Genomic DNA, 136,897 nt, shown 5'->3' with positions numbered 1-136,897 from the left:
ACTCATCGGTGGCTCTGAGACCCAGGACCAGGTCTGTCCCACATGAGCCACAAACAGGGTTCGGTGAGTGAAGAAACAGGCCAACCTGCTCCTGGTTCCTCAGCTCCCCTCCCCACTTTCTTGTTGGTTAACAGCCCTCTCTGAGCACCAGGGTATACAGAGCACTGATAAATTAGGGAGCTGAATGACAGTAGGTCCATTTGGGGACACCGCCAGCCCGGGTGTGAGAGCCGAGGCTGCTAGAGGGAAAGCAGCCGCCACGGGGCCAGGGTCACCGAGTGAAGACCGGCGTGGAGGACGTGCAGGCTGGGTGCCCACTTCTCAGTAGGCTCTGTTCCTCCTTGGCCCTCCTTTCTTCTGTGTTGTTCTATGTTCTTCTCTCCTGCCCCTGCTGTCCCTGGGAGAGAGGAGGGAAGGTCCTAGAAAAGGCCAGGACCCTTCGTAGGGAGTGGGAGGACCTGAAGCACAGAGAGGTTGCATGACCTTCCCAACGCCACACAGCTGATAGGAGTCAGAGTCTGGGATTTGAACCCAGGAAGTGTAAGCCTCAACACGCACAGCCTCCATGGGGGCTCCGGAGGCATGGGGGTGTATGGGGGTGTGTGTGCTCCATACCTACCTGTTTAATTCAGCACTCACTTCCAGGAAGGCCGTGTTGCCTGGAGGTTAAGAACATGCTTGTTTAATTCAGCACTCACTTCCAGGAAGGCCGTGTTGCCTGGAGGTTAAGAACATGCTTCTGGAGGCAGAGGGCCCGCAGCTGAATCTCAGCTCTATCCCCACCCATGAGCCACTGGGCCACTCTGAGCTTCGGTTTCCTCAATGCAAAACTGGATACTCAGGGGTCCTACCAGTGGCAAATACTGGCTGCAGTCCCCCTAGCTGTCTCCCTTTCCTCCCGGGGGCTCCCAGCTGGACTCCATTTCCCAGGCTCCCCTGCAGGCACCATGTACTGAGTTTGAGGCCAATGGAATGTTGGAGGAAGTGATGTCACAAGCTCTAAGCCTGGCTCCTAAAGCTTCCTGTGCCCCTTCTTCCCACCCTCTGCCCTGGCTGGGTCCATGAATGACTACATGGAGCACAGCCCCCACCTGACACCCCTGCCCTGCATTGGAGTGTGATATGAGCAGCAGATGAGCTCTCTGGGGGGTGACCTGTTAGGGTAGTTAGCTGCTCTTAGGAAGACCCTTCCCATTGTGCTCTGATGGGGACTGAAGAGTGGCTCACTTCATAGTGCTCAGCACCGTGCTTGGCTCTTTGTAAGCCCCGGTTAACAATTTATCATCGTTGTTCCATAGCTCCCTCCTGCTGCAGTGTGAGCAAGCTGGGCGCTCAAGATCCACACTGGTGCCCGTGTGCCTGTGTCTGGTGTGGGGTCAGTGTCTCAAACCAGGTCTCAATGTCTAAGAGCTGGGCTCCTTCTGTCCGGGACCCCTCAGACTGGTGGCTCTTGGCCTCCTCTCCTATAGCTGTAGACGTACCCTGCCCCCACCCATAGAAAAATGGGCCAGCACCCATTTCATCACTAGGGTCCCCTAGTGTTGGCCATGCTTCAGACCCCTAGCTCGGAGGTTTTTAAAAAGATTTTATTGATTGATTTTAAACAGAGAAGAGAGAGAGAGAGACAGAGAGACAGAGAGACAAGGGGCAGGGCAGAAAGCATCAACTCATAGCTGCTTCTCGTATGTGTCTTGACCAGGGTTTTGAACTGGCAACCTCAGCATTCCAGGTTGATGGTTTATCCACTGCGCCACCATAGGTCAGGCTGGCTTGGAGTTCTTATGCAAGGGTCTAAGGAGCTTTCCTCGGATTCGGCTTCAGAGGGTCCTGGAACCTCCTAAGTCATGCCATCGCCTGGGCTGTGCTTCTCTGCCTCCTCCCTCTAAGTGTCTCTGTGAGGGGCACCAGTACCACTCCGGACAGATGGCACTGCTGGCCCACCCTGGCTCTCTAACATCTAGGAGCTCCTTGTGGGAGCTGTGTGACCTTGGATGTGCATCTTAATCTCAGCCTCAGTATCCTGCTTTGTGGATCCAAGGCCCAGCCTGTTGGTTATGGTGCACAGAGTAAGGGCTCAAACTTTGCAAGGGGTCAAACAGTTTCTTGTCCCAACAGAAACTGGGAGGATGCGCCTTGCGTGCTGAGGTGCTTCTGACCTAATGTCTCCACAGGCAGCATGAGGCAGCCCTGGGGCACCCAGGCCCCACCTCCAGCCCCGTGCTCTGTGCCAGGACTGGAATCACTTGGCGGGGAAGGCACATGTCCACAGGCCCCAGCCCACTTGTGGAGCTGCGCTGCCATGAGGGAAATTGCCCTAAATGTGAATCCACCTAGAAGCCAGGGAAAGTGATTTTGATGTTCACGAGTAGAGAGCGGTAGCCCTTCCGCACACCATGTTTTCAGCTTGTCTGCCTTCCAATCACTCCCAAATAACATGTTTTATTTGGTGTGACTGCTGCTCACAGGGGCCCTGTTCCACCCAGCACTGGCTGCCGAAGCGCAACATTTAGAATCACATCTGCTTTTCATTTGTAATGAACAGAATGGGTTTCAGACGCCCACAGCCATCGCGCCCAGCGCCAGGGAGCCGTTCTCTGGAGGATCACTGTGGGCCACTGACAGGCCGGTCGCTGAGCAGGCACCAGCATCGTTCCAAGGGCTCAGGAAGGGGGGACCCGAGACAGGGGCAGGGAAACCGCGTTTCCTGCGGCAGCTCCGGGTTCAAACCTCGACTCCTCCACTTCCGGGCTCGGTGACTTCAGGCATGTTGTTCTTCCTTGCCGAGCCTTATTCCCTCATCTGCAGAGGAAATGATCAGGTCTTTGCCAGCCAGTGTTTCTCTCGTTCTGGTCCCCGCCCCCACCCCCAGCAGAAACCAGTTGCGGGAGTTCTTGGTTTGCCCCCTCCACCCAACCTCCCGCCCCGCCATGATGGTTTCAAAAGTCAGCTTCTCTGCCTGGCCAGGTGGTGGCGCAGTGGATAGAGCGTCGGACTGGGATGCGGAAGGACCCAGGTTCGAGACCCCGAGGTCGCCAGCTTGAGCGCGGGCTCATCTGGCTTGAGCAAAGAGCTCGCCAGCTTAGACCCAAGGGGGTTACTCGGTCTGCTGAAGGCCCGCGGTCAAGGCACATGTGAGAAAGCAATCAATGAACAACTAAGAAGTCGCAACGAGAAACTGATGATTGATGCTTCTCATCTCTCTCCGTTCCTGTCTGTCTGTCCCTGTCTATCTCTGCCTCTATAAAAAAAAAAAAAAAAAAAAAAAGTCAGCTTCTCTATTTGTACCCGAGGTTCACAGCAGCATTGTTCACGATGGCCAAAGGGTAGAAACAGTCTACTGATGGGTGATGGACAAATACAATGTGGTCTATCCGTACAACGGAATAATATTCAGGCTTAAAGAGGAAGGGAATTCTGATACCTGCTGAAACAGAGATGCATGCTGAGGACACGATGCTAAGGCAATAAGCTAGACACAGAAGGGTAAGTACTGGACGATTCTCTTTATGTGGGGTCCCCGAGAGCGGTCAGACTAGTGCAGAAAGCAGAATGGCGTGGCAGAGCGTCTGGCACGGCTGAAGGGAGGAGAGAACAGGGAGTTGGTGTTTAGTAGGCACTGATTTTCAGTCTGCAAGATGGAAAGTTTTCTGGAGGTGGGTGGTGGGAATGATTGCACAACCGTGTGAGTGTCCTGAATGCCACTGAATGGCACATTTAAGAATGCTTTTAGAATGGTAAATTTTGTGTTGTGTTTTTTTTTTACTACAGTTTTAATTTTTTTTAAATAAACCAAGAAAATTCAGCTCCTTTTAAAACTCTTAAAAAGAAGAAAAGAGAAGAAGAGAGCACCCCCCCCCCCCCAGACAAGGTTGGCCATGAGAAAGCCATTGCAATCCTGAAGAAGATTTTAAAAATTAGCACAGGATTCCATGTACAGGCCTAGGCTAAATAACATAAAAAAAAAAAATCAGGAGAAGTAATTTGCAAGTTCCAAGAAATTATAAAATTATTATTAAAATTGACTTTCAGGGAAGTAGAAAACCAAAGAATGCGTTAACCTTGAAAGAGACGGACAATTTTCTCAAAGCAACCCCTCTGCAAAGCAAGTCCCTGGGCCCTGAGAGGGTTACGCCTGGCTAACTGGACGTTCGTGGCACAGGCAAGCCCGAGATGCAGATTCCCCCACAGTCCAGAGAAGAATGGGAGCTCCCCAGCTGATCTTAGGGTATGTGCATAACCTCCACACCAGGTGGTCACGCGGCAAGCTCGGAAACAGAAAACCACCGCCTGCTCTCATGCGTGTGTATAGACACGAAAGGCATACGTCAAAATCTCCCCATTTTAACCCTCCCATATATTATTTTCACAAAATCGGGGTTTGTTACCAGCCATTTCTAACTCTTCTTAGTAATTTTCCATGTGTGTAAATCAGAAATTCATCTTTTTTTTTTTTTAATAAAGTGAGAGGCGGGAAGGCAGAGACAGACTCCCGCATGCGCCCCTATCGGAATCCACTTGGCAAGCCCATTAGGGAGCGATGCTCTGCCCACCTAGACCTGCTGCTCCATTGGTCAGCAACTGAGCTATTTTAGCACCTGAGGTGAGGTCATGGAGCCATACTCAGTGCCCAGAGCCAACTTGCTTGAATAAGTCATGGCTGCAGGAGGGGGGAAGAGAGAGAGACAGAAAGAGAGAGAGAGAGAGAGAGAGAGAGAAAGAGAGAGAGAGAGGGAGGGAGAGAGAAGGGGAAGGGGTGGAGAAGCAGAGGGTCACTTTTCCTGTGTGCCCTGACTGGGAATTGAACCCCAGACTTCCACATGTTGGGCTGACCCTCTACAGTTGAGCCAACCAGCCAGAGCCAGGAATTAATCTTAAAAAAAAAAAAAAAAAAAAAAAAAATCAGCACTTTAATGTAGAAAGCATGAAAATATAAAAATACAAACTGAAGTTTCTGGGACAATCTGCCACAGGTAGAAGCAAGCACTACTGTGGCGTTCCACTTAGCCACCTTGCTGCTCAAAGACAAGGCCGAGGCCACCAAGAAAAAACAGAAAATAGATTTATAGACTTGACTTGTGGTCAGCGGGAAATGCTGAGACCTCCTGAGAATAGGGGGAGGTTGTGTGGACTGGGCTGTCACAGAGAAGTCTTCATTTATTTACTCATGTATTTGTTTATTCACCTGTGAACATAATTGAGCACCCACTCTTCTTCCTTTGCTGAAAATAATTACTGAGCTCCTGTTGTATGCTGGGCACTGCTCCAGGTACCTGGCTCAGGCGAGACCAAGTCGGACAGAACCCCTGCCCTCACACAGCTCTCGGCCGATGCCAAGGACGGGGCATGGGCTGGGCACCAACAGGGCCACAGGGACTGAAGATGCCTCTTCTAGTCCATCAGCAGGCTTCGGTTTGGTTGGGGGACTGTCCAGTTTGGATGTGGAAGTGAATTTGGAAAGCGCATCTTGGAAGGTGACTTGCTTCCATGACCCTGGGCAGGAACTGGAATAGTCACAGGCCACCAAGGATGGAGAGAGGATACTTCCGGGGTACGTCAGGGGACATGCTAGTCCTTGTTTATTGATTTGTGGCCCCACACAGGCAACACGTAAATGTCACAGAGCAACTCCAACCTCTGTCCTGGGCCTCTCGTTGTCTCCATGGGAGTCTCACAGCAGGACCGAGCTCCGTGGAGACAGGGAGTACACGGTTTGTCTCCAGACTCCACAACCAAGCAGCACTGTCTGGTCAGCCCCTACCCAGGTAACCGCCTCCAAGACGGCCGCAAGCTTGGCTGTGGGCTTGTTTCTTCTCTCTGCCAGCATGCTTGGCCCACATTAGACGCAAACCAAAAATCAGTAAGGGGCTGATTGATTTTTATTTTTTAAGAGAGAGGAACAGAGAGAGAAAGAGAGAGAGAGAGAGGGAGACATCATTGTTCCACTTAGCTATGTATTCATTGGTCACTTCCCATATGTGCACTGACTGGGGATGGAACCTGCAACCTTGGTGTTTCCGGATGGTGCTCTAAGTGACTGGGCTAGCTGGACAGGACCACAGGATTCTTTTACATTTTCTTTTTTTTTTTTAATTTTTAATTTTAGAGAGAAAAAGGAATGGAGAGAGAGAAAAAAAAACATTGTTTTTGTTGTTCCACGTATTTATGCATTCATTGGTTAAGTCTTTTATGTGCCCTGACTGGGGATCTGTAAAGCCAGTGGCCAAGGCCAGGGCCACTATCACAGCAGCCTGGCCCATGCAGGTTCGCATTGGATTCGGACAGTCGGTAAAGAAACAACGGAGCCACAAACTGGTGGGCCATAGTCTTTAATCCTAGCTTGCACCTGGCGGGCAAGTAAAAACACACACTGGGCTCCAAAACCCACTCACATTCAGTGCTCACAAAGCCACTGACTTATCTGAGTTTCCTAGAATCAAGGGTTTCTAGCTCACCAGACTTATTCACCTCTGTTCCCCATCTCCTTCCTTCTCCAGCATCAAACTGCACAAACTGGCCTTTCACTCAATACTCCGCCATCTTGGCTGCTTCTCCTGGCCACATGGCCTCTTTCTGCTCTCTTCTCTCTGCTTTCTCCTCTAATGATAATCTCAGGAACCAAGAGTAAACTCTCGTTTTGCCCCTGTTTTATAGTGTAGAAATCCAAACCTTTAATCCAATATACAAAATAGGGAAGTCTCTAATACAAAGTCACTTATCTGGGGCATGATTGGATTGTACCACTCCACATCAAAAAGGGTGGGAAAGGCTTAATCCCAAAACCAAGCCCCAGGCTACAACGATCTTGCCTGCCCCAACACACATTAATATCACCTGGGCAACGGCCTCCACGTGGGCAGCGTCATCTTTAACAAAGTGAGCATAATACATTTATCTGTCCAACAGGATCGAATTCCCAATACTCAACCTTGGCATCTCAGGAGGATGCTCTAACCAGCTGGGGTACCTGACCGGGGCTCCCGCAGGGTTCTTGAGGCTTCTCCCCACAGCACTCCCAGCGCCTCTTTTCTCTGCCCTGTCTCCCTTTCCCCTCCCTCCCTCCCCTTCCCTCTCCCACCCCTGCCCTGACATCCTTGGAAGATAAGGCAGTCGGAGTCAGCAGGCGAAATTTTTTTTACCAGATGGCATAAGATTATAGTTAAAAGTTGAGGTTGTAAAATTCAACAGACATGGGCTTGAAATCCAGCTCTGCAACATACCCACCGTGGGCAAGTCCCTTTACCTCCCTGAGTCTCAGGTTCCCCAACTGTAAAGTGGGAATCATTAATAGCACCCACTGTATAAGGTTATCAGGCTTAAATTAGATAATATAGATAAAGGGTTGAATACATGCTGTCCCTAGTTAATAAATGATACTACTTGACATCATCGTCACCATTACCCCCATGCGTTTGCACGCATACGTACTTATCCTGTGAAGTAAACCCAGGGGTTAGTCTGTGGGGTGCCTATGGTTTGTTTTTCCCTACGGGGATCAGACGGATCATCTCATTCTACCACTTGCTTTCTTTCCTCAGTAGCACCTCTTTGGATCTACTAACGTCAGTGAGAAAGGAAGGAGGAGGGAAATCCCAGGTCTGGACACTAGGCAAGCTTCATGACTGAACAGCCTGTAACTCACAAACCTCTCTCTTAGTCCACGGAGTACTTGACTTCGATGCACTCACCTTTGCTCGCCCTGTGGCTTATCTATTTTATTTTTGCAAACAAACCCGATCCTTCTCTGCCTGAATCACCCTCAAGCCTCAGGTTCTAAAACAACATCCTTCTCTCTGCCCCGCCTGGGCAGACTACCCATCAGCTCTGGCCAGGGGGAGGGGCGCTCTGCGAGCTGCGTTTATTTCTTCTCTACAAGATTCTGGAAAGACGGCTCAGAGGCGGCAAGGCCTGTTGTCAAAGGCACTTTTCTTGAGCCCAGAGTCTTTGGCAGCTGGGATAATCAAGAAGAAAAACCAGAAAGGCACATGTCACCACTAAGCGCGGAGTGCACACCTGAGATGAGACCCCGGAATCGACCCTGTCCCGGCCACTGACTTTCTCCTGGAGATGAAATGCCCTGAATCAGGAGACATTCTGGTGCAAATGTAGCCCAGTGACTTCCTCCTGCCACACAGGGTGGAATTTTCCTTGGAAGTGTCACATTTTTTCTGCTCATGACAGCCTCGTTGGAGTGAAATAGCCATTGTTTCTCTCCCTGGCCTGCAGGTCCAGAACTGAGCCAAACACAACAGCCCAGCCACAGAGCAGAAAACTGGTGTCCTAAGATGAACACGGGACAGACACAGGACACCTGTGTGACTGGGAGTGGGGAGCCCACCTGCCTCTCTCCATTCCAGATACTTCCAGGCTCAGCCTAACTCACCACCACACAGACACACACACAATATTAATTATACCCCTAGTCTGGGGGACCAAAAAGCATGAGATTTTAGAATCTCTAAAGAGAGCAAATGTTCTGACAGTAATGGCTCTACAATCAATGGCCTGTCCTTCATAACCAGCAACTTGGCCCCCTTGGCCAGTTCATTCAGTGCAGTAGCCATCATGGCCACCCCACCCCCCAACCCCAGCCCGTTTCTATCTGCTAACCCACATCTACTGGTCACAGACATCAACCGTAGGATTTCTTTATGGTTTGGTCATTATCTTTTTTTTTTTTTTTTATAAATAAAATGTTATTTTAATGGAGTGACATCAATAAATCAGGATACATATATTCAAAGAAAACATGTCCAGGTTATCTTGTCATTCAATTCTGTTGCATACACATCACCCAAAGAGAGATTGTCCTCCGTCACCTTCTGGTTTGGTCATTATCTTGTGTGCTTTACAGCCCTTCCCTGGGTTTCATTCCCAGCCCCCACCCTAGCTATCTTCTTCCTGATATCACGGCCTCCTCCTGAGGATGGATTATTGAAAGCAAGGGCCTTTCAGAGACACTGACCTTGACAATCCGTCCACAGAAAGAGTCTTTGTTGGATAAATGGATTGATAGATAGGCAGGTGGACAGGTGGATGGATGGATGTGTGGATTGATGGAGGGATGAAAGGAAGGAAGGAAGGAAGGAAGGAAGGAAGGAAGGAAGGAAGGAAGGAAGGAAGGAAGGAAGGAAGTTAGGGCAACAATCTCTAACAGTCATTTTTTACTCTCTATGCAGAAGGAAAGAAAAACAAGCAGTTTTATAGACAACCAAATGACTTTGTATTGGCCCAGCCAGGAAGGAACACCCTGTCCAATGCTTAGGTCAGTGGTTCTCAAAGTATGCATCCTAGAAGATTTCCAGCTGTGCCCTATGGTATTCCAGAGATATATGTGCCTGTTGGGGACCAAAGAACCAACAAGGTTTTTGGAGTTTAGATTCTTGGGGGACAGAGGTGTGGGGAATTGGCTGTAAGCTGACAGTCTGCCCAACCCCCCACCTCACTTGCCTGATTAGGTTGCAAAAGGCTGTTAAGCTGTGGTGCTGGATTGTTTACACTACCCCCCATGTTCCCCAGAAAGACTGGAGGCAAGTTTCTTCTATCCTTTGTTTGGTGTAAGTTAAGATGATATGTATGGTGGGGGTTTTCTGCACTCAACACAATTAAGAGTAAAAAGAGAGGAATTCTTCAATGTATTGACGAGGAAATGAGAGTTTGCTTTCAAATATATGTCCAGACATTGAAGAAATAGTTAGAACACATCAGGCTCATGTTTCTCATAAACACAAGAATGAAAAAACTTAACACATTCATACTGGGACCTGCCAAATTTACTAAATCTTACTAAGAATGTATCTGTATATATAAAAAGATAACTTTTTTTGTCATTTTTTAATTTTTAACCCCTTTTTTATGAATTCTAAAAAGCATAACTCAAAAAATGTAACATAAAAATGTTTTTTAATGTCAGAATAAATTTAATTTTGTCGTATTTATTTCATTTAATTACCATGAAAACACGCTTGGACTTTATATATTTTTCTTTAATATTTGACTTAATCATTATAACATATTTCTCAGAAAGTTGTATATAGTGCGCCTACAATTATTTGTAGGATTTTAAATGTGCCACGACTTCAGAAAGGTTGAGAACCACTGACTTAGGTACAAGTGAAGGAGAGGGATGTGTCCAATGGAGCACATGTGTGCTTGAATGCTGTATGAGCATAACCCATTTGAATTCATCCTCCTCCACCAAATCTGTGTCTTCCCTCCCTTCCTTGAACTATTACTGTGTCACGGTTTGTAGCAGACAACAGTTATTTATTTCCATTGCACCCAGTTTTCTTCTGCTAACAGCCATATTTTCCTTGGGGGATGGATCCCTTCATTCACATTCAAGCTCTATGGCTCTGAGATCTCAGAATCTATGGCTGAGATCTCTGGCTCCAATCCCTCCCCACAAAGATGGATCAGGTAATTTTTTTTCCCAATATGTTATAAAAATTTCAAACAGAAAGCAAAATCAAAAGAATTTAATAATGAATACCTATGAACTCATCACCTAAATTCTACTATTAACATTTTACTACACTTGCTTTATCTCATGTCTGTTTATTTGTCTTCTGTATAGCGATTAAATCTATTTTATATTTCGTGCATTTCAAAGTAAACTGCAGACATAAGTACTCTTCCACCTAAATAGGGATTATTGACAAGAGTTCAATATTTGTTTACATCTTTTTATTGTAAAATATACATACAATAAAACACACATATCTTGACATTTGCTGAATTTTGTATACACTGCAGAGCCCAAATCCATATCAAGTTACAGACCCTCCTTTTCTACTCGCTCTCTGCCATCAACTCTCTGAGGCAAGTACTGTTCTGACTTTTCCACTTGGGCGGTTTCCAGTTTTAGGCAATTATAAAGCTGCTCTGACAATTACTGTTCGTTTTGGGGTTTTTAAAGATTTTTTTGTTTATTCATTTTAGAGAGAGGAGAGGGAGAGAACAGGGGAAGGAGCAGGAAGCATCAACTCCCATATGTGTCTTGACCAGGCAAGCCCAGGGTTTTGAACCGGTGACCTCGGCATTCCAGGTTGACAGTTTACCCATTGCACCACCACAGGTCAGGCCCTGTCCAACATTCTTTATGAACACGTATTTTCATTTTCCTTGGGGAAATGTATAAGTGCAGAACTGGTGCATTACAGAGTGGGGATATTTTTAGTTTATTAAGAACCTTGCACCCCTTTTTTTCTAAGTGGTAGTACCATTAAACAATCCCAAGGACAATACATAAGAGTTCCAGTTGCTCCATCACCTTGGTGACATATGATGTTGTCCACTTTTTAGTTTTGGCCAGTCAAGTGAGCGTGTAGTGATTTTCATTTGCATTTGCCTAATGACGAATGATGTTGAGCACATTTTGCTGTGCTTGTTTATTCATGTATTCATCTTCCTTTGTGATGTTCCTTCTTCCTCCCCCCACTTCATTGGGTTCTTTGCCTTTCCATTATTGAATTGTGGGAGTATCTTTATATATCATAGATACTAGTCTTGAGTCAGCTATACATTTTGCAAATATTTCCTCCCTCTCTGCAGCTTTTCTATTTTTTTTTTAAGAGCAAAACCCGGTTCCAATCAGGCAACGCCAACCTGTTTAGGACCACTCTCGCTTTCCGACCTTCTTAATGATGTGTTTTATGAGCATGTGATGCAATCAGGGCCTCCACTAATTAGTAAAATCTCCTTGCCATGGCCACGGAGATGATTTCAGGCACGGCTACATGACATCTTCAAGCCGATGAATCACCTTCTAGGAATGCTGGGACAAAAACAGACACTCTTTGTGGCTGGATAGAAGCCTGAGGAGATGCACTGTCTATCTCTGTTGGCATCCATCTTGCCACATGTGGAGAGAGCCAATCTGAGAATGGACTCGAGCCAGGGAAGCAGAGCCTAGAGACAGAGAGAGAAACCAGGTCTGTCTGAGTCCCTGCATTAGGCTCCGGGCCAATTAAACTGCTGTCCACATAGATCCCACATTGTCTTGCCTTTATACTTTTGCACATGCTGTTCCTTTCACCAGGACTGTCCTTAGGCCACATCTGCAAATGTCCACAGATCCTATCTGAGATGGCACTTCTTTCATCATATTTTTCTGATCTTTCTTGATTTTTCTGTGCCCATGCTAAAGTGACTTCTTCCTCTTCTGGGCACTAAATGTTATTGGTGTCTCTTAGCATATGTTATATATGTATTTATGTATCTTAGCATATAGTTCTATGTATTATTATTATGCTTTATTTAAAAACCACAACTGTAAGCTCATTTGTGCCTGGATCCATGTCTGATCTTGGTATTACTCACATAGTATGCCCTCAGAATATTTACTGGTAGAGATTTCTGGTGCTAGGAGCACAGGGAACCTTAGTTTTCTGCATGAGATCTTCCTGTGACTAATTATAAAAGGTGTTTTTTTTTTGTATTCAGAAAAAAATATATAAAGATTTTAAAACTCATTGAATGAGTGAATTAACTAGTAAGTGTATGTAGTAGCTTTAATTCCACGCCCAGGTTTCTACAGAGATACAGTCAATGCTATATTCTCCGTTTTGATTGCCCACCTCTTTTCTCACTTTGCTTTTTTTCTACTCCAGAAAGCACAAAGCAACAATCGGGGCGGCTAAGGTAGACAGGTGTGTTAGGAGGGTCATCTTTATCTTTCAAGAATCTGTTTCTTCTTCTCCTTTAGTGACCAACTCATCCCAGTCTTCCCAAGACTTTTCTGATTTTATTTATTTTTATTGATTGATTTTTAGAGAGACAGAGAGAGGACAGGAGGGAAGGAGGGAGGAGGAGGAGAGTGAGCGGGAGAGAGAGAAGCACTCATTTGTTGTTCCACTTAGTTGTGCATTCATTGGTTGCTTCCGGTATGTGCCCTGATTAGGGATCAAACCCGCAACCTTGGTGTTTCAAGAAGATGCTCCAACTGAGCTAACCAGCCAGGGCCAGGACTTTCTTCATTTTAACACCAAAAGCCCACATCCGCAGAAACTCTTCATTTCCAGACAAAACTGAACGGTTGATCACCTTCTGTACTCCTCCCAAAACCATGAATCTTACTGTATTACATGGAAGAGAAACTTTCACTGGTTCCTGTGGTAGGCAGAATTCTAAGATGGCAAAGCTCCTGTCCTCTAGTATAGACATCCTGTAGAGATGTAGATGAGACCTATGAATATAGTGGGATATCATTCCTGTGATTAGGTTACCAATGTCTTGACTTCGTTTTGAATTAATCGAAAGGGAGATTATCTTGGGTTGGCCTGACCTAATCAAGTGCATTCCTTTTTAAAAAAAAATTTATTCATTTTAGAGAGGAGAGAGAGTATGAGAGAGAGAAAGGGGAGAGGAGCAGGAAGCATCAACTCCCATATGTGCCTTGATCAGGCAAGTGCAGGATTTTGAACCGCCAAGTGCACTCTTAAAACAAAATGATGTGTCAAAGAGATGCGTTCCTGTGGGTCACGAACAGCCAGCCTCTATGAGTTCTACAGCCACAAAGAAGTGAATTAAAAACTAAAACAAATAAAAAAACACGAGAGTGCTTGCTTCAGCAGCACATATACAAAAACCCCATAAGCTTGGACCCCAAGCCTCAGATTAGGCTTCCTCTCCAGTGAATACCTTGATTTCAGCCCAGCTATACCTACCCTGTGACATGATTCTGATCTACTGAGTGTGAGATAATGAGTTCATTGTAAGCTGCTAAATTTGTGGTCACTTGTTATACAACAACAGAAAACTGATACGATCCCATAAATGGCACTCTCCCATAGAAGAGAAAGCTAGGTGACTGTGGCAAGCTCCTCAACTTGTCTGAGTCTTTTTTTTTTTTTTTTGTATTTTTCTGAAGCTGGAAACGGGGAGGCAGTCAGACAGACTCCCACATGCGACCGACCGGGATCCACCCCGCACGCCCACCAGGGGGTGATGCTCTGCCCATCCGGGGCGTCGCTCTGTCGCGACCAGAGCTACTCTAGTGCCTGGGGCAGAGGCCAAAGAGCCATCCCCAGCGCCCGGGCCATCTTTTGCTCCAATGGAGCCTTGGCTGCGGGAGCGGGAGAGAGAGACAGAGAGGAAGGAGAGGGGGAGGGGTGGAGAAGCAGATGGGCGCTTCTCCTGTGTGCCCTGGTGGGAATCGAACCCGGGACTTCAGCACACCAGGCCGACGCTCTACCACTGAGCCAACCGGCCAGGGCCAACTTGTCTGAGTCTTAATGTCCCTATCTATAAAACGGGGAGGCCGGTGCCCATCTCCAGGAGCGTTACAAACATTAAATGAGGTGACATATATCATGCGTTCATAATGGGAAAGCACTCAGTAAACAGTTTTTCTGCGCATATTCCTTGGAAATCCACTCTCTCCGTCATGAAGCAGATCCTGTTTTCCCTGGCTCTCAGCTAAGTACCTGCATATCTTGAACAGCCAAGATCAAAGGTCAGTATGTGGATATGCTACGCCTTGACTGCCTTCCTTTGACGAATAAAGCTCTTCCTATTTCAAGTGGCAACTATTTTGCTAGAAGTAAATAAAAACAAAACCCTAAATGGTTAGTTCTGGTTTGGGGAGCATGGTCCACAGGACAATTCCTGTTGCTAAGAGGGACACGTCCACACAGGTCAAGTACTCATTGACAAATAAATACATAAACAAAATATAGTCTATTCATCCAATGAAATATTATATAGCCTTAAAAAGGAAGAAAACCATGATGCATGCTGCAACATGGATGAAACTTGGAAGACATTATGCTAAGTGAAATTAGCCAGTTACAAAAGGATCAATAGTGTATCAGTCTGCTGACACGAGGTCCCTAGAGAGGTCAGATTCATAGAGACAGAAAGGAGATGGTGGTTGTCGGGCCTAGGAGAGGGGGAAACATAGAGTTTGTTTCTAATTGGGACAGAATTTCAGTTTGGAAAGCTGAAGAATGTTCTGTAGGTGGATGGTGGCGATGGTGGCACAGCAATATGAATGCACTTAATGCCACTGAGCTGTACACTTAAAATGGTTAAGATGGTAGTTTCTATGTTATAAGTATTTTACCACAGTATAAACATTTAACTTAATTTTGCTTATTTTTTTAAAATGAGAAGCAGGGTGGCAGAGTGACAGACTCCCACATGTGCCCTGATCAGGATCCACCCCAAAAGCCCCCTATGTGTGTGTGGGGGGGTGTGCTCTTCCCATCTGAAGGCCTTGCTCTGTTGCTTGGCAACCAAGCTATTTGTTTTTGTGTGACAGGAACAGAGAGACAGACAGAGAGAGGAACAGATAGGGACAGACATGAAGGAAGAGAGATGAGAAGCATCAATTCTTTGTTGTGGCACCTTAGTTGTTCATTGACTGCCTTCCCCTAAGTGCCTTGACCAGGGGGACACAGCAGAATGAGTGATCCCCTGCTCAAGCCAGTGACCTTGAGCTCAAACCAATCAGCGACCTTGGGCTTCAAGCCAGTGACCTTTGGGCTCAAGCTAGCGACCATGGGGTCACGTCTATGACCCCATGCTCAAGCTAGCGATCTCAGGGTTTCGAACCTGGGTCTTCCATGTCCCAGTCCAACGTTCTATCCACTGTGCCACTGCCTGGTCAGGCAGCAACCAAGTTATTTTAGTGCTTGAGCCAAGGCCATGGAGCCATCCTCAGTGCCCAGGGCCAACTTTCTTCAACCTTCTCCAACCAAGCCATGATGAGAGAGACGACAGAGAGAAAGAATGGGGAAGGGAAGGGGTGAAGAAGCAGATGGTCCCTTCTCCTGTGTACCCTGACTAGGAATCAAACCTGAGACAACCACATGCCAGGCTGGCACTCTACCACTGAGCCAACCGGCCAGGGCCAAAATTAAAATTTAAATTACAGCCTAATAGTTTAGTCATTAACAAATGAAGAACTGCTCTTGATTATTGGCCAGTTATTCTTCATACTTTCCCTCCAAAACCCAAAGTTCTGCTAACACGCCAACACAAGCAATCAAGTTACAGTAGATTTTACTTCTTTATTTTCCTTTCTTAGCTCTATCAGCCTTACTAACTTCAAGTTGGGCATAAAATGTTTGACAACACGACTCCCCATTAAAATCCAACTCCTTGGCATCATACCTGCCTCCAACAAGATGTGTTGAGAAGCCCCGAAACCTTGTTTCTTTACTGGGGGTTTTGTTTGTTCTTTTATAAGATCCACCTCAAAGGCTCAAGTATGTTCCAGCACTAAGATTCCTTCCCTTGCTTTGAAGTTTCTATACCTAGTTACTATCACATTAAAAAAAAAAAAAAAAAAAAAAGTGAAGCATTTCAAGAAGCCCTCTTGCAATATAGTGTGTACAACTTAGCAGAAATCGAAGCAAAAGTGGACCCATGGTATTTCCTGCCTCCTCAGAGTTCCAGAGTAAGGCCTGTGTAAGAGGACTCCACGTCGGTTTCCAGGGGGAGCGTCCTTCCTGAGCTGTATCGCTAGGCAGCCTCAGGTGTGGGGTTCGCCCATCCCCGAGCAAACTGATACCATGCAAACTCTCGGGTCCGGGGCTCCCTGCAAACATAGGGCACTGACTTCTGTGGTGCTGTCCTTGGCCCTCCAGGCTCTCTTTGGGTCCTCACGGTGCCATTTCTAAGCGCTCAGTTCCAATATTCCAAACCAATGGCCATTTCTGGGAGGGCTGCCAGGGTCAGGCTCTTCGTGAACCAGCACAGCTCCGGTGCTGGCTTGGGAGAGCCACGTCACTCCTCTCTCAGGTTCCAAACGGCCGACAGCTGGACGCCTCGGGCCACGTCCGAACCACAAGAGCCTGTCACCGCATCACCGACTAACCTGGACCAAATCACGTCTGGGGAGGGCGGGGCCAAGACCTGTACACCGGGACCCGACGGCGGCCCCGCCCCCAACTTCCGTCCAGACTGCGGTCACGTGTTCTGACCCGCCCCGCAGACGCGGCTTCTCTCGCGTCCAGTGTCCCGTCTTCCCTTCCGCCGGAAGTGGGGCGACTTTCCCTTTCCGGCTACGGGTCCCCAAGCGGAGGGGGAGGCCGGACTGGGGAGCAGAACGGCGGCGGCGGCGGGGGCGGTAATGGCGGAGCTGGTGCAGGGGCAGAGCGCTCCGGTGGGGATGAAGGCTGAGGGCTTCGTGGACGCCCTGCACCGGGTCCGGCAGGTACGGGCGCGGCCGGCTGGCGGGAGCACGGGAGCCCAAGGCGGGGCCGGACCGAGCCCGGTGGGGAGGAGGGGGTCGGGCCTGGGGGCGGGAGGTAGCCCGGGCTGACGCCCCAGCCGAGTTTGGTGGTTCCGTGGGGCTCCTGCAGCCAGGAGGAGCCGAAGGATGAGGCGCCGGCGCGAGGCCCAGGCCCAGCCTGTCGGGCGGGTCTCCCAGGTGCCTGCAGCCACTGGGAAAGGGTTTGCCCAGGGCGCCTGGCCCCATTGCGTGAGGCCCGAGCTGGACCCTCAGAGCAGCCAGCGTGGGGTTCTGAGGTTCGCGAGAGGAGGGGACTGCAGAGCTCACGGTGAGGACTCGGGTCTAGCCAGAGGGCGGCTGTCTCAATTTAAAGGCTGTTTCCTTTAAACTTGGAAAAACATCATCTTCGGGCATTCTGTGGAGTGGAGGAGTTGGAGGGCATTTTACTTTTGAGGGTTCTTTTGGGGAGGGGCGAAGAGGAATAGGTTAAATAGATGTGGGTGGTCCAATTCACAAGACGTAGAAATTCCTTACAGGCAATAGTTTCTCCTCTCTCTGGGAGAAGGTGATATCTCATTGCAGCAGTGAAACTTGATCGTCTGACAATGTCGTGCATTTTGTTAGAGTTAAATAAACTGATTTTTAAGAAGTTACAAATTTACCTGGGAAATGAATATGGTTTCTGCCATATGGGGCTTCTTCGTGGTGCTTTGAACAGAACAAACACATTCTTGTATGGTGCGTAAAACTTACTGACAAGTTAGCTCTCACACTTAAACTTCTGCTGAGTGTCTTGTATTCATCATCTCTTCCTATTTAATTGTAGGCATACTAACTGACCTTTTAAAAGTTGGGCCATAACCAACTACTGCTTGATTCCTAACAGAAAGCCACAGGACTCATTGCATTAGAAGATCTACTCGGTTGCTTGAAGACATGGTCTTTACATCTCTTTCCAGTATTCCAAGGGAGGGAACCCTACCTGTTTCCCAGATACTGACTTTTCATTTTAATACTGATGCTTCTATAGACGATATGTTGGATCCCAGAACTTTCCAAACCTGTGGTTCCACCTAAAATTGTGTCCGATGACTTGTTACTTACTGCCTAGGCACCAACCAGTACAGTAGTGAGTATCCATCCTCCTTAGACTTCAGAGCCAACCAGTGGCTGTAATGGGTGAGCATGCCATCCAGCTCCCCTTCCACCACTCTGCTTGCCGGCGTGTTACACTGCTCTCCTCTACAGTACAGGGTCCTGAACCTTGTTTCTCACTAGCTACTAATATGTAAATGGCTTTCACTCTGTGCTGATGTGTGACAGTCACCTTGTTGGCCTTCCATATCCAGGAAGACTTAGAGTCACTACCCTAAAGAGCTCAGATCCTCAGTTTACAGAAGGCCTATAGTTGAACGTAAAATGAATTTTGAACCATTGAGAAGACTTTCTGCTTCTCTTGAGCCAGTGGTTGAACTCATTTTCTTGGACAGCCTGCTCAAGAGGGAGGGAGACCCTCTGTTAAATGCTGACCTAATGCGGATTGTTGAAGCAGTGGTGTGTACTACTAGCAGAGAAAACTTCATTGGAAATGTTCCCAGCTCTGAAATACACCATTGACTGGAGCAGTAATAAGCCCAATGGAGACACTACTGTAAGTGTATCACTTCTGAATATTAACTGCTGGAGGTCGATACTCTCTCCAAGGATTTGATGGCTTTTAAAAACTAAAGAAACAGGTTTGTGGGTCATTTTAGGTTTATTTATAGATTTGCATTGGGCAAGAATGGAATGTCAGAAATCTAAAATATTGTATGCTTATAGTAAAACTTACCTAAAAGGCTCTCATATTATTTGGGCATCTGGATGACAGTAGTTCTATTTTTCCCTGTGTGCACAGCATGTTGCAGAGATGTTTTTTCCCCCCAACAGCAACAAAGTAAAAGACAGTGTATCTATTTAAATGATTGCAAGGCTTTCCCCCTTCTTATGTGTCTCATAAACACCAGCAACAGTCTATAAAGCCCTCATAAATTTGTCAGAGAGCAGCTCTGTGTTGCTCAGTTTATCTTGAAGATCATAATAGCCTGTTGACCCTGCTGGGATTTGAACCTGCAGTTTCTATTAAGTCTGGTATTTGGAGTCCAGCACCTAATCTCCACTTCCCTCCTGGCATTGAGAAGCCTCCTTGTATAGCCTTTGAACTTTTTCCAACAAAGGGAACCAATTGTTGCTGTTAGTGTTTGGCCAAATGGGTAATCCAGCCATTCTGTAGGGAAGTACACAAGTGTAGAAATGTGATCTGATTCATTCCCGCTGATAAGTATCTAATACTGCTGGGTGTTAAAAAACCATCATGTTCGGTTCTCCCATCATTGGCAGGTTAGCAAAAACAAAGTGCTATTTCTACAACTTGTTTACAGAAGGCTGGATCCTAATCAGGGTGGGATGTGAACTCAAAACCAAAATAAGTCATCCTGTTTTATGGCTACACTACACCTCTACCATGACCGTCTGTCTAGGTTGTAAGGGGACCGCATGGAGTATGGATGAGTAGATAACAATCTGTTTTAAGTTTCTAAACATATAAAAATGTTTCCTGAAAGTGCATGCACATTGGCAGGTTAAGATAGTGTGAAACCACAGTGGATTACAGATTACCAGGGTGGTTTACCAGCAGCCGTCTGTATGCTGGACCAACTGCCTGTCAGTCATCAACTCAGTAGAAGAAATTCTATGGCCAAACTGGTAATATTTTTAAGACTTGAAGGTTCTATTTTGACCTAGACCCAGTCAGTGCCTTTGTGTTTTAAAACTCTAGAGTATTCTGTCCACATAAATACAGTGTAATTGGTGCCTCGTGGGGTTGAGCATTATGTTGCACACAAATGATTGTGATCAAGCTATTGTAAAATCAATAGAAAGTAACATTAGAACCCATTCTTTACCAGCACTTTGGGGGGGGGGTATTGATTAGTGAGGGGCCTGAGAAATTCCACAGTACTCCAGAAAATGCCTCCCAGTGCTGCTGCTTAAGACTTTGAGCCTGAGTAGTAGGCAATTTGGTGAGAGTGCTGGACAGAAGCACCAAATTTCCTTTAAGAGAATGTGCATCCACCATTAAAAGAAAAAAGCCTTCATTCATCGGCCATTGGGTGCTCCCGAAGAGATGCTGCCTTTGCTTACTGAATGTATGATGTTTATGCCTCAAAGTCAAGTGTGCTGGATGCGCAGTCAGATTAAGTTATACTCCGCTGAGACCGTCTCATACGTGTTCCGTAGTTGAGTAGCTGAAGCTATTTCAGCAGGGACTTAAACTCCTGCATGTCCATTTGCCAGTGTCTATAGGAAATCCGTGGGCTGCCTCTGTATCTTGGTAGCACCCAGTAGAGTGCCCTGCGAAGAGCAGGTCCTGAGGGTTTGGTGATGTGACTGAGTCTGTCCGAGTGCTGAGCTTCTTATTTGATAGTGAAAGGTAGACACAAAATGAACAGTATGTGTGCCTCTAAAGTCTTTTCTCTTTTCCTGCTGAGACGTTTTTATCTTTCTTTTAAAATCTGATATTCCATGTGTATCATCAAACTTTGGCTTTCTCTGAAATCCCAATTATTTGTAGATACAGATTTGTCTAGACCAGGGTTCTCAGGTGGCCCAAGGGCGGGGGAAGGCCCCAGTGGGCCTGCAGGCATGCTTTGTTCTATCCACACAGTGCCAGCACTTAGAAAATAGAATGATTTCACATCAGCATTGAGATTTCTCGCTTCTCCAGAAAAGACCTGGCCACACTGCTGCCGCATTTTGCAGTGCTGACACTCGGCGGGAGCTTGTAGCCTCTACCCCTTTGCGAGGGCGCTGACACCCTGGTTGCCTTCATTCCCACCACTTGGCTCATGTGTTGCACTGCCCTAATTAATAGCCTTTTTTTCTCATCCTTTTTCAAATTGTGAGCCCATCATCTCTGGTTATTTGAAATTTATAATGGAAAAACTGAATGGTGAGTTGGACAATCTGAGTCTCCTTGGGCTAGGTTAGCCTTTCCCAGCATTTGATCCATGGGCTGTTAATATGGTCTATCCATGGCAAAGGGCTCGTGGACAGATAAGTTTGGGAAGTACAGGGTTAAATAAAGGTGAATTGGCTTCTTTACTGCAAGACTGCTCAGCCTGACCAGGCAGTGGCGCAGTGGATAGAGCGTAGGACTGGGATGCTGAGGACCCAGGTTCGAGACCCTGAGGTTGCCAGCTTGAGTGCGGGCTCATCTGGCTTGAGCAAGGGGTTACTCGGTCTGCTGAAGGCCCGCAGTCAAGGCACATATGAGAAAGCAATCAATGAACAACTAAGGTGTCGCAACGAAAAACTGATGATTGATGCTTCTCATCTCTCTCCGTTCCTGTCTGTCCTTATCTATCCCTCTCTCTGACTCTCTCTCTGTCCGTTTTTTTTATTTAAAAAAGAGCCTTTAATATTCTGCGCTTTAAGGCCTACGAGGGTTTGGGATGTGCATTGTAAGTAAATATCCGGAGGTTGGGTCCCTTTACCACCCTCTGTTCATAAAGCCCAGTCCCGTTCTGTAGTCTGACTTCGGGAAGTGGTGAGCTTGATAATCTCGGTGGTCCCTGCAGGCCCATGAAGATCCAGAGCTTTTTTCTAGCTGGAATTAAAAAATAATAATGGCCGTATTATTTTGGTTCTTTTTTTGCTTTATACTATGTCATACAGCAGGTCCTCATTGTCTTTTTAACCAACCTCGTTTTTTTTTAATAATGTTGATGAGATGATGCCGTAGGAACTAAAAACTCTTATTTCTATCAATTAGCCTATGGTAAAATTAGTTTCTTTATGTGTTATGCAGCAAGGTCACTTTTGGTGACCTTAAGCATGGATTTACTGTAGTGGGTGTCTGTTCAGACACCCCTCTCCCCAGCTTTTGTGTGCAACCATCCCTCTTGAAAATGTTCTGCATTTTGAGTTTTGTTATGAAGACGCTTGGGAAAGGATAGCCAATACTTTTGGAGGCATGAACTGCACTTTTATCCTGACACCAGATGATAACAAATCACTTGCAAGACTGAGCAGTGTTAATGGAAGTAGCGATGTGATTCAGATTACCTGCCGTTATTTGAGGATCTGCTGAGTCCGAGGCTTCTTGCTGGATGCAGAGATAAATGGGACAAGTTTGCAGCTGGCTTTCTCTTACTGTGAATTAGATTCTCACAACAACCAGATACAATATTCAGGAAAAGGGTTATACTTTGCATCTTATATTTGATAATAAGCCAAAGGGAGATAAAGCAGTTTTCTCAGAGGCACACAAATAATAATGAGTAATTCTTGGGCCCGTGTCCTCTGCATTCTAAGAAGGACTTGGTTCCTTTGTAGAGATAATTGGGTCGTTTTCCATCTCAGTGAGACATCAGCAGAATCTTTGAACAAATATTGAAGGGATGCTGGTGGAATTAGATGGAATGGAAGGGAGAAAACTAATGGACATGTCATCTTTAGGGCCTTTGGTGGGAGAAGCCCAGCTGGTACAGGATTTTTTTTCTTTTTTATTGGTTTTAGAAGGAGAGGAAGAGAGAGAGAGGCGGGAGCATAGATCTAGTCCTGTGTATGTCCCAACCAGGGATCGAACCAACAACCTCTGTGCTTTGGGATGATGCTCTACCAAACCCAGCTATTTGGCCAGGGCTGGAACCATATTTCAACTTACATCCTCAGCTGGTCATCCTAGCATTTTGCTTATAGGTGGGCTTCTCTATATCCACTTTAAATCTAGCAAATGTTGCCCTGGGCTGGATAGCTTAGTTGGTTAGAGCGTCATCCCAGTATTATGCCAAGGTTGCAGGTTCCATCCCTGGTCAGGGCACATATAAGCATATCCAATGAATGTATAAATAAGTGGAAGAACAGGGACAGACAGACAGGAACAGAGGGAGATGAGAAGCATCAATCATCAGTTTTTCATTGCGACACTTTAGTTGTTCACTGATTGCTTTCTCATATGTGCCTTGACCATGGGCCTTCAGCAGATGGAGTAACCCCTTGCTCTAGCCAGTGACCTTGGGTCCAAGTTGGTGAGCTTTGCTCAAACCAGATGAGCCTGTGCTCAAGCTGGAGACCTCAGGGTCTCGAACCTGGGTCCTCTGCATCCCAGTCCGGTGCTCTATCCACTGTGCCACCACCTGGTCAGGCAATAAGTGGAAGAACAAATCAATGTCTCCTCTCTATTCTCCCTCCTCTTTCTCTCTCTCCCTCTCCCTACTTCTTTCTCTCTCTCTCAAATTGATACATAATTTCTTTTTAATTAGCAAATGTTTAATGAGTATCTTGTATGTGTCAAGCTCTGTGCTGTACATTAGGGAAGTTGTTCTTTAACTTTTTTGGAACATGGACCTTTTAAAGATTTTTGAATACTTCATATCTTTCCTTTGAAATATTTAATAGTTTTGCATATAAATTCAAGGGGTTCTAAAGCTTCCAGTTTAGGAACCTTTGTCTTAGGGAGATACCAGGGTGATTGATTGAGATAGGTCCACTCTTCAAAGGCTCCCTGTTGTGAGGAGACAGTCTAATAACTTTTTCAGTGAAGTTATGCTGATTAGAGCTAGGTTATAAAGTGCTTTGCAATCATAGAGAAGGGGGTACTTCATTCTCCCAAATGTGGGTACCATGAAGTTGTCAGGAAAAGGTACTAAGAAGAGCTGATCTCTTATTTGATTGGAATATAGAATTCCTTGTTTTGGAAATGGGGCAGGATCAGCTATAGCTTCACCATCTGTTATGCTCGGTGTCAGGCAAGAACTTTCCTATATGTGATGGTCACAAAACTCCCAGTGGGTAGTATAGTGAAGTGGTTATTAGGAGTTTAGATTCAGACTATGTGAGTCAAGTGGTGTTTCTGCCTCTTACTAGCTTAGTCACCGGACAAGTTATCTACCTTCTTTAAGCCTCAGTTTCCTCATGTGTAAAATAGAGATCACTGATGGTAGTAATACATTTTCTATTTTTTTAAGGACTTTTATTTATTGATTTTATGGGGGGTGGGAAGAGTGGGAAGCATCAACTCATAGTAGTTGCTTCTCCTATGTGCCTTGACCGGGTAAGCCCAGGGTTTCGAACTGGCTACCTTAGCCTTCCAGGTCGATGCCTTATCTACTGCACCACCACAAGTCAGGCTACTAATAATTTTTTTTTTAAAGAGTAGCTAATGGTCTGACTAGGCGGTGGCACAGTGGATAAAGCGTCAGACTGGGACGCAGAGGACCTAGGTTCGAAACCCTGAGGTCCCCAGCCTGAGCGCGGGCAGGCTCATCTGGTTTGAGCCCAAGGTTGCTGGCTTGAGCAGGGGAGGGGGTCACTCGCTCTGCTGAAGGCCCCCGGTCAAGGCACATATGAGAAAGCAATCAGTGAACAACTAAGGTGCCGCAACGAAGAGTTGATGCTTCTCATCTCTCTCTGTCACTAAATAAATAAATAAATGAGTAGCTAACGTTAGGAGTAGGAGGTTGCCCTTGGGCAGTGGGGTTGGGCAGTGACTGGGGGCCGTGCAGGCTGCGGGGGGGGGGTACTAGTGCGGTCTGTTTCTCGGTCTGGATGCCTGTACACGAGCCCTTTAGTACGTGACACTTCAGCGAGCTGTACATGTCTCCATGCACTTTTCTGCACTATTATTCTTCAGGAAAGGTTGAAATAGCAAGCATTCCTTGTTCCTTACCATGTGCTTGGCATTGTTTTGGGTGCTTTACATTGTTAACTCCTTATCCCCATGAATACAGTTCCAGGCAGGCCTCAAATCCCACAGTAATGCAAATAGTAGCTACTTTATAAGGTCACTGTGAAGATTGAAGGAGGCCTTTTAGTAAGAGTGCAGTATATGTGATCTGCTGCTTTCTTCACTGTTACCTACCGGGTAGTGGGATGCAGCCCTAGGACTTGCCCCTGTGCACTGGGGCTCCAGACCCAGCGCTCTGGGATTGCGCACAGCCACCAGCTCAGCTGCTCCGGCTGCATACTGTTTCTTCCTGCCACGGGGAGCAGAGACTGTCAGTACAGTTGTGCGTTCTCCAGGGCCCCAGCAAGTTGAGTCCCTGCTCCTGGGGTGGGGTGAGCTTTCACCTCTGCTTGCTGGATCCAAACATCAGTAGCTGAATTCCAGCATGGACATAGTATGTGGATGACTCAGTGGCATTCATTGGCTTTCCCTGTTTCCATTTAGTATGAAGTTCTGTTACGTCTGAAGCTGTGGAAATAGTCACAGCTTCCTATTTGGATTTATAGGAAGAACTAGTTTGATTACAAAACCTGTCATCAGAAAATTTTAGTCCTAAAAGTGTGCACTGGGCATAATTAATTGCCATAGTTAAGAATTTGTTTCCCACCTTATGATTTTTGCTATATCAATTAACTTTCAATATTCTATTTAATATATTAAAACCTTAAAATCTAGGTTTACTTGAAAATTTTTTTTTAAAAGAAGCTATATTATCATAAGTGAAAAACTTTGCCAGGCATTGAAGGTAACTGTAGGAAATATATATATATATTCACCCATGCACTTCCCAAAAATCACCTGTGTGCCCCTCTTTGGAAAACACTGGTTTAGGCCCTGGCCGGTAGTTCAGGTGGTTAGAGCGTTGTCCCGCCTATGGATTCCTTCCCTGGTCGGGCACATACAAGAAGCCACCAGTGAATGTAAAACTAAGTGGAACAACAGAGTGATCTTTCTCTCTTTCCCTCTCTATCTCTCGCCTTCCCTCCCCCCCCCAAAAATCAAAAAAATTTAAAAAAAAAAGAAAACGCTGATACAGTTTGTCCCTACATTTTGCAGGTGTGTACACCGAGGAGCAAGGCCACTGAGGGTCTTGCCGAAGCTCATACACTGGAAAAACTGGCTGGAAAGTGAAACTCTTGGATGAATCTTTGTCCAGTGCTTCCTCCACATTTCTACTGACTGTTGGCAGTGGAGGCTAAATTAAGTCTTGTCACATTGATTTATATTTCATCTTGTGCTTAAAATAACACAGGTAGTGAGTAACCCATTGTCCTCCCCACCTATACCCCCGAATGGGGAGAAGTAACTAAAGTGGTTGAAAATCTGTAGCAGCGTCCCCTCAGTGCCATGCTTCCGGTTAAGGATTGGAGTGGCCTTGCCTTTGTTGGAATATTCTGGCTTCAGTACTCTTATCTGGCCTATCCCATTAACTGAGAACGTATCACACTTAAGCAGCTACTGTTCAGATTGATCACGTGCAATGTGAGATTACTTGAGGTCTTTGTATTATAAATTACTATGTTTTAAGTCCTCAAGAAGTGAAATATGTTTAAGAAGGCATTTAGGTGGAGGAAAGGGAGGTAGTTTAGTGCTGTAGTTATAGACTCAAGTCAGGCAGGCCTGGGCTTAAATACCATTTCTGCCACTTAAAGCTGTGTGACTTTGGTCTGACCAGGCGGTGGCGCAGTGGATAGAGTGTCGGACTGGGATGCGGAGGACCCGGGTTTGAAACCCTGAGGTTGCCAGCTTGAGCAAAAAGCTCACCAGCTTGGACCCAAGGTCGCTGGCTCGAGCAAAGCATTACTCGGTCTGCTGAAAGCCCACGGTCAAGGCACATATGAGAGAGCAATCAATGAACAACTAAGGTGTTGCAATGAAAAACTGATGATTGATGCTTCTCATTTCTCCGTTCCTATCTGTCCCTATCTTTCCCTCTCTCTGTCCCTGTAAAAAAAAAAAAAAAAAGAAGATGTGTGACTTTGGACATGTCACCCAGCTTCTGAGAGCCTGGCTTTTCCTTATCTACTTTTTTCTTTTTTTAAGTGAGAGGAGGATTGGTAGACAGTCTCCCACGTGCACCCCAACCAATATCCACCTGGTAACCCCCTTGTGGGATTGATTCTAGAATCAGCTGAGCTATCCTCAGCACCTGGGTCTGACACTTGAACCAATTGAGCCACTGGCTGTGCGAGGGGGAGAGAGAGAGGAGGAGGAGGAGAAGGAGGGGAAGAGAAGCAGATGATTGCTTCTCATGTGTGCCCTTGACTGGGGATAGAACCTGGGACGTCTGCACACTGGGCCTACATTCTATCCACTTAGCCAACCGGCCAGGGCTGACTTTTCCTTATCTTAAAAATGGAAATAATAGCACCAACCTCCTAGAGACTGGTTGTAAGGAATAAACAAGATAACCATGTTTAAAATGCTCTTAGCAGAGTACCTAGCACATACTAAGCAGTCATTAAATTTCAACTGGTTATTTTAGTAGACATTTAATATCCTTTGGAATAAGGTTACATTTGTATGAAGAGATATATTGTATATTGTAATATAATGTACAATGTAACATCAATGTAAATTATGACGCAATTATATACTATAATGTTAAACTTGTAGCTAACATTTAAGGATTTAATGCAGTCTTTTGACTTCAGAACCATTGTTGGAAATTTCCCAAATTTTAGATACCTGAAGCAAACAAACATGATTTAAAAACAAATCTGGTAGAGTGGATTGAGTCTTGGACTGGAACGCAGAGGACCCAGGTTTGAAACCCCAAGGTCGCTGGTTTGAGCGCAGGCTCACCAGCTTGAGCATGGGCTAATCAGGATTCAGCATGGGATCATAGATATGACCCTGTGGTCGCTGGCTTGAGCCCAAAGGTCGCTGGCTTAAGCAAGGGGTCAGTGGCTGTGCTGTGGCCCCCTGGTCAGGGCACATACGAGAAAGCAATCAATGAATGACTAAGGTGCCACAACGAAAAATTGATGCTTCTCATCTCTCTCCTTCCTGTCTCTCTCTCTCCCTATATGTCTCCCTCCCTCTCGCTGAAGAAAAAGAAAAGAACAAATTTGAAAGCCTCAGTCACATTTTGGAAGGACACTTACTGATAATCAGTATTAGGAACAGGAAACCATTGTAACACTTTTGGCATATCGGCTTTGTGGAAAAAATAAGGAAGACTTAGGGACTTGGGAATAACATTTTAGTCACTTGGACAGGAAGGAAAAAAGACCTGGAAGCCAAGAGGCATCACCAGAAGGGAGCAGGGAGAGTGCCTAACGTTTAGCAGGGGTCCCCAAACTTTTTACCCAGGGAGCCAGTTCACTGTCCCTCAGACGGTTGGAGGGCTGCCACATACAGTGCTCCTCTCACTGACCACCAATGAAGGTGCCCCTTCCTGAAGTGTGGCGAGGGGCTGGATAAATGGCCTCAGGGAGCCGCATGCGGCCTGCAGGCCATAGTTTGGGGACCCCTGGTTTAGGGTTTGTGTTTGGGGCCCTGTCTTTGAGAGTGATGTCACATGCACACTTGGGGGACTTCACTGATAGTCTTACCCTTTTCTTTGTTTTGGGATCATCTTCACTGTCTTCTGAAAAACAGTTTTGTCTGTCTTTACAAGAACAACTGGGCCCGTAATCTTGCAAACCTCCCCCCCAGCTCTGACTACTCAGTAAATGTGGCGGTGGAGGAAGGGTCTCCACGCGTGGGGCACACGTCCTCACGACCTTCTGACCTTGTTAATTCCCCTGCTTTACCAGCTGAATCCTTACAGGTAACATTTGTATCTTAGATAAGTAGCCAACCTCTACAAGCTTATCCAAAACAAATATGGGGAGCAGTGTTGCAAGGAGGTGGCAGAACGTGGTTAGGCAAGATTTCCATGGCATTTTGTTTAAGAGCCAATGGGCACTAGCCCTGAGAGACTCGGATATAGAAGGTGGGGTTTCTATCAGCAGTCTATCTTAGTCTTTTAATTGCTCACTTAAAATAATGTTTTTAAACAAGCATCTATCTGGGCTGCCATCATTGCTAGCGTAGACAGGAATAGGCAAACTTCCTTTAAAGGTCCAAATAGTCCATTGTGTGTGAGCATGCACACATGTATGGCTTTGCACACCAAAAGGTCTCTGTGCAGCTACTTGCTGATAACAAAGTGGGCTAGTGTTTCACCAGCCATAGTTTGCTTACCCCTGCCTAGAATGCCTCCTAAACAGTGTTCTTACTCTGGTCCCCTTAGAATCTATTTGCCTTGTCCAAGGGGACCGTCTAAAAACTAATCAGCACATTACTTCCCTTAGTAAGCTGTGTAGTTGCTTCCCATCGCTCCTCCTATAAAATGCACGCTCCTCGCCATGACCCGTCAAGCCCTGTGTGAACTGGCCCTTGCCCACTTCTTGGAACACATCTGATTCCTTCTACTCTAATTACATTAACTTCTCTCTCGTTTAGGCTTATACCTACCAAGCTTGTTCCTGCCTGAGGGCCTTTGTACAAGCTGTTTCTTCGGCCTAGACTGCTCTCCTGTAGATCTTTGTGTAGCCAGCTCCTGCTCATCATTTAGGTCTCAGATTACTTGTCACCTCCCAGTGGCCTGACCTGATGGCCCTATTTAAAGTAGCTCTCCTAAGCACTCTCTGTAGCATTATCTTCTCTTATTAGCATGATGTTTGTTGCTGGCTGAAATGATCAGTGCGTTGTGTACCTGTGACTCCCCACCCACTGCAGACTCCGGAGCAGAGGGGCTTGGTTGTCCTGTTCACGCAGGAGCCCTGGTGCCTGGAGCAGCCAGCACATAGTAGGCAGTCAACATTTGTTGGCTGAACTGCCTTGTTTTACAGCCCTGGTGTTTGTGAAGTGCCTTTCAGTGTTCAAAGCTCTTTTGTGTGCAGAGTATGCTGTTATCTTTTCAAAACTACAAAACAGGTGGTATTATACCCAGAGGATCTTAAGCAGAGAAGAAAGGGACTCACCCAATATCACAGAACTAGTAAATGGAAGGGACAAGACCTGACCCCAGGATACCTGACATTGGGTTTTCATGATTGTCTTTGGTTGTTTGTTTAATTAAGACAGTGGTCCCCAACCCCCTGGCCGCAGACCAGTACCAGTCCGTGGGCCATTTGGTATCGGTCCAGAGAAAGAATAAATAACTTACATTATTTCCGTTTTATTTATATTTAAAAAGTCTGAACGATGTTTTATTTTTTAAAAATGACCAGATTCCCTCTGTTACATCCATCTAAGACTCACTCTTGACGCTTGTCTCGGTCACGTGATACATTTATCCGTCCCACCCTAAAGGCCGGTCCGTGAAAATGTTTTCTGACATCAAACCGGTCTGTGGCCCAAAAAAGGTTGGGGACCACTAGTTTAAGGTAATTTAACTTATTTTGGTCCCAGAAGGTCTCAGACTTCTTTTAGGAGCACATTGGGACGAGTTCAGAACTTCCTCTAAAGACTGTGCTCTATGAGACAGGTGTGCTGGACTTAACTCGGACTAACATCAAGAGCAGTTGCTACAAATATTCCTTTCAGAGTTGATTTATTATGAAGGTCACATTTAATTTCTTAATGAGAATGAAGCACATAAGTTCTACATAGCATTTGTTTCTGAGGGAAATTTCTTAATAGCTATGTTCTGTTCTTTAACTGATAATAAATATTAAAAGTTGAGATAGTTCTCAGTGATTCTTTTACTTTCTCCAGTGCAGGAACCCTTCTACAATAGTGTGGACAGTTACCCCCTCACTTCGGACACTTACAATGAAGAGCAGCTTACTGCGTTATAGCTCTAACTCAGTAAGATTGCATCATCACTGTTAAGACGTTAAAGTTAATAGGATGGATATAGTCCTAAAGAGTTGTCACATACGAGCAAACACAACCCCTTTCCCCCCCATTTATTTGAGAGAGAAACATCAACTTGCTGTTCCACTTAGTTGTCTCATTTAGTTGTGTACTCACTGGTTGAGCAAACATGGCCTTTAAAGATTGTTAAAGAATTTGTTTCTTAAAGGAATTGTGTGATAAAAGGTTTAGAGCAGTTTTTTATATTGTTGGCCTGCTGTTTTCCTCAAATACAGTATACTTGTATTTTAAGTGCTGACTTAAAAATACTATTTACTTTTTTTCTTTTTTTTTAACAAGGGGTAGGACAGACGGAGATAGATGAGAAGTATCAATTTTTCTTTCGTCGCCTTAGTTGTTCATTGATTGCTTTCTGATATGTGCCTTGATGGGGGGTGCGGGGTTGGGGGGGGAGCTCCAGCTGACTCAGTGACTCCCTTGCTCAAGCCAGTGACCTTGAGCTCAAGCCAGCAACCATGGGGTCATAGCTACGATTTCACGCTCAAGCCAGCGACCTCGGGGTTTCAAACCTGGGTCCTCTGCATCCCAGGTCAATGATCTATCTACTGCGCCACTGCCTGGTCAGGCACTAATTTGCTTTTAAAAGGCAAATTTTTGAAACTTTTATTTCTAAAGACATTATTATTAAGACCAAAAGAAAACTCATTTAACAGTGACATTGCCTTATATTAATCTAGGTTGGGGGAGAAATGGACTAACAGCCCTTTAACGAGGGCCCTTGCCTTTCTCCCTCGAATGGAGCCATGATTTGTTCCTGAATATTTATAAATCTGCTTCTTTCTGTAGATTGCTGCTAAAATTGATTCAATTCCTCACTTGAATAATTCCACACCTCTAGTGGACCCCTCAGTGTATGGATATGGAGTCCAAAAACGGCCCTTGGATGATGGAGGTAAGTTGTTGTAAATATCTTTGCCTTTTAGATGGTAGTGAACCTGTCAGTTAAGTTGGAGTTTGCGTCAGCCATTTCCTTAACAGCTCTCGCCAGCCTCGTTCTGAAGAAGAAAGGCTGGGGGGAAATATTTAGGGTGATTTTTCTCAGCAGTTCTCCAGCATTTGAGTTCTTATTTGCCTTGATAATACAGGAATCTTTTTAGCTGGGCTCTCAGGTTAAAACTTGGCCTTTGAGCATCAACGTGGAAGTAATTTGACAAATTTGAGAGTTTTGCTGGGTTAGCCCTTTGTTCTTCCAGTGCACATGTAGGGATCGAAGTTCCCACCCTTCTCCAGAGAAAGCTAAGTTTTGGTTGCATCGCTCTAAGGAAGCTGTGGTTACATCTTGACCTTACAGAAAGGAAGGGGGTAGTGAGTGACCTTTCTACCGTCTGTCTGCTGGATTTTCACCATTCCCCTTTATGACAGGGTCTTTCTAGAAACATTCATTTTTCTTTCATTCATTTATTCATTCATTCGTTTGTTATTTGAGACCAGTTAAAAGTGCCGATCACCAGCACCCTGGCAGAGTATCAGTCATATGTGTTTCTGCAGAAAACTTGGACTTCCTTTATCTTATTTTGTCTTCTACAAAGTGTACTATAAAAGGGATTGTGAGATACATTAGATGGCACATGAATGTTCACATTGTAGGTGGGCCAGTGTCTTACCTTTCAGTCCCCGCAGTCTGCGTATGCATCCAAGCATGTGTTTGTGCACATTTCTGTGACTGCTTACTAAGTGAGAAAAATCAAGGCATGTGACAGTGTATATTGTGTAATCTCCTTTTCAAACAAAAGGTGCACGTTTATATATACCCAGAAACAAATGGCATTTGGCGTGACTGCTTTCTCTAGTCTCCTTGGGGGTTCTGAAAAAGGAGATCAGGGTTACTTTTAGATGTGGGAACCTTTTTGGAATAATTGTCTAGATTCTAGCACTGTGAAGATTTTAGAGGATAACATTTGGGTGTAAAAGTTCTTGTCTGTTTTAAAAAAATGGTTGATGTTTATAATCACAAACAGCAAACCTGCTCCAGGCCATTGGCACTAAGGTGACTATTTAAACGGCTGCTCGTGATCATTTTTATTTGTCTGGTGTCAGTGGTTTCTCAGACCCAATATGACTAATGGCACTATCTGCATTTTAGCCTTAGCAAAAGCTTTTTACCTTTTTAGGGCAGTTATCCTTCTGTTCCTCCTATGAGACATCAACAGAAAAGTAGAACTCAGTTGTCTGGCTCTGCACACATATCTTGTTAATGGACAGAGTCTCTCTGGCCCACCATTTCCAGAAATCCAAATCAATACATTTCACAACTCAGCCTGATTTTCACCCACTCTGTGGGGTCGGGTTGAGTGCGAAGCTGCAAGCAGTGAATAGTATTCACTGTGTCCTTTGCGTTGAAATGCCCAGATGTTTGCAAATGAAATTGCTGGCATTCTGCAGACTTTTGTCTCTCATTAATCGTTTGCCTACCCATTTGAAAGAAATTAGCAAAAGGATCTGAACTAATTGATAGACTAGGGAGCAGGCACTGGAGCTAATTATAAGTCGCTAGTTTGTCCAGATTCTCACTTGAAGTTTCAGTTTATTAACGTATTGTATATTTTCACCTCTTTTGAAAAGCATGATCTTTTGCATGTCTGCCTTTTGGGAACTAAGTCCTTGTAATCAGAAAGTGAATGCCGTTTCTCTCTCTTCTTTTTCTATATAGTTAGCCTACTTACAGTAGGTGAGAACTAAAAACATTTCAGCAACATGCTAGGTCTCCCCACATCCCTGGATGCCTGTGTCTTACAGAACAGACTGTCTGAAAAACAAGAAGTGTCCTCAGGCTTTTTACAGTTTGCATTACTGTTTGATGAAGTTAACCCTTTAAATAACAGAATTACTCGAATTGTTTTTTCCGAGTCGGTCTCAAACTCTACAGTTTGAGATTTGCCGTCGAATTTAGCGAGAACCCTGGACAGTGGGGCCTGCCAAAGCATCCTCTGTCGGTTGTCCTCTGACGGGGCCAAGGTCACTGGGCCAGTTCTGTTCTCCCGAATAAATATGTGAATAAACAGATCCTGTCAAGGAAAGTGATCACGTTCACACCAAAGCTTTCTGAGGGTCACGGTGTTGCTGTTTGTAAGATGAAGTTTAGAAAGGCAGAGGCAAAAACAAGCAGCGACCCTCGCTGTCACTTTTCTCTGCAGTAAAGATTTCCAAAGAGTTGCAATTTTCTATTTGGTTTGGCTTGGGTTTTTTTGACAGAAGTTCACCAGATCACTTCTTTAGCAATTTGAACTTTCTGACTTTCCTGTAAATCTGGGTTCTTTAACCTTTAGGAGTTTAAAGTTCAGTCCCCTAGAAGTTTGGGGAGCTGTTACTTAGGTCTGTTTAAAAGTTCTTCAATGCTTAAAAGTCGACCAGAAAGAACCTTAACACAGTTTATTCAGGACATCGAGATATGCAAACAAGTATGTGAATAGGAGGATTAGAACTGGTGCTAGGCAGTACAGCAAGGGGAGAGAGTTGTTCCTGATGCAGAAAGGGACCTGCCTGAGCTGTGTTCCCGGGCAGGTTTGAGCTGTCTGTCGGACAGCCGGTTCGGGAGCCCGCTCACCCAGCAAGAGCAGTCAGAGCCTGCTTGGTGTCCTGACCTCCAGCTTTGGGTCACGGGGCTTGAACTGTTAACATGTTCAGTCTGGCACCCACGCTTCCTAACAGTCTCTCAGATGTTAGACTCTCCGATTTGGGACTGTCCTGGGTGTGGCAGCTTTTCCATCCCACACTTTCTTTGTGCCACAGCTGGAGCCAGTCAGACCAGTTCCGTTCCTCTGCTTTGAGACCTGTGGCAGGTCCCATGAACCAGGGAGTTCCGCTCTAACCTGGCAGCACTGTCCTGCCCTCTGGTCTCCCTCGCCACTCACACTCTGCACTGGCCTAGTCATCTGTTCCTTCTCTTTCTCTTCCAGAAACGTGTCCTCCCCCTTCGCTCTTTACCTGGCTGCTCCCTGTTCAGCCCGTCGGTCTCAGAATTCATTGAAAAGACATTTGCGTAGAAACCTGTCCTCATCCTTATAATTTTATGGGGGGAGGGGGGAGAAGCAGGAAGCATCAACTCGGTAGTAATTGCGTCTCCTATGTGCCTTGACCGGGCGAGCCCAGGGTTTCAGACCGGCGATCTCAGCGTTCCAGGTTGACGCTCTAGCCACTGCGCCACCACAGGGCAGGCCATTCTTCTCTTTTGACTTTCTTTAGTGCCCCACTTCAGTGGCCCAGCCTTTTTATCTTCTTTTGTCTTCTTTCTCCATCTCCCTTTCTTTCTCTCTTCCTCCCCTTTCACACACTCACCTCACCAGGGAATAATCACATTCTGCTCTGAACTTCTGAAGCAGCTCATTTTTCCCTTAGGGCACATGTCACTGCCTGTTTTATTCTGCAGCTACCAGGGTGCATCTGTCCCTCTCCTGCGAGACCGTGCCTGCCCTGAGCACCAGCGTGTTCTCTGTTTTCCTGCTTACCTTACAGAGTGAGGGAGGAAATGCTTGATGCTTAATTCTTCTTTGTGTCCTGTGATTAGCATTTAGAAAATTTTCTGTGAAGTCAGCTCCAAATTTAAGAGAATAGCATTATGGTTTAGAATTGTGAATTTCAGTTTAATCTAAACTGGGCGTTGGCAAGCCTTTTCTTAAAGGACCAGGTAGTAAATAGTTTAGGCTTTCCGGTCTTATGGTCTCTTTTCCACCTTCTCAGCTCTGCCATTGGAGCTTGAAAGCAGCCGCAGGCAACACGTACACCAGGGAGCGCGGCTGTGTCGTCACTCCTGGTCCCAGATGGGCAGCTGGTCCTCAGCTCTGTTTCTAGCCTTGGGTCTCAAACCAGCCTTGGCAAATGATGAACTCGCACACTTCCTTAATCTTAAGTTAGGGAGGTGTTCAGAGGGTGTCCCCCCCCCCCCCCAGTTTCCTTAAACAGATGTCCCTGTGTCAGGTCCCACTGTCTGCCTGCCTTTGTTCGGAGCAGGAGCGGCTTCTGACTTGGAGCCCAGAGGTGGCTGGCAGTCGGGAAAGTCCCTCCTCTCATCGTCCCCTGCGCACTGTGGGAGGCAGTGAGAGCATCTTCTCAAGTTCACTACCCAGGAGAGTTTTAGGTAATTATGGCCTTTTGAGCTTTTTAGTTGAATCAGAGGAGCCTCACTCTGTGCCTGACCTCTGTGTAAACATGGCCCAGCCCAGAACTGGGGTGAACACGGCACTGTTACTGCCGTGGCTGGCAGGTTCTCTTTGGTGTTTCGCATCTTTTTAGATGGTACCACACCTTCTCATTTTATCTTGGTGATATTTTTGTGGGGTGAAAGAAGAATTTTGGGGTGTACTGTCAAGTGAATTCTTTTTTTTTTTTTTTCTTTTTTCTTTCTGAAGCTGGAAACGGAGAGATAGTCAGACTCCCGCATGCGCCCGACCGGGATCCACCCGGCACGCCCACCAGGGGCGTTGCTCTGCCGTGACCAGAGCCACTCTAGCGCCTGGGGCAGAGGCCAAGGAGCCATCCCCAGCGCCCGGGCCATCCTTGCTCCGATGGAGCCTTGGCTGCGGGAGGGGAAGAGAGAGACAGAGAGGAAGGAGGGGGTGGGGGTGGAGAAGCAAGTGGGCGCTTCTCCTATGTGCCCTGGCCGGGAATCAAACCCGGGTCCCCCGCACACCAGGCCGACGCTCTACTGCTGAGCCAACCGGCCAGGGCCTGTCAAGTGAATTCTTTACAGAAGTACTGGGTTCGAATATTTCTGTGGTCCTCTCCAAGTTTTGTTTCAGCACTTGTGGCATAGGGCAAGGAGGCAAAGACAGGAGGAAGAAAGAGGGAGGAAGAAAGATTTTTAATAAAACGCCAGACTTTCAAAGAGGGATGAGAGGTGCCTGTGCGTGCTAGGCCAAGGTTCTCGCTGCCGAAGGGCATGGCGTGCAGACCACCGCCCGTGGCCCGCACCACGCAGGCAGCGGCCCGGAAATACTGCTCTCTACGTTGGAAAGAGAGAAAAGTGAATCGCATCTACGTTGACCCCTTTTCTACGTGGAGCCTAGTGATGGATGTGCAAGGATCGAGAGCCAGAATGAAAACTCAGTTCCTAGAGTGGGAGAGGGCGGGGGTGGGGGGCCTCTTGCGAAGGAGGTAACGTAAATCAGGGACGTTGTCAAGCACTAGTCTTCAAGCTGGGGGGCGTGAGGCGCTGCCAGGGCCCGGGCGGGCGTGGGTAGGGTGAAGGCAGCCCTGTTCCAGCTCGTCCTGGCTGTGCACCATCTGGCCTAAACTGGACCTCACCGAGCCTCTGCCTGTGCTGGAGACTGTGCCCATCCCATATGGTGCACCACCCGAGGTGGTAAAACTCCCCAACACCTCAGAAAGCACGAGTTCGGAGTTCCAGGTGGGGAACAAGGCAACAAAGCATGAGAGTCTTGGTGAGAAATACTGTAAGGACAGGGTGGGATTTTGATTTTATCCAAGTAACAAACTCATGGCAGAGGTTCATGCAGTCGCCTTCCCCTCTCCATCCACTTTAGGGTTAGAATTCAGAAGTGGCAGTCAATGGGTTCATACTAACACGTGCGATGTGGGAAAGAAAGCGCAGGTTTTTCTTGGCAGAGTACGAGCTGACTGGTTGGTGTGATGCTTGGCTTAGCCAGGTTGAATTGTAGACATCTTCCACAAAAATGAACGGGCAAAACCTGCAGCTTCAGTGTTACAGTGGAGATATTATTGCAGCTCATAAGCAATATCTGTTATATTGTTTGCAGCTATTAACCTCGGAGGAAATTTAGATGTCAAATTAAAAGGGGATTCGTAGGTGTTTTTTTTAATTCTTTTAGAAAATATGTGGCCCAGAGTGGCTCTCTAACCTGGCTGGGTGTTAGAATCACCCGGGGAGCTTTGAAAGACACATCTGGTGGTAGAGCCTCTCTGGAAAACTTAGAAAACTAAATATGCACTTACCATTCAGCCCATAGTTTCACTCCCGGGTATTCCCGAGAAAAGAAATCATACACAAAAACCCACAAATCATCATAACGGCTTTTTCAGAATAGCCCCAAACTGAGATCAGCTCAGATGTCTTTCAATAGGTAATGGTTAACAAGCTGGTCCATCCATGCCAGGGAATGCTACTCAGCCATAAAAACAAACTGTGGATACACACAGCAGCCTGGCTGAATCTCCTGGGAGTTGTGCTAAGTGAAAAAAGCCAACCCCAAATGGTTGCACACGGTATGAGTGCATGCAGGTAACTTCTTGGGATGGAGAGAAGGGAGGTGGTTGCCAGGGTTTAGAGCTGGAGTGGTGGGGGCCCTGGACAGGATAAGAAGAGCTCCCTGCTGGAAGGAAGCTTGGTGCCTCAACTCCTGATTGTATAGCCTAGGAAACTGGTATCAAGAAATGGTCTGGCCTGACCAGGTGGTGGCGCAGTGGATAGAGCATCAGACTGGGATGCAGAAAGACCCAGGTTCGAGACCCTGAAGTCGCCAGCTTGAGCGCGGGCTCATCTGGCTTGAGCAAAGAGCTCACCAGCTTGGACCCAAGGTCGCTGGCTCCAGCAGGGGGTTACTCGGTCTGCTGAAGGCCCGCGGTCAAGGCACATATGAGAAAGCAATCAATGAACAACTAAGAAGTCGCAATGAGAAACTGATGATTGATACTTCTCATCTCTCTCCGTTCCTGTCTGTCTGTCCCTGTCTATCTCTACCTCTGTAAAAAAAAAAAGAAATGGTCTGACCAAGGGCAGATACCGGGTAAATGTCAGAAGGACGGCTTTGAACCTGGGTCTCTGTCCCCTAGGCCCCTGGTCCGCAAACTGCGGCTCGCGAGCCACATGCGGCTCTTTGGCCCCTTGAGAGTGGCTCTTCCACAAAATACCACGTGCAGATGCTACCTCGATAAGGAATGTACCTACCTATATAGTTTAAGTTTAAAGAATTTGGCTCTCAAGAGAAATTTCAATCGTTGTACTGTTGATATTTGGCTCTGTTGACTAATGAGTTTACCGACCACTGCCCTAGGCCATAATAGTGATGCTTGAAAATGTGGACTCAAAGGCTGGTGGGTTAGAGTTTGAGTCCTAGCTATGCCAGTTGTTAACTGTGTGACTTTAGGTGTGTTGCTTAACCCCTCTGAGCCTCTGTTTCCTTGCCTGTAAAATGGAAATAATGTCTTACTTCATAAGAGTATCATCAAGACTATAACATCATTTTCAAATTTTTAAAATACTACTTACCATGTGAGAAATGCTCATATTTCCACCAGAACTAGTTATTAAACACATATTAAAACACATGTAACTGAAATAAAAGCTTTCTGAAATATATACATTGCTATATATAGTACACTTTCCTATTTCATTTTTTTTATAAAGCTGGTCATGAATCCCTAAATTAATTCCACGACCACTGGATTAAATAAAAATAAGGTATAGTGTAAATCGTATCGTTGACTTTTCCTCTTCATTTTAATCGAGGGGTCCTTGGGTTAGGCCTTCGGTAGGCACTTGAACTGGGGAGGGGTGCAGGGGGATCCCTAACCCCGCCACGTCCCTGGAGACGTGGTCAGGTGTCTGCTCATCACAGTGCTCTCTGCTTTCCTGGCTAGACTGAGCTTCTTTTTTATTTATTTATTTATTTATTTATTTAGTATTTTTCTGAAGCTGGAAACGGGGAGAGACAGACTCCCGCATGCGCCCAACCGGGATCCACCCGGCATGCCCACCAGGGGGCGATGCTCTGCCCCTCCAGAGGGTCGCTCTATTGCGACCAGAGCCACTCTAGCGCCTGGGGCAGAGGCCAAGAAGCCATCCCCAGCGCCCGGGCCATCTTTGCTCCAATGGAGCCTTGGCTGCGGGAGGGGGAGAGAGAGACAGAGAGGAAGGAGAGGGGGAGGGGTGGAGAAGCAGATGGGCGCTTCTCCTGTGTGCCCTGGCCGGGAATCGAACCCGGGACCCCCGCACGCTGAGCCGACGCTCTACCACTGAGCCAACCGGCCAGGGCTAGACTGAGCTTCTTGAGGGCCGAGGTGACCTTGCTCACTGTTCTATCCTGGGGACCGGAAAGGTATGCTGGGCACAGAGTGCACGTGGGCGCCGGCCTGCACCTGTGCACGGTTCCAAGGGCTGCGAGTGCTCAGGTGCGACTGCACCTTTCCCGTGGGTAACATGTGACTGGTAGTGAGGGCACCTGCCTCCGGGGCGCTTGTAGACTAAGTGGGTTCAGGCAGGGGAGGCACCTAGAAAGCACCTTGTACAGCCCGTGGTGGTGCCGTTTGCTACTCACAGGAGCTTGAAAGGCTGCGAGAGGGACGAGAATGAGATAAACACTCTTATAGAATAATAATTTGTAGAGTTAGTAAGAGACTGCATGCCTAATAGGGCTTTCAGCTGAACTCAGCATGTCCCTGTTCTGTGGTCCTGGGGTGAGCATCCCTGCTTAGAACACAGAACGCCTTTGTGTTGTCCCTAGAAGAGAAGCTTTTTAAAAATGCTCGGAGGACTGCAGACCTGGCTGCAGCTCACTGTCAGGGTGACAGCTGGACGGACGGGGGCTCGGAGCGTCCGGGAGCTGGAGTCTGAGCCTGGGCCCAGCAGGGTGGTTTCCGGGGCTTGGCCAGGAGGGTCTGCGTATTTGTTTGTTTGCCTTCGGGCCAAACCCTTGACCGTTCCCTCCTAACCGGCTCCCCCACCCGCCTCTGGCCCTGCTTGGCGCAGGGGGCCAGCGTGCGTGGTCTGCTGTCGGAGGGTTGAGGTGCTCCTGGCCTTGCTGGGGGGGGGGGCTCGCTCTCACGGAGGATGCATGCTGGAAGGTGGGCGCTGTTCCCGGTGGTGCTCCATACGATTTCTTTCGGGGGAGGAAAAATGAGGACTCTCCTTACTAACGGGTAAAAATGCGTCCAGCTGCTTTGGTTTTTTTGTTTTCTGTTTGTTTTACCAAAAATCATTGTTGAAATTGGCGGAGTATTACTCTGCAGAAAGAATCTCTCACGTTGCAGCGTGTGTGTTTTCTATGGGAAGCTCGTTTTTCTGCAGCCCCGGGGGCTGCTCATTCTGTAGTGTGCACGGTGAGGATGCCACCTGTGTGTGTGTTTGCCAAGTGTGCAAGTATTGAACGAAGATGGACTGTTGGGGCAAGAGGAACTGCTGTCAACCAGCATGCCACCGTTAAGGGGCAGTAGGACTGGTTTTCAGCATTTTTTCTGCTTTGCGGTAGAATGATGGTAGTTACCGTTCAGTTGTGCTTGATGGGCGTCCCCGTGTGCCTCCCTCACGTGAGCTCTCTTCATCGTGAAGACTGAGCGAACCGCCAGCCCCGCCCCCCTGCTCGGAGCTGGACCTCACCAGATTGTGTCTGAGTGCCCAGTGCCCCTTGCCTAACTGCTACTCTGCGTTTTTAGGCGCCAAAGGGGAATGTTTCTGAAGGGAATGAACTCGAGGTCGGGTGCTTCAGCCTTGGGCGGTGGCATTGGCGTGGCGAGGGAGACCATTTGCCCCGGGAGCCCACTGTCTCCGAGTTGGGGCTGCGTTCAAGTTGGTCTCCTCCCTCAGTGGGTGGCTCTCAACAGCCCTCCGTTTGTGGGACGGTGGTGTGCGCACTCCTCCTTCAGTTCATAAGCAGCGCGCCTCCACTTGTCAGCAGAGCACTTGGCTGTCTGAAATGACGCTGTGTGTGTGGCACCCGTGACGTGGTTTCAAATGGCTTTGACCGGGTTCCTTCTGCGTGTTTTCCAGAATTTCCTGGAGTTCTTTATGGTGGCATTGCCCCTTTCTCGGTCTCTGCAGCGTTTCTGTCTGAAATAGCTGAAGACCGCCAGCCTTTTGACAAGTCTTGCCGCACAGCACGACGGCCCGGAGCCAGGGTCGGGCCACGGTGCTTTGTGTGGGCAGGAGGCGCCTCTTCTCTGGTCTCGTCATTTCAAGGCATTTCCATTCCTCTGTCTTCAGTAGATTCTTCACCTCTAAGAAAAGAAATCTGGCCTGACCTGCGGTGGTGCAGTGGATAAAGCGTCGACCTGGGGTGCTGAGGTCAGCGGTTTGAAACCCCGGGCTTGCCTGATCAAGGCACATATGAGAAGCAACTACTACAAGTTGGTGCTTCCTGCTCCTTCCCACCCCCTTTTTCCTCTCCCCCCTCTCTCTAACACAGTGGTCCCCAACCTTTTTTGGGCCACGGACCAGTTTAATGTCAGAAAATATTTTCACTTACCGGCCTTTAGGGTAGGATGGGATAAATGTATCACGTGACCGAGACAAGCGTCAAGAGTGAGTCTTAGACGGATGTAACAGAGGGAATCTGGTCATTTTTTAAAAATAAAACATCGTTCAGACTTAAATATAAATAAAATGGAAATAATGTAAGTTATTTATTCTTTCTCTGCAGACCGGTACCAAATGGCCCGTGGACTGCTACCGGTCCGTGGCCCGGGGGTTGGGGACCACTGTTCTAATCCAGATAAATAAAATCTTGAAAAGAAAAGACAACTGACAGTAAGCAGGGAAGCTGAGTTTGACCCTTCGATAGGGACAGCTAACCAAACTGGAGGGCACTCCGTCTGGACTTGCTCCTTCATACCCACGGCCTCAGGTGCTGGATGTTCCGCTCTCACCACTGCAGGGCTGAGTGTGTGACAAGGATTTCTTTCCTTAGCTGGTAACTGTTTAGTTTTCACGTGGAGGAGGAGTTGTGAATGCTACCTGTCCCAAGCGAGAAGATTCATCATGTTCAAACTGGAAATGCAAAAGGAAAACCTACCAGTCCATGAAAAACAATGGTCCTGTGCCTGAGGCAAGCGGGTTAATATTATGTAATGTCACTCTTTTGGCTGCAGACCATTATCTCGCTGCTGATCCAGGAGGAGTATGGTATTGACTCAGTAGCTTCGTTTACTTCTGCTAGCATTGTTTCTCTGTGTGTTTAAAGTAGGGTCTGGCTTCTTTCCCTTTGTCTTTTTATGACCAGTCAGAGAAAGACAGGGTTAAGTTTAAGCAGAAGGAAGAGTAATTGGAGTCCTGCATTTCAGATGCTAAGCCATGTCCCTCTTTGTTCTGAAGTCGATGTCATTGATCCTTCCCACTCATCTCTGATCTGCCCTGCTTATAACTTTGCCCAGTCATATTTCTGAATGTTATTGTTAGTATGTTGTGCAGCTTCTTGTAATATGTTTGGTATTTATACTTTTTCAATGTTGGCTATGTTTCCTGGGCTGCATTTGCCAGAAGAGAAACTCTGCAGAATCCTTTTTGCTGATTGCGATGATGGAGACATTTATCTATAAAGAGGAGAAACTGAAACAAAAAGCGGAGCTAAAGTGGTTTTGTGGGAATGTGATGACAGAGTTGGTTTTCGCCCTGAGCGGCTGTTTGGCATTGTCGTCTCTGTGAAACGGGCTGGAAAGTCCGTTGCTCCTTCGTAGTGTCTTAGAGACGGCTGTGGTGGGCGATGAAGAGGCCCACAGAGGGAGGAGGCCAGACCCTGTCCGTGAGTTTATGCTCCAGGGAGGGCAGGGAGGATGGGGCACTCCCGTGCAGGGCAGGAACATATGCGCATGGTCTTAGTGAGGGCTGCTGCCTGGAGGGGTCCTGAACAATGCTTCTGAGCCTGAGGTCAGGTCTTCTCATTTGTTTTAAAAAGAGAAAGAAGGAACCTCGATATCTTTATATTGAGTTTGGATCCAGAGCAGGAGGGAGGTGGGAAGTAAGAGGGATTTAGGCAAGCAGGATTTTCTCCCAGGCCTCTCAGCATGTGGACACACAGATCAATTTCTTATCCTGTGTTCAGCTGGACACTGGGTTGGCGACTGTGTTGATCAGATGTCCCCTCCTGTTTCATATCATATAACGCATTCATTTCAGCCACTGAGCCTAAATTACTATTTGCTTTCTTCCTGCCTTTCTTTTTTTCCCCTTGAAATGGTAAGAACTTGTGTAAGGATAAAGTTAGTTTATCCGTGCTAATGCTTTGATTTTTCTTTTCTCTTTCTCTTTGCCACAGTAGGTAACCAGTTAGGGGCCTTGGTACATCAAAGGTAAGCAGTGGGTTATGTTTTATTATTTATTGATCATTTCTAATTGTTTATTGATCCACCATCTGTACGGGAGCGTTAGAAAGTCAGAGGTTGAGAGTGTTGAAAAACCACGGGCTAGATTTCTTTAAGACGCAAGTTTTTTTGTAGCCCTTTCTAAGATGGTGAAAGCTCAGAGGGTGAACTGACACGAGGAATTAAAAATCAGCATAAGTGTATGTAAACTTCAAAGACTAGAATGTTGGCGCTGCTCCTTCCACCCACATACACTTAAGTTAAAGCGAGAGAGTGAAATTTTCCATCCTGTGTTGATGATTTTCCCAGTGTTTTATGAATCCTTAACCTCTTCACTTGAGAACATCTTTTCTAAGTGAAAATGTAGCTGTTGGTCTTCAGGGACTCGGGAGCCTGAATCCCCCACTGCTGTCATGGTGAAGGGGACCTGACAGAGAGCCTTGGATAAGTGCCCAGTCACTTCCCTGCCTCAGTTGCCCCTCACAGCCTTTTCTTAAACATTGACGGTTAGAAAGATCTCTGAAGTTTTAAAAAGACTTGTAAAATATTAGGGTATTTGTGGTCACAGTGTTACCTTTTAAAAAAGATAAAAATAGACAGGAAACTATATGCCTCAGCTTCTCCTGGTAATAGATGAAAGTGTATGTTTTGTATCCATTACTGTAAACATATTATCTTTAACCATCAGCAACTATACAGTTATATTCTCGCATATGCAACACAAATGTTTGGGAGTTTCTAGAAATCACTAGTCATAAGTTAAGAGGTTTATCCTGGGTTTTTTGTTGTTTCCTTGTTTGCTTTGTTTTTAATTTATTAAGTAATTTAAATAAGGTTGGTAGTATCAAATATAACTTTCCTATTAAACCATAACTAATCAGGATTTTACTTTCCAAAATGTTTATACTTTGTGCATTAGAGAAGTTGCAGCTTTGCAATTAGTATAGAGTTTTGTCTTGCTCTAAGTCCAAAACCATTCACCTTAATATGTGTCCTCCTGGAAGAGAGTCTGCTTAAATTGTCCCTGAGAGCTGAGGGGCTGAGTTCTGTGACATTAGTACTGTGATAGTGGTGAGCCTCTGCTAGGAAATTCTCCAGTGATATTTTCTGAGAATAGACAGTTTGTGCTGCACACATGAGCAGCATTTTGGTGGCTACACAGGGACCACTGTTACCCCTCAGCACGGTCAGGAAACACATCTCTACAGGGACCTGGACCTGCTTGTGAGGCGTGTTAGGTCAGCCGAGGCTTGACCAGTGTCAGCATCCACAGTGTCCACAGCATCCACAGTGTCACTGGTTAGGAAGGCCAGACTGGACTGGGTTCGGGGTGAACTGAAGATCCCATCCCAAGAGGCAGAGAGAGTCCCTGGGCATAAACCTGAGGATGTCAACTCCATGAGGAAAAGATGGTTTGCTCTCATCACAGTGACACAGTGGCAAGTGCTATTTATGCTATTGCATTTCTTCTAAGTGCTGCACTTTCCCTAAAACACACACTTGATTCAGTTCTTTCCATGATGGGTAAAAATCCAGCTGCGTGAGACATGTTTTAAAACGCTTACCTTTTTTTTTTTTAATACTACTTGCATTTAGCTTCCTCCTAAGATAAATGTTTAGATTTAATTGCTTCCTGGGGTGTTGGGCAAATTGGATATTGTCCACAATACACTATATGGCAAATTTGAAGGTTTGTTTGAAAGAACCAGTGCAATAGTTGTTTAAAAAAAGAAAAGAAAGAAAAAAAGCATATAATGGGTGGAATAGCATTTAACAGAAGTACCTTGCAGAATAACTGAGGTCATTATTCTGTCCTGGTCAACACTGATTAGGCCTCCACTGGATACTGGCTCCATTTGGGTTGTCTTATCCTAAAAGAGAGAAAAATTAGAGGGAGGCTAGAAAGCAGCCCAAAGATGGGAAACAGGGAATGCTGAAGAAAAGTTGAGTATTTCTCCATGTACAGAAGACACAAGAAAGATATCTAAATTCCCCCAGCGCCCCAGAGTGTCTCTCAGTGTCGTGGGATTAGTGACCCATTCGACACCTAGCTGAGCTCCCGGGCATCGATAGCTGTATAAAGAAGAGGCAGTTGGGAGAAGAGGTGATGGTTTTAATGAAAACCCAGAGATTTCTTCCTCTGACACAAGCTCATGGAGGCTTGGCTCTTTTCAAAGAGTGATTGACCTAGAGGTTCATTAGAGCAGTGGTCCCCAGCCCCCAGGCCACGGACCGGTAATGGTCCATGGGCCATTTGGTACCGGTTGCAGAGAAAGAATAAATAACTTACATTATTTCCGTTTTATTTATATTTAAGTCTGAACGATGTTTTATTTTTAAAAAATGACCAGATTCCCTCTGTTACATCCATCTAAGACTCACTCTTGACGCTTGTCTCGGTCACGTGATACATTTATCCGTCCCACCCTAATGGCCGGGTCCTTGAAAATATTTTCTGACATTAAACCGGTCCGTGGCTCAAAAAAGGTTGGGGAGCACTGCATTAGATGATGCTCTGTGTAGATGGTTGTAGACTTGCTGGCTAAGTTGGCATGATTTTTTTTTTAAGCTTTTATCTTTCGACATGGCCAGTATGGGAAATTTGGGGAACCTAAAATATCTGAGAATTCTATATTGTTTTCTAAAATGTTCTTTGTTTTTAGGGCAGTAATAACGGAAGAGTTCAAAGTGCCTGACAAGATGGTTGGATTTAGTAAGTATCCGCGGGTCGCACTTTCCCCTCATCCCTGCCTGTCCTTTTTGTTTTGCTCGATGGGGGTGTTCCCGGCAGCAGACTGCTTTTGCACACTGCTCACTGCTCTCCGGGCTCACTGGGCTCCGGGCTCCGGGTCTGCCTCCAGGCCCAGGTCGTCCATGCGCTCCCCCGCTGCCCCCTCTTCTCTCTTGAGCTGAGAGCTGAATGTGGATGTTTGTTGAGTTGTCATTTGTGCATGGATAAACACGGAGTGGGGCATGTTCTGACCCTGTCCAATTTGTTTCAGTTATTGGCAGGGGAGGTGAGCAGATTTCACGGATTCAAGCAGAATCTGGTTGCAAAATTCAGATTGCTTCAGGTAAGGGCTTCTTTTTTTCAGAGCTCAGTTTGGTAGAAATCAGTGTTTTGCGGAGTTTCTCAGAGTCAGGGCTCTGCGTGCAGTGGGAGGGTGGAAATGCGGGTAAGTATGTGCGTTACTGTCCTCGCACCCCTGGGGCTGCACCCCCAGGCGGCCCCCCACCTGGCCTCGCGGGTGACCTGCCCAGGCCTGTGGCCGCGTGGCCTCTCCCAAGCACCTGCCACTCTAGGGCCTCTGTTTTCTGCACCAGAATGTTATACTGGACGTGGTGGGACCTGTAGGAGTCCTGTGGCCTTGGGGTCACTCCTGGGAATTGCCCGCCATCTCCCCAGGACCAGACCACCCTGCCCTTTGCGGAAAGAGGCCAGCCGGGGGGCTCTGGCTAAATTAGCACTTGTTCAGGCAGTTCAGGACCTTTCCCTGCTAGGCCCATTTTTACTGGGCAGTGTGGAGAGAGGCAGGTTGAAGAAGAGCTCGTATTTTATTTATAGTTGTATCATCTAATTTGAGTTTGACTTCTTTCCATAGTGGAGGAGGGGGTTTGAAGGATATGTGACTAGGGAAATGTTTGTCATTTTAAAAGATACTTTTTATAGTGTCTTGAAGGCAGTAACGGCTGTTAGCTATTTCTCTTTTATGAGTAAGCATTTTAAGAAGAAGTATTTTTAGGAAGAAAGTCAAATGTCATGTGTGGCGTTGGAAGAAAGACTTTCCTCCTGTCAGATGGCCCAGAGCAGTCCCACATAGATGTCACAGGTCTGTGGGGATATTCGTGCAGAAATGGGAATAGTCCCAATGTGCATACCCTGAAGCTTCTTACTAGGGTGCCTCAGAGCTGTTTGCAAACCAGTGAGCAGTAAACTACTCTGCAGGTGGAGAAACATAACTGCAGGTTAAGTGACTCAGGCGCTTACTAGCACATAGTGGGTCGGAAATGAAGCAGAGCTGGTAATTAGGACCCGCTCACAAACTGCTGCTGCAGTCTTCACCTTCCCCTAGGGACTCGTTTCTACTTTGAGAACCTTAGGGTGGAGCTACCGGCTTAATGCTCTCTTCACAAGTGGAAGCAAGTGTCTTTTTCTGGGAGCCTGGGCTTCTGTGGGGCCGGTGTCGGCACCAGCCCGGAGAGACGGCCCTACGCAGAGGCCAGGTGCAAGGTTGCCTGGTGCCCACCAACACACCTCGTCTTCTTGATTCTTCTTATAGAGAGTTCTGGGATTCCAGAGAGGCCCTGTGTACTTACCGGAACCCCAGAAAGTATTGAGTAAGTTTATTTTATTTACTTTTTCCTTTCACTCTTCTTCCTCCTTCCCCAGACGGGGAGCAATGGAAGGACAAACTGTTACTGAACACTGTCGATCTGTGCTCCAGTCCGGCCACCGAAGCAGATGCTTCTGTAGAGAAGGGTCTAGAAGGTTGCACCCCAGGGGAGTTTTTCTGCTACCTTCAATGCACAAGTTAGCTAAGACCTTTAAAAAAATAAAAACCCTATAGAACTACTCACAGCAGTCATAACACCTACTTCATAAACCAGGCTCTGAAGAGCGATCGGTGGCCTGGCCTGAAGGCTCCAGTCACCTTACTTCTTTCTTGTTCAGACCTCCTTTACCGGCACATGCCTGGGTTACTGAGCCTGTCACTTTGTGAACCAATGAGAATCCCGCTCCCAGGTCTCTGCCTGCGGCTGATCCTGTTGCCCTTCGCACTTGTGAGCCAAATGGACGGACTCCTGGCCACATGGACCAGCCCGAGGGTGTTCTGACTGAGTCTTTGTGCAGCCTGACGGCTAGCGTCGCATTCCTACCTGGCGCACACATGCTCAGAGCCTTGTACCGCGTGTAGGCCTCATAAAGCCAGGAAATGGATGGACTCCTGGCCACGTGGACCAGCCCGAGGGTGTTCTGACTGAGTCTTTGTGCAGCCTGACGGCTAGCATCGCATTCCTACCTGGTGCACACACGCTCAGAGCCTTGTACCGCGTGTAGGCCTCAAAGCCAGGAACCTCCCAGGGAAAGGGATGTACTAACTCAGCTTCTGCTCACTCTCTTCTTTCAGTCTACTGAGCAGCGCTGCATTTGGGGAGAGGGGTGCTGAGATTATGTTTGGCTCAATAGGTAGGGCTATTTTATTGTTTCCATTTCTCAGGGAGTCTAGATGAGTTTAAATTCTCTTGTTTTGCTGCAATGTCGCAAGCAGTGAACCAGAATAAGTAATTCTGGCAGGTGTGCATTACAGGGCAAGCGAGATGGCTTTGCTGGAGTCGAGGCATTTTTTCCTTCCGACGCAGGTTAATCTAGTACACAAGCAAAATATTAAAAAGCTGCTGTAACTGAGAGATGCATGAGGCTGATTCTGTACACAGAGGCTCTAGACCACAAAGGGCAACATCTGTTTTCTGCCTTTTTCTTTCTTCCTACTCTCCTGTTCCTGCTTCCTGTTCTATCCAAGCAGTGGAGGCCACGGGATTATAACTTTAGGAAGAAACAATTTTGCTTTCTTCGGTGCACAGTAGGCCAGCCTGTTTAGAAGCTGAATTCTTTGCTATTAGAGGAACTAAAAAATAGATACTTGGTGATTTGAAGAATAAATAATGCAGATGTCAACCAGGGGAGATTCTGGTGCAGAAAAGGAAATTGGCCTGACAGATGACCTTGGTGGGCTGGGCTGTATTGTTTCAGCACAAAGTCGTGTTGCCCGTAAGATTCAGGGTCCTGCAGACGCCGTGTGAGCAGCGCAGAGCAGGTGTCTGTGACCGCAGAGTGGCGTCAGGACGCGGCCGCCTCCCTTCTCCACCCTGGAAACCAAACTGGTGATGTGTAGCCTTAGCTCAGAGTCCCAGAGCAGTCTGGTTGGTTATGGAGAAGAAATTCAGTTTGGGAATTCAAATGATGATGACTAACCCTTGCTTGCTCTCTTCTCTTTTTCATTGCTCTCTCTCCTGCCCTAACTTAACCAATGTCTGTTGAGTGTATGCTCTCTGGATTGGGAAACAGCGAGATGCAGAGGGTATAAAGGTGGTCTCTGCCACCAGTGCAGCTGGCGTTTTAATAGGGGAAGAGACATGTTTGTGGAGTGAGTGTGAGACCCACGCACAAGCAGAGGGCAGACCTGAAAGAGGGCTGTGTCGGAAATGTTGGTATTGTGTGCGTTCCTTTTAAATTCCAGCCCGGTAGCGTGGCGGATGGCAGAGACCTCCCGGGTTGTGGGGGCAGGAGCGCAGCTGGACGGAGGGCTCCCTTGACTCCTTCGTGTTTTTCCCCAGTGCTGTTCGCCTTTCATGATTGCCTGGAACATTCATTTAAGCTGGTTTCCTTGTGGTTCTTCTCCCTCCCAAAGACAAGCCAAGCGGCTCCTGGGGCAGATTGTGGACCGCTGTCGGAATGGACCTGGTTTTCACAATGACATCGACAGCAACAGCACAATCCAGGAGATCCTGATCCCTGCGTCTAAAGTGGGTCTGGTCATCGGCAAAGGCGGGGAAACAATAAAGCAGCTGCAGGTATGTGCGCCCTCGGCGAAGTCTTCTCTTCCTCACCTTCCCGGTGAGGGATGTCCTATCGTGACCCTGACTTCCCCGGGCTGACCTGGCTGTGCCTGCCATGGGCTAGAGCTCCCTCGGAGCCCCTGCCCAGGGGATTCCATGGGCCCCCCACTCAACAGCTGTTTTCTGGACATGCCTGTAGGCAGGCCTGATCCCAGGTATGATGCCAGCACCTCCATGAACGTGTAGCAGCCGTTGTGGCAGTGAAGCTGTTACCATTGAGTGACGGCATCGCAGATAAAAACACAGTGTCCAGAGCCAATAGAGTTCCCCTTGTTGTCTGAGCCTAAATGTGTTTGTGCACTTTCAGAGGGCCAGGTCCTCATCTCTGAAAGCAGGGACGTGCCAGCTTCACTTGTAATGGAGCTGCGAGAATTCCCGTTATTTTATATTTAAATTAGACCCTTAGCACCGAGCCTGTTGCTGAGCACATGCTTCGTGAACGTGAGCTACGAATAGCTCCAGAATCCCTGCTCTGAGACGCACAGGACCAAATGTGTTTCAGAGTTTAACACTCCTAGCAAGTTCTGGGGCTGCACCCTGTAACCAGATGCATATTTTTATAGCTAAACATAGTAGTCACACTCAGTGAGAGGGACTAGAAATATGCTTACATGAGTTCAGGTTAGTTTTGCTGCCTAAAATTAGTAATGAACAAACCTTTGTATCAGAGCTTCAGGGCTTATGAAGCTGTAGGTGGGGGGAGGGGGGGAGTGACCTGCCTGTGTGCTCGCTCTTAGCCTAGTCCTTAGACCGTGAAGGCACTCTGGGGTGGCCTCGAGGAGTTTTGACTCCCAGAGTCCAGATTTGGGCCCCACTCGTCAGCTGTGATCAGCTCCAAAGCCCTCTTCCCCCAGGGATGGTAGCCCCAGCCTCATGCAGCTGTGCATGGCACTGACCACGTTACGCTGAAGCTAGTGCTCAGCTGAGTGCCTAGCGTTTCATGAAAAGAGCTTATTTTTATTGGGATACTCCAGAGACTGGACAGGGAGGAGAGTTTGGGCAGCGGTTTGTGTCACACGTGGAAGCTTGAGCATGGCCTGGACGTCAGTTTTCTCAGGGGCCAGCCTCCTGGCCAGGTCAGGGCAGTGCCCTGTGGGAGACGGCCGTGTCCTCACTGTGGACGTGACCCGGCCCCTGGCAGCGTCTGTGCCCTCCTCCGTGCTCATCTCTGGCGGTGAGAGCGGAACGGTGTGTGTGCCTCCACAGGAGCGGACGGGTGTGAAGATGGTCATGATCCAGGACGGCCCGTTGCCTACGGGAGCAGACAAGCCCCTCCGCATCACGGGAGACCCGTTTAAAGTGCAGGTGCGCGAGCCTGGGGCGGGCCGGGCCTGGGGGTGGGGCTGTCGCTCGGAAGGGACTCAGAAAGCTCTTAGTCATTCAAGAAGATACAAATCAATTGTTCCGTTAATTAAGATACTGTATTTCCCCATGTATAAGATGCACCCTTTTTCGAAAAATTTGGGTTCTAAAAACTGGGTGTGTCTTATACGGTGGTTGTTAGCATCAGATGCCATAGATCAGGGGTCCCCAAACTGCGGCCCCCTGAGGCCATTTATCCGGGCCCCGCTGCACTTCCGGAAGGGACACCTCTTTCATTGGTGGTCAGTGAGAGGAGCATAGTTCCCATTGAAATACTGGTCAGTTTGTTGATTTAAATTTACTTGTTCTTTATTTTAAATATTGTATTTGTTCCCTTTTTTTTTTTTTTTACTTTAAAATAAGATATGTGCAGTGTGCATAGGGATTTGTTCATAGTTTTTTTTTATAGTCCGGCCCTCCAGCGGTCTGAGGGACAGTGAACTGGCTCCCTGTGTAAAAAGTTTGGGGACCCCTGTCATAGATGAAACTGAGAACGAGACAATCTATGGAGACAGTGATTCGTCATCAGACACAGACGAGGACAAGCTAATGGATGGGAGTTTTGACAGTGATGGAGAGTTGTATGAATTTTATGATGAATAAAACCTGAGTTCAATAACTTTATGTAATACCTTTTTTTCAAATTTCAGGCCCAACATTGGTGTCTTATACATGGGGAAATACAGTAAGCTGTTTTCCCTAACCAAGTTTGATGATGAAGAGTCTAGGGCTGTGTTGCTCAATATCAGAACTGCTGGCCACATGTGGTTATTTAACTCAAATAAATATTGAGTTCCTCATTTACACTGGCCATATTTTGAGTGTTCAAGCTACCATCACGGGCATTGTAGATTGGGAACATTCCTGGGCGCAGAAGGTTTTATTGCATGTCGTAGCTCTGATCAGATGCAGTTTTCAACTTACTACTGTGGTCAGCTCAGATACAGGCTCTGTTTAGCTTTTATTTGCATGTTCTCTCTCCTGGCCCATTTTTGCAAGAGCTCCCGCTGGGGCGGGAGTGCAGAAGTGCCTGCACCTCACAAGGCCTGTGTGCCCTCCTAGCAAGTGTCCTGTGTCCTGAGCTCCTGGCCACGGAGGGCAGCCCCAGTCGCCTGGGGTGGTCTCACCCTCCAGCTCTTGCTGTGAGCAGGACTGCGTGGGCTGTGGGCGCCGTGTGCCTGTGCCCGTTGCAGCCTGCCTGGCCTTTGCTGCGTTTAGAGTGGCTCCAGGGTGGCGCTCCTTGAGCCAGCCTGCCAGCGATAGCTGTCCCTCCACAGGAGCCTCGGGGCTCTGAGGAAGTGGAGGTTACCAGCCTCTGGCAAAGTGTTTCCCCCAATTCTTGACACTGTCTTTTGGCTAAACTCAAATGAATATCGTTTTTCAAGGTACACATGTAAACTAATGGTTTCAAAACAGGATTGAGGGCGATGATTAAAGGGCTTGACTCCTTAGGCCCCGGTCAGTGCGACAGCCCTTCAGCGCCCTCCTGCGGGCCAGGGCTCCCCACCTGCCTGCTCCCTTGGGGTTCCGAGGTGGGCTTTTAAACATCACATGGCATCTAATCTTGTCTCACTTGGTTCAGCCTATCCGGCTTGATGTTTCACGAATTTGCAGGAAAATAATTATAATGAAAAGTTTTTAATTATTCTTTATGTGTTTTACATTTTTTATTTGGGAGTAGCTATTGTGGGAGGGGGTTTTCTCTTTGCACTTACACGAAAAACTTCAAACATCTGGAAAAGTTGAAAAGGTAGTACAGCCAATACTGTTATTCTCATCCTACCTATTATTTTGCATTGGCATACATGTAGTTCACTGGTTTTGCTTCACCATTTACAAGAAGTGGCAGGTATTGTAAGTCTCCACCCTAAATCCTACAGTATATATCTTCTAAGAATAAGAACTTTCTACTGTAAAACCAGGCCAGAGAAAATAACGGTAATCCCACAATATCATCTCAAGCCAGTCCATGTTCAGAGTTCTCTAAGTGTCCTAAGACTTGAATTGCTGTTTGGGGGACCAGGGGGACCTGTTTGGGTTGGCTTTGGTTTTTCCAGAACCAGAACTCGGTTTGAGTTCCCACATTACCCTGAGTTACTGTGTACGGTTGGCCCTTAGTGCAGATTCCGGGGGGGCTGGCTGAAGTGCATCCTTTGGGGAGAGGATGCTTGCTGTGCCTTGGAGACATCAGGTTGGGGTAGTCCTGCCAGTTGATCACAGGGATCTCTGATCTCTGGATGCTGGAAGGTACCCTCAGGGTCCGGGGCATGCTTTTCCCGTTCCCACCCTGGATCTTCTTCCCCTTGGCGCCTGCCCCCAGTCAAAGCTCTCAGGAGACACCCCCCCACACACAACGAAGCAGCTCTGTGGGATCCCCCGGGGGTGACAGTAATTCAAGGTCAGACAGCACAGATGTGCTAACCCTACGGTGGCATGTGGCATTTTGGAAAGTGTAAAAACATGTCATTTAAAAATCTGATCTGTGTGACCCTCACCAGCAGCCTGCCCCTGTTCCCTATGACGGTATATAATAGAGGCGTTCTCCCACAGCCGAGCGCCTACTGAGTCTTTAAGCCCAACATAAGAGGGTTTGATCTTGAAATTTCACCTGGCTCATGTCTTTTTTTAGGATTTGTTTTTCATAATGTCTTTTATCTGTGTTTGCACAGCAAGCAAGAGAAATGGTATTAGAGATCATCCGAGAAAAAGACCAAGCGGACTTTCGAGGTGTGCGCGGGGACTTCACCTCCCGGATGGGAGGAGGCAGCATAGAGGTATGCTTGAATGACAGGTCAGCGGGCAAATGGGATTAGGTTGAAGGTCGCAGGTCACACGTCTGTTGGCTCTTTAACCTTGAGCAAGTTATTGAATTTTTGTCTCATCTGTGAAATCCTCTAGGACGCTTGCTTCTCTGGGGTGGGGGGTGGGGGCATGAGGACAGACTGAGGTGTCCGCCATGGTGAGGAGAGAGTTGCACACTTTTTGAGGTGCAGGGCCATTCCCCTGGTTTTGAGGTTTTGCTTCAAAGCTTATCCCACTGCCCAAATGAAGACCAGTGTCCACATTTGCTTGGTGATCTGTGCTGTGACTGTCTCAAACTTGGAAGCCAGATTTATTGGTGAGATGGAATGGAATCGAAGTCTATCCTTTAGAATACAGTTTTGGTTTATGCTACAATGTCGATGGACCTTGCAAACAGTATGCTTATGAAATAAGCCAGATACAGAAGGACAAGTAATGCCACTTACACCTAGAGTAGGCAAACCCATAGAGACAGAAACTAGAGTGGAGGTTGTCAGGGGCTGGGGAAAGCAGGAGTTACTACTATTGAATGGATGCAGAGGTTTGTTTCGGGGCGGGGGTGATGAGAAGGTCCGGGCTGTAGATACTGGGATGGTTATACAACACTGGGGATATATTTAATGCCACTGAATTGCATAATTATGTTAAGTATATATATCATGTACCACATAATTTATAATTTACCACATTGTAAAAATGAAAAAAATACTGTAAAATACCACTAGTATAATGAATATGTAACATATTGATGTGTATTTCATAGAATTTGGAAGACAGACTTGCCAGTTTTAACCTTGTGTCTATCTGTAGTGTTGATTCTCGCTTCACTTCATGTCTATAATTATTTTGATCAAATCTCAGACTTACTGGATGCCTTCAGTGGACAGAAATGCAATCATTAACCACAATATTGTTCTTAAAAAGAAAACAAATGCTGTATTATAGCACTTCCGAGAACGCCCTGTAGCACAGCTCAGGTTTCTTACGCTCCCGGATGCGTGCGAGCACGCCCGTTGAGAAGAGATGGTTGCTGAGAGCTCTGACAAGGCGCGGTCCCTCTGTGCCAGGTGTCCGTGCCGCGGTTTGCCGTGGGGATTGTGATCGGGAGAAACGGGGAGATGATCAAGAAGATCCAGAACGACGCTGGCGTGCGGATTCAGTTCAGGCCGGGTGAGCGTCGGCCATGTTCACAGCCCTTGCAGTCATGAAAGACCTCACAAACCCAGGGGCTTGCCACTAGCCCGTTTCTGTTCTTTCCTCTCTTTCTCTCTCCCTTTCTCCGTCTTTCTTTTCTCTCTTTGGCAGCATTTTATTACTAAATTACCAATCTTGGTTTCTCCCCCGGGCCCTCGATTCTGCCTTTGGATTTGCTGTCTCAGTTACCCTTGTGCCCAAGCACTCTGGCTAGGGTTTCCGGGGCGTTTCCCACCTTAGATTACAGCTAGTGCTTGACTTGCGACCACGATTGGTTCCGACAGACCGGTTGTAACACGATTTGGTCGTAAGTTGAGTAGGCTATATGTACAGTACTGTGAAATGATGTTATAAAAATCTTTAAGACATATTTTATCATAATTTTCTTTTCATTGTTATATATCATAATTTTCTTTGTTCATTTTATGCCATTTGTATCATCTCTATACCATTTTGTTTCTTATTTTTACATTTGTCAGGTTTAAGTAAAACACTACCAGTACAACTGGTTTAATATTTGCAAAGACAATTTCCTCTTGGTAGACATCTTGGGAGGGGTTTGATGAAAAATATCCAAGACACAAAACACAAATTGCTGTACCGAGTCTGGGATAACAGTTGAAATGGTGCACACGGAGATGGTAGTGCTACCGGAATCTGGTCCACACTGTCATACACCCAGCTGGGCAACGCTTGCGCTGTTAGACGTGGAGCAGTCGTGGCTAGCGATTGTGGTCGTAAAGTCAAATGGTCGTAAGCAGCATAGGTCATAAGTCGATCAATATTTGTAGTAAGTTTGGGAAAAACCAACGTAGCATTTCCAGCTTTTTATTTTGCCAGTAAAGACCATTTTAAAAAAGTCTATTCTTTTGATTTCATAAAATTAAAGGTAACTTAAAACCATATAAAAAGGACAAACGGGCCCTGGCCGGTTGGCTCAGTGGTAGAGCATCGGCCTGGCGTGCAGGAGTCCCGGGTTCGATTCCCAGCCAGGGCACACAGGAGAAGCGCCCATCTGTTTCTCCACCCTTCCCCCTCTCCTTTCTCTCTGTCTCTCTCTTTCCCTCCCACAGCCAAAGCTCCATTGGAGCAAAGTTGGCCCGGGCGCTGAGGATGGCTCTGTGGCCTCTGCCTCAGGCACTAGAATGGCTCTGGTTGCAACAGAGCAATGCCCCAGATGGGCAGAGCATCGCCCCCTGGTGGGCATGCCAGGTGGATCCCGGTCGGGCGCATGTGGGAGTCTGATTGCCTCCCCGTTTCCAACTTCAGGAAAATACAAAAAAAAAAGGACAAACAGCCTGACCAGGCAGTGGATAGAGTGTCGGACTGGGATGCGGAGGACCCAGTTTCGAGACCCTGAGGTTGCCAGCTTGAGCGCGGGCTCATCTGGTTTGAGCAAGGCTCACCAGCTTGGACCCAAGGTTGCTGGCTTGAGCAAGGGGTTACTCGGTCTGCTGAAGGCCCGCAGTCAAGGCACATATGAGAAAGCAATCAGTGAACAACTAAGGTGTCGCAACGAGAAACTGATGATTGATGCTTTTCCTCTCTCTTCGTTCCTGTCTGTCTATCCCTCTCTCTGACTCTCTCTCTGTCTCTGTAAAGAAAAAAAAAATAAAAAGACAAACGTTTTAGAATATAGGATAGTTCTTTAAATTTTGTAAGTTTGTGTTATAAGCAAAATTATCTACAGTCTTCGTTTTCCTCACTTCTCTAAAGATGTAAAAACATCATGATGGGCTAATTTTTGGAAAATAATGGCATAGCTCAACTCTGTATTCCTTGGCCTTTCTTTGTTTTGGGTTTTGTTTCTTTAATGACATCTCCTTTAAATGTCTGCAGTTGCATAAGTATTTGGCATGGCCCATGCAGAAAGACAGACCATACACATTTCCCTAGCCAGAAGATGCTCTGAGTCTGGTAGTGTTCTTATTACCCCAGCAGTGGTAGGAATATTGATTGCAAGTCAGATTGCTACCTTTGTCTCTTTCTTCAGTGGGCCTCTCCTAACCCTACCTCTCATCTGGTTCCACAGACGATGGTATCAGTCCAGAGCGAGCCGCACAGGTCATGGGACCGCCCGACCGATGTCAGCACGCAGCACACATCATCAACGAGCTTATTCTCACAGCCCAGGTGGGTCCGGCTCTGGATTCAGATACCTCACCCGCCGTAGCGGCCGGTGCCAACAGGCAGCACGGAGAGCAGCCCCTGCAGTCACCTTGGGAACCGGTGCTGGTCAGCGACCTCCCTCCGGGTTCACAGCCAGGGGCTGCTCTGCAGCAGCCTCTTTCCTGCTGGTTCATTATGCTCCTGTCTTTGTTTTCCCAGAATCTAGATTTTTCTGTTTAATTGCTTAGGTGAAAAATACAGTGTGGATCACTAAGTTTCAAAGAGTTGAGTCTACTTAATTTAAAACTATGAGGAAAATGTTAGCTTTAGAAAGCACATCAGGCCTGACCTGTGGTGCCGCAGTGGATAAAGTGTTGACCTGGAATGCTGAGGTCGCTTGTTCAAAACCCTGGGCTTGCTCGGTCAAGGCACATACAGGAGTTGATGCTTCCTACTCCTCCCCCTCTTCTCTCTCTAAAAATGAATAAATAAAATCTAAAAAAAAAAAAAAAAAAGAAAGCACATCAGGGTCCTCCAGATCTTAGCGCTGTCTTCGTGCGCCGGGCTGTGCGCATCTGTCTGGGGTGCGAGCGGGCTTGTGTGTTGTTAGCATCCCCGCCTGCCCCCATTGCCAGTAGCTCTGCCGTTGGCCATGAGACCTTGGACAAGCCTTTCAGCCTCTCTAGGCAAAGTATTTCAGCCACAAACAGTGATTTGGCACCAGATGGTGATCTACATCTTTGGGGAGTATCCACGGTGAAGTAGCAAATTTGTAGATCCCTCCCCAGATCTACTGAACCAAACTATCCCAGGCAGGGACGCGGGTCTCAGCCAGAGTCCCCGGCAGTTCTTAGGGCTAGACACCTTCGGAAGAGTCTAAGTGATCTCTCTCTTCCTTGTTAGTAGTAAGAGTTCATGAACCCAGCACTGCAAAGGCTGCACGACAATTAGGAGGCAGTCTTGTCCTCAAGACTCTGTGGCATACCCTAAAAAAAATTGGCTGTGTGCATGTATGTTTTAGCATAAAGCTCTAAATTACTTTACTTGTCATTTGTCTCATAAAAGTGTAGTGCAGGAAGAATGCACTCTGATTATTTCTGCTTCCTGCTACTTTAGATTCTAAGGAAATGTTGAGTTTTCTCTTAACCGAGATGGGCAGGTTTTGCCAAACATTTCTTCACTGTGTTGAACCTTTGTTCACCTTGTCCCCTCCATGAAAGGAACTCTCAGCTCAACAAGGCTTCCCCCCATATTTAGAAGATTTAAATGCTGCAGCTCCAAAGGGACTCGGGAAAAACCCTGGATTAAGATTTGTTGCCCTCAAATGAAAGGAATGTCTGTGTGTTGGGTGTCAGGGGTGGGTTTGCTCTCTGCTGCTGGGACAGCGAGTGAGTCCAAGATGTCTCCAGCCCCCGAGCGTGTGCTCCAGCCTGGCTCGCTCCCTCCTCCTGGGGCGTGGGTACAGCTGGTGTTTCTTCAAAATCCTTTTAGCCTCTTTTATTTTTTGCTGGTTGGATTGCAAGGTGTTCTGACTCATATAGCAGTGTCTGAGTTGTACTTTATAGCAGCCTGGTTGGGGGGGTCACAAATCATACATGGTCCCTCATGTGTCATTTCCAACTGCCGCGGTTCTTTAGCATATAGTATCTGGCTTCTGGTCGCCAAGCCTGTATTAGCCCCAGGGCAGGGCAGGGCAGCCTCAGCATTGAGAGGGAGGTCAGATTAGAGCCCGGTAACGCAGACTCCTGGCAGGAGGGCACTGGGCTTCGGACTAGGAGTTGACCTCTGCCTGCCTCTTCCCGTCAGGTCAGTTTGTGCAGTTTGTGTGACCACATTCTTCAGCGTACACCTGTGCTCCTTGAGTGTGCCTGTGATTTGTGTCAGTCCTGCGTTTAAAGGGCACTCAGAATCTGAAATGTGGAGGGGTGCTTGGGTTCTGACAGGTGGCCCTCCTCCCTGGAGGTGAAACGGGGTGCTGGTGGCCGTGATGGGAACCCCTCCTTCACCCTCATTCACCCTTTGCTCCTGTCCCAGGAGAGAGATGGCTTCGGCAGCCTCGCCGTGGCCAGAGGCCGGGGCCGGGGCCGTGCCGACTGGAGCGTGGGAACCCCCGGCGGCATCCAGGAGATAACGTACACGGTGCCAGCTGACAAGTGTGGCCTCGTCATAGGCAAAGGTAAGAGGCCGCTGCGGGGTTCTGTGTTCCCTCCCCAGCTCCTGAGCCTGCGAGCGGGCCTGGGCGTGGAGTCGGGTCTGTTCGCTGGCCTGGCTGAAGGCGCCAGGGCCGTGGCGTCAGCTGCCTCAGCGGGGACCCTGCTTCGCGTGGTCTTCCCGTGGCCGGGCCGGGCCGGGCGTGGGGCAGACTGAGACCTGCCTGCAGAGGCAGCTTCCTTGTTGCAAAGGCTGGATGTTTGCCTTTGAGTGTTTGTCAGTCAACTGGTTAGTAATTAACTCGCCTCCAAGGAACTCAGAGGGTCAGTCAAGATCATTTCTTTGAGTGAAGATTGCTTTCTGACACGTGTGTCGCTCTCTTTCCTTCCTGGATTTCGGTATTTGGTCTTTATTGACACAACATGTGAAAATGGTTTTTATCCTTTCAACACACTTACCATGAGGAACAGACACCCTGTGGAGGGAAATAAAAATTGATTTGTTAGTTGATTCTAGGCATTTTAGAGAACATTAGGTAAAACCCTTGTTAATGGCTGGTGTGCGTCTTTCCACCCTCCAGTAAGAAGCAAGGGAGGGAGCCGGCAGATTTCTAGGCCCTGGGGCGGCCCCTCTGGGCTGGCCTCACCTTGGAGCCAAGGACCCCCCCCCCCCCAGAGCAGGTCTATGGCTCCGCCGGTGGCCCCTCCTGCAGCAGCCAGCTCAGCTCTCTGGGCGCCATGCGGAACCTTGGTGCCGCGGGAGACTCGAGGTGGGTGTTGTAGTTGAGGAAGTAGTAGCCCTCTCCCAGGGTTCTCCAGTGTCTGTGGTCACCAGGCCTCTCCTTGGGTGGGAGGCTGCTAGCGCTCTGTGGGACGTGACTTGGGAACGTCTCCACTGTCAGAAAGCTGAGGCACCTCGGCGAATTCCTCCCGACAGGAACCTGCATTTGGCCTTGCCCGTGGGCAGTGTGTCTTCTGTTCTTTCTGAGCATTTATCTCCTGCATCTGTGTCGTGTTTGAGATTCTCTGAGGTGGTAGGAACGATGGGGGTTTGTTTTAATTTTCTGGCAGAGTGTCCCGGTGCCGAGAGTTGGATGGATATTGTTATCTGCTCAGATGCTCTGATAGGTCAGACACCCCACGCAGCACCACAGCGGGACTGCCAGAAAGTAGGCCCGTGGAGGCTGTGGGTGGAGAGCCGGGCTGGGTGTCGGTGCCTGTGAGAACCCTCCGTGTCGGTCAGCAAGGCTCTCCTGGGAGCCTATGTCTCCACTGGACACCGGCAGAGCCTCCATCTTTGCTGTGGCGGTCCTCGTGGTCAGTGAGACCTCGGTGGTCACCCGAGGCCGCCTCTAGCTTGTCCCCACGAAGCCGTCCTGTGCGACCCCAGAGGCAGCTGTGACAGCAGAAGCAGCAGTCACTGCCGCTGTGTCTGGTGCTCCCGTTGCAGCCTGGGGAAGCCCTGGAAAAGTTTTGTTTGAGGAGGGGGTGGTAAGGGCTTTCTAGACCCCTTTCAGGGGTTGGGTATGAGGGGCCCCTCTTCCTAGGAGAGATGATTAGATGAGAGGGTGTGTGGTGGGGAGGGGAGGGAGCCACACGCAGTCTGGCCCTGCTCCCGGGGCTCCAGCCCTGGACAGACGCTGCCTCCCGGGCCCCTGGTGGATTTCCATGATAAACACAGCAATAGTGACAGATAGTGTGGCCAGCCCTGCTCTTGTCAACCAGGCTTTTTAGCAGGTTTGATTAATTGCTTTACGATTTCACGACCAGAGAGGGGGGCAATGGTGGGTCGCTTCTGCCCCCCATCGGGTGGAAGAATGGAACAGGCTCCTGAATGAGCATATAGACAGCCACCATGTGCCAAGCTGGTGACCTCATTTTAAAGGAAGATAAACTTAAATTAACTCCTTCCGGCCCCGTGCAGTTTTGTGGGGCCTCCTCACCTTATTAGCATGTTCCCAGGGCCTGGGGAGAGGGCCTGTGGGGCTCAGAGCCCGGTGGCTGGAGGGGCTTGTCTGCGGCTGCAGGGTCTCGGTCTCAGACACGCGCGCCCTTTGTGCTCCGGGCCTGGCCGGGCCGGGCGGAGGCTGAGAGGCTGGGAGGCCGCAGCGAGGTCTTCGCCGGGTCTTTGCTCCTCACTGCGCCCCGTCGCCTTCCAGAGACACTGTTGCTAAGGAGCGAAGCTGCTCACTTCTCATGGCACAGAGACCATCACATTCGTCCCCTATGAGTAGACAGTGGTACTTACAGTCCTGGGACTTCCTGCATTGGTCGCTGCTGTCCCTGAGACAAGCCTGTTTGCTTGAGGCAAAACACATAGTAACGTGTTTCTTAAACCATCACAGAACTTTAAGATAAAACTTTGGTCTACTGAGTTCTTTTCTTAATTTGCTTTTGAAGTTAAAATCACCCTAAGCTAAACCGGCATACTACCCAAGCTGACGCTGAACAGAGCTTTATCCGAATGCCCTCCGTCCTCGGTTTCCTTCTCAGTGTGTGCGGGCCGCGCGTACCGCCCTTGGGAAGGACGGCTGGGCGCAGGCTTCCCTCTGCTGCTGGACCCTGCAGAGTCCCATGGAGAGCACGAGAGTCCCCTCCTCACCGCTCCTGGGCGCTCCTGGGCGAGGTGGTTCACCCTCGGGAAGGACGGCTGGGCGCAGGCTTCCCCTCTGCTGCTGGACCCTGCGGAGTCCCATGGAGAGCACGAGAGCCCCTCCTCCCCGCTCCTGGGCGCTCCTGGGCGAGGTGGTTCACCCAGGCCAGCCCTCGGTGGGGGTGGAGGCAGGTTGGAGTGTTTGGAGGCTTGTGGACATCTCACAAGGAAATGGCAAATGTCATGTGAGTTAGTTTTGACTCTGGATGGGAGAGGTGGCACACAGACTGGCCTTGAGTTGCTTTTGGTCCTGTGGGGCTCCCTGTCCCCTGTACTGGATTTTCTACAGATTGTCTTTCTCCAGTTTTGCAAAAACTCTGGTACAAGTTTCCCTGTATTCTGCCCCCCTCCTGCAATTGAACAGAGCTGATCTGTAGGTTCTGTGAAATTTCAAAAGAAGAATCAAACCATTGTTACACTGGTGGAGCTTTTGTTACACAAATTGCATTAAGAGACTGGGACTCTCACAGGTTTTTCAAAGAGTCCAACTAAATTTTCATTAGCCCAGTTCCACCCATCCTCTGTGACCCCCGTCCTCCGCTGCCTCTCTGTCTAGACCTGCCCCCCCCCCCAGTCAGGGACTTGAGAAGTGACAGGATGGGATATTAAAGGCCCAAGTGGGTTCCAGGCATTGTTGGGGCCTGTGGCCGTCTGTTTGACCTGCGCAGGGAGGGAGAGCGCAGAGCAGTGGCCCATGCTGGGGCTGAAGGCCCCCATTGTGCCATGGAGGGGCCATCAGGTCGCCATTCTTGTGCTGAGAAGGATGGAGTGCCTTCCCCAGACAGGCCTCTGGCAGGGGCGGGAGCCGGGGCGCTGGCCTCCCAGGCCTGAGCGCCCTTGTGTGCAAACCCCTGGGCCTCAGCGGGGCCTGGGGCCTGGCCTCTGCTGAGGACACCGAGGTAGAAACCGGCAGGTGCCCCATGGTGTCTGTGGGTCAACCTGCCTTGGACAGAAGGACAGGCTTTACATCCTAAGTCTGGTTTTGCAAGTGCAAGCACCCTGGTTTGAGTGGAGGAAATAGAAAGCGCTCTGTGCTCCGGGTGAGTGCAGGTGCAGGAAGACCTTGCTTCGTCTCTGGAGCAGTGCTGCACAGTGTTCGGGTCTGCCGTCATTGTCACTTCTCTTTCTGTCTCCTGTCTCCCTGCCTGCAGGGGGTGAGAACATCAAAAGCATAAACCAGCAGTCAGGAGCGCACGTGGAGCTGCAGCGGAACCCCCCTCCCAACACCGACCCCAACCTGCGAATATTCACCATCAGGGGGATTCCTCAGCAGATCGAGGTGGCCCGACATCTCATAGATGAGAAAGTTGGCGTACGTACGAGGCCCTTTCCCCACCCGGCTTACTAATAGCTGGACTTTCTGGTGGATGTCCAAGGTACCTGTTTTCCCCAGAACCTGTGCTTCCTGGGCCTTTTGGTCTTCACGTTACGTGAGCGCAGCCCCTCTCACTCTGCCGAGGGGGAGAGCCAGGCCCCGTACCAGGCCCAGGCCCAGGCGGGATGAAGGAAGCCTTCTGGCAGAAATCCCCAAGGCCCCAGCTCAGGCCCAGAGCCGTGTCCCCTGCAGGCTTAGACAAGCAGCGCTGCCTGGGACCCCTGCTCTCATTGACTCTGGCTTTAGTTTCAGGCGCCTCAAAGCAGATAAAGAGAGGGAGTGTTGATGGAGGACAGAGTGGCCCCTGCTCACCTCAGAGGGGACGTAGAGTGGCAGAAACAGCCATGGGCCAGCCTAAATTGACGGAGAGTCAAGCAGGTTGGTCCCTGCCCCCACGGGGACGTTAGGGCAAATGTGGTGGTGCCAGTATTGGCTGTGTGGTGGTATCTGGTCACTTAAGGGGCAGAGCCATTTCTGCAAGTCAAGTCCACTGTGGGGAAGGAAGGCTAGTGTGAGTGCTGTAGGGTGTCTTGACTTCCCTTGACTCTCTCCCCAAAGCTGTGGGCAGAGGGCAGAGGTGCGTCCCACAGGAAGTGAGAGCTCCCTCTGCCCTGACAGGGTCCCAGTCTGGGAGCACCTGGAGCGTTTGGACAGAGCCCCTTCAGCCAGCCGCCTGCCGCGCCCCATCAGAAGTAAGTCCTTCCTGTGAGCTCCCACCGGAAGACTTCCCTCCATCCCGGCTGCTTCTGGGCAGTGCCAGCCAGCAGCCTGCCGTTCTGGTGGTGGGTGGGCAGGACCTCCCCTGCCTCTCACCGGGGAGCCTGTCCCAGCTCACTGGCCGGTGCCGGGGCGGGAGGCGTCGGGGGCACAGGGTCTCCTGTCACTGGGCTGGGGGGAGGGGAGGTTTTTACAGGTGTTTTCATTTCTGGGTCCTCAGTGCTTGGACTTGGCGTTTCACTTTCTTTCAGCACCTTCCCTCCACGGAGCTCAGGGTGCTTCCCAAACATTGCTGCTAAAGTGAACGGAAACCCCCACAGCACCCCTGTGAGGTAGGTGGCCTGCTCCTACTGTCCCTGCAGCTCTCCATCTGGACTGGGGTCGTGGTCACAGGGCCACCGTGGGGGGAGGAGGAGCAGTAGAGACGCAGACACAGGGTTGGTGGGAGGCGGGCCCAGGCGAGGAGGAAGGGGAGTGTGATCACACTAGAGCAAGTACTCTCGTTCTCCACAGCGGTCCTCCGGCCTTTCTGACCCAGGGATGGGGCAGCACCTACCAGGCATGGCAGCAGCCCACCCAGCAAGTCCCAAGTAAGCTTCTTCAGGGGAAGGGGGCCCTGCACCTGTCCCCCGCACGGGAAGGCCCTAGAGGCTGGTGGGCCTGGAATTGTTCCTGCTCTGCTGACAGGCCCAGGAGGCCCCTTCCCAGAGAAGTCGGGGACCTTCCCGGGGCATCCGCAGGCCCTGCCCAGGGCAGTGCGCACACGCAGAGAGAGGTGCCTGTGTGACAGCGCCAGCCTCCAGCTGGGCAGGGACAGGGGGCTGTCCATCTCCTGACCCTCTACTCCGTCCTTCTCAGAGCTGTGGGCCGTGACGGAGCGTGCTTTTCTGAGCCCCTCAGTTCCTCCTGCTGACAGCCCTGCCCCAGCCTGTGCTCTCCTAAGCAGCTCCCTGGTTCTGGGTGCCCCTCCCACCTCCCTTTGACCACGAGGTGGTCGTCCCTTCTCTGCAGCACTGTCTTAGGAAGGGGCTCTTTCTGTCTCCTGAACTTGTCGGGAAGCACACACGAGAGCATCAGCCCCGCTGAGGGACATCTCTGAGGAACCTGACTGTGCAGGAGGGGTTCTGTGGGAATCACACCCCCTCTCTGGCCCCCGTGCTTGCTTTAGTTTGGAAGTCATTTCTGAGTTTACTGCTGGTGGAGTCCATCTTGCACAGTCTGCAAAACTATAGCCAAAGGCCCTGGCCGGTTGGCTCAGTGGTAGAGCGTCGGCCTGGCGTGCAGAAGTCCCGGGTTCGATTCCCGGCCAGGGCACACAGGAGAAGCGCCCATCTGCTTCTCCACCCCTCCCCCTCTCCTTCCTCTCTGTCTCTCTCTTCCCCTCCCGCAGCCAAGGCTCCATTGGAGCAAAGATGGCCCGGGCGCTGGAGATGGCTCTATGGCCTCTGCCCCAGGCGCTAGAATGGCTCTGGTTGCGGCAGAGCAACGCCCCCTGGTGGGCGTGCTGGGTGGATCCCGGTCGGGCGCATGCGGGAGTCTGACTGTCTGACTGTCTCTCCCCATTCCTAGCTTCAGAAAAATACAAAAAAAAAAAAAAAAACTATAGCCAAAGCCAGACCTTGCGTCCTTCTGAGCCTCCCTGGGCTCGTCTGTGTGTTGGAAGGTGGGCCGCAGTGTGTCTGCCGCGTTCACACTGCGTGCAGGGCTGCCGGCCGGGCCTCGGCTCTGCTGGTGGGGCCTGCGTGGGCTTGGGCACTGTACCTTGCTGGCTGGGCAGCCCTGCCCGGGACCCTGGCCCAGGTCACTGTTAGACGAGACCTGCGGGGTCTGGAGGTCAGTGCTGGGCAGCCCTGCCCGGGACCCTGGCCCAGGTCACTGTTAGACGAGACCTGCGGGGTCTGGAGGTCAGTGCTGGGCAGCCCTGCCCGGGACCCTGGCCCAGGTCACTGTTAGACGAGACCTGCGGGGTCTGGAGGTCAGTGCTGGGCAGCCCTGCCCGGGACCCTGCCCGGGACCCTGGCCCAGGTCACTGTTAGACGAGACCTGCGGGGTCTGGAGGTCAGTGCTGGGCAGCCCTGCCCGGGACCCTGCCCGGGACCCTGGCCCAGGTCACCGTTAGACGAGACCTGCGGGGTCTGGAGGTCAGTGCTGGGCAGCCCTGCCCGGGACCCTGCCCGGGACCCTGGCCCAGGTCACTGTTAGACGAGACCTGCGGGGTCTGGAGGTCAGTGCTGGGCAGCCCTGCCCGGGACCCTGGCCCAGGTCACTGTTAGACGAGACCTGCGGGGTCTGGAGGTCAGTGCTGGGCAGCCCTGCCCGGGACCCTGGCCCAGGTCACTGTTAGACGAGACCTGCGGGGTCTGGAGGTCAGTGCTGGGCAGCCCTGCCCGGGACCCTGCCCGGGACCCTGGCCCAGGTCACTGTTAGACGAGACCTGCGGGGTCTGGAGGTCAGTGCTGGGCAGCCCTGCCCGGGACCCTGCCCGGGACCCTGGCCCAGGTCACTGTTAGACGAGACCTGCGGGGTCTGGAGGTCAGTGCTGGGCAGCCCTGCCCGGGACCCTGGCCCAGGTCACCGTTAGACGAGACCTGCGGGGTCTGGAGGTCAGTGCTGGGCAGCCCTGCCCGGGACCCTGGCCCAGGTCACCGTTAGACGAGACCTGCGGGGTCTGGAGGTCAGTGCTGGGCAGCCCTGCCCGGGACCCTGGCCCAGGTCACCGTTAGACGAGACCTGCGGGGTCTGGAGGTCAGTGCTGGGCAGCCCTGCCCGGGACCCTGCCCGGGACCCTGGCCCAGGTCACTGTTAGACGAGACCTGCGGGGTCTGGAGGTCAGTGCTGGGCAGCCCTGCCCGGGACCCTGGCCCAGGTCACTGTTAGACGAGACCTGCGGGGTCTGGAGGTCAGTGCTGGGCAGCCCTGCCCGGGACCCTGCCCGGGACCCTGGCCCAGGTCACTGTTAGACGAGACCTGCGGGGTCTGGAGGTCAGTGCTGGGCAGCCCTGCCCGGGACCCTGCCCGGGACCCTGGCCCAGGTCACTGTTAGACGAGACCTGCGGGGTCTGGAGGTCAGTGCTGGGCAGCCCTGCCCGGGACCCTGGCCCAGGTCACTGTTAGACGAGACCTGCGGGGTCTGGAGGTCAGTGCTGGGCAGCCCTGCCCGGGACCCTGCCCGGGACCCTGGCCCAGGTCACTGTTAGACGAGACCTGCGGGGTCTGGAGGTCAGTGCTGGGCAGCCCTGCCCGGGACCCTGCCCGGGACCCTGGCCCAGGTCACTGTTAGACGAGACCTGCGGGGTCTGGAGGTCAGTGCTGGGCAGCCCTGCCCGGGACCCTGCCCGGGACCCTGGCCCAGGTCACTGTTAGACGAGACCTGCGGGGTCTGGAGGTCAGTGCTGGGCAGCCCTGCCCGGGACCCTGCCCGGGACCCTGGCCCAGGTCACTGTTAGACGAGACCTGCGGGGTCTGGAGGTCAGTGCTGGGCAGCCCTGCCCGGGACCCTGCCCGGGACCCTGGCCCAGGTCACCGTTAGACGAGACCTGCGGGGTCTGGAGGTCAGTGCTGGGCAGCCCTGCCCGGGACCCTGCCCGGGACCCTGGCCCAGGTCACTGTTAGACGAGACCTGCGGGGTCTGGAGGTCAGTGCTGGGCAGCCCTGCCCGGGACCCTGCCCGGGACCCTGGCCCAGGTCACCGTTAGACGAGACCTGCGGGGTCTGGAGGTCAGTGCTGGGCAGCCCTGCCCGGGACCCTGCCCGGGACCCTGGCCCAGGTCACTGTTAGACGAGACCTGCGGGGTCTGGAGGTCAGTGCTGGGCAGCCCTGCCCGGGACCCTGCCCGGGACCCTGGCCCAGGTCACTGTTAGACGAGACCTGCGGGGTCTGGAGGTCAGTGCTGGGCAGCCCTGCCCGGGACCCTGCCCGGGACCCTGGCCCAGGTCACCGTTAGACGAGACCTGCGGGGTCTGGAGGTCAGTGCTGGGCAGCCCTGCCCGGGACCCTGCCCGGGACCCTGGCCCAGGTCACTGTTAGACGAGACCTGCGGGGTCTGGAGGTCAGTGCTGGGCAGCCCTGCCCGGGACCCTGCCCGGGACCCTGGCCCAGGTCACCGTTAGACGAGACCTGCGGGGTCTGGAGGTCAGTGCTGGGCAGCCCTGCCCGGGACCCTGCCCGGGACCCTGGCCCAGGTCACTGTTAGACGAGACCTGCGGGGTCTGGAGGTCAGTGCTGGGCAGCCCTGCCCGGGACCCTGCCCGGGACCCTGGCCCAGGTCACTGTTAGACGAGACCTGCGGGGTCTGGAGGTCAGTGCTGGGCAGCCCTGCCCGGGACCCTGCCCGGGACCCTGGCCCAGGTCACCGTTAGACGAGACCTGCGGGGTCTGGAGGTCAGTGCTGGGCAGCCCTGCCCGGGACCCTGGCCCAGGTCACCGTTAGACGAGACCTGCGGGGTCTGGAGGTCAGTGCTGGGCAGCCCTGCCCGGGACCCTGCCCGGGACCCTGCCCGGGACCCTGGCCCAGGTCACCGTTAGACGAGACCTGCGGGGTCTGGAGGTCAGTGCTGGGCAGCCCTGCCCGGGACCCTGCCCGGGACCCTGGCCCAGGTCACTGTTAGACGAGACCTGCGGGGTCTGGAGGTCAGTGCTGGGCAGCCCTGCCCGGGACCCTGCCCGGGACCCTGGCCCAGGTCACTGTTAGACGAGACCTGCGGGGTCTGGAGGTCAGTGCTGGGCAGCCCTGCCCGGGACCCTGCCCGGGACCCTGGCCCAGGTCACTGTTAGACGAGACCTGCGGGGTCTGGAGGTCAGTGCTGGGCAGCCCTGCCCGGGACCCTGCCCGGGACCCTGGCCCAGGTCACTGTTAGACGAGACCTGCGGGGTCTGGAGGTCAGTGCTGGGCAGCCCTGCCCGGGACCCTGCCCGGGACCCTGGCCCAGGTCACCGTTAGACGAGACCTGCGGGGTCTGGAGGTCAGTGCTGGGCAGCCCTGCCCGGGACCCTGCCCGGGACCCTGGCCCAGGTCACTGTTAGACGAGACCTGCGGGGTCTGGAGGTCAGTGCTGGGCAGCCCTGCCCGGGACCCTGCCCGGGACCCTGGCCCAGGTCACCGTTAGACGAGACCTGCGGGGTCTGGAGGTCAGTGCTGGGCAGCCCTGCCCGGGACCCTGGCCCAGGTCACCGTTAGACGAGACCTGCGGGGTCTGGAGGTCAGTGCTGGGCAGCCCTGCCCGGGACCCTGCCCGGGACCCTGCCCGGGACCCTGGCCCAGGTCACCGTTAGACGAGACCTGCGGGGTCTGGAGGTCAGTGCTGGGCAGCCCTGCCCGGGACCCTGCCCGGGACCCTGGCCCAGGTCACTGTTAGACGAGACCTGCGGGGTCTGGAGGTCAGTGCTGGGCAGCCCTGCCCGGGACCCTGCCCGGGACCCTGGCCCAGGTCACCGTTAGACGAGACCTGCGGGGTCTGGAGGTCAGTGCTGGGCAGCCCTGCCCGGGACCCTGCCCGGGACCCTGGCCCAGGTCACTGTTAGACGAGACCTGCGGGGTCTGGAGGTCAGTGCTGGGCAGCCCTGCCCGGGACCCTGCCCGGGACCCTGGCCCAGGTCACTGTTAGACGAGACCTGCGGGGTCTGGAGGTCAGTGCTGGGCAGCCCTGCCCGGGACCCTGCCCGGGACCTTGGCCCAGGTCACCGTTAGACGAGACCTGCGGGGTCTGGAGGTCAGTGCTGGGCAGCCCTGCCCGGGACCCTGCCCGGGACCCTGGCCCAGGTCACTGTTAGACGAGACCTGCGGGGTCTGGAGGTCAGTGCTGGGCAGCCCTGCCCGGGACCCTGCCCGGGACCCTGGCCCAGGTCACTGTTAGACGAGACCTGCGGGGTCTGGAGGTCAGTGCTGGGCAGCCCTGCCCGGGACCCTGCCCGGGACCTTGGCCCAGGTCACCGTTAGACGAGACCTGCGGGGTCTGGAGGTCAGTGCTGGGCAGCCCTGCCCGGGACCCTGCCCGGGACCCTGGCCCAGGTCACTGTTAGACGAGACCTGCGGGGTCTGGAGGTCAGTGCTGGGCAGCCCTGCCCGGGACCCTGCCCGGGACCCTGGCCCAGGTCACTGTTAGACGAGACCTGCGGGGTCTGGAGGTCAGTGCTGGGCAGCCCTGCCCGGGACCCTGCCCGGGACCTTGGCCCAGGTCACCGTTAGACGAGACCTGCGGGGTCTGGAGGTCAGTGCTGGGCAGCCCTGCCCGGGACCCTGCCCGGGACCCTGGCCCAGGTCACTGTTAGACGAGACCTGCGGGGTCTGGAGGTCAGTGCTGGGCAGCCCTGCCCGGGACCCTGCCCGGGACCCTGGCCCAGGTCACTGTTAGACGAGACCTGCGGGGTCTGGAGGTCAGTGCTGGGCAGCCCTGCCCGGGACCCTGCCCGGGACCTTGGCCCAGGTCACCGTTAGACGAGACCTGCGGGGTCTGGAGGTCAGTGCTGGGCAGCCCTGCCCGGGACCCTGCCCGGGACCCTGGCCCAGGTCACTGTTAGACGAGACCTGCGGGGTCTGGAGGTCAGTGCTGGGCAGCCCTGCCCGGGACCCTGCCCGGGACCCTGGCCCAGGTCACTGTTAGACGAGACCTGCGGGGTCTGGAGGTCAGTGCTGGGCAGCCCTGCCCGGGACCCTGCCCGGGACCTTGGCCCAGGTCACCGTTAGACGAGACCTGCGGGGTCTGGAGGTCAGTGCTGGGCAGCCCTGCCCGGGACCCTGCCCAGGTCACCGTTAGACGAGACCTGCGGGGTCTGGAGGTCAGTGCTGGGCAGCCCTGCCCGGGACCCTGGCCCAGGTCACTGTTAGACGAGACCTGCGGGGTCTGGAGGTCAGTGCTGGGCAGCCCTGCCCGGGACCCTGGCCCAGGTCACCGTTAGACAAGACCTGTGGGGTCTGGAGGTCAGTGCTGGGCAGCCTCTGGCGCTTGCCCCCTTCCCTCTGGGCTCCAGTTTTGTCATCTGTGAAATAGCGGGTTTGTGTTTGTTTTTTAATGTGGTGGTAAACTCTGAAATTTCATGATTATGTTTTTTCCTTTCACAATATTTTCTTATGAGACATCTTAAATGTACAGAATATTTTAAAGAACTTCACCATAAACACCTATACTCCACCTAGATTCTGCCATTTCCATTTCACTTGGGGTCCCATTACCCCGGAGCCTGGCTGTGTTCTCCTGTTCCAACAGAGGACAGCCCTCAGAAGGGAGGTAACCAGGTCACAGTCACATCTGTCCCGCTGTCCAGGGCAGAGGTGGAAGGCTCTGTCTTTACTTTGAAGTCCGAGGGCCCCTGTCGTTTTCCCTAAGGGGACACTCACCCTGGGGCTGGCTCTGCACAGGCTGAGGGGACACTCCCCCTGGGGCTGGCTCTGCACAGGCCGAGGGGACACTCCCCCTGGGGCTGGCTCTGCACAGGCCGAGGGGACACTCCCCCTGGGGCTGGCTCTGCACAGGCCGAGGGGACACTCCCTGGGGCTGGCTCTGCACAGGCCGAGGGGACACCCCCTGGGGCTGGTTCTGCACAGGCCGAGGGGACACTCCCCCTGGGGCTGGCTCTGAGGGGACACTCCCTGGGGCTGGCTCTGCACAGGCCGAGGGGACACTCCCCCTGGGGCTGGCTCTGCACAGGCCGAGGGGACACTCCCCCTGGGGCTGGCTCTGCACAGGCCGAGGGGACACTCCCCCTGGGGCTGGCTCTGAGGGGACACTCCCTGGGGCTGGCTCTGCACAGGCCGAGGGGACACTCCCCCTGGGGCTGGCTCTGCACAGGCCGAGGGGACACTCCCTGGGGCTGGCTCTGCACAGGCCGAGGGGACACTCCCCCTGGGGCTGGCTCTGCAGAGGCCACCAGCTGCTCACGGGGCCGAGGCGGGTCTGGAGTTCGGGGGAGGAAGAGGGAGAGATAAACGCCTGCCTCCTTGGCATTTCTGTTTGCCAGCCTTCATCTGTGTTGAGCTTTATTGGTTTATTTAGGGGACTTAGGAATTGAGAATTGGTTTTGGTCAGTGAGTCTTATTTGGAAGAGAACTCCTGCTCGCCCACACCCTCCATGTCTGAGAGCCGAGTTCCGGCTGCCCACGTTCCCCGTGCTCCGCCCTCCCTCAGCGCAGGCCCTCTGCCCCTTGTGTTCTGGGCTGTACCGTCCCGTGCTCCTCCCTGGTCTCAGTGTGCTCGCTGGCAGGGGCGTGTCTGCTGTGAGCGTGCTGGTGTGTCCCCAGGGCTGCTCCCAGTGGGCTCTGGCGGGCGAGGACACCCACCGGGCTTCAGCAGATGGACCTGCAGCCAGCCTGACCTCGGCGGAAACCCGCCTCCCACGTCGCTGGCTTGAGTTTAAACGCTCTTTATGCACCTGGGCAGAAGGAGGCTGTCCTGCGCCTCCCTGTCCACTGCCTGCGTGTGTAGAGAAGGCACAGCTTCTGCCCAGGAGAGGAGGACAGGAGCAGACCCGCACATCCCTGCCCCTGCCCCTGCCCCTGCCCCTGCCCCTGCCCCAGAGGGCGAAAGGCGGTGTCGGGTGCGTGCTGTGCTGCCCCCCCCCCCCGTGGACCTCATCTCTCCCGCCTTGGGCTCAGTCTCTGGACAGTTTCTTCAGTGTTGATTTCCATTCTGCCTGTGCAGAGGGGACGCTGGCAGTCTTTGAACAGAAGGCCACGTGAAGAGTGCTCAGGGCCATTTGGACTCTGTCCCATTGAAGGCCAGTTCAGGGAGCTTAGACAGTAGGCCTGGCCCTTGGGCTCAGTCCCTGTCTGAAGGTGGCGGCCGTTTCTGATGTCTGCCCCGCCCTGGCCTCATTTTAGACACACACACACACACACACACAGCCCGGGTGGAGGCCCTCTCAGGTTTTGACAGACCGCCACAGCCTCATTTTAGACACACACACACACACACACACACACAGCCCGGGTGGAGGCCCTCTCAGGTTTTGACAGACCGCCACAGCCTCATTTTACACACACACACACACACACACACACACACACACACACACGGCCCGGGTGGAGGCCCTCTCAGGTTTTGACAGACCTCCACAGCCATCTGCTGCCACCTTCTTCCCAGGCCACCTCCTGGGGCAGGCTGCCGGAGCAGTGTGTGGCCCAGGGCCGAGTGAGCGAGCGCAGAGCAGGGCCCAGAGCCGGCCGGGCCGGGGTCCGAGGCTGTGCGGAAGCCCAGAGGCCTGACTGCTTTTGTGTTCTCCGCACAGGCCAGCAGAGCCAGCCGCAGAGCAGCCAGCAGGACTACAGCAAGGCCTGGGAAGACTATTACAAAAAACAGAGTGAGTGCGATGGCCTCCCTGACACCAGGTCCCCAGCTCAGAGCCCCGTGTCCGTAGCCTCCGTTGCCAGTGGTTCTGTCACCTTTTCTCTCACTGTCCCTGTCCGACTCGGTCTGGATGCTGCCCTTGTCTGTCTGCCTGCTGTGCATCTGTCAGGAGGTGTGGTAGGACCATCCGCCTCTTCCCCTCCCCGCTCCCCACTCCCTCCTCCCCACCCCCTCCTCTGGCGTCTGAAAGGCGTGGCACCTCAGCTGGGACTGGGTCCACTCTCCTGGTCCCCTTTAGAACTGCGTGGCCAGGACACAGACCGGTCACATCCTGTTCCTGACAGGCCATTTCAGGGCAGGGGAAGCGCAGAGAAATCGTGAACTCGGAAGGGGTCTTACAGGGAATGGGAGCTAGATGTTTGTTTTCCTTAAGTAAGCTCGTTTTCTTAAGAACCTAAACCAGTCTTTTTAAAAAGAGGAAGAAAAACCTAACAACCAAAAAGCCCCAAGTGAAGCATTTCCAATTAGTACCGACTCCTCTGTGTATATTCCCAAACTGCTGGGCCAGGGCGTTGGGTGTTGTGGGAAGAGGCGTCTCATGTGCTTGAGTCTGAAGGATGTTACTACTGGTCAGAAGATCTCAGGTCAAAGGCCGACAAAGAAATGGTCACCCTGCTGTTTGAGTCATCACTGGGGCGAGGGAGCAGGGAGGTCATCACCTGGAGCAGTCCAGGGGTCCGGTCTCCCCCATACCTCCCAAACCAAGGCTCCCAGACACACGCGGGCCGTGTTCCCAGCCTGCCAGGGGATTGGATGCCCTGCCGCCTCCTCTCCCTCTGGGAGCTGCCAGGGCAGGCAGGTGCAGAGAATGTGACTGTGAGAGATGCCCGTGAAGGTCTCGCAGGGCAGCGTGGGGCGTGGCAGTGGGAGGCTAACCACCCTCCTCTTGGCTGCCAGCTCTCGGGCTGCGCCTCACCGACGTCCGGAGGGAGATATGAGAGCAGTGGGCACGAGGTCGGCTCCTGGGTCCTGGGAAGGGCTTCCTCTGAGCGGCCTCCCCTGCCCTCAGCGTCCCCCCCCTGCTGAGCCTGTTTCTCCTTTGTCCGCCAGGTCACGCCGCCAGCGCCGCCCCTCCAGCCAGCTCCCCTCCGGACTACACTATGGCCTGGGCCGAGTATTACAGACAGCAGGTCGCTTTCTACGGGCAGACGTTAGGGCAGGCTCAGGCCCACAGCCAGGTGGGTAGCCCACGCCAGCGCTATGCGGACTCCCAGGCCACCCGCGACCCCGCCCTCTCCCAGGCCTCTGTGGGAGCTGCTCCCGGCAGGAGCTGGCTGTGGGGACAGCATGGCCGCAGCAGCTGTGCTGGCCGCTGTCTGCGTCTGCTTGTCTGCTGGGGCCCAGCAGCAGCCGCCGTGCCCCCCCCCCCCAGTTGAGAACAAGTTTGGGCAAGTGAGAGAGGAATTGGTGGGACCGCCCCTCCAAGAAAGTGCCCCTCAAATCCAGGCCCTAAACTGCAGTGCTGAGTGGCCCTGCGTCCCCACCTGTAAACAAGAGTGCCCAGCATAGGTGACTTTGGGCGATCGTGCTTGCTCACGCCCCACCGCTGCTCTTGAAGAGGGGATGTGGCCAGGCCATCGCCCTGGCCCTCGGTCAGCAGTGAGGGTGGCTGGCGCAGGCCGTTCCACACCCTCGGAAGGCCGGGCGAGGCCGCGCACCAGGCCCCTTCGTCCCGCACAGAAACCTGGAGGGCTCTGTCCAGGCAGACGCCAAAAACGGATTTCTTGTTAACATTGGGAAAATGGCCAAATGCTCCCGCAGGGCACATTTTAGGTGGCCTGATGCTGGTCAGGGGCCCTGGACCTAAGGCTGATGGGCCTCCTCAGTGCCAAATTGGCCTTTGTGCTTGGGCGCAGTGGAAACAGGTGCCCGGGCTGGCGGGTGACCGAGGAGAAGCATGGTGGGCGAGCTCCCTCTGCCCCTCCCAGGACCCCCAGTGGAAACATTCCCAGGACCTCTGTTCAAGAGCGGTTTTGTCTGGGGAGGCCGGGGAGGTGTTGGGAGACACTGGCTGGTTTGTGTGTGTCTGTGCCTGCGTGGAGCCGGAGGGGAGATGGTGACCTGTCACCTCCCGCTGGCAGCCCAGACCCGGACAAGCCCTGCAGCTGGCGGCACGGCTGACTCCTCTCCCTTCCTTCCACAGGAACAGTAGGACCGTGGCCTGCGCTCCCCTCCATGAATCATTGTGAGCAAAACCTGTTTGTAACAGAGGTTTTTAGATTTGCAAACCTTTTGATGAAGAACCTTTGTTTTGTTCTGTGAAACACTATATTTAGATTAACGGAATTTTTCTAAAAATCGGGAAATTACTAAAAATTGCTCATTTTTGTTTTGTTATTTTTTGTTTGTTATTTCAAACGTGGAAGCTCTGGGATTCTTTTTGGAGCAATATCTGCAAATTCAGGCACCAGAATGTGCCTCAGCAGTGACATTTCAACTGGTGTGCTTTGTTTCGTTTGTTTTGTTTGCGTGTCTTTTTATTTACAGTTGTTTCTGTTGCAACAGAAAGTGGCTTGGAAGTCTTAGGTGGTATGTAACAAATTATTTTAAAATTTTTTTAAACAGTATTTAAATGTTCTTAAATGTGTAAATTCATTAAATGTTTTACTTCTAATTTCTTGTATCTTGGCTGTCTGGTTTTATTGCATTTTTAAAAAAACTGAACTATTATGTATTGTAATTAATTATGTGAGTTCTGAATTGAGACAGAGAATTGTATTGCTGTCCAACAGGGATTGGGAGGGGGCATTTTATAGGGTTTGTATAATTTCTAGAGTTCTAAAGGGTAATATAAGACTATGTTCATGTGTTTAGCATACTTTTTTTCATGTCTCGATTACCAGTTGCAATTGTATATCTAAGACCTCCAAGCTTGTTTTAAAAACAAAACAAAAACCTTTCTCTATTCTCTCAGAAATATAAATACTGTTATTTTTAATATTAAAAAGAAATTCGATATAACTTTTAACAAACACTGTGGAACATTAAACTGCATAAAAATGTAGTAACTATTTTTTAATTCCAACACATCCGTTGCTTTTTTCTTTTAAATATTTTTTAATATTTGTCAAATTAATTAGATGAATAAGTAAATCTAGTATTAACCATAATATTAATTAAATAACTGATTTAATAAAAGGGATAATATGATTTTCAATGTTTACTGTAGTGTATCATGTACAGATAACATGTATTTTTAAAGGAAAGAAAAACGGAATTGAAGCTATTTTTTCTTGCATTTTTAATTGACCTGGAGGACATTCCGTTTGAAATGTACTGAAGTTACAATTTCTGGGTTTTTCTCCTTATTTCCTTTATAATGCTTGAAATGTCTAACTCTTAAAAAATGCAAGTGGAAAATGTTATGCATGTTGTTTTTAAAAAAAAAAGTATTCTTTTTATTTGACTGACAATTCATTTTACACTCTCCGTAATAAAATTTCCACAAGCCGTCTTGTGGGCGAAGTAACCAGCCTGTTAGCTTTCCATTCGCTTGTCCCTCCGCCCACCCCCGCCCGCTCGCCCTGCAATAGAAAGGGAAGTTCTCACCGATCACCTTGCTGTGTCCCTGACTTAGTTGGTGCACAGCCTGGATTTCTGGCTACTTTGTCAAGCTAATTTTATTTCAGTGGCTTCATATAATTTGACAGTCTGACTTGAGAGCCCCGGTTACCATCAGCCCCTCCCTCTTACCTGTCACATCTGAGTGTCTGGTTGATGTGGGTGTGACATGGCAGGTTAATAACGGTTTCCTTGGGCAGAGGCGCTGTCATCGGAAGTGGAGCTGGGAGATTCATCCGCAGGAGTCACGATCGCTCCGCAGCGGGATGAGCACGCTTTCCCGTAACTGAGTCAGCGCCCCTCCCGCGCCCCTCCCACACTCCTCCGCAGGCTTCCCTGACACCGCCCAAGAACTGAGGGCTGACCGGGGCTTGGCGGCTGCTCTCCATGCTGCGACCGCGCTCTCCATGCTGCGACCGCGCCCTCCCTGGCCCAGCACCCGGCCTGTGGCCCCGTCCTGGTTGGCGTTTGTTCTCACAGCCCAGGGCCTACTCTGGGACTCGGTTTCTGGGCCAGCAGGAAAGTGCCAGTGAAGGTGCTCACTTTCTTTTGTTGTTTTCATTAAGGAAACGAAAAGGAGGTCCCTACCCCTAAGTTTAAATCCTGGAGGGTCCTGTGGTTTCAGGACCCGTGAGGGCAGTGTGTGTGGGCCCTGGACTAAGAAGGGTACTGAGGGATGAAGATGAGCCTTCAACGCCCCGTTTCCCTCCTTCCTTCCCTGCTGATGGGAGCGGCTGGCTCTGGACCCAGCTCTTCACTTCAGCTATCGGAGGCGCCCTGCCTCCCCCGCTGGGCTCGCGTACATCTATCTTCCCTTCCTTCAGACGCATGGTGCTGGTAGGCTCCTGTTTGGAACCCTCTTATGGCTCATGCTCGTGTGTTTCCAGTTCTGGTCCCCTTTCTCTACCCCAGGCTCTCAGAGGGGAAAAAGCATCTGTGACTCCGCTAGGCCGGAAAGGGGTGTGGCGAGCAGCCCATCTGCAGCCACCCGGGCCGGAGCGAGCGCCGGAAGACAGAAAGGAGATGGCGCATCTCTAACTGCACCTCTAGAGAATCGAGTTTGACGTTGAGAAATTGAAGAGTAAAAGCCACTTGAAAAGAAGGAGGGGGCTGAGCAAGGGGAGGGCATAAATGCTGATGATGGGGATGGGAATTAGGGAGAGGGCATTACAGAGAAGACTTCCTTCTAATTCATCTTCCAAGCTCCGTGCCAAAACAGCATTTGGCATGGTTCACAGGGAGCGATTGTGTGATAATGAACCCTAAGGTGTCCCTTAATTGAAGACTGAGTATTGCGGTTTGTGCCAAGAGTCATAAATGGTGCAGGCTTGCGGGAGGATGCATTTCCTTAAATGTATCGGTAAGTACAGATTAGCACTTGTCCCCAGTGAAATGCCCATACTATAAATTATGGAAATCTCTCTCTCTCTTTCTGTCTCTCTGTCTCTCTCTCTCTGATGCAACCTTTTATTGGGGGGTGGGGGGAAGGCGGGGTATAATACAGTGGGAGGTGGGGGGGGGGAGTTTGCAAGCCTGTGAAATTTGGCCTCATTAACATGGCGCCCACGGAAGAGGGTTTTCATCAGCAGTCTGGTGTCCTGGAAGGCTAAAGTGCTTGAAATGTACCAAGTTCAGCTCTTGTGTTCCATTAGGAAAGCTGCGTGGTCATCACTGCAAGGACAGTCTGTGTGTTTGGGGAGGCAGGGGGCGGGGCAGGCACTCCGCCCGTCTCAGAGCTCCTGCCCCGCCTCCCGTCCTCTGCCACACACGCACACTTGGTCCCTGCCAACTGCCCATGTCCACTGCTCAGGGACCCAGCTGGGCTCTTTCCAACTCTCCCAAGAGTTTGGGCGGTGGGGGTGGGGGCATTCTCTAGCCGGCGTGCCTTCCTGACCTATTGTAAGGTAGGAGGAACGGTCTTTCCCGTGTACCTCTCAGATGGTGACCATCCATGTCCTACAGCCTCACAGTAGGATTGGCTGAGGCACAGATGGCACATTGCATTGCAGAGCCTGGCCCAAGAGTGCATCGGGACGCCTTGTAGAGCTCAGCTTCTAGCTAGCGACCACGGCGCAGTTTCCCAAGCCCCGCTTCTGGTCTGCTGGGGCCCAGCTGGGTTATTTTTTAAGATGGGCTAATGCAAATGGTCCTGATAGACTCTTAGAGATTAATGGCCAGAAAATGGCTTGACACTTAATTCCACAGAGGGTGCTCGCCCTGGGTCTGCGTCTTGGGTGGGGTGGAAAAGGAAGTAAAAAGGAAACATCGAAACAATGGAAATCCTTGCTGGCCTTTGTCCTGAGGAAGCCGCCAAGGGAGTTCTGGCCCTCTCCTTTGATGGGGGTCTCCACGCCTTGGGAGGTCATCAGGACCATTCTCACCATCTTACAACTGAGGTTCAGAATCAGAAGCTTGGTGTGTTAGGGCCGGCGTTGTGCCAAGTTCTATGCTGCACTCCATTCAGGGCTTCAGTCGAGAGCATACTGGCTGCCCACAGGGAGCTTATGCTCAAGGAGGGGACACGGTAGTCACCACCAAGTGAAGTAGGTGACAGGACAGGACGGAGAAACAGCCCTAGAATGATAGTGTCACGTGCCAACCATGGGCCAGGACCTATAAGTGCATTACAGCTGATCATTATCTTAATGGAAAAATGGAGTATTATGGTGCAGGGAAAAAAAATGGGCTACCATCACATGCTCCAATGTGAGTGAGTCACACATAGAAAACGATGAGGTGAAGAGGCCAGAGTACTCACGTATGACTCCATCTGCTTACCAGACAGTGACAGAAGTCGGGATGGCGGTTGCCTTGGGTCTATAGTGTCTGGGAAAGATCAGGAGCTAAGTTTTAGGCACAGGTAAGATTCTGCTTCTTGGCCCAAGGGGAGTCACATCAGTGTATTATTCACTTTGAGAAAAGTCACTGGTCTAGGATGTGTGCCATTTTTCCATGTATACGTTATATGTCAAGTTTAGTTTTAAAAATTGATGATCTATACAGGTTTCTCTTAAAAATACAAATCCGTAGATTTGACAATCACGTAGGGTGCTTTTTAAAAGGTGCAGATTCCTAGACTCCAGCCCAAACTTAGTCAAATTGTCTGAGAGGAGCCCGGGATTCTGCGTTTAAAAGCAAGCCCCTTGGGTAATTCTTACATTGGCTATGGTTGGAACACCATGGTTGTGGAAAATACTTAACATCAGGAAAATCATAGTACTGAAGAGTAGACTCTGGATTCAAACCCAGCCTCTGCCATTGAATAGCAGCGTGACCTAGGGAAGGTCTTCCAGCTCCGGACTTCAGTCTCCTCAAGTGTAAAAGGAGAATAGTAATAGTATTTATTGCTGATGGTTGTTGTGGGAACTAAATGAGTGAATAAAGTGCTTAGAATAGCACCCAGCACATAGTAAGCACTACATACATGTTTGGAAAAAAGAGAAGAGAAAAAAAACCAAACACCTATACATACAGTATACTTTTATTTTTGAAAGAATATGTAAATATAGATGAATTTATATATAAGCACTTATATGCAAATGACTAGAAAGATACAAATCAGACTGTTAACAGTATTCTTTGGATTATGTGATTATTGTTCATTTTTATTTTCTTTTACCAACTAATTTTCTATAACGAAAGATTTCTTTATTAGGAAATTTTTTTGAAAGTAAGTTAAATGTTTAATTTATGACGCCCACGTTTTTAAGTTCTTCCTAACATTACCAACAGATGACACCATACTCTAGGGGGAAAAAACCCTTTAGAGCAAACTGCGCAAGGTAATGTAGACTTATTAATATGGAAGACAGTGAGGCAGTCTCTACTAGATAACTGAGATACTGCAATTGGAACAAATGCACAAAGGGACCAAGACCAAATGTCCGACCCAGGACACTTCTGGACAGCTTCCCTTGTTCTCAGTTATCAGGAAGGAGATACCTTTCAATGGGGGTTCATTACTATTGTGGGGACTTACAGGCTCTCCCAGAAACTTCCACACTGCAATCAGTCAATCTGTAGCTTCTGGAAGGAAATACACTTCTAGGTATCTGAAGTCCACAGAGGTATTGAGTGTGAAGAAAGCAATGCGTGGCAATAATATCACTGAGAAAAACAATTCAACCAGCATTTACTTACATAATTAATATGTGTCTTTTCTTTCTGTGACCTCTTTTTCTCCTGCTCTTATCCCTTTGGTTTTCCTCCTTGAAGTCCTTGGCTTTAAGCGTAATGTTATTGTGGCACTCGTAGTATACTGAGGACCTTTTTCTCCCTCAAACCAATAAAATCAATTTAAAAAAAAAAAGACAGATCTTGACAGATGTGCCTCACACCTTAACCTGAAACCTGCAGTTACACTCTTAGGTTTGTATATGAGATAGCTGCCCATCATTACTCACTGTTTATGCTCCTACTGAGGAACGTTCACCACAACTGCTAACATTTAGTATACTGAGGACCTGTCAGAGGATCTGCTCTTGATTTTGGCTCCAGAGTGAGCAGGACTGTCAACTTGGAACTGGGGTTCAACCCTCTTGTGCTCCCCCATTTTTAGACTCTACTCTTGAGGTATGCCAACCCTTGAGGTCAGCCCACTTCACTAGACCTCACTAATGTACAAGTATTTCTGAGTGCCTGCTGGTAAAAGACTCCTACCACACACACATTTCAAAAGCTGAAGCATCAGCTTACAGAATTCAAATGCACTTCCAGTGAATAAGCAAGCAATCACAATGTTAGCAGTTGTGGTGAACGTTCCTCAGTAGGAGCATAAATAGTGAGTAACGATGGGCAGCTATCTCATATACAACCCTAAGAGTGTAACTCCAGGTTTCAGGTTAAAGTGTGGGGCATATCTCTCAAGATCTGTCTTCTTTGGGGTTTTTTTTTATTGATTTTATTTTATTGGTTTGAGGGAGGGAGAAAAAGGACATCGCTTTTGTTGTTCCACTGACTTATGTAAGCATTCCTGATTGATTCTTTTATGTGCCCTGACCAGGGGATCATACCTGCAGCCTCGGTATTTTCAGAGGATGCTCTAACCCAGGGGTCGGGAACCTATGGCTCACGAGCCAGATGTGGCTCTTTTGATGGCTGCATCTGGCTCGCAGACAAATCTTTCATTAAAAAAATAATGTTAAAAATATAAAACATTCTCATGTATTACAATCCATTCATCTCCTACCGCTCATGTTTATGATTGCGGGTGGCTGGAGCCAATCACAGCTGTCCTCCAGGACAACACCAAATTTTTATTGGATAATGCGTAACGTACACGGGTCTTTGTATGGCTCTCATGGAATTACATTTTAAAATATGTGGCGTTCATGGCTCTCTCAGCCATAAAGTTTCCCGACCCCTGCTCTAACCAATTGAGCTACACAGCCAGGGCAAACTAACACCCATTTTCTTTTGATGTTTTCACCTGGGGGAAACCATTAGCAGCGTAGGTAGAGACTAACGTGGAGGATAGAGGAGAGGTTGCTCTCCCTTTGTTTCTGTCACGCCAGGTGGCCCCCAGAACCGGAAACCGGCTGCCAGGAGTCCCGTGCTCTCCGCCACGTTGGATCTGGTGGCAGCCGCAGCCCGGAGAGGGTGTGCTGGAGCAGCTCTGCTTCCCTGAGCATGGACTTCATCCAGTCAGTCAATAGCTTCTGTATTCGCAAATCCTCCTACTCACTGAAATGTACCTAGAACCCTACAGTCCGTACTCACCACGCGCTTGCGTGGTGCAGAGCTAAGCATTTGGGCTGCGTGATGCCGGTGTTCCTAGCTGAAGCCCGCAAGACCGCTCTGCCTTCTTGTTTCAGCTCTCAAACCGCCTAAGCAAGTCCCTGGGGGTCTGGAGTCACGTTATTTTGTTGTTGACTTGTGGTTTTGTTTGTTTTTGCATTTTTATGCTTTCTCTGGGTTATTTTGATGTTTAAAATGGCCCCAAGCAGAGTGCCGTCTGGTGTCCCTAAGCACAAGAAGCCTGTGACATACCTTACAGAGAAAATACATGTGTTAGATAAGCTTTGTGCTGACATAAGTTGTCGTGTCGTTGGCTGTGAATTGGATGTTCATGAAGCGACTACATATATGAAATAAGGCGTCTGTAAGTTCAAGGGCACATAAAGCAAAGTTACATACTGATTGGTTGATGAAAATGTGTGACCACAGCTTGGAAGGAACCTAACCCTGTATTTCCCCGGGGGGGGAGGGGTCAGTATTCGCTGATTCAGGGTCACACAGCCTTTGTAGAACGTGACAACCACAAATCCTCTGAGGGCCACCACTTTTTTTTTCTTCTTTTTTTTTTTAATGTTTATTTCATTTATTTTAGAGAGAAGGCAAAGGGGAAAGAGAGAGAGAGAAACAGGAATATCAATGTGTTCTTGTTTGGGTCCTAACCAGGGATTGAACTGGTAACCTCTGCATTTCCAGACAAATGCTCTAACCAACTGAGTTATCCAGCCAGTGCCGAGGGCCCACTACTCTTGACACCCACTTTAGGTTTGAATAGGTTCTTGCTAGAGACATTCCATGGCTCTGTAGGTGACAGAGGGACCTAGCAGGTTCAGCCCACCTGGGCAGCAGCATGGAAGGTATAAATGGGTGGACACTCAAGCTTGGGCTTGAATCCTGCCTCCACGACAGCTTGTGACTTAACGCTCTGTGCCTCCATTGCCCTGTGGACAGTGTGGGGATCCTAACCGCCTCCCTAATCCTAGGGCTGACGGAGGATTCTGTGACATGAACGTAAAGCACTGGAGGCCTGGCTCATAATGAGCACTCCAAAAAGTGACAGCTTATAGTAATACATAATTGAGCTCAGGGCAACTCTGGTGGCTTTTCTGCTCCACTATGACCACCAAGGACAGACTGCATGATCTGAAAAAAAATGGCAGCCTCAACACTGACCTTCTAGCTTCTCTTGGGCTCTCTTGGTCTCCCCAGGAGACCGTAGCCCCAGGTCCAGCTCACTGGTCCCCTGAAGTCACAGGAATTAGGCCATTAGCAAAGAACAGCCCCCAAGGGGCAAGTGAGGCAACTTGAGGAGAAACCAGCGCACACACAGATACCTGGGAAGGACTTGGGCCAGCCGTGGCGTGGATTGAGGCTGCTCCATTCTAGCACACATGATGACATTTAAGGAAATCCCATTTCGAGCACAATGAAAAGGAGTCTGTGCCTGACCTGTGGTGACACAGTAGATGGGGCATTGACCTGGAGCACTGAGGTCGCTGGTTCAAGACCCCAGGCTTGCCTCCTCAAGGCACATACAGAGAAGCAACTGCGAGTCGATGCTTCCCGCTGCCCCCACCCCTGCTTTTCTCTCTTCTCACTCTAAAATCAACAATTTTTTTTTTAATCTTAAAAAAAATGGAGCCTGTAATCCTTTGGGTTTTTCCTTCTTCCATTAGATTGTCTCCTCTCAGCTTCCCATCCCTGAGCAGGGATCCCGGCTCCCCAGCTGTCCCAGCCATCTCTGCCAAGTTCACACCGAGCCCAGAAAGCCGCAGCCCTTCGACTCACTGGGGCGCTCTCAGCTGCCGCGCTGTGTTTGAGAAGAGGATGGCGAGCCAGCCAGGCCCAGCGATATATTAAAAAGATTGTGCTCAAGTGGGGTTTACTCAAGGGATGCAAGTTTGGTCCGATGTTCACAAACCAGTCAGTGCGGCATACCACATGAAATGGAGGATAAAAACTATGTGATCAGGCCCTGGCCGGTTGGCTCAGCGGTACAGCGTCGGCCTGGCGTGCGGGGGACCCGGGTTCGATTCCCGGCCAGGGCACATAGGAGAAGCACCCATTTGCTTCTCCACCCCCACCCCCTCCTTCCTCTCTGTCTCTCTCTTCCCCTCCTGCAGCCAAGGCTCCACTGGAGCAAAGATGGCCCGGGCGCTGGGGATGGCTCCTTGGCCTCTGCCCCAGGCGCTAGAGTGGCTCTGGTCGTGGCAGAGCGACGCCCCAGAGGGGCACAGCATCGCCCCCTGGTGGGCAGAGCGCCCCCCCTGGTGGGCATGCCGGGTGGATCCCGGTCGGGCGCATGCGGGAGTCTGTCTGACTGTCTCTCCCCGTTTCCAGCTTCAGAAAAAGAAAAAAACAAACAAACAAACAAACAAAAAAACTATGTGATCATATCAAAAAGAAAAAGATAAAAAGGATGACAATAAAGATTGGGTGGTGACAGGACTGGGATAATGATTTTGTTCTTGGAATTGATGCTGTCCCCCAGGTCACCTGAGGGCAGTGGTTTTCAAATCATGTTATTGTTAGGGTTAAGGGTTCCACCATTGTTTGATTGAAATTCAATAAAACACAGTAAATGTATTTAAAATATTTTAATGATAATTTTTAAAAAACACCATGTGCTCAGGTTTGCTCTATGCTGCCTTTCCAGTTTTTTCAATTTGCCTGTCTTTGTGCCCATTACAACACAGTCGTAATTTCTGTACATTTACAGCAGCAGCTCTCAACCTGTGGGTCGCAACCCCGGCGGGGGTTGAACGACCCACAGGTTGAGAACCGCTAATTTACAGTGAGCCTTTTCAGCTCTCTTGTTCACGAATGCCCAGACTCCTCTCACTCAGCTCTTTGAATTCCCATATACATTTTTTTTAAACAGAGACAGAGAGAAAGAGAGAGGGATAGACAGAGACAGACAGGAACAGAGAGATGAGAAGCATCAATCATTAGTTTTTCGTTGTGCATTGCGACACCTTAGTTGTTCATTGATTGCTTTCTCATATGTGCCTTGACCGCGGGCCTTCAGCAGACCAAGTAACCCCTTGCTCAAGTCAATGACCTTGGGTCCAAGCTGGTGAGCTTTTGCTCAAACCAGATGAGCCCGCACTCAAGTCGGCGATCTCAGGGGTCTTGAACCAGGGTCCTCGGCATCCCAGTCCGACACTCTATCCACTGCGCCACCTCCTGGTCAGGCTCCATATACATTTTAGAATCAGTTTATCAATTCCCTACTCCCCACAAAAAGAAATTTTTTAAGATTTTATTTGATTTAATTTAATTTGTTTTTTTATTATTTTGCGAGAGAGACAGCAACAGAGAGAGAGGGGCAGACAGTGACAGATAGACAGGAACAGACAGGAGGGGAGAGAGATGAGAAGCATCAACTGGTAGTTGCGGCACTTTGGTTGTTCATTGATTACTCTTTCATACATGCCTTGACCGGGGGACTCCAGCTGAGCCAGTGACCCCTTGCTCAAGCCAGTGACCTTTAGCTTCAAGCCAGTAACCATGGAGTCATGTCTATGATCCCACATTCAAGCTAGTGACCCTGTTCTAAAGCTTGTGAGCCTGCACCCAAATCGGTGACCTCTGGGTTTTGAACTTGGGTCCTCAACATCCCTGGTCAACATTCTATCCACTGCACCACTGCCTGGTCAGGCGTTTATTGATTTTAGAGAGAGAAGAGAGAGAAAGAAAGGGTAAAGAGGGAAGCACCAACTCACAGTTGCTTCTCATACATGTCTTGACCGGGCAAACCCGGGATTTCAAACCAGTGACCTCAGCATTCCAGGTCAATGCTTTATGCACTACGCCATCACAGGTCAGGCCCCACAAAAACTGTTTTTAAATCTGGTACAGTGGTACCTTGAGATACAAACAGACCAACACACGAATTTTTTAAGATATGAGCTGCAACTTGGTCCTCATTTTTGTTCAAGATCCAAGCGAAATTCCGAGATACAAGTTGTGATTCAGGAAGCTGTCGCTAGTTGGCGCGTTGGTGCATGGGTCCAGTATCGGCAGTTTGATATACGAGTTGACTGACTTATGAGCTCAATTACAGAACAAATTAAATTCATATCTCAAGATACCACTGTATTTTTATTAGGATTATTAGGATTACATGGACTCTACTGGTCAATTTGGGAAATGTTGACAACCCAACAATATTGACTCTTCTAATCCATGAACATGGTATATCCCTTCTGTTGTTTAGTTCTTTGATTCCTCTCTATAATTTTAGTAGTTTTCAATATAGGGGTCTTGCACAACTTTCCATTTATTCCTGGGTTTTTGATGTTTTGCTGTTACTAAAAATTTTAATTTTTATTTTTCATTTCTTTGTTGCTGGTTGTAGAAATATAATTTATTTTTATAGAGTGACCTGATTCCAATGGCCTTACTTAAATTCTTCTTTAGTTCTAATAGCCTATAGTTTCATATGGATTTTCTATATTAAGAATTACATCATTTATGAATATTGATTATGTCATTTTTTCTTTCTAATCCTTATGCTGTTTGTTTTTATTGCACTAGCCAAGACCACCAGTATACTGTTGACTGAAAGGAGTGAGAGAGCACATCCTGGCCTTTTCTGTAATCTCAGAACACGTTCAATAATTCACCATTGATTCTGTTTGTTGTACATACCTTTATCAGATAAGGGAGTGCTCTTCTGTTTCTAGTTTGCCACAAGTTTTAGCATGAATGAGTGTTGAAGTTTTCAAATGCTTTTTCTGCATCTGTTGAGATCATGACATGATTTTATCTCCTTTTTTATTTTAATGGAGTGATTGCATTGATTAATTTTCAAATTTTAACCAGCCTTGTATTCCTAGAATAAACTTCACTTGGTCTTAATGTATTACCTATCCCTTTTTATATATCATGGAATTGATTTGCTAATATTTTTGTTGTCTAGAATTTTTGCATGTACCTTCAGGAGAACAGTTGGTCTGTAATCTGTAACATAATTTAACCCATTGAAGACCAGCAACATGCCAACCTATGTTACTAGCTTCACTCGTTTCTGTTTGTGTATGCCGTCATTGCTCACATTCCTGATGAGCGATGTTCTACCTCTGGGCTGGTGTTTGAATTCAGGCCTGCTTGCAAAATTGCACCAAAAAACTCACCGCTCAGTTCATTCCTGCCTCATCAGATGCCGCTGTGCCATTAACACTCACGAGGAATATCACTGGAGCACCAGCTGTAACCAAGGCACTGTGCTTAGTGCCAGAGGGAGGGGGCAAAGCCACTTCTCCACTCACAGAGCTTATCTTCCAAAAGAAGGCCTTGCTTATGCCTGGGAGTGGTTACTTGACACTTCAACTCGGAGACAAAAAGTTCCTCTTACATATTCTCTGGGCATCTTTGGAATCATTTTTTATTTCAAAGTGTATCCCAAGGTAAGCAGTTCAAACACTGCAGTCATTTGCAGTGGTGGGCTTGTCTGAACTGGGATCAGCCCCACCCTGTACCCCTGACTTGGAAGGAAATAACTTGGATGCTGAGGCTCATGGGAAACTGTCGTGCCCAAACCCCTTGTTTTGGATCATTACCAGCCTCACTGCTGCCGTTGACTGGCTGGCTCGCAAGAGGATGCTGTCTATGTGAACTTAGGAATCGGTTGCTGTTTAAATGCCACCTGTGTCTGTTTTCTTTTGTTTTCTGCAGTTTGAATATGTTATGCCTAGATGTGGTACTTTTTGTGCATTTCTTTTTTATCGCTGTTTGGAGAGGCTTTTAAAATAGTATTATTCTTTATCTTGCTTGGTGTTCTCTGAGCTTCCTGGATCTGTGGTTTGCTGCCTATCATTAATTTTTTTAAATTCTGTGCCATTATGGCTTCAAATATTTCTTCTACTGTCTTTCTTCTCTCTCTAATATTCCAATTCCACGCATGTCACACCTTTGACACAGCCCCACAGTTCTTGGCCACCCTGTAGTTTCTTTTCTTTTTTTTTAAGTGAGAGAAAGGGAGATAGAGAGACAGACTCCTGCATGCACCCCAACTGGGATCCACCCGGCAAGCCCCATCTGGGGCTGATGTTTGAATCAACTGAGCTATCCTTAGCACCTGCGGCTGACGCTTGAACCAGTCGAGCCACTGGCTGCAGGAAGAGAAGAGCGAGAGAAGAGGGAGAGGGAGGGGAAGAGAAGCAGACGGTCGTTTCTCTTGGATACCCTGACCGGGAATCGAACCCGGGACATCCATACACCAGGCTGACGCTCTATCCACTGAACCAACTGGCCAGGGCCCCCTATTGTTTTTTTCATCCCTTTTTCTCTTCACACTTCAGTTTGGGACATTTCCATTGACACATCCTCAGGCTCACTGATTCTCTCCTCAGTTCTGTCTGGTCTACTGATCAGCCCATCAAAGGCATTCCTCATTTCTGTTACAGAGTTTTTTATTTCCAGCATTTCCCTGGATTCCTTCTTAGAGTTTCCATAGCTCTGCTTATTTTATCCACCTGGCACATTGCCCGCTTTATTAGTTAGAGCCTTTAACATATTAATCATAGTTATTTTAAATTCCATCTGATCATTTCAGCACTGATATCATAGCTGAGTCTAGTTCTGATCATTGCTTGGTCTCTTCAAATTATTCTGGGGGTTTTTTTCTTGTCTTTTTTTTTTTTTTTTAGATTTTATTTATTGACTTTTTTGGAGGAGGGAAAGAGAGAGAGAGAGAGAGAGAGAGAGAGAGAGAAGGAGAGTGAGAAGTAGGAAGCATCTACTCATAGTAGTTGCTTCCTGTATGTGCCTTGACCAGGCAAGCCCAGGGATTAAAACTAATGACCTTGCCTGACCTGTGGTGGCGCAGTGGATAAAGCATCGACCTAGAAATGCTGAGGTCGCCGGTTCGAAACCCTGGGCTTGCCTGGTCAAGGCACATATGGGAGTTGATGCTTCCCGTTCCTCCCCCCCTTCTCTGTCTCTCCTCTCTCTCTCTCTCTCTCTCTCTCTCTCTCTCTCTCTCCCTCTCCTCTCTAAAATGAATAAATAAAAATAAAATTAAAAACAAACAAACAAAAAAAACCAATGACCTCAGTGTTCCAGGTCAACACTTTACCCACTGCACCACCACAGGTCAGGCTTTTTCTTGTCTTTTAACACACCTCATAATTTCATTTGAAATGAGCATGTGTTGTGTCAGGAACTGCAGTAAGTAGGCACTTAGTGTGAGGATATATATTAATCTGCCTCGGAGTTAGGCTGTGTGCCATGTTTGCTGTAGCTGTAGGTGCCAGATTTCAGTCCCCTCTTGTGGTCTTCTCTCTTGACTCTGGGCTTCCCTGAGCACTCCTTAGACTCAGTCTGAGCCAGGCACCTCTTCCAAGCTGCGACCCAGCGTCAGCACGGTGGGGCCCTGCTGTTGTGGCAGCGAGGTGCCGTAGACGAACAGCATGGTGGGTCAGTGGCTCTCAGGTACCCCCTTCACGAGAGCCATGGGAACAAGAGGACACTCCGACCAGCCGGAGACCAAAGATGTGAGGCTTTTCTCCTTGAAATTCCACAGAGAAGGATTGTATGCCCCCCCCACAGGTCAGGCAGCGTGGCCCTCGTCTGGAGGCCACACCCCACTTGCTCAGGAAATGGCAGCACCTCCAGGATAGAGACCCGCTGGGTCCTCCGCGCCTTCTCCTCCGTGCTCAGTGCTCAGACGGGTCAGACGCTGCAAGCTCTCAGCACGTCCCACCTGAACTAACTCACCTTGAGCTGAAGTTCCCAGGGGCCAGAAGCTGCCACGGGTGGGCTGAGGTTTTAGGGCACCACTTGCCTTTGCTCCATGGCCCCAAGCTCCAGGTCCAGCCTGGCACGTTGAAGGTGTGCATTCAATATTTGCATAATTAATCAAAATAAATACATGATGGCCTGAGAGTCTGGGGTGTCCGGAAGGCTCCAGAATAAATGTGATTTACTGGACATTTGAAGCAGGAAACTTCCCCTGCATTGTAGCTATAACTAATTTAAGTGGTCTTCCCATGAGTGTGTCTTCCCTGATTGCCCAAAGTCTGCCTCCAGGCTCAGAGGGGAGAGGTGGGCACAGGCAAAGGCGGGAGGAGGTAAATGAGTCTAAAATTTAAAATCTCCGTTCGGCTCAATTTAGCACACATTACCTGACACATCTATGGAACTGGGCCTGCATAGCGGCTCACAGATATGAAGATACAGTGTCTGAGGGTTTTCTTCTCTGGCTGTGGATAGCTAGGGAATGTGTAGAGCAGGGGTCCCCAAACTACGGCCCGCAGGCCGCATGCGGCCCCCTGAGGCCATTTATCCAGCCCCCACCACACTTCCGGAAGGGGCACCTCTTTCATTGGTGGTCAGTGAGAGGAGCATAGTTCCCATTGAAATACTACTAGTTAGTTTGTTGATTTAAATTTACTTGTTCTTTATTTTAAATATTTTATTTGTTCCTGTTTTGTTTTTTTACTTTAAAATAAGATATGTGCAGTGTGCATAGGGATTTGTTCATAGTTTTTTTTATAGTCTGGCCCTCCAATGGTCTGAGGGACAGTGAACTGGCCCCCTGTGTAAAAAGTTTGGGGACCCCTGGTGTAGAGGGTAAGGGCACAGGCTCAGAGCGCCGTCATTACTCTTGCCAGGCCTCAGTGTCCTCTGCTATAAAATGGGGTGAATGTTGGAACAGATCTTACAGAATCATTACGAATTTTCAGTAGCCACATGGGCATGTGTGTGACCCGAGCGCTCAGCATGGGCACTAAAAGGAGCTCTCAGAGTTGATTCCCGGCCAGGTCACACAGGAGAAGTGCCCATCTGCTTCTCCACCCCTCCTCCTCTCACTTCTCTCTCTCTCTCCCCCTCCTGCAGCCATGGCTCAATTGGAGCGAGTTGGCCCCAGGTGCTGAGGATGGCTCCATGGCCTCTGCCTCAGGCTCTAAGAAAGAGCTCAGTTGTTGAGCAACAGAGCGATGCCCCAGATGGGCAGAGCATCATCCCCTAGTGGGCTTGCCAGGTAGATCCCAGTAGGGATGCATGCAGGAGTCATCTCTGCCTCTCCTTCTCTCATTGAATTAAAAAAATAAAATAAATAAAATGAAAAAGGTCTCTCAGAGAGGGGGAGCAATCATTGCTTTACGCTTGGTGCTGCGGACAGACTTGGAAGTAGCGCAGCAGTGACGACCAAGGTGCTGTCCGAGAGGCGTCCTGCAACGTGACGGCATACAGGCCGGAGGCAGGGAGGCCTAGGCAGTCTGAAGCCCTGGCTGGGGCGAGTGGGTGGGAGTCAACTGCTTCGAGGGGGCCCAGCCCCCTGCAGCGGGTCCCTTTGGCTCTGGCTTCAGGCGTGGAGACACGGTGTCCCACTTGTCTGTGTCAGTACAGGTGAGAGAATTTGTGGCTGGGCCTCAGGATCTCTCTCCACACATTGGCTGGACCCCAGGGTTGGGAGGTTCTGGGCTGCCCTAGCCTATTGGCTCTGCCCAGTTGATATGGAGCTGGAGGTCCCCAGAAGCCACTTAGCTAGGACACAGAGGCCTCCTCGTGGCACTCAGAGAAGGTGGGCAAGTCCAGACAGCTCGTTGTCCTTCACAGCCTCTTCATGCCATCGTGTCTCCATCCACCCCGTTGTTCATTTACCCCGTTGTGTGCCAGGCCCCAGAGGTGGCCTCAGAGACCAAGGGAGATTTGGGCAAGGTCTCCGCCCTCACAAAGCTGCCGGTCCAATCACCAGGCTGCTGAGATGAGTCAGAAGGAACCATGGAGTTCCTCTCTGCACACTTCATGCCTGATTTCACCACAGCAAGTGCAAGCCGCTTCCCTACCCACTGGAACAGCCTCTTGGAGTTGGCAGGCGGCACACAGGTCTGCCAAGGGCGTGGCTCCTCTGGCCTCAGCAGCTCCAGCCAGGAGGCCGTGCAGGACAGTGGTTAAGGCCTTGCCCTGGAGTCAGGCTGCTTTGTGTCTCAGCTCTGCTCTTGGCTGTCTGTTACCATGGGGATGTCCATGAAACTTTCCCTTTCTCCTGCCTGCCTCAATTGTGATGGCCAGGCCGCAGCAGCCATTTTGTGATCATAAGAACAGAGGGAACCTCAGGCCTCTCCTCGCTGAGCGGCTGGGCCAGGGCCTACAGAGACATACCTACCTCTGTAGTCTTTTATGAGAGAAAATAAACCCCTTGTTACAGCAGTCACCGAGGTCAGGGTCACTGTCGCCTGGGGATGGGTCTGTTCCTGAGGCACTGAGCACTTTTCTGCGGCTGTCTCTCCTCTTCTGAGAGGCGGGGATAATTACAGCAGCTACCGCAGTGTGTTAAGTGAGGAGAGATCGAGGAAATCCTTGTGAAGTGCTTGAAAGTACTGGTATTTAGTGAGTGCCTAACAAATGTTAATAATAATTATTATTGTTACTCTTGTTATTAGGGGGTTTTTTTGGTTGTTGTTTTTTCTTTCCAGCTACTCTTTGGAAGACATGGATCACAGACTCTTTGGCATACTGGTCAACCTCCTTAGCATATGGTTGTGCTTTTCAGTATCCCTTTGTAGGCGATATTTGGTACCCACCTTGGTTCATACTTTCATATTTCATACTTCACAGATGCCCAAGCATGACCAGGTGTTACTTTTCAAACGCAATGACTTGTTGATATTTTCCATATATCAAGTACATTCACTATCCTCTGAGTTTTTTGTGCATTATGTATTTTTTCCTCACAACAACCCTCCTCATGAAAGCTCTGTTATCTCCATTTTGCAGGTGAAGAAACTGAGGCTCAGAGAGGCGAAGTGGATGCCATGGCTCCCAGCAATACCTATTGGAGCCAGGACTGGACTCACATCCGAGCCTGGGGTGTCTCCTAATGGGTTCAGAGGACCTGTACATGGGAGACCAAGTGACCTTTTAGAGGGAGCAATAACAGAAATGACAGCCACAGGGCACCCCTTTATTGTGCACTTGCTAACCGGGCACACAGGGCTTTAATGAGGCAGGTAAAGTTACTGTTTCCCCTTTCCAGTGGAGGTGGGGCCACTCGGACAAGGACCCTGAGAAGCTGGTCTAGAAGAGGCTGCCACCACCTCTGGCCCCACCGGGATGCGCCCCTGTACTGCTGGAAACTGGTCCAACATGGCAAGGGCTGGGTCTGCCCTGGTCACCCTGGTGCCCCTAAGATTTTGTGCGGTGCCTGGCACACAGCAGGTGCTCAATAAATATCTGTTGAGCAAAGGAGCAGCCAGAGCCCCAGGATTCCCTGAGAAGCAGGTGACAGGTGTAGATGGTGGCAGGTGGGGGGGGGGCCGGCAGGATTAGGGTACCGCTGGACCCTCTCTCTGCTCTGGGGACATAGACAGGTGGCAGGATGAGTAGGCACAAGGGCTGGTAGGCAGGAAGTCAAGAAGTCTGGGCAGTGGAGATGTGGAATAAGGCCAGGCAGGTTGAGTGTGGGGTAGGAACGGCCTCTGGAGAAAGAAGGAGGTGTGTGCGGGCAGCGATGGCTTCCTTCTGGCTGCCCCGAGACTCACGGGAAGGGCTGAGGCCAGAAGGTCCGAAGAAAGAGGGGCAGAGAGGGGCGCCCCCACACGTACACCAACATCAGTGTCTGAAGCGCCCCATCCCTCCTTCTCTCTGCCTCTTGGCCGCCTCCCGAACTCTCATAAGTCTCTTGGAATCCCTGCCTCTGATTTCTTCACCCCCGCGTCCTCGTGTCCCCACCTCAGACCCTCAGACTGTGCTTTTCGTCGGGATCCTTCCCTCCCGACCTCCCTCGGCCTCAGTCTCCCTCTCCCTGCCCCCTCCGCCTCCAGAAGCGTGCGCCCTCGTCTCCCGCGAGCCGAGTCTCCTCTGGATCCTGCGCTTCCCCGAGCGTCTCTCTGCTCTGTCCCGCCGCATTGATCTGCCGGGACTTCGGCGCTGGCCCTGCGGAGCCTGGGGGCGCGGGCCTGAGCGACGGGGCTGGGCCGAGATTCCGGGAGGCCTCGCTCCCCGAGAGACTCGCGTGCCAGACACCGGCCGGCCACGGAGCCGGCGCCGCGCGAACGCGCTCGAGGTGGGCGCCCCAGGGCGCGCCTTTGTCTCTCCCCGGCGGTGAGGGCTAATTAGATGGAGGGCGGGTGCTGTCCCCATTCACCCGGCTGCCGCCGCCTCTCCGCCCGCAGCCCCGCGCCGGCCGCCCGGAGTCACGTCTATTGAAGCCGTCTCGGCGGCCCGCGCCCCCCACCCCTCCACGGCAGCCGTCGAGCCTTTGTCTGTGCTGACGGGGGGGACGCCCTGGAGCTCAGAGCCGGCCGGCGAGCATGGGGGGCGGGAGAAGGTGGACCCACGCTAGGAAGACATTTCCTAGGCCAGGGCGGGAACGGGGACGAGAAGGATTGAGACCCCAGGCGGCAAGACAGAGAACTGGGAGGAGAAAGCTGAAAGGGGGTGAGAAAGCTCGAGTGGGGGCCGGAGTGTAGGCGAAGAGGAAGGAGAGGGCGCGCGTGGAGGAGGCGCGGCGAGAAGGAGACGGAAGGAGAGACATGGGATGTGGAGGGAGCGACGGTGGCGACGAGCGAGCGAGCGAGGGAAGCGGGGAGGAAAGACCGGGTCCCGCGAGCGAGCGAGCGAGAGGCGGGGGCGCCTGGTGGGCGAGGGTTGAGCCGGGGGAGGGGGCGAGACGCCCGCAGGAGCAACTGGACGACAGTACGTGGTGCCGGCGCAGGGGCCCCGTCCTCGCCGCCAGGCGGGGGCGCAGGGGGCCCGAGTGGGGAGGGGGCCGGGGCGCGGCCCGTCCACATTCTTCGCCTTTTCTTCCTCGGGCTCGTTCCGGCCGATCGATACCTGCGCGGGAGCCGCCCCCGTCGCTAATATCTTTTTAATGAGTTCGCGGGGCTTAGAGCGAGCGCGATCTGCCCTCCAGGGTGGATTTTCCCCCCAGCAGATGTTTCGGGAGGAGGAGGCGAGCGGGGCCCCCCGGGAGGGGGAGACAAATCTCTCCGTCAGAGGGCCAGGGCAGAAGACTTTCTTCTAAAGTTCAAAAGAAAGACGGGCTTTCACTCGGCCCCCAAAAATGTATTTCCCGGCGGACAATGGGCTCCTTTCTGCGCCTCCGAGGGACAGCGAGGCGGGAGGAGCGGGGACCTGGGCGCCTTGGCCCCTGCTGACCAGCTCGAGCCCCCTCCACCGGGAAGCCCCACTGAAGCGCGCGTCCGGGCCTGGGTGCGCCGGCCAGAACGAGAGTGCCCTGCAGGCCGGGGCGCGGGGCCCGGGGAGCCCCTCACCCTGGGCCCCCTGCTCACAGGGGCGCGACTGTTGCCGGGAGGGGAGGTGGGACGGCTTTTCACGCTGGGGCCGCTGCCCTCGTCCTCTCCTCCCTCCTCCCTCCTCCCTGCACCGGGCAACAAGTAGAAACCACCTGGCCCGGGTGGCCGTGGGACCCTGAGTCCCTCCTAACCTGCGGGGGCCCGGCCCGCCCGCCCAGCGCCGCCCCGCTCCCCTCTCCCCGTGTTCCCCGTGGGCCTGCTACGGCCTCCCTCTCTCCACTCCCGTGGGCTCAGCGAGGAGAAGACAGGCCACGGAGATGACCTCCGAAGAGCCGCGGCCGATTGATTCGTTCCGCCCGGAGCCCGGGCCGCGTGAATGAGGGCCTGGGCAGCGGCGGCCGTGGCGGGGATAAAGATGTTCTCCCTGCGAGGGGGTGGGGACGCGGGACGGGAAGCGGGCCATTCACTCCTGGCCCGGCCCCTCGGGGAGCTGCGCCGAAGAAAGGGGGCCGGGGCCTATTCAAGCCCTACGAGCCGCCCACAATGGGCCGATATACTGGGGGCCTCTCTATTAACGCCCATGAATATTAAACAGCTCGCGGAGCGGCGGCCCCGCGGGCGCGCGGGGGGCGGGGCAGCGCCTGCGAGCTCGGGCCCGGCCGAGGCAAGCGGAGGGGGCTTCAGTCCCCGCACACTGCGCCCGAACCCCGCGGACAACGACCGGGTTCATCCGCGAGGAAACCCCGGAGCGTGCAGGGAGTTTCCTCGCAGTATCAGCGAGGGGAGATGAAAACAAATGTTCTTGCTCCCCAGTTTCAATGAGCCTTAGACCGAGTCGCTCCCTATAGGACACCCTCCTTTGGGGCGCGGTCCAGGTGGGTCCACGGCTAGACCAGAAGCGCACGATTGAAGCTCGTGGTGGAGACGCGCGGGGCCAGCGGGCGCACGAGCCGGGCGTGTATCCTGGACCCCGTGTCCACCCCACTCCCAGCGCCGCTCCCCGAGTTTGTGGGTTTTCGAGAAAGTAACAGGGCTCCCTGGCGGTCAGAGGTCTCAGTCCTTCCACCTTCTGAGCCCTGGGGTCAGGACCCAAATGCTGCGCGCCAGAGGGCTTTGCTTGGTAGGGTGTGGTCCGGGAATTGGTAAAATCCTCAGGGCTTCCAGAGGGAAGTCACCTGACCTACAGCCTGGCGAGGCGGGAAGAAACCTCAGGTCACAAAGTGCACCCCAAGCAGTTGCGCAGACACGGACACCAGCCCAGAGAGGACAGGCCCGTTCCGAGGACGCACAGCAGCCTCCCTTCCCCCTGGGTCTCCCAGAGGCGCTGCGGTTGCCCGCGGGGCGTGGGCACTGAGCTGGGGGCCCCCGGCCATGCTTCCCGGTGTCGCGTCCTCCGCACAGGGCGCACGTCTTCTTCCACCGAGTCTTCCTAGAAGCCCAGTCCCGGCACCGGCCGGGCTCCCTCGCCCGGACTCGGTCTGCCCCCTCCGCTCAAGCAGGAGCCACTGACTCGCCGGAGGCGTCGGAAAGGGACCCTAGCCCGCCGGCTGTGCTTCTCCGCCGCGCTGCCCTCTGCTGGCGGAGGCCGGAAGGTCGCGCCTCCTGCCCGGTGCAGCCGCCCCAGGCCTCAGCCTCGAGGCGGCCCTGGGCCCGGCGTCTGACAGCGGCGGCTGTCCACGTCCTTCCTTTACGATCGGGTGCGGATCCCGAGATGTCGGGGATCACTGGCCAGAGCCCAGCACGCAGAGGCCGGGGGTCCGGGCTGCCAAGTCTGGGGTTGGCTTAGGGAAGGCGGGACCCCCACGGCGGGAGGGAGCTCTTCGCCAAGAGGCCGCAAGGCAGTGACTCCCCGTGGGAAGGCCACCCCCTGTCCCCCCACCCTCCTCCCTGCGGAGACGACCTGGGGAGTCGCTTCCTCCCGCCATCCAGGTTCTGTTCACGGAATCTGAAATACCAGCGCGGGGGAAGCTGGCTGAGGAGCCCCGCAGGTGTGGGGGTGTCTCCGTGCCGCCCTCCCCCGTCTGGGCCCGGAGTTGGGGACCTGACACCCACCCTGGAACGCTGCGATGCCCGCAGGAAGCGCTGGCCTTCCCTCCTGGCGTTGGGCTCAGTCGTCCCCTGTCTCCGGAGGGAGGGAGAGAGAGGGACCGCGCGGCGCTCTAGTGCCTGGAACTCCCCGCAGAAAGTCTCACGTCGGGGTGAGGGCCAGAGAGGAGGGAGGAAAGGGGAGAGGAGGGAGGTCGAAGGAGGAAGGAAGGAAGGAGTGCTGGAACGCAAAGGGTTTCCCTAAATTGCAACTGAGGGCACGACCTGGGAGGCTGGAGCCTCGAGCCGGCGCGGCCTGGCCCAGGGCTGCCCGCAGTCTCGGGAGGGCGTCCCTCCGGGGGACGCTGCGTCCGCTCAGTACAGCCCGGAGCCCCTTTCCACCCTCCCTGTATCCAGCAAGAAAGCCTTTTCCCAGCAGCGGCGGCCAGTGCGGACTACGTCCTCCCTTCCCGGCCCGCCCTAGCCCTCCTGGGACCAGGAGCCCGTCGCCCCCGAAGCCACGTCCGCCCCAGGCCAGCCCCGACGGCGGCCGCTGTTCCGCCGCGAAGCCCGCTTGGCTCAGGGCTGGCGTCGCCCCGGCCGGGAGCCGCGGGCTGCGTGGTCGGAGCTGCCCGGGTGAAGCGAAGCCCGGGCTCCGGCAGCGCCGCCTGCGGAGATCAGCACCGCCCGCGCAGGGCCTGCCGGTTCGGGGGGACTAACCCAGACCCGGGCTCGGAGCCTCTGAGCGCCCCGGGACCCGCCCGGGTCGGGCTGGTGCGCGCAGGTCTGGCCCGGGCCAGGGGGTGCGCCCGGGTGCGGAGTCCGAGCCCAGCGGCTCCTGCTGCCCGGTCCGGTCCCTGGGGTCCCAGCAGGGACCGCTCAGCCCCCTCCCCAGCTCGGCCCCCTCCTTTCCCGGCGGCGGGCTGAGCCTCCCCCCTTCCCCGCGCTTCCCAAGGGGAGAGGAGGAGGAAGAGGAGGGGGAGGAAGGGCCGGGGAGGGGCGGAGGAGCGAGTGGGGCGCCGGGGCGGCGAAGGCTCCGTGAGCCCGGCCGGGTACAAGTCTGTCCTCCGACGTCAGGGCGTCATTAATAACCAATTAGGAGGGTCACCGAGGCTCCTATAAAGGCGCCGAGACTTGGCCAAGGCGAAGACCGTCCGGGCCGGTGCGCCAGAGGCGAAGGCGCGTCCGAGAGCCCCGCGCCGCCGCCGTCTCTCCGCAGCGACCCTCCTGCACCCCGCGCCGCCTCTGCCGTCTCTGCTGCGTCTCCGTCTCTCTCCCTCTCTCCGTCTCTCTCCCTCTCCGTCTCTCTCCTTCTCCGTCTCTCTCTCTCTCTCCCTCTCCGTCTCTCTCCGTCTCTCTCCCTCTCTCCGTCTCTCTCCGTCTCTCTCCCTCTCTCCGTCTCTCTCTCCGTCTCTCTCCCTCTCTCCGTCTCTCTCTCCGTCTCTCTCCCTCTCCGTCTCTCTCCCTCTCCGTCTCTCTCTCCGTCTCTCTCCCTCTCCGTCTCTCTCCCTCTCCGTCTCTCTCTCCGTCTCTCTCCCTCTCCGTCTCTCTCTCCGTCTCTCTCTCCGTCTCTCTCCCTCTCCGTCTCTCTCTCCGTCTCTCTCCCTCTCCGTCTCTCTCTCCGTCTCTCTCCGTCTCTCTCCCTCTCTCCGTCTCTCTCCCTCTCCGTCTCTCCCTCTCTCCATCTCTCTCCCTCTCCGTCTCTCTCCCTCTCTCCGTCTCTCTCCCTCTCTCCGTCTCTCTCTCCGTCTCTCTCCCTCTCCGTCTCTCTCCCTCTCCGTCTCTCTCCCTCTCTCCGTCTCTCTCTCTCTCCGTCTCTCTCCCTCTCTCCGTCTCTCTCCCTCTCCGTCTCTCTCCCTCTCTCCGTCTCTCTCTCTCTCCGTCTCTCTCTCTCTCTCCGTCTCTCTTCCTCTCCATCTCTCTCCCTCTCTCCGTCTCTCTCCCTCTCTCCGTCTCTCTCCCTCTCTCCGTCTCTCCCTCTCTCCCTCTCTCCGTCTCTCCCTCTCTCTCCCTCTCTCTGTCTCTCTCCTTCTCTCCCTCTCTCCGTCTCTCTCCCTCTCCGTCTCTCTCCCTCTCTCCCTCTCTCCCTCTCTCCGTCTCTCCGTCTCTCTCCCCTCTCCGCCCGGCCCTCCGCCCCGCGCTCACTTTCCGCCCCGCCGCCCCCTCGCCGCCCTCCCGCACCCGCATCTCCCCCCTGCTCCTCTTCCTTCGCCCGCGCCAGCCCTCGTCTCTCGCTCCTCCGCGCCCCTCTCTCGGCCCGGCCGTCCGTCTTCGGCGCCGGCGAGCCCCGGGCCGCCCATGATGGGCTCCGTGCTCCCGGCTGAGGCCCTGGTGCTCAAGACGGGGCTGAAGGCGCCGGGGCTGGCGCTGGCCGAGGTCATCACCTCCGACATCCTGCACAGCTTCCTGTACGGCCGCTGGCGCAACGTGCTGGGCGAGCAGCTCTTCGAGGACAAGAGCCACCACGCCAGCCCCAAGACGGCCTTCACCGCCGAGGTCCTGGCGCAGTCCTTCTCCGGCGGTGAGTCGCGCCGTCGGGGCCGGCCGCGCACCCTCCTCCGGGCGGCTCTGGGTGCCTCACCTGGCGCCCCGAGGGCCGCGGCACGGACACGGGGCTTTCAAGTTTCTCCCGTCCATCCGGGCGCTCCGGCTGCTCCGCAGGCCTCAGTTTCCCGCAAGCCGGCCGGGCGCGAGCAGCCAGGCCCGGGCGACGCGGGGGACGGGTCCCCACCCCGCGGCTGGGAGAAGGATCGCTGCGCCCCCGCTGCGGAGTCCGGGGAGGGGCGCGCGCTCCCCGGCCCGACCCTCACCCCTTTGAGCCGGCAAGTTCCTGGCATTTAAAGCCTTACTAGGCGTGTAATAGCAGTTGACTCAAAAAGAAGGGGTTTAAAATTCATTTAGTTAACTTGGGCTTGACCGGGGAAAGTTCCCACTTAAACCCAGGACTTGAAAAGGCAGCGGGGGGCCGGGGAGGGGGCGGGGGGCGGAGGGCGGGCGGGGAGAGAAAGCCGCGGAGAGACCGGGGGAGAGAAGAGAAAGGCAGCGAGAAAAGTTTCTTTTCTTTAAGATGTCTCAAGTTCTTACTCCTCATTCATCAACCCGCAAACAATATCTTTCCCGGGCGCTGGCATCCCTGCGCGTCGCCCTCTCTTCCCCTTGACGATCTCTGTTCCTCTCTTAATTCACCGTGCAGACTAATTCCACTTCCATTCACGCTATGTCAACCATCTAATCCCCCCTCTTTGTAAGGGGAATTCCTCGGCCCCTTTTAAACAAGTCCCCTTCGCATTGAGCTACAATTTACTGCTACAGCATTCTTCCAGGGCTAATGAATTTAGAATTAGCAATTTCTTTCGAATGGAGCCGAATGAATGCAATCGCTTTAACCGCGTGACAAATTGCCGGCCGCGCCGCAATGGACACCGTTTAACCCCCCGTTTTCAGCCGGCCCGCTCGCCGGGTATTTTCCCAGGTAGCTTAGAGGGGAACCTTGTAAGACACGGAGGCCGCCCCGGCGCCTCTCGCCGCTCCCACACCGGCCGCTGGGCCCCGGCAGGGGGACCCCGGGGGGTAGTGGGCTGTCCCGGCTCTTCCCGGCCCCGAGAGGCGACTGCCCGGGCTCGCCTGGGGCCGGGAGCCGCCCTTCCTGGCGTCCCGGACCTGGGTCGCAGAGAGGGGCCCGGGCGCGCCAGAGCGCAGAGTCCCTGGTTTCTTTTTGAGCCCCCGTGGGCTCGCAGTCCGAGGTCTGTTTCCAGCGCGGCCAGCCCGCCCTGAGAGCGAGGTCTCCTGAACCCCAAAAGGAGTCAGAGGTCGCCAGTACTCGGTGCCCGGGCGCCAAGTGAGTTTCGAGAGAGGCGCGGAAGAACCGGAGACGGGGCTGGGCAAAGAGTCTGGGCTTGGCCGTGGCTTTCTCAGGAGAGTGGGCCCCGGTTTACCCGTTTGTAAAAATCACTCACCGCAGTCGCTGCAGTCCTTCAACTATTCCGGGGTGGAGGGCAGGAGAAATTGTGGGTGCTTTGAGACTTCGTGGAGAAACTTTAAAAAAAAAAAAAAACAAATCTCCTAGAAATAAGCTCCAAAGCACCGATTTCAAGGGCACTGAGGGTTCCCTGCTGCGAACAGAGGACACCTGGGTCGCTGAGTCTCCACAGCCCCCAGGCGCCCCCTGCACACACCCTGCAGTCGCCCCGGCCGGCAGGCGGGTTGGGGTTGGTCAGTGGGCAGCATGGGTGGAGTCCTCGGGCTCTGACCCAGGCGCCCGGCCCCCGCCCCGCAGAAGTGCAGAAGCTGTCCAGCCTGGTGCTGCCGGCGGAGGTGATCATCGCGCAGAGTTCCATCCCGGGCGAGGGCCTCGGCATCTTCTCCAAAACGTGGATCAAAGCGGGCACCGAGATGGGCCCCTTCACCGGCCGGGTCATCGCCCCGGAGCATGTGGACATCTGCAAGAACAACAACCTCATGTGGGAGGTGAGCACCCCCTGGCTCGGGGAGGAGGTGGGGTGGGGCCTCCGGCTGCCGCTGCAGCTGCCTCCGCCTTTGCTGGGAGCCCTGGCGTTCTGGCCTGGCAGCTCTCCCAGGCCGGACCTCCCCAGCCCGCCCCAGTATGCGCCCCAAAGGCTTCATTTGGAAAAATCGGACCCTCTTTTCTCTGGCCAGCTCTAGAGAGTGCGACTGTTGTTGGCCCAGTTCACAGAGGAGGGCACACTGAGACCCAAGGGGAACAGGTCCCTTGCCCAGGGTCCCGCTGAGAGCTGGGAGCCATCTGCATTTTTCCCTCACCCGGAAGCGGCACAGAAAGTTCCTCACAGCCAGCCCTGGCCTGGGACTGGGGGTGGTTGGCATGGAGCACGAAGGAGGCCCGTGCTTCTGGGGAATCAACTTCAGCACCCAGGCAGGACGATGACATTGGAAAAGCTCACCGGTGACCTGGCGCTGAGTCAGCGTTGAGCAGGGTCCTGCATTCGGCTGAAGGTTGCAGCAGCCCCATGAGTTACTATTCCCATTTTACAGAAGGAAACTGAAGCTTAGAGAGGCCTCAGATCCTCTTCCCCCGAAACTGCCAGATGCCAGGGAGGGTCGCCCTGAGGACAAAGCATCTCCCAAAGCACTTCCTCCTCCTGGGGCTGGCACCTTGCAGAGGCCAAGCTAGGGTACCCCCTCCCTAATCTCACTGCCCTCCCCTCAGAGGGCTCCCCATCACAGGTCCCACTGGGCAGGGCCTGGAGGAGCACAGCTGACAAATACTGCAGCCGGTCAGGTCCGGGGAGCGAGGACAGAAACGGGGATGGCCCAGAAGTCTCCCCTAACCTCACTTTCTTGTGCCCCTGCAGGCCCAAGCCAGCTCTTGTTGCTGGGTTAGGAAGTTGGGGTCCAGTTTGATCTCTGAATATACTTGGCAGTTCCCACAAAGGGGCTTAGGCTGGGCCAGGTGCCCTGGGGAGCTAGCCTTACAGCTCCAGGCTTCCCTATGGTTTTGGCCCCTGCTGTCCACTGCTCTGGAGAGCACCTCTCCATCCCCAGAGAGCTAGCTGGATGCTGCTCTGTCCCATCAGAGATTCCTCCAAAGCCCTTTTCTTCTGAGGGTGGAGAGGACCGCAGGAAGGAGCCTGTGGGACCCTAGAGACTGACTCCCTACTGGCCACTTCTAGCCGGCTGGCCTCGGGCCCTGTACCACTCTGAACCTCTCTTGCATCAGCTGGAAAACTGAGATGATGAGAGCTTTGTCCTCTTCCCGGGGCCATCGTGAGGATGGAGAAAGAGTGTGTGGATGCGCCTGGTGTGGGGCCTTGGCCTGGCCACAGGTGGCACACATGACATAGCTCCTGCCTCACCTGGTCCCCAATTCACCTGTGCCTAGGTGTTCAATGAGGATGGCACCGTACGCTACTTTATCGATGCCAGCCAGGAGGACCACCGAAGCTGGATGACCTACATCAAATGTGCACGCAATGAGCAGGAGCAGAACCTGGAGGTGGTCCAGATCGGCACCAGCATCTTCTACAAGGCCATCGAGGTGAGTGTACATGCTGGTGCAGGGAGCAACGGGGCAGCGTGTCCGAGGTCTGCTGTGGACAGGGGAGCACTGACACGGCCGCGCCGGCCCGGCCCAGGCTGTGAGGCCGAGGCCCGGGCATCATGGTCTTCAGGAGTAGGGCCTCCAGGCACGCTTCCCGCTAGAGATCGGAAAGGACAGAACTTTTGACCTGACTGACGCCTTTGGGAATGTCATGAGCACCTCCACAGTGAGATCCCCGGGGGTGTCCTGGGGTTCAGAAGCCACAGAGCTACGGGGAGCAAGATACAGGAAGGCGGCCCAGGGAGAGCATTTGGGTGGGTGAGGGGGCAATATGTCTGCACCGTGTCAGCTGTGCGTTGTCCCTTGTTCTGCGTGCGTGGGACACCGATGACACGGGGACCATTACTCTGGTCTCAGCGTCACGTGCTGAGCGCTCTGGGTGTCAGGCCTCTCCTAGATGCTGTGTAGGCGTCATCCTGTGTACTGCTCACGTATTTGATGTACATGGGTGGATGCTGCGGTCGCTACGGTTTACAGATGTGGACACGGGATCTCAGCTGGGGGCAGGCAGACGCAGGAGCTCTTACAGGGCACCGGGGACAGTGTTGACACTAATGCCCGCGCTGGGCGAAACTCCTCAGAGGAGAGAGAAAAGGAGGGAGGCAGACAGACAAAGATTGTATTCCATGGCTCCGTGGCCCGAAGGCGGGGAGCCAAGCCTGGCCCAGGGCATGAGAAGGCTGGGAGAAGGAGCCGCTTGGACAAAGGCAGACAAGCTCACGGTGTTTGGGGAGGAGCCGATGGCGAGTGGTGTGGTTTGGTGGTCTTCCCCGGACAGTGTCCCTTGGCAGGAATTCATTCGGTGTCTGGCCCAGGAGGGGGCAAGCTGCCCGGCTGCCCCGTGGCACGTTGTCAGGTTGTCGGTGAGTGCTGTTCAAGGGTGGCGGTGGGCTTGTCCGGACCTCATGCCTCTGCATGCAGGCAGGGAGAGCCACAGTGCCCCCTGGGGTGGCACTGGGCTTGGTTTGAGTTTTTCAGGTGGTCTGAAGGAGCTCCTCTCGAGTCAGAGAATGACTTCTTGTGCGTTCACCCTCCATTTTCCCTGGGCCTCAGAGCTCCAAGTCCTTTCAAGGCCGGAGGGCTCTGGGGCCTAGCAGCTTCTGGAACTGAGGACCAGTGGCCCCTGAATAAGCCGGCCCCAGGGAGTTTCCTAGGGGTGACCCCAGAATGGTGTTTGTCTGGTGTGGCTAGGCAGTGGGTCCCGGCTGAGGGGGCGGGGGGGCCTTGGGAGGCCCAGGAAGCGGAAGACAAGGAAAGGTGAACATTTCTGGACTGGGTGGGATGTGCCAGGCCGAGGGCCGAAGGTGTCCGGGGCCCAGGACAGAGTGGTTCCCGTGACCATCCAGCCGGGCTGCCACCCTGTGAGAGCAAGGATTCCCCACCAGACAGCCTCGGGTTGGCCTTAGGTGTAGCTGAACCCCACTTCTACTAGAGAGCACCCCCAGATTCACCCCCTCACCTTCTCGGCCTCACACACACACTGACGTGTGTCCACTGCTACCCCACCATCCTGATACGGCTGAGCCCGGGGATGCACACGCACGCCGTCCCTCCTGTGCAGACACAGGCACACGTGCACACACACACACACACACATGCACGCACGCACGCACGCGGGCACAGAGGAAACAGACCAGGAGTGCCAGGTGATTTGGCAGAAGGGCTCTGGCTAGGGCAGACACGGGGACCGAGTCTCATCTCGCTATGTGTCCTCTCTCATCGCGCTGGCTGGGAGCTGACCGGAGCCAGGACTGTGTTGATAGACATTTATACAGAAATGCAGAGTCAGAGGGCGGGGCAGTTGCAGGAGACCTCCAAGGGCAAGGGAACACAAAATACCACCCCTTCAATTTTTAAATTTTAAAAAAATTAGCCTGACCTGTGGTGGCGCAGTGGATAAAGTGTCAACCTGGAAACGCTGAGGTTGCCGGTTCAAAACCCTGGGCTTGCCTGGTCAAGGCACATATGGGAGTTGATGCTTTCTGCTCCTCCCCCCTTCTCTCTCTCTCTCCCCTCTCTATAATGAATAAATAAAATCTTTATAAAAAATTTTTAAAATTTTTACTTATTGATTTTAGAGAGAAAGAGAGAGAGAGAGAGAGAGAGAGGAGAGAGAGAAACATGTGTCCTGATGAGGGATTGAACCGGCAACCTCTGTGTACCTGGACTACAGTTTTTTACCAACTGAGCTACCTGGCCAGGGCCACCCATTTTATTTTGAATAAGTGAAGTTGGGCACGTTTTTCTCTGGTGATCATTTTCTCACGCTGGGTTGCAGTGTCAGGCCCCACCTACCAGAGTAAGTGTCTGGGCATGTGTGACCGCCAGGCAGCAGGTCCAAGGCCAGAGCGCACTCGGCTCTTCTAGGCCCGACCAGAAGGAACCGCTGTGCCCAGGCCGCTCCCAGATGTCTCTGGAAGAGTCAGCTGTTTGTCTTGTGCCTGTGTGCAGGTTAGCCTGGGAGAGAGGCCTCTGTGTGATCTGTGTTCTTAGTCTTTCTGTCACTGAGAACTATTTATATTCCGTAACAGTCACCCATTACTTGACAAAAAAAATAAAAATTAAAAAACCCAAAAAACAAAAAATGGAAGATCTTTATCCAATAAGTGGAACATACCACCGCTGCTTCCAAATTTTCCACAAATCGGAAATGACAGCCGTCCAAGTGGAGACAAGGGTGGGGGGGTTTCGAGGCCAGCCAGTCAACGGAGAGTCCCCAGAACTGTTTTGTGTCTGGCTTTCTCTACTGTCATGTGATCCCTGGGGCACCCGCCCCCTTGCTCGTTTCAACTAGGAAGCATTTACTATCATCTCGGGAGCCTAAAAGGTCACAGCTACAAAAATCCCAGCCCGTAGCCAGTGGGAGCTAAATGTTGAATGGATTATTCTTCCTGCAGGTGATGGAGGCTGGGCTGAAAGGGAAACACATGGACCCAGTTCTCCCAGGAAAATAATGCCACCCTAACCCACCCCTACGCCCAGGAGCAAGACCTTTGACTCCAAAACTCAGCACAAGAAAAGGATGTAGGAATAAGTTTTGAAGGTTTTGGATTTGAAAATTGGCAAGAAAATTCCCAGTCTTCCCCCTCCTTATTTTTTTGGCAAGTTACTATGCCCTGAAATGTGGGCTTTTTCTTTTTGCTGTTTTCCTCCTCATTTCAGGCAGTTGAGCTCCTCCCCCCCCCCCAGGGGAGCCCAGGGGAGCCCCGTGGAGCCCCTTGGCCTCATCTCCCCTTTTGTTTTGTTGGCCCCATACGGATGGACAAACACCACAAACACCATTGTCTTCATCGTGTTCATCAGTGGATGCAGTTACCGTGCTCCGTTCACAGATAAGCAACATTAACAACACTGCCACCTGTGTGAGCACTTACCATGTGTCAGAAGCTGCTGGGGCTTAGCCTCTTATTATTTTAAAATTTTTTTATTATTGATTTGAGAGAGAGAGGAAGGGAGAGAGACAGGAACATCAATCTGTTCCTGTATGTGCCCTGACTGACCTAACCGGCACCCTCTTCACTTCAGGCAGATGCTCCATCCAAACGGAGCTATCAGCTATCAGCCAGAGCTTAGTAACTTTTTAGAAACGGAATCCTCTCAGCCCTGTGAGGTGCTCTCCATCACTATGCTCATTTTAATGACAATGGGACAGGGCTCAGGGAGATCACGGGAAGTTGCTGAGCCATTGAATCCAGGCCTGTCTGACCCAGAGCAGAGCCTTTGGTCACCATGCTGTGGGGCCTCCCTGGCCAATATCTCTTTGCTGGGACTCTATTAATTGGTGTGTCAGGATATCTGTAATACAATGGAAATTGATATCCGTCCAGATGACACTGAGATCCTTCTAGATGAGGGTGTCTGCACGGCTGGGGACGCGGAGGGCAGGAGAGCCTCCTGGGAACACGGTCAGTAGTGTAGCACGAATTTCTCTTAGTAAAACAAACCCCAAACCCCATCATTTCAATTTATAACAAAAAAAATCAGGAATAGGAAGGGGGAAGAACAAAACTTGTGGGCCGATAGGGAAGGTTAAGAAGCATGAGTTGAGAGACTGTGTCATTTGCCAATGAAAGCCTGGGGTCCCGGTACTCTCCCCACCCACCTCCAGGCTTGGTGGTGGGGATTTTAGGGTGTGGGACTCAGTTGCTTTGGGAATTGCATGTCCTGAGCCAGTCCCTGTTCCCAGAAAAGCAAACCAATAGCTGATTCTGGTTCTCTGAGCCCCAGTAGAGAGCCCCGGCTGGGCCAGGCTGGAGTTGTTGGCCATAGAGAATCAGTACTAGAGAGGGCACTAGGGGGCCTGCAGGAGGCTGTGGCTGTCCTTTGCTCTTAGGCGACAGGCTGGTGGGAACCTGGGGGTCTCCAGACAATAGTACCAGGATCCCAGGGAAGAGGCTGCCTGTTCTCCCTTGGTCTCCTGGTCTCGATCTGCGGGGCTGTTGCATGAAGAGTGTCTAGGAACAGGCAGAGACCAGATGTCCAGGCCGGGAGCAGCCTCTGGCTTTCCAGGGCTCTGCAGGGCTGAAGGGGGCGCCAGTTTCCAGCCTCTGCGGGGCGAGGCTGCCCTCCCTGGCTGGGCTTCGAGAGCTGGGAGCTTCTCGCCGTCTGCAGTTATGTGTCATTCTCCATTCCACTAGGTTCTTCTTCACAGATTTTCTTTCTTTAAAAAAAAAAAAGTGTTTTTTGTATAAAAACGGTACGAAAGTGGCTCATTAATTTTTAAAAATCAGATGCATCATGTTGAAAGTGGAAGTCACTCTGCCCCATCATGCTGCAGCCCACAGACCTTAAATCATCATTTAATAGTCTCAAAATGACAGACCTTTCCTGGGGAAAGACTCACAGGAAACCGGCCGCGGTGACAGGCTTCCAGAGTGGGAGAGTCGCTTTTCACTAGATGCCCTTTTACGTGTTTACACATTTTTGTCCATAGGTCTGCACCATTGATTTGATTTTATAATTAATTTTAGTAATTTTAAAAAATGTGAGCAAATAAATGGCTCACCCTTACATAGAAACAGTCAATATGGAAGCTCTTCTGTAAGAAAGAATATTCTCAATAACCATTTTGAATAATAATATTCAAATTTTGGGCAATCTCAGACGTTCTTGGCTCCTCCTTCATCATCACCATGTTTTTTGTTATCGGATATAATAATCATTGTGATTGTCAATTAAAATTAAGATGCTTGTGCTGCCTGACCAGGTGGTGGCACAGTGGATAGAGCGTCGGACTGGGATGCAGAAGGACCCAGGTTTGAGACCTCGAGGTCACCAGCTTGAGCGCGGGCTCATCTGGCTTGAGCAAAGAGCTCAGCAGCTTGGACCCAAGGTCGCTGGCTCCAGCAGGGGGTTACTCGGTCTGCTGAAGGCCCGCGGTCAAGGCACATGTGAGAAAGCAATCAATGAACAACTAAGAAGTCGCAACGCGCAATGAGAAACTGATGATTGATGCTTCTCATCTCTCCGTTCCTGTCTGTCTGTCCCTGTCTATCTCTGCCTCTGTTAAAAAAAAAAAAGAAAAAAAAGAAAAAAAAGAGATGCTTGTGCTGACTTAGGTCATCGATTCCCAGACCTCGAATCTGGAGGTGGAGAGAGGTGGCTCTGGCGACGTCAGCTGGGGGCTGCTGAGCCTCCCCACCCCTCGTCTGTGCTCTCTGGTGTGATATGGGGCCAGGACGTGGTGGCACCAGGTGGGACTGCTGTCCTTGGGCCCTATGGGCCCAGCCTGTGCTCTTGTTGGACAGTGAAGGCAAAGGCATGGGTCATTCTGGGTTTTAAGGGTGCCAGCGGCCCCGTGCCACACTGTAGGGATGCCTGCGGGACTCGGTGCACCAGCGATCATTGCCAGCTTCTCTGAGAGGCTGGCGAGCTCGGGGCAGAAATCATAACAAGCCCTCCAGGGCATCGACTGTGCAAAGAGCTTGGTATGTTTGGCTCCACTGAACCCTGACACGTACCCAGTGAGCCCAGAGCAATGGTGCGAATGTCCTGAGAACCAGAGGCTTGCCCAGCCAAGGTCACAGGCTTAGCACGTGGGGAGCCTGATGGACCCCAAAATGGCCTGAGATGGAACTCCCTGTGATACCATCTCTTGAAGGAAGGGCACGTTCAGACTATCTGGTATGGGACTGGTGGCATTTGAAAAACCACAATGGACAAATGTCTGGTTTCATCTGAGAGGAGTTGAAGCCAGGGATCGGGACAATGTTGGAGGTGACTTACAGTCAGAGTCTTTTTTTTTTTCTCTCTTGATTGATTGAGTTTTGGAGAGGGAGGATGGGGGAGAGACACAGAGAGAGAAACATTGATTTATTGCTCCACATATTCGTGCTGTCATTGGTTGATTCTTGTATGTGCCCTGACTGGGGATGGAACCCGCAACCTCGGCGTGTCAGGATAATGCTTAACCAACTGAGCTACCTGGCCAGGGTGGTAAAGTTGGGGGACCTTAGGGGTCCCCTGCCCCCTCATCTGAGGGAAAGCAACTTATGTAAGGTCACCTAGGTAGGGACTGGGTGACAGAGGACCCATTAGCACTGTGTCGTGGAGAGCGGCTTTCTTCACAATGAGTTTATCTGAAATACTTTAGTTCATCCTCCTCTCTGCTAAGGGGCTCGCCAAACCTCTCCCTTCGCCGTGCCCTCTTCTAACAGGGCTTCCTGCTCTGAGTTGCTGGTCCCCTGGACAGCGGCCACGACTGTGAATGAGCAGAGAGGCCTCTGGGACTTCTGCTCTGGTGCCGGCTTTCTTTGAAGCACCAGCTGAATTTCCTTGGGTTCAGACTGCACTTGGTTCTTCCATATTCAAGCCCTGTCAGTCTGAGTTGGCGTGGCACCCTCCACCTGGCTTCTTGTCACTCACTCACCCTGAGGCTTGACGCGATGCGGTATAGGCCCTGCGGCCTATTGAAAAGGGTCATGGTGGCCCCTGGCTGAGTCTTAGGAGGATTCGGTCACCTGGGCTCCCTGGCACGTTCCTTCTGCCACCCCGCCTCTCTCCGTGTCCCTCTGCTTCCGGGGAGCAGAGCTAGCTGGCTGTGAGTATCTGAGTGTCTTCTGGCTCTGACCAGAGGAAGAAAGGTGTGCTCAACAGCAGGTCCTCAGCACGGTGGGAGTCTGCCAGCTAGAACCACATGGAAGGGGTGGGGCCTTCGCTCTGACCAAGAGGCCAATGGAGGGTCCTGCTCTGCTGTGATAGCAGACACCCCGAAATGGAACCCCATCTGATATTCTGTGCTTCACTGAAAGAGGACCCACTAAGCAAACAAACCAGCTGTTGCCTGGAGGTGTCCATCTTTCTCTGGGCAGATCAGAGTGACTCCTGGGGTGGGTGCCAAAGCCATTTCTTAGGGGTCCAGGACTCAGGAGGGTGATGGGCTGCCCCTTTCTCGTTTGTTCTAGCTGGCTGGGCCCACTACCCAATGTCCCTGGCAGGGGTAACTGGGAGTCCCTTGCGATGTCACGGAGAGGAGGTGCTTCTGGTCAGCCCCACTCAGGAGTGGGCCTTCCACAGCCTCCCTGGACTGTCACTGCAAATCCTCCCTCCTGAGGGCCGTTTCCCTGGGGCAGGTGCTCCCCTGGGAGCGGCAGAGCCCTGTCACCATCTGTAGAGTTCTATGTCTAGGACATGGCACAGGGATTTTGTTTAAGGTTGAGTGGCCCAGCATTTCCTATGTGGAGACAGTTCATCAACCCGAGTGCTTCTTTGTAACAGTTGCCACGTGCATGGAGTGGGCAGAGCCCTGCGATGGGGGGAGTTGTACCTGTGATGTGTGCTGCCCTGTGGGTGCTTTGGATGAGAGCTGCTTCCAGAACGTTACTGAGCAGGGTGTAACCAAGTACCAGGGGGTGCCCCACTCCCCGTGCTCCTGGGAGTATGCAGCTCAGCTTGCAGGCTTGCGGGCTGGCTGACCCTGGTTCCCCTCGGTAAGAAATGAAGTTTTCTAGCTTTTGGTCTTCCGTTACTTCTGCTTGCTGTCAGGCTTCTGTGCTGTCGCCATCAGCGTGGGAGCACTTGCACGGCTGGGAGGCAGCTCTGCTCCCCCTGACGGTGAGAAGCCTGGGCAGGGAGAGGTGAGCGGAGCATGTCAGCGTCTCCTGAGTGTTTGTGCACCTTGCTGGGGTTGGTTTGCAGAACCGGACCCTGCGTGGTTTTCTCCGGGCTGAGACTGGAGCCACATTTCCATGGCAGGTGCCAGGCCCGCTGCCTTCGGGCCGTGAGGGGATGTGCAGAGAGCTCCGCCTTCACACACGATCACATGTACACGCACACACAGACCACTGCCGCCCTGACCTCCTTTTGCCTTCCTCCCTACAGATGATCCCACCCGACCAGGAGCTGCTGGTGTGGTATGGGAACTCGCACAACACCTTCCTAGGGATCCCCGGGGTCCCTGGGCTAGAGGAGGAGCAGAAGAAGAACAAGCATGGTAGGTATTCTTCATGAGGCCACAATGACAAAGGACCCCTGGAAACCCGTGTGGTGTGTGGGGGGGGGGGGGTAGGGAGGCTACTGGCTTCCAGGGACCCTGGCTAATCTTCCAACGCCATTAAGCACATGGGATGTACTGATTCAAGGAGGTCAGTACCTCTGGAGACAGCACCATGGTCCAGGCATGAGAGGAAGGCAGATCTCCTGTTTTCTGGCCAGAACGGACTGGGGGCAGGTGATGGTGTAGGTAGTGCAACAGAGAGGCAGCCGGGTTTGGCAGGGCAAGGGGCCGGGCTGCGATAGCCTGGATGGAGTTCCTCTTCTGCTGTATGATCTTAGGAATGGCACTGCGACCCAGTTCCTCAGTCTTTAAAGGAGTGAGGTCGAGTAAGATGACCTCTAAGCTCCCTTTCAGTCACAACACTCAGTACCTTTTCCTACCCTGTCGCTGGTGCCCAGCTGGCTCGGAGTAGGCATTTAGTGTAAACCTGCTGAATGAAGGCGGGGCAGAATGTGCCTCCGTGTGTGTTGGAGGGACCCTGATCATTATGACAGAGACCATTTTCTCAAGACCTATTTTGTGCCAAGTATTGAGCTAAAAGCTTCACGGATATTATCCCATTTCGTCCTCAGAAAATCTTGTGAAATTTGATTATCCTTGGTTTTTTTTTTTTTTAATTAATTAATTTATTTATTTACTTATTTATTTTTTACAGAGACAGAGAGTGAGTCAGAGAGAGGGATAGACGGACAGACAGACAGGAACGGTGATAGATGAGAAGCATCAATCATTAGTTTCTCATTGCGCGTTGCAACACCGTGTTCATTGATTGCTTTCTCATATGTGCCTTGACTGTGGGCCTTCAGCAGACCGAGTAACCCCTTGCTGGAGCCAGCGACCTTGGGTCCAAGCTGGTGAGCTTTTTCTCAAGCCAGATGAGCCCACACTCAAGTTGGCGACCTCGGGGTCTCAAACCCGGGTCCTCTGCATCCCAGTCCAACGCTCTATCCACTGCACCACCGCCTGGTCAGGCTGATTATCCTTGTTTTTAGAGGATGAATCTGAGGCTCATGAATTATGCTCACTAAACCCTTACTCTGAAGTTAATGTTTACAAACAGTAATTTCTCTAGTCCTTACAGCAGGTTCATAGAGTGATGCCATTATTACCTCCATTTTAGGGGTGAGGAAGGGGAGGCACAGTTCCCTGGTACATAGTAGGCACTCAGTAAATGTTTGTGGGATAAAAAAAAAACCGAAAGGGATTTTTTGAGGGCATGTAGGGTTATAATAGTGACTTCCGTTTATAGAAGACTACTGCGAGGCAGGCACTTCGCACAGGCAGGCTAAGGCAAGGAAGTCCTCAGCAGAGTAGCCTTCAACAGCCGGCAGTTTTTTTGTGATCATCCCCCGTAGTCCCGCAGAGATCCGTGAGGTTGTAGTAGACTCCCATTTTACAGATGAGAAGGCTGAGGTTTGGTCACTAAGTCTCGAGTTTCACAGCATGGTCTGGAGTCCTGTCTGATCCCAAACAGGGCCCTTACTACCTCTCCCACCCCCTGCCAGCGCTCCCCATCAGTTGCCCAGGAACCCTCGGTGAATGTGTGATGGGCTGATCCCCGAGAGGAGCGGGCGCGTGCGCGTGCGCAGGGTAGGGCGGGGATGTCGGTCTTCAGCCGCGCGGTTTTAATGAGGCTGCTCTCTCTGCCCCCTCCCCGCCTGTCCCATGGCCCCCGCTCTCCCCTCTCGCCCCGGCCTCGTGGCCAGAGGACTTCCACCCGGCGGACTCGACGGCGGGCACCGCCGGTCGCATGCGCTGCGTCATCTGCCATCGTGGCTTCAACTCGCGCAGCAACCTTCGCTCTCACATGCGCATCCACACGCTGGACAAGCCCTTCGTGTGCCGCTTCTGCAACCGCCGCTTCAGCCAGTCGTCCACACTGCGCAACCACGTCCGCCTGCACACGGGCGAGCGCCCCTACAAGTGCCAGGTGTGCCAGAGTGCCTACTCGCAGCTGGCGGGCCTGCGTGCCCACCAGAAGAGCGCGCGCCACCGGCCGCCCAGCGCCGCGCTGCAGGCGCACTCGCCCGCGCTGCCCGCGCCGCATGCGCACGCGCCCGCGCTCGCCGCCGCGGCTGCCGCTGCGCACCACCTGCCGGCCATGGTGCTGTGAGCGCCGCGCCCGCGCCCGCGCGCCCGGGCCCAGCCTCCCCGCCTGCTGCGCCCCGGAGCCTGGCTCCTCTCTCTTCCCGGGGACCCCGCAGTGTTGGTGCGCTCCGAGACCCCCAGGCATACACTTGTCGCCCCGTTTTTCAGATGAGGACACTGGGAGACGACGTTCCTTTCCCAGGAGTCACCCAGCTGGTTGCAGCTGCTTGGCTGCCCTCCTCTTGGGGTGGGTGGTCCCCATGCCGGGCCTAACCTCCAAGTCTCTCTCCTCCTCTCTAGCCGGCCGCCCAGGTTGGCATTCCCCTCGTGGGTGGCAGAAGAGGGGACTGAAAGTTTCCGAGGGCCCTACGAGGGGGAAGGAACCGCAAACTCCCCCACGGAGAGCTGTGTGCTGGGAGTGGCCTGGTGTACGCCCATCTATTTCCTCGTCCTGCCTTTTGGGACGGGTGTCCTGCAATGTCCAGAGTCACGGACACGACCTTGAGAGTTGGGGGCTGACAGGGCTCAGCGGCAGCCCAAAAAGGCCCAGAGAAACGTGCATTGCTCTTGGGAGGGGGTGTCTCTGTTAGGCCACCTTCCTGCACCAGACCCAGCACGGCTCCCTGGCGATGTGGGAAGCACGGATGCTTTGCAGTGTTGAGTACAGGCAAAAGGGAAATACATTGTGGGACCCCGGGCCAGGCCCTGCCCCTCTTTGGGCTTAGTTTCCCTTATTCCCATCTATAAAAAGAGTTGGACAAAGGCCCCCTCCCCTTCAAACTGACATCATGTTTGGGAAAGGGAAGTTTTCCTGCCCATCCTCGCCGCCACACTCCAGCAAGAGGAGGGCCAGACTAGATTGCGGAGAGAGCACTTCCTAGCTGAGCAGGAAGGGGCGGGGGTGAGTGTCCGCACTGTCAGCCCACGCTCTCCCTTGCTCTTTCCCGTTTCCCCAAACTCGGTCCTGGGCGCCCTCTGGTGTCATTTACTAGTATTTCCATAGGGCGTTTTGTAAGATAAAGAAACTATAATAATATTGAAAAGTATAAAGTGTATAGAGTTTTCAAGAAATTGTGTTCTGCTTCCAGAAAATGGTCACTTTAACTTTGTAAATACTTATCTAAAATGATATTTACAAAACTGTGATATATATTATTTGATTGTATGTATAACTGTAAATACATTTGTACCTCTCTTGTATTCTAAAATATACTTGGAGCATTTATCACTTAGCATCTAAACGGGCCGACAGTTTTTTTTTGTTTGTTTGTTTTTTGTATTTTTCTGAAGCTTGAAACGGGGAGAGACAGTCAGACAGACTCCCACATGAGCCCGACCGGGATCCACCCGGCAGGCCCACCAGGGGCGAAGCTCTGCCCACCAGGGGGCGATGCTCTGCCCCTCCGGGGCGTCACTCTGCCGCGACCAGAGCCACTCTAGCGCCTGGGGAGAGGCCAAGGAGCCATCCCCAGCACCCGGGCCATCTTTGCTCCAATGGAGCCTTGGCTGCGGGAGGGGAAGAGAGAGATAGAGAGGAAGGAGGGGGTGGGGGTGGAGAAGCAAATGGGCGCTTCTCCTATGTGCCCTGGCCGGGAATCGAACCCAGGTCCCCCGCACGCCAGGCCGACGCTCTACCGCTGAGCCAGGGCCCCGACAGTTTTGTCTATATGGAAAATGCCTGGAAGCTGGAGAGGGGGTGGGAGGAGTTTTCCCATGTACCCTTTGTGTCATCTATAAAGAAAATTCTTGGCCCTGGCCAGATGGTTCAGTAGATGGAGCATTGTCCTGGTGCTCCAAGATCGCGAGTTGGAACCCAGGTCAGGACATGAAGGAGAACTTGGAACAACCAAGTGGAGCAATGAATTGATGCTTTTCTCTCTCTCTCTCTCCCTCTTTCTCTCAAATCATTGGGGGGAAAAATTATAAGAAAAAGTCTTTCTGTCATAATTGGAGTGCCAGCTCCCCCAAAATGGCCATTCTGTAAAGCAACCAGGAATCTCAGAAGGATGGGCTGACTCTCAAACATTAGCATTCCATTTTGTCACTTCCCCCGAATTCTTCTTTTTTTTTTTTTCATTTTCACGGGCAACTTGGAATTCAGGTAACCAGTGGAGGTAGGCCATGATAGCCACCGAGTGCCCTCCCAATGCCTAGAACTTCCAAATGTGTTGGGCACCCACTTCCAACCCTCCTTGAGGAGGACCAAAGAGTAGAGGGGCCATCAATGCAGGGCTAGGCGCTGGCTCCTATCTCCGGGAGGAGCTGTAGCTCTGGGGAGTGTGAGTTCTCACCTGTGCTTTAGCATATGCCAGCCGTGAGGGTGTCACCCTTCTAAGCTGTTGGCCACCTCAGGCACCCCTCTCTGTGTGCCCTCAGCTAGCCATGTGCACACACAAACCCCTGTAGATGCTGGAATGCACACTTGCACACACAGGCTAACCCCCTTTGGAGCTTCAGGTGTGTTCTCCCAAAGACCCCCATACTTTGGGGGACTGCACTCTGACGGGTGAGAGCATGGACAGAGATGTACATTTCATGTATTCATTTGCATTTCCCATCGGGGGTTTCCTTCCTTAGGGGGAGCCAGTGGGCAAGTCACCCTTGGTATTCCTCTTCCCCCTTCTCTCATGACAAACACTGGCTTTCCTCTGATACCTCGCCACTAGGTTTCTGATGCCTCTGGTGGCACTACTCTCCTCCCACTGCAGCCCCCACCCAGGGCTCTAACCAAAGCTCTCTGTCCCCAAACCCTTCGGATGCAGATGGATGATGTAGAATTAAACACCCTCCTGGCCCAGATGCCGTGGTTCCAGACGTAATTCTGGATTCCTAAAAAAAAGGGGGGGTCTGCAGAGAAGTCCGGGAGACCCTGATAAAAATCTAAATCGCTTTCCATACAGAATTCTGTTCTAGGAAGTCCCAGCTACAGATTACAGGGGCCACAACCTAGTCTCCAGAACCCACCTGGTGGCAGCAGGCTGTGGCTGCAGGCTAAAGTGCATCTGGTAAGCCCGCTGCCTACCTGCTTCTGCAGACCTTCACCCCGCTGAAGATACTAAGACGAGCAGGTAAGAATTGTTATTGAGAAGAATTTGCTATCCTCACAATGCCTTAGGATTTATAGGCTCAGGGCGTACCATGCAGGGCCACACCAGGAAGCACCAGAGTCAATCAGGAGGCAGAGGGGAAGGGAGAAAATGTGGAAAGAGCCTTTACTGCAGTTTTCGTGGAAGGGAACGGGTGAGGCAGGGTGAGCAGGTTTAGGATTGGCTAGTTTGAATAATTTCTGTGGGCTCTGAGACATGGGCACAGCTGTCTCTAGCTCTCTGGTACCTAGCCTTGGGGTGATTAGGGCATGTGGATAGTGACCTGAAGTGTGAGACTGAGGGTTATTCCAGATAAGGTGGTCAGGGAAGGCTTCTCAGAGGAAGTGATATTTAATTAATTAATTTTTCTGAAGTCAGAAGCAGGAAGGCAGAGACAAACTCCTGCATGCACCTGACTGGGATCCACCTGGCATGCCCACCAGGAGGCAATGCTCTGCCCTTCTGGGCATTGCTCCATTGCAACCGGAGCCATTCTAGTGCCTGAGGCAGAGGCCATGGAGCTATCCTCAGTGCACAGGCCAATTTTGCTCCACTGGAGCCTTGGCTGTGGGAGGGGAAGAGAGAGACAGAGATAAAGGAGAGAGGGAAAGGTGGAGAAACAAATGGGTGCCTCTTCTGTGTGCCCTGGCCGGGAATCAAACCCAGGACCTCCACATGCCAGGCCAATGCTCTACCACTGAGCTAGCCGGCCAGGGCTCAGGAAGTGATTTTTGAGCTGAGATCTGAGTCAGGAGAAGCAACCAGCCACAGAAGGACCTGGGGAAAGAGAATTTCAGGCAGAGAGGGCCAAAAAATGCGCTGATCCTGAGGTGGTGATCAGATTGGTGTGCGCAGAACCACGGGAGACCAGTGCTTTGGCTGCAGTGGAATGAGTAGGGGAGCTGGTCAGGAGACAATGAGGTCCGAGACAGGGAGGGGCCAAAATGATGAGTTTGGATTTTATTCTTAGTGTGGAGGGAAGCCACCAGAAGCCTTCTCAGCAGGGAAGTGGTTTAAATTGATCTGTTTTTAAAAGCTCCCTCTGGCTGCTGTATGGAGATTGAATGGTAGGAGCAGCAAACACACAATTAGGGGGGTGAGCTAGGAGGTGATGCCCTGGTGAGAGATGAGGTTGACTGGCTTGGGGTGCTGGCCTTGGGGATGCACAGATGGGGAGGTAGATGGATGTGGGGGGATCCGTGACTGTTAGCCATGAATATCATTTAGGCAGTTAAAACACACACTCAGACTTCTGGACCCCACCTTTGTGGAGCCTCAACCTCTAAGTGTGGGCTCAAGAATCCTTGTTTCTTACAAGCCCCTCTGGGATGTGCACTCTGCTTCCAGGTGCCCACTTGTCTCCATGGTGTGAAAAGGGGACTCCTACCAGGGAATCTGGAGTTTTGGGTTCTAATCCCAGTGGCAGGTCTGTCGCTGGGACTCAGTGACCCTAATGGACCCTCAGGGAAGAGCAATGCCTCCCTTCAAGATGGGCCGTGGGTGAGCAGTAATAACATAATGTTAGTACAGCTCTCGGCAAAGGACCAGGCCCTCCAGAAGCGTTGATAGGGCTCAGGCTCTGGGGTAAAGCAAGTGTAGTTGGCAGAAACACCGAGCCTGCCACCAACTGTTATGGGAATTCTAGTCCTTTTGGGGCATTGGTTTCCCCTCTATGAAAAGGGAACTGCAGTGGACAATGTTTGTGTGCTGCCCCACCTCAATTTCATATGTTGTCATCCTAAACCCGAAGGTGATGGTATTAAGAGGTGGGGCCTTTGAGAGTTAATCAGGTCTTGAGGGTGGAGCCCTCATGAATTCAATTAGTGCCTTTATAAAAAAGACCCCAGAGCGGTCCTTCACCCCTTAAGTCATGTGTAGACACAGGGAAAAGACGGCTGTCTGTGACCCAGAAAGTGAACCCTCACCAGCTACCAAATCTGCCAGTGCCTTGAATTTGGACTTCCCAGCCTCCCAAACTGTGAGAAATAAATTTCTGTTGTTTATAAGCCACTCATGCTATGGTATTTTGTTATAGCAGCTCAAACAGACTAAACCAGGGGTCCCCAAACTTTTTACACAGGGGGCCAGTTCACTGTCCCTCAGACTGTTGGAGGGCCAGACTATAAAAAAAAACTATGAACAAATCCCTATGCACACTGCACATATCTAATTTTAAAGTAAAAAAACAGGCCCTGGCCGGTTGGCTCAGCGGTAGAGCGTCGGCCTGGCGTGCGGGGGACCCGGGTTCGATTCCCGGCCAGGGCACACAGGAGAAGCGCCCATTTGCTTCTCCACCCCCGCCCTCCTTCCTCTCTGTCTCTCTCTTCCCCTCCCGCAGCCAAGGCTCCATTGGAGCAAAGATGGCCCAAGTGCTGGGGATGGCTCCTTGGCCTCTGCCCCAGGTGCTAGAGTGGCTCTGGTCGCGGCAGAGCAACGCTCCGGAGGGGCAGAGCATTGCCCCCTGGTGGGCAGAGCATCGCCCCTGGTGGGTGTGCCAGGTGGATCCCGGTTGGGCACATGCGGGAGTCTGTCTGTCTCTCCCCGTTTCCAGCTTCAGAAAAATACAAAAAAAAAAAAAAAAAATAGAAAAACAAAACGGAAACAAATACAATATTTAAAATAAAGAGCAAGTAAATTTCAATCAACAAACTGACCAGTATTTCAATGGGAACTATGCTCCTCTCACTGACCACCAATGAAACAGGTGCCCCTTCCGGAAGTGCGGTGGGGGCCGGATAAATGGCCTCAGGGGGCCACATGTGGCCCGCGGGCCGCAGTTTGGGGACCCCTGGACTAAACAGTATTCAGAATCCCGTTGTAACGGGCCTTGTACGTGTGAGTGCTGTGAGAACAGGAGGGGTTAGGGTTATGTCCATCCCTTCTGGGATGAAAATGGGTAAGGTGAAGACTATATACCCCACCCTTGGTCAACAGGAACTCCCAGGCCTAGTATCCTAGCTGGCTCAAAGGACACTACCGCCCTCTTATGGCCGAGGCCGGACTCAACAGATGGACCTTTCTAGCACTTTCTTGTTGCTTAGGTGAAAAAAAAAATGCTCTTTTTGGAGATTTATCAAACAGTTGGTCTGATGGGTTTTCAGGAGGCAGCAGGCCTGATTTTGTAAACCCAGTGTGTGGGGCTGATGCAAACTTATTTCATTTAATCCTCTTTAGGGACCATGTGCATGAAGAATTATCATCTCCAATTTCATGAGGTTTGTTGTGAATGCTACAAACCACGCAGGGCAAGGATGAGGGAAAGGATCTTGTGGGTGGGAGAAGGGACCAAGGGAACGCTCCGGTTAAACAGGACATGAAGATATAGCTACACATACATCTATCTGTCCACCACTGAACCCTTAGAACAGCTTCTGGCACACAGAGCGCGCTCAATTCACGTATGAGTAAATATAGGTGAAGATCGGCCTGACCTGTAGTGGCGCAGTGGATAAAGCGTCGACCTGGAAATGCTGAGGTCGCTGGTTCGAAACCCTGGGCTTGCCTGGTCAAGGCACACATGGGAGTTGATGCTTCCAGCTCCTCCCCTTCTCTCTCTCTCTGTCTCTCCCTCTCCTCTCTAAAATGAATAAATAAAAAATTTTAAAAAAAGTCTTTAAAAAAAAATACAGGCGAAGATCTTCGTATTATGTGTACACTTGCCTTCCCTACCAAATAGACCTGCCTTGCAAGGTTTGAATGTCTTCTTAGACAGTTTCTTGTTTTTTTACAAAAGAAATGTTAAAGTAAATCAGCTCACTCAAAAGAGTTATGAAGGAACGGAAGCACCGTTTGAGGGGTATACAGATGATGGTGCTGAACCAGTATCAACAGGGCGGCTGTAATACAGAATACTTGCGGTACTAGGAACAGCAAGAAAGGGGAATTCTTCTTTCTGTCCAAATAGTGCTTTCTGTGGTTCGCACTTCCGGATCCTTCTGCACTCACCCATTCAAAAACAGACTCTAGCAGCGTAGAGCTGGAAGGATACTCAGACGTCCATTTCTCAATGATCTCTAACAATAACTAGGATGATGCATACGAGGCAGTTTTGGTAAAAAGTCTAACACCATACAGCATGGGATTTTATTCTACAGTGGCCGACATTCCCGTAGTAAAAATGGCAACTCCGCTCTCTCCTTCCCTTGATGTCAACCTAATGGTTGCCAATAGTGAGCATGGCCGCCAGACTGTGAGTTCCCATTGGCTGCCTCTCTGAGGCATCCCGCCCCTGCCCCGCCCTCAGGGAGCGGGCGGGGAATTGTGGAGCGGGATCTCGCGCCTCGCGGCCGGGCTGCGCCTGCGCAAGTCATTGGCGCCAAGATGGCGATGGAGATGAGGCTTCCTGTTCCTCGTAAACCTCTTAGCGAGAGCCTGGACCGCGAGACTAAGAAACACCTGGTGGTGCCGGGGGACACAATTACCACGGACACGGGCTTCATGCGGTGCGTGGGGACCTGGGGACTCGGGATCACAAGGGGCAGTTGCTGGGCTCAGCACGTGGACTGCTGTCCGAAGCCTGGGCCTCTATCCCCATGTGTTAAAGCCCCGCAGGAGCCAGGGCTTCTACTCCCTGCATCTTGTGTGTCCCCCTGTGCGTTTGTCTCATCCCATTGAAACCCTCCTGTCCCGCCCTCTGGTGACCGTGATTCTTGGTTCCTCTGCCTGAGGCCCAATTCTCTTGAGTCCTCCTCGTTGGAGTCCTGGACAACGGGGCAGGGGTAGGAACAGGGGCCTCTTGGTAGGAATGGTGGGCGTTACTGACTTGGCCTCCTCCTCCCTCAGCGTCACCTCCTACCTGGGTGCAGGATTTTGGAATCAGTAATTATTTGGGCTTAGGGCAAAAATATGTGCAACATGCATCCCAATATACACCTTCGAATCTGAGTGCAGTGCATGTTGTCGTTAAGAGGTCAAGCCCTTGCCCTGGCCAGGTGGTTCAGTGGCTAAAGTGTATTTCCCCTTCGGGGCCCAGGTTGCTAGTTCCATCCTGTGTACTTAGGAGAAACAGTCAATGAATGCACAGTTAAATGGAACAAAGTGGAATGAGTTGATGCTTCTCTTTCTCCCTCCTCCTCTCCTCTCCACTCTCCTCTCTTTCCCTTCCCTTCCTCCCTCCCTGTCTCTCTCAAATCAGTGGAAAAGAAAACAATTTTAATAGAAAAAAGGGCAGGCCCCTGAGTCATACAATTTGGGTTCTAGTCCCTCTGCCATCACCTATGAATGGTACCACCTCTCCAAGGTCAGTTTCCTCACCTGGAAAATAGCTGAAACAACAGTAACTATTTGACAGGTTAATGAGGATTAAATGAGATAAGTAGGAAAAGAAGCAAAACCCACCATTATATCACCATCATAGAAATACCAGTGAATTGCAGGGGGGAAGTACATATGTACATATAAGGGGTACAGCATTTGCAGAATTGCCCTTTAACCTTGTAGTGTGAAATTACTGAATCCCAGCAAATCTTAAGATTCAGTTCTTCATTCACCCTTCACATATTTCTATATTATGCATGGTTGGGATACAACAGTAAACAAAGTGGAACTCGCTGCCCTGGTGGAGTTTATATTCTAACAAGGAGAGACAGATAATAACAATAAGCACAACAAATAAGTTATTCGGGATGTTTGGGGATAAATGCAGTGGAAAAAATTAAAAGTTCAGCAGGGTAAGTGGAGTGTGGCAGTGGAGAGGGTGACTTTTATTTTATTTTATTATTTTTATTATTCAGTGAGAGGAGAGGAAGCAGAGAGAGACTCTTGCATGCGCCCGACCAGGATCCACCAGGCAAGCCCACTAGGGGGCAATGCTCTGTCCATCTGGGGCGTTGCTCCTTTGCTCAGCCCGAGAGCTTAGTGCCTGAGGTGGAGGCCGGGGAGCCATCCTCAGTGCCTGGGGCCAACTCCTCCAGTTGAGCCATGGCTGCAGAAAGGGAACAGAGAGAGAGAGAGAAGTGAGGGGGACGGATGGAGAAGCAGATGGGCACTTGTCCCGTGTGCCCTGACAGGGAATAGAACCTGGAACATCCATACAGTGGGCCAATGGTCTACCACTGAGCCAACTGGCCAGGGTGAGGGTGACTATTTTAAATGGGATAGTCGAGGTAGGCCTGATGGAGAAAGTGACATTTGTGTAGACCTGAGGAAGACGAGGGGGATGTCCGTGTAGCTCTAGAGTAGGAGTGTTCTAGGCAGAGAGAGCAACTGGCACAAAGCCAGGCTCGGGGGCCCAGGAGCCCCTGAGGAATACAGTGTTCTTGATGGGAGCGGTGATCTCAAGTGTTACCTGGTATCCTGTGTGTCTTCCTCTTGCCACAGCGGCCATGGAACCTATATGGGGGAAGAGAAACTCATTGCATCTGTGGCTGGTTCTGTGGAGAGAGTAAACAAGTTGATCTGTGTGAAAGCTCTGAAAACCAGGTGAGAACAAAAGATGTGTATTCTCTCTCTTGTGGCGTCCGTGTTGCACAGCCTGGTCTTTCCTGCCATGCCGTACCTTCCGCCGTCGCCCGTCTGCCCTGCCATTCCGTAGGTTGCGAGCTGGAGCATGTATAGATGACTATAGGTAAGTGTGGGCTTCAGAGGTCTCCCTGCCACGTGATCTGACCCTTTCAAACCTTTGTGACCTCCTCTGTGAAATCTGGGTAATAATCACAACCCACCTCATGCGGTTTTTATTAGAATTCATGGGAAAGGTGTATGTAAAGTACTTAGCAGAGGACTCAGTAAAGATTAGCCCCAGAAAGGACACCAGTGTGGTCGGGACAGTGAGCGAGGGAAAGAGTAGGAATAGGTACCGGCAGAGAGCTGAGGTGCTGGTCGGCCTGCCTCGGAGCTCTGCAAGCATTTCCTTCCACTGTGTAGTCTGGGAAACCGCTGGAGGGGGTGGAGCAGAAGGACTTGATCTGACTTCTGTTTTAATAAAATCGCTCTGGCTGCTGTGGGGAGATTAAAGGGGAACAGGAGCGGGCTCACAGAGACACAAGTGATGGTGGTTTGGACTAAGGTGGTAGCAACAGAAGTGGAGAGTTATTACTGCTGCATATATTTTGTGTTCCGAGTGGGGTTTTGTTTTGTTTATTATTACAAAAGGGTGTTGGATCTTGTATTTTCTCTGTATAGGACCCTGCCTGTGAGTAAGAGATAGTTTTAACTTCTTTCCAATGAAGGTACATTTTATTTTCTGTGTATATTTTGAAAATAGAGCCAGGGTCTGCTGCTAGCCTAGAGCGTGAGAGAGAGAGAGAGAGAGAGAGAGGAAGAGAGAGAGAAAGAGAGAAAGATCTCTCAAGGGCTCCTCCGAGAGAGAGAGAGAGAGAGGAAGAGAGAGAGAAAGAAAGATCTCTCAAGGGCTTCTCCAAGACTCCAAGGTTTTTGGCTTGATCAGCTGGAGGGATGGGGTCGTTGACTGAGCTGGCGATGACTGGGAGAGGGTTGGTCTGTGCTGGAGGGATGGGGTCGTTGACTGAGCTGGTGATGGCTGGGAGAGGATCGGTCTGTGCTGGAGGGATGGGGTCGTTGACTGAGCTGGTGATGACTGGGAGAGGGTTGGTCTGTGCTGGAGGGATGGGGTCATTGACTGAGCTGGCGATGGCTGGGAGAGGGTCGGTCTGTGCTGGAGGGATGGGGTCGTTGACTGAGCTGGTGATGACTGGGAGAGGGTTGGTCTGTGCTGGAGGGATGGGGTCGTTGACTGAGCTGGTGATGACTGGGAGAGGGTTGGTCTGTGCTGGAGGAGCGGTCTGCTAGAAAGCTTTGTTTTAGGTGTATTACCTTTGAAAATGCCTACAGTCACCTACATGGAGATGCTGAGTGGCCAGCAGTGGACTGGAGTTTGGATTTCAGGGGAATATAAGTCAAGGGGGCATTTAAACCCTTCAGGTTGGATGAGCTCACAAGGAGGTGAGTGTGGGCCGAAGAGAGAAGAGGCGCAAGGACTGGACCTTCGGCAAGAACACTGGTCCTTAGCACGGGGATGCGGAGCTAGCAGGGTGCCGGAGCCGCAGCCAGTGGGACAGGCTGGTTTGGGTGGAGTCCTGTCTCGGTCTCCCTTCTCTTCCCGTGGCTGATACAGAGCCTGTCTGTGTTCCAGGGCCCACCAGACAATATTCCATGCTTATCTTTGTCATGTAACTAACAAAACAGAGATTCAGGCTAAAGAACTCCTTGTGGAAAATAGTTTGTTTAAGCCTAACCAGTGGTGGCGCAGTGGGTAGAGCGTCAGCCTGGGACACTGACGTCCCATGTGCCGGCTTGAGCACGGGGTCGCTGCTTGATTGACATCATCCCAACGTCCACTGGCTTGAGTAAGGGGTCACTGGCTGGGCTGGAGCCCCTCCCCTCTCAAGGCACATATGAGAAGCAATCAGTGAGCGACTAAATGCCCCACCTAAGAGTTGATGCTTCTTACCTCTCTCACGAGAAAAAATTTTTAAAATGGTTTAAGAATAATTAACAATTTATACGTGTAGGAATGTTTGCAGTGATCAGTTCCTGAGAGTAAGTCGGAACAGCATAGTTATGTGAATTCACTAAATGTACCTAATCAAGACCCTCATCCTGTTAACCGAAATCTCAAATGGCGCCTGGTTTTGTAATAAGTCTTTTTACTGATCGATCACCCCTTGTTTTATCTTTCAGATATAATGGTGAAGTGGGTGACATCGTAGTGGGGAGAATCACAGAGGTAAAGAAATTGATGTCAGTTGCTTTTTGCACAGTAAAAGCAAGCTGGTAATTTAGTGAATGGGACAGTCATTCTGCATGTAGTTACGTGCACCTGCATTCGATGCGCTTGGCTCTTGTGACCTTCGATGTAAACAGTTGGCTGGTTACACCGGGGATTACTGGTCACTTAGAATGTGAGGTCTTGCCGTGGAGTTTGTGACCAGGTGTGGAATTTCTATTTCTAGGTTCAGCAGAAGAGGTGGAAGGTGGAGACTAACTCCAGGCTGGATTCGGTCTTGCTTTTGTCGTCCATGAACCTTCCTGGAGGAGAGCTGGTAAGGGCTCCCGCCGGGACCGTGGAGTTCGCTCCCGAGAGCTCGGGGTCTTTTACTCTGCTTTCCACCAAGTCTGCCCCACTTATTCCTGTCCGTCTCCTGTGACGGTTGCTGCCGGATGTACACGGGCTTTCCACGTGGCCAGGCCTCCCAGCCAAGGCAGCAGTTGGTGTGTGGTAAGATCTGAATGTCCATGGGCAGGAATCCCAAAAAGGAGCTAGGGAGAGAAGCTCTCAGATGCGTGGTGCAAACAATGTTCCTTCTCTGTGCACATCAGCTTTGCACAGTGGAAGTGCCCCTGAAAAGTTCTGGTTTTGTTCGCTTTCTATGTGTTGAGTGGCGTTTGGTTATCCCGGGCACCTGCAGCCTTTAAGCCGCAGCCTTTTGTAAAGTGTCCTGGTTTCCCATCCCCTTCGGTGCCACTTGTTCCGAGAGGCTCCCTGTGCTCGGTTCTGTGGAGGAGGCCAGATGAAGGCATGATTGGGCTCCTAAGAGCGTACAGACTGCCAGGGGATATGAGAGAACCTCCAGATGCCTGGCGCTGAACAAGCAGGTGTTGGATTGTGAGTGATTCATTTCAGCCAGAGATGCTCATAGGAAAGATGGGCATTAGAGTTCATCCCTGTTATCTTTTTTTTTTTTAATTCAGAGGAGGGGAAGCAGAGAGACCGTCTCCTGCATGCGCCCCAACCAGGATCCACCTGGCAAGCCCACTAGGGGGCATTGCTCTGCCCATCTAGGGCATTGCTCCGTTGCTCAGCACGAACTCTTCTTAGTGCCTGAGGCAGAGGCCATGTAACAATCCTCAGCGCCCGGGGCCAACTTGCTCCAGTCAGGCCACGGCTGCAGGACGGGGAGAGAGAAAAAGAGAAGGAAGGAGAGAGAAAGAGAAGTGAGAGGGGGAGGGGTGGAGAAGCAGGTGGCGCTTCTCCTGTGTGCCCTGACCAAAAATCGAACCCAGGACTTCCACACACCGGGCCGACGCTCTACCACTGAGCCAGCCCACCAGGGCCAGAGTTCATCCTTGAAGGATGGATGGGATCTCAGTGATGAGCTCAGGACATCTGAGAGAAAGGGGAGTGTGTGAGCAAAGACACCGTCAAGCTGGAGGTGGTCTGTCCTGCTGGAGCGGGAGGCCCGCCCGGAAGGCCGGGAAAGAAGGCTGCACTAGGCGGGGCATTTGGAATATCGTGTGTGGAGCTGAGTAGTCAGAGGAGGAGGAGGAGGAGAGCTGTGGGAAGGCCATAGTGGTTGTTACTGTCGTTCCCTTGAGCGGCACAGGCTACCTGCGCTGGTGTTTCGCTCTTGTGGCTGCCTTCAGAGGTCTCGAAGCGAATGAGCAAGAAGAAGTAGTGAGATCTCTCTGTAGAGCTGACTGAGCTGACGTCTGTCTGTGTGTTTCAGAGGAGAAGGTCTGCGGAAGATGAGCTGGCGATGAGAGGGTTCCTGCAGGAAGGGGACCTCATCAGTGTATCCTGCACCTTGCACCCGGCGTCCTTCTGCTTTATGTGGCTGGGAAGGGGGCTCTGCTGTCCGCCTGTCACAGGACACGTACTCCTCGCCGGGATGTGAGTCCTGGGTCGAGTGCCCAGGGCTCTGCTGCAGCCTGTCCAGCTCCTGCTCACAGACGTGGCTGCTGAGTCCTTTCTTCGCGTCTTGAAACTTAGGGTGACCCTTGCTGTAAGCTAGACTCAGTTTTCTTAATGACATTAACTTTTATCCCAGGGATTAGAGAAAGTACAGATCAAGCTATTAATGACATTGAAGGGAGACAGGTTAGGTCACAGTGATGTCCTTTGGGTCTAGGACTGTCACGTGGGACTCTTGGGGGTGGGAGGGAAGGGTGGAGAGAGGGGGCCAGGGACACGGGAGGCAGATGACATGGAAATCTTTGTTCCTTCATCGCCCTGGCCAGGCTGAGGTCCAGGCTGTGTTCTCTGATGGAGCTGTCTCTCTGCACACGAGGAGTCTAAAATACGGAAAAGTAAGTTGGGCTCTGATGTTCCTGTTCGCTGACCAAGGCTTCAGCTCCATCTCTGAAGCCCCAGAAGTGTCCGGCATCCTTACCTAACGCATCCCGGAAGCCGGCTTACAGACCGGCTTCCACTCACTGATTCACATGGTCATGGGCCAGTAGCATCGCCATGGAGGAAAACTTTATCCTTTTTCTACCGAGGAGTTGTTCTGGCAGGAGCCCTGACCGTGGACCCTGAGGCCCGGCTGCCCGCCCTCTCCCAGTGGGCACTACGCTGAGGTCAGGCCTAAGGCAGCCCTTGGAGCAAAGGGAAGTCGCTCACCCCTAGACAAATGTCCAGGCAATAAAGTGGATATTATTGCTAGGAAAGATTGGTTTTCACTTGAGCCTCTAAATGAAATTTCACTGCTTTTCTTCTACGAAGTTACATCATTGAGGCTGTTCTTTAACCTTTTTATTTCCTTAGTGGAGTGGCTGTAGCCAACCACATTCATGTCCTTGAAGGAGGAGGGAAACGGTTGTAATGCATGTGGGTACTGCAGACCCCCCTCCAGCGGGATGTGGACTTGGAGCTGTCCTGCCGGGGCCAGGGACGATCTGCCCCTCGGCCAGGCCCCTCGCCAGTGTTACACGTCTCATGAGCAGGATAGGTGGTTGGGGTGGACTTGGAGCTGTCCTGCCGGGGCCAGGGACGGATCTGCCCCTCGGTCAGGCCCCTCGCCAGTGTTACACGTCTCATGAGCAGGATGGGTGGTTGGGGTGGACTTGGAGCTGTCCTGCCGGGGCCAGGGACGGATCTGCCCCTCGGCCAGGCCCCTCGCCAGTGTTACACGTCTCGTGAGCAGGATGGGTGGTTGGGGTGGACTTGGAGCTGTCCTCCGGGGCCAGGGACAATCTGCCCCTCGGCCAGGCCCCTCGCCAGTGTTACACGTCTCATGAGCAGGATAGGTGGTTGGGGTGGACTTGGAGCTGTCCTGCCGGGGCCAGGGACGGATCTGCCCCTCGGTCAGTCCCCTCGCCAGTGTTACACGTCTCGTGAGCGGGATGGGTGGTTGGGGCCGAGGTGGGACAGAGCAGTGTTTCTTGGCTTGCAGGAGACTCGAGCCCAGGTCTTCACTGGCTCCAGCTGCTCTAACAGCCAGCAGACCACCCCTGGATTAGAATGTGGTAATGATGATTGTGGAGGAAAATGGTAGAGAGGGATGTTGCAAGTCGCCTTCTGTTTGGACACGTCAACAACTTGTGCACCCAGAAGTGTTCTCTGTGAATAATGACTATATGTGCAGATGGGTGACCAGCAGTTACTGACAGGAAGGACCCTGATTCCACTATAACTGGGACGTGTATTCTGTAATCTGCGTTTCGCTCACCTCCCTGAGGACCCTTCAGTGACTTAATCTGTGCTGTATTTCTCTAGCTAGGGCAGGGGGTTCTGGTCCAGGTGTCCCCCTCCCTGGTGAAACGGCAGAAGACCCACTTCCATGACCTGCCTTGTGGCGCCTCGGTGATTCTGGGGAACAACGGCTTCATCTGGGTCTACCCGACCCCGGAGCACAAGGACGAGGACGCGGGGGGCTTCGTGGCCAACCTGGAGGTGCGTACCCCCTGTGGCTGTCGGGACAGAGCGGGCCGCAGTCTCCACTCGCTTCTGCACAGGCGTGCTGGCTTTAACTCCCTGTATCGCTGTCGTCTTAGCTTGAAGTGTTTCGTGAACACTGTATTGCCCTCCTTTTCTGAAGAGATGAAATCGGTGACTGATGGCAGAGGTGTAGGGTAGTAGCTGGAGAGCCACTGAAGAAGCCATCCTTTTAATCCTCCTTGGAGTTAGCTGTTTGATTGGAGTCCCAGAGTGGTGCTGAGTTATGAAGATTTCTGTGGTTTGCTGTGACTGTTCACCTGTTTGGGTCCTGCTTTCTGTTTCCCTCCTCTTTCCCTTTCATCTCCCCGCCAGCCTGTCTCCCTTGCTGACCGAGAGGTGATCTCCAGGCTTCGGAACTGTATCATCTCGCTGGTAACTCAGAGGATGATGCTGTATGATACCAGCATCCTGTATTGCTATGAGGCATCCCTTCCACATCAGGTACTCCAACCTGGGCTTCCCTTTTCCTCATTGATCTGTGAGTAGGTATTACATATTTATCGATTTGCTTCAGTGTTTTCTCAGTGACAGCGAGTACATCTTTCAAATGCCTTTACAATGTCCATTGGCTGGCCAGCCTTTTTTATTTATATCAAGTGAGAGGCAGGGAGGCAGACAGACACACTCCTGCATATGCCCTGACCGGGATCCACCTGGTCTGCCCATCAGACACTGCTGCTCCATTGCTCGGCAACCAAGCTATTTTAGCACCTGAGATGAAGCCAAGGAGCCATCCTCAGCGCCCGGGGGCCAAGTTGCTTATTTGAGCCATGCCTATGGGAGGAGGAGGAGGAGGGGGAGGAGAGAGAGAGAGAGAGAGAGAGAGAGAGAGAGAAAGGGAGAAAGGGAAAGGGTAGAGGTAGAGAAGCAGATGTTTGCTTCTCTCGTGTGCCCTGACTGGGAATTGAACCCAAGACTTGCACATGCTAGGCCGATGCCCTACCACTGAGCCAACCAGCCAAGACTGTGTGGCCAGCCTTAATGAGCGTCTGTATATCTTTCCTCAGGATACTTGTAATATTTAAATACTTATAATGTCGACTGTCAATCTAAGGCTTTGAGGGCATGAAGGGGTCAGGTGGATCTAGTAGGTGACAGCAACCCTCTGGACTTCATCTTGCCTATTCCCATTTTAGCTCGCTCTTTTTTAAAAAAAAGAGACTGATTTTAGCGAGATAAACATCGATTTGTTGTTCCACTTAGTTGTGCATTTATTGGTTGCTTCTTGTACATGCCCTGACCAGGGAACCTTACCCGCAACCTTGGCATATCAGGACGACTCTCCAACCAACCAAGTTACCCGGCCAGGGCCTCAGCTGTCTGTTTTAGTGAGTGCCATGGTATCTTTGTTGTCAGCTGTATCTCGGATAATCTAGGTGGTTCATTAAGCTGGTTCTAGCAGATCGTATCTTTTCATAATTAGCGTCTGATAAATGAAGGGAACAAAGAAGGTTTATATGAACCACCCTTAGTTTCTGCATTTGGCTTGGCTGGGTAGTCTGCCTGTGGTTGGTTTCTTTTCTGAACAAATGAATACCTTTTCATTTCTTTTTTAGATTAAAGACATCTTAAAGCCAGAAATCATGGAGGAAATTGTGATGGAAACGCGTCAGAGACTCTTAGAACAGGAGGGGTGAGGAGACGCGCCTGAGGGACAGGGCTGTGCGCCCCATGGAGCCGGAGCCGTTCTGGGAAGGGAGGGGCTGCTCTGTGATCTCGGTGTGGCTCAGCAAAGACCTGGGGCGGGAGACTCGTCACGGACCCGCCCCGGCTGCCTCCGGCCGCACGCCTGCCCGCTTGCTTCTGTCGGAAGGCAAAGCCTAGGAGAGCTGAACTGGGCCTCTGGCCCCGTGGGCTGCCCGCAGACCCCCACACTGGTGGGGTGGTTTGGGGTCTTTAAAAGTACACAGTGTTCCAGCCAACCGAACTCCCCTCCTGGAATGATACAGGGAATCTTTTGTCTTCTACTGACCATCAATTCACAAGACACAATGCCCCATGAAATTGCCCCTATAAAAAACATGGCCTCCTTGACCCCCAGATTGTCTCTTGGCCTCCATTCCCGCCACGTCTGCAGCACAAGTGCGACATTGAATATACTTGGTGAAGTGAACCCAGCAGTCAGACAGAAGAATACATTTAGCCAGTCTTTCGCTGGGTTGGAATCTTACTTCCCATTGCATGTTCCTCCTGGTAGATGGAAGTGTATCCACACCAGGCTTCCTTAATCTGTCTTGCCTTTGAGGGTGATTTGTAAGCAGTTGAATTATTGATAATAGAATGTTTTGGATGCTCAGATAAGCATAAAATCAAAGTAGGGAAAAGGGAGGTTTCCTCTATAATTGGAGTAGTGATACATTGACTTTTTAAATAATTTTATTTAGAAACTTAAATTTAATGGGGTAACATTGGTCAATAAGTGTATATAAATTTTTCCTGACCAAGTGGTGGTGCAGTGGATAGATCATTAGCCTGGGACTCTGAGGACCCAGGTTCAAAACCCTGGGTTGCTGGCTTGTGTGTGGGCTCATCTGGCTAGAGCGCAGGGTTGCCGGCTTGAGCCCAAAGGTCGCTGGTTTGAAGCCCAAGGTTGCTGTTTTGAGGAAGGGGTTGGTTGGACTGTCTCGGCTGGAGCCCTCCAGTCAGCACAGATGAGAAAGCAATCAATGAACAATTAAAGTGCCGCAATGAAGAGTTGATGCTTCTCATCTCTCTCCCTTCCTGTCTGCCCATGCTCAAGTGGCAGCCTCAGGGTCTTGAACCTGGGTCCTCCGGATCCCAGTATGACGCTCTATCCACTGCGCCACCGCCTGGTCAGGTGACAATTTTTCTTATCTCATTCTTTTTCCATCCCAAATGTAGCAGCTGTTTTGAGGAGTTTTCAGAGTCTCTTGCTAAAAAAAAAAAAAAAAAAGTGTGGCCCTGGCCGGTTGGTTCAGTGGTAGAGTATTGTCCCAGCGTTTGAATGTCTCTGGTTCGATTCCCGGTCATGGCACACAGGAGAAGTGACCATCTTCTTCTCCACCCTTCCCCCTCTCCCTTCTCTCTGTCTTTGTCTTCCTCTCCTGCAGCCAAGGCTCCACTGGAGCAAAGTTGGCCGGGTGCTGAGGATGGCTCCATGGCCTCTGCCTCAGGCACTAGAATGGCTCCTGTTGCAACAGAGCAACAGCCCCAGATGGGCAGAGCATCGCCCCCTAGTGGGCATGCTGGGTGTATACCCGTTGGGCACCTACGGTCCCTGCTTCTCACTTAAGAAAAATACCAAAAAAAGTGCACTTGAACTGTTGATTGTGTTGTGTACCCATCACCCAAAGTCAAATCATTTTCATCACCATATATTTGTAAATGCATTAACTTAATAATAGGAGTTCAAAGATAAAACCAAGAATGCTGAAATTCTTATTGAGGAATGCTAAAATTTCTGTGCATTAGTTTGATGGCTAAACAATGGTGCCCTGATTTAGGTTTTGGGAAACATCTTTCAGAGGCACTGTTTCTGTTCTTGTGAGACTTGGGAGCTGAGTACAGTTGAAGGAATGTTTAGCAGATATAAATTCTGCTAGAGGCCCTAACTACTCCACATGGCTCACCTAGTAAAATTTAAAACTAGGGGGGGTTTCAGTGATAGTCACATTGAACACTGCATTTGACGATTTTGAAATACAGCTCGGCCCTGTCACTAAGTGGTATGTATCTTTCCCTGACTGAGGAGCTAAGTTTGTTGGAGCATCTTCCTGATATGCCAGGTTGTGTTCTGTCCCTGGTCAGGGCACAGGCAGGACTCGACTAATGAGTGTGTCAACGAGTGAAACAACAAATCCATGTCTCGCCCTTTCTCAAACCAATCAAAACATAAAGTTACTTTTATTTTTTAAAAGATTTTATTTAGGCCCTGGCCAGTTGGCTCAGTGGTAGAGCGTCGGCTTGGCATGCAGAAGTCCCAGGTTCGATTCCCGGCCAGGGCACACAGGAGAAGTGCCCATCTGCTTCTCTACCCCTCCCCCTCTCCTTCCTCTGTCTCTCTTCCCTCCCGCAGCCCATGCTCCATTGGAGCAAAGTTGGCCCGGGCGCTGGGGATGGCTCCTTGGCCTCTGCCCCAGGCGCTAGAGTGGCTCTGGTTGCAACAGAGCCACGCCCCGAAAGGGCAGAGCATCGCCCCCTGGTGGGCGTACCGGGTGGATCCCGGTCAGGCGCATGCAGGAGTCTGTCTGTCTCTCCCTGTTTCCAGCTTCAGAAAAATACAAAAAAAAAAAAAGATTTTATTTATTCATTTTAGAGAGGGAAGAGAGAGACAAGAGAGAGAAGGGGGAGGGGCAGGAAGTATCAACTCCCATAAGATCCTTGACCGAGCAAGCCCACATTTTCGAACTGGCAACTCCAGCATTCCAGGTCGTTGCTTTATCCACTGTGCCACCTCAGGTCAGTCCATAAACTTATTTTTAAAATGGCATATTCTTGTTTATAACATTACTCAATAGACAGTTGTTTTTTTTTTTTCGAAGCTGGAAACGGGGAGACAGAGTCAGACAGACTCCTGCATGCGCCCGACCGGGATCCACCCGGCACGCCCACCAGGGGCGATGCTCTGCCCACCAGGGGGCGATGCTCTGCCCCTCCAGGGCGTTGCTCTGCCGCGACCAGAGCCACTCTAGCGCCTGGGGCAGAGGCCAAGGAGCCATCCCCAGCGCCAGGGCCATCTTTGCTCCAATGGAGCCTTGGCTGCGGGAGGGGAAGAGAGAGACAGAGAGGAAGGAGGGGGTGGTGGAGAAACAAATGAGCGCTTCTCCTATGTGCCCTGGCCGGGAATCGAACCCGGGTCCCCCGCACGCCAGGCCGACGCTCTACCACTGAGCCAACCGGCCAGGGCAATAGACAGTTTTTTAAAGAACATACTTTTAAAAAAATTTTTAAAGTTATTTATTGATTTTAGGGAGAGAGAGAGAGGAACATCTATCTCAGGGGTCCCCAAACTTTTTACACAGGGGCCAGTTCACTGTCCCTCAGACCGTTGGAGGGCCAGACTATAAAAAAAAACTATGAACAAATCCCTATGCACACTGCACATATCTTATTTTAAAGTAAAAAAACAAAACGGGAACAAATACAATATTTAAAATAAAGAACAAGGCCCTGGCTGGTTGGCTCAGCGGTAGAGTGTCGGCCTGGCGTGCGGGGGACCTGGGTTCAATTCCCAGCCAGGGCACATAGGAGAAGTGCCCATTTGCTTCTCCACCCCTCCCCCCTTCCTCTCTGTCTCTCTCTTCCCCTCCCGCAGCCAAGGCTCCATTGGAGCAGGGATGGCCCAGGAGCTGGGGATGGCTCCTTGGCCTCTGCCCCAGGCGCTAGAGTGGCTCTGGTCGTGGAGGGGCAGAGCATCGCCCCCTGGTGGGCAGAGTGTAGCCCCTGGTGGGCGTGCCGGGTGGATCCCGGTGGGGCGCATGCGGGAGTCTGTCTGACTGTCTCTCCCCGTTTCCAGCTTCAGAAAAATACAAAAATACAAAAAAAGTGTTAAAATAAAGAACAAGTAAATTTAAATAAAAAAACTGACCAGTATTTCAATGGGAACTATGCTCTCACTGACCACCAATGAAAGAGGTGCCTCTTCTGGAAGTGCGGTGGGGGCCGGATAAATGGCCTCAGGGGGCCGCATGCGGCCCGCAGGCCGTAGTTTGGGGACCCCTGATCTATCTGTTCCTGTATGTGCCCTGACCAGGGATCAAACCATAACCTCTGGGCTTCAGGATGATGGTCTAACCAACTGAGCTATCTGGGCAGGTTTTATTTTTTATTGATTGATTATAGAGAGAGGAGGGGAGAGAAACATCGATTTGCTGTTCCATTTAGCATTCATTGGTTGATTTCTGTATGTGCCCTGACCTGGAATCAAATCCG

The 136,897-nt window shown here is 51.6% G+C and overlaps 3 protein-coding genes and 1 pseudogene across 5 annotated transcripts; 3 read left to right on the top strand and 1 right to left on the bottom strand.

The window, feature by feature from the left end:
- LOC136391168 (ferritin light chain pseudogene) overlaps positions 1-5,824 on the bottom strand; it is a 14,849-nt pseudogene extending 9,025 nt beyond the window's left edge.
- An 11,163-nt stretch (positions 5,825-16,987) lies between these two features.
- Positions 16,988-77,587, top strand: FUBP3 (far upstream element binding protein 3). 3 transcript variants are annotated; one of them, XM_066366896.1, is made up of 19 exons: positions 16,988-17,158; positions 31,602-31,707; positions 43,757-43,787; positions 46,463-46,512; positions 46,802-46,873; positions 48,080-48,137; positions 50,210-50,372; positions 51,624-51,722; positions 54,449-54,553; positions 55,649-55,751; positions 57,808-57,908; positions 59,919-60,060; positions 63,839-63,999; positions 64,681-64,754; positions 65,031-65,111; positions 65,293-65,369; positions 74,000-74,071; positions 75,169-75,296; positions 76,262-77,587. In XM_066366896.1, the coding sequence occupies exons 1-19, from the start codon at positions 17,075-17,077 to the stop codon at positions 76,268-76,270; spliced, it is 1,716 nt and encodes a 571-aa protein (XP_066222993.1). In that variant the 5' UTR covers positions 16,988-17,074; the 3' UTR covers positions 76,271-77,587. The 3 variants fall into 3 exon arrangements, with proteins under 3 accessions (XP_066222993.1, XP_066222992.1, XP_066222994.1); XM_066366895.1 differs by having other exon boundaries at positions 16,989-17,158; positions 43,754-43,787; XM_066366897.1 differs by lacking the exon at positions 74,000-74,071 and having other exon boundaries at positions 16,989-17,158; positions 43,754-43,787.
- Positions 77,588-100,943: 23,356 nt separating this feature from the next.
- On the top strand, positions 100,944-115,328 carry PRDM12 (PR/SET domain 12). Its single transcript, XM_066365567.1, has 5 exons — positions 100,944-101,166; positions 102,922-103,112; positions 104,503-104,658; positions 113,041-113,152; positions 114,922-115,328. Exons 1-5 carry the CDS (start codon positions 100,944-100,946, stop codon positions 115,326-115,328), a joined length of 1,089 nt encoding a protein of 362 aa, XP_066221664.1.
- A 7,368-nt stretch (positions 115,329-122,696) lies between these two features.
- EXOSC2 (exosome component 2) lies at positions 122,697-135,087 on the top strand. The gene is made up of 9 exons (XM_066366894.1): positions 122,697-122,831; positions 124,708-124,809; positions 127,030-127,075; positions 127,302-127,391; positions 128,796-128,861; positions 129,307-129,375; positions 130,784-130,960; positions 131,318-131,446; positions 132,562-135,087. Exons 1-9 carry the CDS (start codon positions 122,710-122,712, stop codon positions 132,640-132,642), a joined length of 882 nt encoding a protein of 293 aa, XP_066222991.1. The 5' UTR covers positions 122,697-122,709; the 3' UTR covers positions 132,643-135,087.
- The last annotated feature ends 1,810 nt before the right edge of the window (positions 135,088-136,897 follow it).

Source organism: Saccopteryx leptura, chromosome 2, assembly GCF_036850995.1.
Source record: "Saccopteryx leptura isolate mSacLep1 chromosome 2, mSacLep1_pri_phased_curated, whole genome shotgun sequence".
In the NCBI taxonomy this organism is placed as follows: Eukaryota; Metazoa; Chordata; class Mammalia; order Chiroptera; family Emballonuridae; genus Saccopteryx; species Saccopteryx leptura.
The sequence above is the reverse complement of the archived record's forward strand: the minus strand, read 5'-3'. Positions and strand labels throughout refer to the sequence as shown.

What these genes read in the sequence shown, in the direction of transcription:
- FUBP3 (XM_066366895.1), top strand. Translation starts at nt 17,075, where the DNA reads ATGGCGGAGCTGGTGCAGGGGCAGAGCGCTCCGGTGGGGATGAAGGCT. An exon ending in TGACAAGATGGTTGGATTTA is followed by an intron (nt 46,513 to 46,801) that starts GTAAGTATCCGC and finishes AATTTGTTTCAG; the next exon opens with TTATTGGCAGGGGAGGTGAG. An exon ending in GAGACCCGTTTAAAGTGCAG is followed by an intron (nt 51,723 to 54,448) that starts GTGCGCGAGCCT and finishes GTGTTTGCACAG; the next exon opens with CAAGCAAGAGAAATGGTATT.
- PRDM12 (XM_066365567.1), top strand. Translation starts at nt 100,944, where the DNA reads ATGATGGGCTCCGTGCTCCCGGCTGAGGCCCTGGTGCTCAAGACGGGG. An exon ending in ACAACAACCTCATGTGGGAG is followed by an intron (nt 103,113 to 104,502) that starts GTGAGCACCCCC and finishes ACCTGTGCCTAG; the next exon opens with GTGTTCAATGAGGATGGCAC. An exon ending in TCTTCTACAAGGCCATCGAG is followed by an intron (nt 104,659 to 113,040) that starts GTGAGTGTACAT and finishes TCCTCCCTACAG; the next exon opens with ATGATCCCACCCGACCAGGA.
- EXOSC2 (XM_066366894.1), top strand. Translation starts at nt 122,710, where the DNA reads ATGGCGATGGAGATGAGGCTTCCTGTTCCTCGTAAACCTCTTAGCGAG. An exon ending in ACCTTCCTGGAGGAGAGCTG is followed by an intron (nt 127,392 to 128,795) that starts GTAAGGGCTCCC and finishes TGTGTGTTTCAG; the next exon opens with AGGAGAAGGTCTGCGGAAGA. An exon ending in GGAGTCTAAAATACGGAAAA is followed by an intron (nt 129,376 to 130,783) that starts GTAAGTTGGGCT and finishes GTATTTCTCTAG; the next exon opens with CTAGGGCAGGGGGTTCTGGT.